Source organism: Mercenaria mercenaria, chromosome 19 (assembly GCF_021730395.1).
Source record: "Mercenaria mercenaria strain notata chromosome 19, MADL_Memer_1, whole genome shotgun sequence".
NCBI lineage: Eukaryota > Metazoa > Mollusca > Bivalvia > Venerida > Veneridae > Mercenaria > Mercenaria mercenaria.
Window position 1 is genome coordinate 15,790,539 of NC_069379.1, and position 135,948 is coordinate 15,926,486.

The window sequence follows — 135,948 nt, forward strand, 5'->3', positions numbered from 1 at the left end:
TACATTTTTTGACAATCTTCGTTTTCTGGACATAACTTTGATACTTTATCAGGTTATGACTTGAAACTCAAAATATATTTTTACCATCATCATCTGCATGTGTGATAACAATCCCAATAACTCTAGTTTGTGTTCTTGACAGAATTATGCCCATTGGTGAATCTTCCTTTTAAAGTAGAGGTCTCTTATTTAGACATATATTCATTTTACTGTCAAATCGCCGAATACTGGAGCGCGCTGTCTTACGGACAGCTCTTGTTAAGAATGCATTCATCAACTGATCTTTACCTTAATAAGCATTTACCAATTAGCATTCGGCATATACTGTTTCACGTTTCGCAATTAACAATAATCATTAGTAAAAAAAAACATTTATCATATGGCAATTTTCGTTTGACTGTCAGCATTTGGCATTAAGCATTTACACTAACTATGCCTAATGCTCAATGTCAAATGTCAATGTCAGCATTTACACTAACTATGGTATTGAGCATGTGTCAATTAGCAAGGCGTACCGGCCTTCCATAATTAGTACTGTAGATATATCCGCTCTACATTTTTTCTATCTAAGAGTCAAGATAATGACTTCCAAGTTCAATTTCGTACTTCCAATTGTTCATATCATATTTTAAAAATAAATCCATTATGTTTTGAAAAAGTCCTAGAAGGTTCGGGCTTTTAATTTGATATGTTTTAAGGTAGTGGACACGAAATGAAGTTCGGCAATTTGGCTATTTGGCATTTTTCGGATGCAAAGGTAGCGCAACGTATACATAGCTTCGGCATCCGTAAAGACCGAGGAATGCCAAAATTGCGTGACTGTGACGGATGATTACGTAAATTTGTCGATTGTTTTTACAGGTACATTATCTTAAACGCATAACTTGTATATGGTTACCAAAGTGATGCTTTGGTGAAGACAATATAGTTCGCCTTTGCAACTTTCAAATACCATGTTCATTTGAAAACAAAGGGGAAATATTTTTCTACAGTGATAGTGTTCTTTAATACATCACATGTGTTTACATTTCAATACAGCCGGCCACATACCTGAAAGAACAGGAACAAATAGAAAACAAATGAAATGTCTGTAAAGGGAGACCAATCGAAACAAGAATTTATTGAAATGTTTGCATACAGTTAGAGAACATAAACTTTATTTTTTAAACTGCCTTTAATATGTAATAATAAACAACTCGTCATGTTATTACAAATTCAAAACAGCATGAAGTTTGGCCATCGTTTTTATAATTCTAAACCGAGTAAATTATGTGATGAAAATACCTAAGGTACATGGATATGTGCCATCGCAGAGCCAACGGGGTTATACGCCTTACAGTACCACGTGCCCATATGTTCGGATGGTTGGTAATGTTGCACAAACAATGTTGATTTTAACACTTCGTTATTCACCGCCACACCAGGAGGAATACCATGTACACTAACCTTAAACAGAAACACAGAAAACATGTGTACATAAATAAAAAAATAATGATAATAAATAAAAAAAAAAAACGTATCTGTACGATTATGTTATTTTATTTATAATAATATATATTGTTTGTAATCCGGTCAGATGAAAACTAGATCAATGTGTTACAGAGATCATATACTGGCACGCGAGTAGTCCCCGGACACCCTCCCGTAACGCTCTATTTTCGCGATTCGTCTACATATTTTTGTGCCTAATCACACAGACGCTTCTTTTGGATAAGTTTATCAAGTTCATTTTTTTTCACAGGTAATCATATGAGTATAATAATCGTGGAAATCCTTCGCATGGTTACTTGTTTACATTTTCACCTGCGGGCTTCCGATTTTGTTGTGCAGGCGCAAGGCAGGCCCGTCTGAAGGGTTTTAAAATTAACGCTACATGTCTTTACTTCACGACTACAAGACGATACATACACTTTCAACAAGAACACGTATTTTCTTTGTGACAATAATGCTATATTGCCAAAATATTTCAAAATTTGTTCAATTAGCCAGTTATTATGAAATTAATATCTGTGACTTAAACATAATTATTCTATTTTCTGTTGTCGCAATTTTCCGTGTGGCTGGGACAAACAAAGTTTGACGAAAATTGTCTTTTTCATAATTCCAGCTGATATGGGCAGTAAATATATTCATGAAAAAAAATGGTGTTTGGGCATTACTATCCAACATGTTAAAATTTGACGTTCCACAGATCCCTTTTCGGGCCTCGCTAATTCCCTGCGAACGTGACGTCATTTCACAGGAAAAACCCTAAACTTGTTAACCATAAACAGTCAGCATGCTGATTCTAACTTACAAGAGATACCGTGATTTCCTAGCGACGATCAATGACTAGGTTTTAAGTTTAAAGCATGTTTTGTTCAAACTTTTCCCAGTTTCAGAAAGGTTAACGCGAGTTGTCGAAACACTATTAAATAGACCATAAATTGAAACTTGTCCAAAGAATCAAATGTACAATATTCAAGATAGTGGACCCATAATAACCATCGGCCATTTCCGTTCTTTTACGTAACTATTCGTTACTATCCGAAGAATGCCGAAACGCCATACAATAATACGTAATCACAAGGAAATTACAGATTACCATTACGGGTCTGCTGTCAACCTATTAATGAACTATATTTATTAAGACTGGCATAAAATAAATTAACAAACCCAACAGAAATATATGTTATATACCTATATAATTTCTGTTAAATGATCGGCTTGTATTTCACAATTAAATATGAAAAAAAAAAAAAATGTTGAATTTTACCATCGTGTACAATTAAATATGAACAGGCAGAAAAAATTGTGTATTGTACTTTTCAAATATCGTATTATACAATACGGAAGTTACAGTACGGTATTTGAAAGGTACAATAGAAGTGTGTCAGGTCATGTATATCGATGTAAGCTCTATAAATAGCGCATATCAAAACTTTATTTAGTTTCATTTTAATATCGATAAACATTTTCCATAACAAAACAACAAACAAACCAACTGAGGTGTATAATAAAAGGGTCACAAGGTCTGGGATTTTGTATTCAGATCTCGAGGATTTTGCAAGGTCGGGTCACACTCGGCGTTCTACAGTATATATGCATTTCAAATGTCCCCTTAGGCCCAGTGGTTAAGGTCGCAGACCTCGTTTTACTTTCCTGTCGCCGTTATTAGTCCGAAACCCAGATCACGATATATAATACTACCTTCGTGTACAGAAACTATTTTACCGACACGACAATAGATTAGAACCTAAAATATTCTCCGCTGAATAAACTAAAAAAATCGCTACATCTGCTCAAACTATATAGCCTATACATGCAAATGTCAGAAACTTCATTTTGAATATTATGTTCCTCAGAATAATAATGATTATGGTCCGAACTTACTGTGTCTGGTATGAAATCCCAACTGATATGAGGCACAGGATATCCGGTTACTTGGCATTGCAAAGAAAACGATCGTGTTACTGGCGACTTCACTATGTGCACGGCTGGCTTTTCTGATAAATTTGAAAATAATGATGCGCAACATTAATATACTAAAAGAAATATACAAATGCCTGCATAGACCTTATATGAGGCTGAATTGGCAATATGTTAATATTCCAATACCGTGGGAAAACCCGAAACAGCAACTGGCGTGAAATTTTAACAGAATTGAAACATTCATACATATTTTGCAAGTCAGACAGGATTTTCCTGTGTTTTTGTCGGTACTGGAAAAAACTCTGGATGTCAGATGACTCATGAGCTGTATTTTATGAATGAATGCGTAAATTCATATGCTACTATGGTTAAATAGTACTTAAAGGATAGCAGACATTTCACATTATTTCTCTTTAGTGAAGAATATGGCATGCTGAAGGTTATGATTGAAATATCTGGCTCTCAGGCAACGTTACTATTTTGCAATAACTCGAAAGAGCCTCGTTAGCGCCTAAACAGTAATCCTCAAGCTAGATATTTCCATAGATCTGCATATTCGACCAGTGAACGATTCTTCTGTTTTATTCTGATTAAAGCAAAATGGCCAGAGTAATAGAATAATTGGATTTTTGTTATACCTTTGTATTTTTATGAATGCTATATCTTAATGATATTTGATCTATCAAGAGTGAGTGTTGAACAAAATTTCCTCCGAGTAGCTCATATGCGGTCGTGCTAGTCTTATATAGCAGTAACAATTTAGTGCTAGCTTTGCAAAATGAGTCTTTTTGAAAATATCAAAATCATTTAAATTCAGTTTAGTATTCACTGAAGCTCTAATTAGTCTTTCACAGTTAGAAATGCAAGACGTTTTTTACTTGCGTACTTTGTAGTTTCGTAAAAAGATGTCGATAATAGTGTCTTCGAGGAAATCGGATCACAAACATTTCAATAGCCCATCCGCTTTAATCATTATATTTCTGGAAATGTCTCATATTCTGAACCGTTAGTAACGTAATTTCTAATTATTAATATTTAAAAGGGCTGCTTATTAAAATATTAAAACTGTAGAAAAGAAAATAGCCGTAGTGTTGTCTTATTATGTCAGATTATTTGTAATGAAAGCTTCAAGCAAATTTGAACCACTCCCGAGTCTGATTCTTCTGAAAAACCAGTACTGATGTCATATGAAAGGGTGTTATAGCGACTCAAAGGTGGCCTGAACCCACGACCCCAATTTAAGCAGCCGACACATTTACCACTAGACTACCGCTACTTTGAAAGTAACAGATAAAAAGATTATATCAACGAAATTGTTATAACTAAACTTACCTGAAATTATGCCAAGGGAATGTGATCGTTCAACCGTCTGTCCGTTAATATTAGCAACACATGTGTAGATCCCTTTTTCAGAGGCAGAAAGGTTTGCAATAAGGAGCGTGCTTAACCCAGCAACACTGCCAGGATATGTCGTTACTTGGTGAACTGTGACACCTTTTGGTAACGTCACTATCTAAAATTGCGTAATTTTAAACACAAAATACTATTTTCAGTAACAGTTATCATGTAATATAAAGGTTCTCTCTTGAGCACTCACAATGAAGTTTGAAATTACAATGAAATGACATATCACTAAGTTTTTCGCCATACAGTTACTTCATTCTTCCTCTTAATTGGTGTCATTTCAGGTGCACAGATTAATGCAGGGAACGATTATTATTTGTGCTAGTACTATGTCTAAGCGTGGTGTTTCACCTTCAGGTTGCTGACGGCTAATGATCCTGCCTTTGCGGCCAGTGCAGACCAAGATCAGCCTGCACATATGTATACAAGGCAGTCTTTAAGAAAACCATATCTCCGCCACTGCTATTGATTTTGAAAGGGTTGATGGTACTAGGTGAAACGATTAAACACTCAAATTGTGACCTTGATCTTAATTTGGCAGGGGTGAATTTTGAATTCTGCACATTGTCTTGATAAGGGGAATATTACAGCTAAGTCATGTTAAAATCCTTCATAAGGTTGAGGAGATACAGAGCTGACATAAACTGGAAGGCTCAAACCTTTGACCTTGAGTTGTGATCTTGACCTTGAGCCAACAGGGCTCACTCATAAGTTCTGCATATTGCCTTGTCAAGGTGATCAATTGACCCAAGTTTCATGAAATTTCTTCAAGGGGTTAAGGAGATACAGAGCGAACACAAAATGGAAGGCTCAAACATTAGACCCCTGAGTTGTGACCTTGACCTTGAGCTGACATAGCTGACTTGTAAGTGCTGCACATCGTCCTTATGATGCAATCATTTCCCCAAAGTTTCTTGAAATTCCTTCAAGGGGTTTAGGAGATACCGGTACAGAGCAGACACAAAATGGAAGACTCAAACATTTGACCCAGAGTTGTGACCTTGACCTTGAGCCGACATGGCTGACTTAGAAGTTCTGCATATAACCTTGATAAAGTGATAATTCGTCACAAGTTTTATGAAAATCCTTCAAGGGGTTTACGAGATACAGAGCAGACAAACAATGGAATGCTCAAACCCTTGACATCGACTTGTGGCATTGACCTTAAACCAACATGACTGACTTATAAGTTCGGCACATCATCTTGATAAGGTGATCAAATGACCCAAGTTTCATGAAAATCCTTTGAAGGGTTTAGGAGATACAGAGCGGATACGAAATGGAAGGCTCAAATCTTTGTGATCTTGACCTTCAGCCGCAACGGCTGACACATAAGTTCTGCATATTATCTTGATAAGGTGATTATTTCACCAAAGTTTCGTGATTATCCTTTAAGGGATTTAGGAGGTGTAGAGCGGACACGAAATGAAAGGCCCAATCCTTAACCTTGAGCTCACATGGCTGACTCATAGGTTTTAGACATCGTCTTAATAAGGTGATTATTTGACCCAAGTCTCATGAAAATCCTTTAAGAGGTTTAGGAGATACGGAGCGGACACGAATTATTACGGACGGACAGACGGAATGATGGACGGACGGAAACCATTCCTATAACCCCACCACTCGTGGCGGGGGGTTAAATATAATAGTTAATAGTAAATATCTATATTTGATGTTGATGATTACATCTTTGTTCAAATAAAACAGAAATTCTTAATAGGTTTCTACATGTATTTTTCTTAAATTCTTTACAACATCAACGAACTAACTACTAACACATAACATTCAGAGATGTTTCGATATCCATTTAAGTCTCTAACAATTAAGTGCATTTAATTTCGTATGTGTGTGTTTTTTGTTGTTCTGTTTTGCTTTTTTTGCGAGAAACGTCGCACCGACAAAATTATAGATCATATGACGCTTCTCCAGAATTGTTATTGGTGGAAGACCCCAGGTGTATTATTTCATCACGAGTGGGCACCTGGAAAGAATCACCGACCTTCCGCAAGCCAGCTGGATGGCTTCCTCACGAAGAATTCAAAACCCCGAATGAGGTTCGAACCCACATCGGTGAGGGGCAAGTGATTTGAAGTCAGCGACCTTAACCAATCGGCCAAGGAGGCTCCTCGGCTGATGTCGGTGGTTATAAGATGTTGTTAAGATGTTAGTTGTTATGAGATGTTGTTAAGATGTTAGTTGTTATGAGATGTTGTTAAGATGTTAGTTGTTATGAGATGTTGTATATATGTTAGTTGTTATGAGATGTTGTTAAGATGTTAGTTGTTATGAGATGTTGTTAAGATGTTAGTTGTTATGAGATGTTGTTAAGATGTTAGTTGTTATGAGATGAGATGTTGTTAAGATGTTAGTTGTTATGAGATGTTGTTAAGATGTTAGTTGTTATGAGATGTTGTTAAGATGTTAGTTGTTATGAGATGAGATGTTGTTAAGATGTTAGTTGTTATGAGATGTTGTTAAGATGTTAGTTGTTATGAAATGTTGTTAAGAGTTAAAGTATCATAATACATAAAGAAATGCTTTCTACCTTGTACAGCGGGTAGCTGTGATAGTCGAATAGTTTCTGATAAAAGACATGAGTTGCGAACATTTTCTGATAAAAGACAGGACTTGTGAACATTTCCATAAGAGCGTTTCATACGATATAGTGACGTTGAACCTAAGTTTTTACTTAGCATTGTACATGTATATGGTACCTACACCGTTAAATTTCCATGTATATGACTGCGCCGGTGGTACGGTCACGCACGTGAGTACAATTCTTTTCATGTAATGATCCTTACTTGGACCGTTAATTGCGATACTTGGTGGCGTCCTCGTCGAGACTGTTGCTGTTGTTGTCGACGTCGTAGGTAACTGCCGCGAAGGAGCTTTAAAAATGATCAATTATATTAAATATAACATATTTGAATGGTGCATGGGAACATTGAACATTTACATACTCAAAGACAATATTTTCTGTTAATTAGGTCACGTACTTATTAATCCGAACATTTCATTTTACAAATCTGAGGTCGAATATGAAAGAAAACTTAAACTTTTTGAACTTAATTTGATTTCTTAAATAAACCAGGATATAATGCTCTATTATGTCTTTAATATTGACAGTCTTTAAGTGAAATGTACATACGTGTCCAACCGTTGCATACGTCATAGTTACAGAAATCGGTATGATTACAGCATGCCACACACGATTTAGGATAAACCAACTTCAACGCATTGCATTGCTATGAAATTATAATATGTAAGTACATATACATAATACATCATTCACAGATAACTGTTTAAGTATGACTAATATAACAGGTGTTATTACAATACATCTAACCAGAGTTCTGTTTGTTCTCAGTACATGGCATCACATGCAAAAACAAGTACTTATAGAAATAGCAGTAGAAATAGTAGAAAGTATGATAATGGAAGCATCTGATACAGTTGCAGTAGTAGCTGAGTAAAGCGTTCTCATAGTTGTCGTAGTAGTGCTAGTTGTAGCTGCTGCGGTAGTGATAATTGTGTCAGATGTAATGTTTGCGACACCCGTTGCTGAAGTGATAATGGTTGTGAAATTTGTTTTGACAGTGATTGTGATAGTGTTTGTAATTGTTATAGTATAACTTGAAGTTGCAGCGGTAGTGAAATTGCAGAGGTAATGGTTGAGCTGAACGAAAATGTAGCAGGAGTCACCGTGAGATTATTTTAAATAGTTACAAGGCTGAGTTAGCAGTAGCGACAGAAAAAGCGGCATTGATAGTTAAACTGAATGTTGCTAGTTTTTAAAAGGTTGGTGTTAAGAGCGAAGACAGAAGGTGTGGAATCTATAGCTGATGTAGATGTGGCTAGGTTTCAAAAGTTGTTTTAGAAGTAGCGGCAGATACAACGGTATTGGTAGTTATAGTGGATGCGGCTAGTTTTATAGGTTGTGTTGAAAGTAGCTGGTTGACAGGTCTTGTTGAAAAATTCAACTGCGGCGGCATTGAAGTTATCGTTAGATTGTTGTGATAATGTTTAAAATACGGGGATCAGCAGTGCCAGCTATAGTTGTTGTAGTGAATCCATTGGTGCTGATAGTAGAAGGGCATTAGCGACACTGATAGTCGTTCAGTTAAATGTGTGGATGCTAACAATGGCGGAGCATTTGCGATATCGATAGTTGCTGTTGGGGATGTGTTAGTGTTAACTATTGGCGGAGCTTCAGAGGCATTTATAATTGTTGTAATAGATATGCAGATGTAAACAATAGCAGAGCATCAGCGACACTGATAGTTGTTGTATTTGATGAGTTGATATGTACAATAGTGAAGTACAAGTGGCAGTGGTAGTTGATGTAACAGATGTGTTGAAGTTATCAATAGCATCAGTGGTATTGATAGTTGTTGTAGCGGATGTTTTCCAGTTAATAGAGAAGCATTATTTGTGTTGATAAGTGTTACAGTGTATGTGCTGCATCAGCGACATGGTAGCTGTTGTAGTGGGTGTGTTCATCATCATCGGCATTGATACAGTGCATCCTCTGCAGAGCAACACCCTTTTGGAGATGCAGATATTGGCCTGTGTTGAGAGGTTGTTGCTGTATAGAGGTTAAATTGATAGTAAATTTGAACTATGGGAAATTTTGATGATGCTGTTGGGGAGAGGTTTTTGCTATAGAGAGGGCCGCTCTGGAGAGGTTGCACTGTAATTGTTGTAGTCGGTGTTAACAATAGCGGAATATCAACAGCATTGATAGTTAATGTGTTGATGGTGTATTTAATGGTAATGTGCAGGGTAAAGGGAAGAAGTTGAAGTTTAGAAAGTGGTTGTTATACTAGTAGGAACTAAGGTAGTAGGTAATGACTGTGATATTGGTTTTGATTGTGGTAAATAAACTGACTGTTGCAGTGTCTTTTGCAGTGGTTTAAGAAGTGGTTATGAATGTTGCAGTGGAAGTAGTTCTGCTTGATATAGACTCTAGATAGTGTTTGTAGTGTTTTTGTTGTGGTAGTTGTAGCTGTTGAAATAATGAGCGGTTGTGAGTTTACTGTACTAGGGTCCTGCAAAACGTTCTGTCACTAATGAGCATCCTTAGTTCCCATCCCATGTATATTTTTAAAAAAGCTTCGTGTCACTTGGATGGTGTGTCCAACAGCTAGCGATATTTGTTTAATTCTTGCAAATTGCTGTTCAAATGAACGAGTTATTTCAAATTAAAATACATGCAGTCATATACACTGAGCAAATTACTATGGACGAAAACATTTGTCTTGGTATAGATACAAAGCAGATATTTGAAAAATTGTGAGGTATATATGGACATCAGGCCATTTTAGTGCGCACAGAATTCAGGTTGGTTAAAGTCTTTAAAGCTGGGAAATTATCTGTCTGATACCCTTTCTTGTAGGCCTGAACTCTGTTACCAAGGCAAACATTGCTGCTGTAAAAGCTGTTGTGGAAGAGGATACGCGATTCTCAGTGAAAGATTAGCCAGTTGCACTGGCAAATAAGAAGGCACTGGGCAAATATTTGTGAGTTTGGACTTGAGAAAGGTTTGCGGTAGGTGGGTACCTCATTCGCTTGCAAAGGTTTCTAACTTGATTACAGATGACAAACATGGGTGCGCATGTTTGAGCCACATCAAAGGGCTGATAAGAAGCAATGAAAGCGAAAAGATAAAAAACGTCCCGATATTGCCAAGTTCGAAAAAGTTACTGTACACGATTTTCTTTAGTTCTAGTGGGCCAGTCATTCAAGTGTCTTGTCCATCTGGTCATACAGTCACTGAACAATTCTCCAGGAACTTTGTATTGAAGAAAGTGGAAAACATTCCAATAAGAAACGTCCAAGTAAAGAATGTCCAGGAGTCAAACTTATACACGAGAACGATTTCTCTCACAAGTGCGATGTTGTTAAGTTGTTTTATTTTTAGGGGGTGGGGGGGGGTCTGAAAAGGTGGAAGTTATATACCATATGCCTTATTCACCTGACCTGAATCCCTGTAACGACTGTCTTTATTTCCAAAGCTTGCGGAAAGGCTTCCTTGAAAGAAATATAAGTTAGGCAGAGCCATTCATCAGTGTCTCAAACAGATTCCAAAAGAAGACTATTTATCTCTTTTTTCGATCGGGTAGAAAGATTACAAAAATGTGTTTCCGTAAAAGTGTAATACATTGATTTGTAATTAAAATAAATTTGATAAAAAGTAGCACTTATGAAATCCGAACCCAATGACAGAAATTTTTTCGCAGGACCCATGTAGTAGCTGTATTTGCGGTAGTGATTATCGTACTTTTAGCGGTTGCGGTAATATCTATGGGTTTTGGTAGCTGTCAGGATAGTGGTTGTGGCTGCGTTAGAGTAAGTGGATGTGGAAATGGTAGAGGTTGTTTTCAAAGGTATAAGACAATGTTTTCTGAAAAGAAATATAAGTTACCATGTCTGCGCCATTTATCAATGTCTCAAACAGATACCAAAAGAAGACTATTTATATATGCATTTCGCGATTGGATACAAATGTAAAAAAAAGAAGTGTGTTTCGTTAAAAGGGGAATACTTTGAAGATGTGCAGAGACTGTTTTAGTAGAAGAGATTATCATTGTGGTAGTGGCTGTTGTAGCGGAAGTGGATATGACAGTGATCCCTAATTTGATAGCGATAATGGCAAAGGCTGAGGCTTTGGTAATAGAAGAGTATGTGATTGTGGTATCGGCAGCGGCAGTAATGGTATAGTAGTAGACGGATTAAGAATAAATAGAATTAGAAGGAGAAGTATTAAGAGAAGGAGTAGATGTAGGAGTAGAAGTTGCCGTATTATTAGCTGTTAAATAGGAGTTAAAGAAGGTAGATGAGCACAATTAGAAGTAGGAGTAGGTGTAGAAGAAGAAGTAGGAAAAAATTGAAGGAATATAAGAAGGAAGAAATAGAGGAGTATATGCGGTGGAAAGAATAAATACACGGGCACAAGTAGAATAAGAAGTAGGGGAAGAGTAGTAGCAGTAGAAGAAACAGATTTAGGAGTAGAAGTAAGACAGATGTAGGACAAGAAGAAGTGGTAGTTGTAGGAGTAAAAGTAGAAATAGGCGGAGGAGTAGTATCAGGAGAAAGGTATAGGAGTGGAAGTAGGATTAGAATTTGTAGGAGGAGCAGTAGTAGTAGAAGGGGTAGAGACAAGGAGGAGGATAAAGATTAGATGTAGGAGGAGCAGTAGTAGTAGAAGGGGTAGAGACAAGGAGGAGGATAATGATTAGATGTAAGAGGAGCAGTAGTAGTAGAAGGGGTAGAGACAAGGAGGAGGATAAGGATAAGATGAAGGAGGGGCTGTATTAGTAGAAGGGGTAGATACAAGGTGGAGGATAATGATTAGATGTAAGAGGAGGAGTAGTAGTAGAAGGGGTAGAGACAAGGAGGAAGATAAGGATTAGATGTAGGAGGAGCAGTGTAGTAGAAGGGGTAGAGACAAGGATGAGGGTAAAGATTAGATGTAGGAGGAGCAGTAGTAGTACAAGGGGTAGAGACAAGGAGGAGGATAAGAATTAGATGTAGGAGGAGCAGTAGTAGTAAAAAGGGTAGAGACAAGGATGAGGGTAAAGATTAGATGTAGGAGGAGCAGTAGTAGTACAAGGGGTAGAGACAAGGAGGAAGATAAGGATTAGATGTAGGAGGAGCAGTAGTAGTAGAAGGGGTAGAGACAAGGAGGAGGATAAAGATTAGATGTAGGAGGAGGAGGACTATTATCAAAAAAGTATTGGTAAAAGTATGAAGAGAAGTAGGAGGATTGGAAGTTGGAGAAGTAGTATGAGATGTAGATGTAGGTGTAACAAATAGTATCACAAAATCATCAATAATTATGTTACGTTTTTACGATTTACATTCAGTTAACTAATTAAAACAAAATGCAAGATAAGTGATTATAAATGACTTTCCGACAGACAAAAGAACAGGTATTGGTCTGGAATACGTTTAATAGGTACATACCATCGCTCCCATGCAGCCCAAATCATAACGACTTTCGAAAGAGGCAATATTTTGGGAGCTTCCTTTATGGACGTAACAAAACTAGAATAATACGAAATTAAATTAAGTCTTAAATAATCACAGAATTCAACATTCATCAGCCAGTATTAGTTTTTTGTAATGAATTTTCACCATGCACGTGCTGTACAAGTTAACATCAAATGCCACAAGAACCTCACCAACTTCTTGTTAAGCAAACAACATAACAATCTCGCAGCATAAAATTAAGTCATCAATTTTGATATATCTTTCTGATTTTTTTCTCTTTTTTTTCAAGAGTTACAATTAACTACTTGGTTCTGCGCATAAATGCATTAAAATATGGTATGTCGACATACTTCATTAATACATTATCTGGCAGATCGTGCACTTTTTAGTACAGATATATCCTACAATACACTATATAACTGCCGAATATATAACACGGACCATTAAATTAATGTGTATATATTCTTAAGCCAAAACAAATGTAAAAAAAAACAAAAACATGGCATGTTAGAAGAACGTTTTGACTGTCTGCTGTAGGTATCGAATGGGAATGCGAATTACACCCTTTTGCAAGACTGATATATGTATATTTAATATTTATAAGTTCCGTTTGATATTTGCATGCTTTTGCGCGCATTCTTCAATTACATTTGATATTTACCATAGGTGTCATTGATATTTACCTAATTTTAGACACAGTCTACACTTACATTTGACATTTACCTAGATTTAGGCACAGTCTACACTTACATTTGACATTTACCTAGATTAAGGCACAGTCTACACATACATTTGACATTTACCTAGATTTAGACATATTTGACATTTACCTAGATTTAGGCACATTCTACACTTACATTAGACATATTCCTAGATTGAGACACATTTGACAGTTACCTTGATTTAGGCACATTCTACACTTACATTTGACAGCTACATAAATTTAGGTACATTCTGCACTTACAGTTGATATTTACTGGTTCATTACCCAGTTTTAAGCGCAATCTAATTATACTTGATTTTTACCTTGTCTTACGAGTTTTTTTACAATTATATTTGACATTTACCTCGTCTCGGGCGCACTCCATGATCTGATCACAATCATCCGTTTTCGTAACGTCTCTGCATGAAAGGCATCGCCGTGTAGTTGTCGTGACTAACGAAGTTTAACAAGTTTATGATGTATATAAAAGCTTCAAAATGTGAAAATGTTCAAATATTCGTTTGTAAAATATTTAGAAAGCGAACATTACTGAAAAGAACATTTTATAAAGACATTTTGTCCGAAATGTTAAACAATCCCGTCTTAAGAATGCAAAAGTATGGTGTTCTGTTAGAGCCATTAGATCCTCCTTTTTTACTGGTCGTGGTTAAAATATGAGATCACTTAATTGAATCATTAAAATTATTTCACAGTTTTGCTTTTTTCGTATGTGATCAGTATCAGAATGGAGGCGATGGTCCTAAATGAGAACCGTATTAAGAGATTCTAGTATAACTCATGTATGTCAAATATAAATTGAGATTTTCATATATTTACTGAAAAATTTATTGAAAAGCAAAATTTTTTATTATTGGTTACATAATGTATCAAATATCAGTATGTTTTAGAATGTTTATTGCTCGTGTGTTAAGATTTACGTATGGTATGCCAAATAGTAATTTCGAAATAATATAACGTTTTTATAAAAAGCATTTCGTAACAACGAAACAACATCACGTTTTTACTAAATAGTATTACGTTTTTATGAAATACATTTCGAAAAAGAAACGAAATAATATTACGTTTTTACGAAATAATATTTCATTTTACGGAAGCTTATTAGGGCCTCCACTTATCTAAAAGTTTCGCGTCAAGTCAACTTGTGTCTTTTCGTTTTGAACAAAAACATCTGATGGAGGCGTGATAATTAATACGTTATACGTAAATGTTTTTAATCATTACGCATACTTTTTTATCGAATTGCGTGAAATATTTGTCAATGCGATTAACTTCTTCACGTCTAACTAGATCTTTCAGCGAAGTCGTCAAGAAACATAACAAGAAGATAAATGTATTTGGTATTTCAACATAATTTACTCGACTTGTTACATCCTTTTCTCGAGAACGTTTACCTTAAGGCGATATAATTATGCATGTCACGTGATATTTAAACACGTCAGGTTCAAAATTGCCTATATTGGTTTTGTCTGCACAGTGATGGTTTCATTATGTCTACCCATGAATTATTCTAGGGAGACATATTGTTTTTCCCCCGAGTTGTCTGTCTGTCCGTCTGTCTGTCCCGACGTGCCCACATGTAAATGGGGTTAGCGTTTCTGTTGAATTTGACATTCTGAGATTGTTGTCATTCTGGGGTTAAGTTGGTATCGTGGGGTTAAAAAATAATATTGTGGGGTTAAAAGGATCAAAGGAAGATAATAGGTAATATAAGGGATTACCCCACAAATCCTGTAAGTTCGTCCGTCTGTCCTTCACAAAAAGGATTTTCAAATTACTTGGCACAAATAGTCACTGTAACAAATCATGGAGGCTGGGGGAGACATGTGTTTTTGTTATAAAAACCCTTCTTGTTTGTGAGTTGATTTTAACTAAACTTGCACGTAACTTTTACCACAAAAGATCTTGGTTCCTTTCTTGAACCAGGCATATCCCATGACTGACTCCAGAGTTATATCCCCTAAAAGGGCAAAATTTGTCTAATTTGTGGTCTTGTCTGCACAGAATTATTGTTTCATTTATGATTTTATTTTTTAGCTATATTTCAATATGAACATGTGAAATTCCATAATAATACAACAACACTTCCCCCTCTTCCACCCCACTCCCACATCACAACCACCTCCCCACACTGAGGTGACCCCCACCCCACCCACCCCATTAAAAAAATCTATTCTTCAACTATATTTTCAATATAAACATGTGAAAATGTGAAATTTCAAAACAACAGTTCCCCGCATTCCGACACCCTGCACCCACCCCCAACCCCACTACCACCCCCACCAGGGTGACATCCCTCCCCCAGTTATTTTTTTTTTATTTTCCAGCTCTATTTCAGTATGAACATGTGAAATTTCAAAAGAGCACTTCCACACGCCCCCCCCCCCTCCCCACCTCCCTCCCATTCAGTTATATATGATTGTCCTTTTTAGCTCGACTAAATATATCAAACACTATCAAAGTTTTGATACTAGCTAGATCAATGTAATTTTATATGTGAATAGATGGCAATATTGAAATTATGCACAACACTTTGTTAAAATTCATGTTGTTATGGCAACAGAAATAGTCAAAATATAGTTTTCCCATATGGATCCTTTGATAACAAAAACTTATAGTGGCTAGATTAATGTAATTTGGTATGTGAATACATGGAAATATGGAGATTACTATAGGTTTACCCTCCATCTGTCTGTCTGTCCATCCGTCCGTGAGTCAGTTCTTCCGCATCTCCTCTGAAACTACTGAATGAATTTTGATGAAACTTTGCCACAACGATCTCCCAGTGCCTTAGTTGGCCCTAACTGAGAATGAGTTCACTAGGTCAAATGTCATGATCACGGTGACCTTCAACTTAAATTTTTCTCACAATATTTTTCTCGAAAATCACGATGTATATTTTTTTCAATTAAATATTTGTCGAAACTAGAAAAACATCGAGCATATTGAGAAAAGTTAAGTCGAAAAGTGAAAAACATCGAGCATATCGAGAAAAGTTAAGTTGAAAAGAGAAAAACATAGAGCATATCGAGAAAGGTTAAGTTGCATTACCTCTATACTTTTAATCTTTGTCAATAAATTTTATTGACATGTGTAAAACATCTTATCTAGGCGAGTAAAGACAAGTCGACTTAGCACAAAACATCTCACCAACTGTAGGCCCTAATAAGCTTCCGTATTCATTTATATAAGATAGTGTTACGCGTTTTACAAAATACTATAATTAGGTTTTTTTACGAAATAATATTACGTTTAAACGAAATAATTTCGTTTTAACAAATTAGAATTATTTTTTTTCAAAATACTTTAACATTTTTACGAAACATACTTCATAATAACGAAATACTTTTACGGTTTTTATGAAATGATAAAAGATATAACGGATGAAATAAATTGTATCTCGTGTCACATTAGGGGCACCATAATATTGAATTTAGTTCATAGCATTGTTAACTAGAGCTATCATTAAAGGTGATGAATGTACCCCCCCCCCCCCCCCCCCCCCCCCCCCCCCCCCAACACCCACCACACACCGCATGCACTGACAAAGTACATTGCAATTAGATGCATACAAGATTGCATAATTATGTGGACTGTATGTATATAAACTGTATGTATACAATATAGTAACAAAAAAAACAAAGTCCCATACCTATGCAGAATATTTATCTAAAAGAATGTAACATGCACCATGCACAACTAGGGTTAGTACTGATCACTTGTGTGAAGTTTCGTTAAATTGTGTGCAAGTGTTCGGAAGATTAGGTGCGCACAAGATCGCTTATGCAGACTGTATGTACTAGTATGTTAACAAGAAACAAAGTTTCATAACTCTGCAATTTTTGTTGTTGAAAGAACCTAACATGCCCCATGCATAAAATTAATACTGTTGTTACTGATCACTTGTATGACGTTTCATTAAATTGTGTCATGGGGATGAGGAGAGATGGTGCGCACAAGGTTGTGTCTATGTATATAGTATAGTAACAAAAACAAAGTCCCGTAACTCTGCAAATTTGTTTTCCTGAAAGAACCTAACATGCCCCATGCACAACTACTGTTGTTACTGATCACTTGTGTGGAGTTTCATTAAATTGCGTCAAGGGGATGAGGAGAGATGGTGCGCACAAGATTGTGTCTACGGACAGACAGACGGACAGACAGACAACATGAAACCAGTACACACACCCCTTACAACTTTGTTGTCGGGGGTACAATAAACATAAACTTGTTAATTTTATATTTACATAACATATATGTAGCATTTTTTGTTTTAAAGTATGAAATTTTGGTCTAACATACATTTAAGAAATATATATAGAGAGAGAGTACTCTACCTGTTCCACAAATATTAAAATTGCATGCGTCTGTGTTATTGCAACACTCGAAACATGTTGTTTGTACGTTACGTTTTTGGTCCGGATTCCCATCGCTTAACTCCGGGTATGCAGGATTCCCTTCTCTCTTACCGAGTGCACTTTGTGAATGTTGGCTGCAAGCCTGATAAAACAATTTGTAATATTTTGATTTTGTATTGTTGTTGTTTAAATAAATCTGAAACAGACCAGGTCGTATGACACAACGGACATAATTTTCACAGTCGTGTTTAGAAGACAGAAGATAGTTTAAAGATGTCTTCGAGAAAGGTATTGATATTATTTCTTTCTTTTGCGTTTCCTTCTTTATTTTATCAAAATCATGTAAAGCATCTTTAACTTCTCCATCAACAAATCATTTTCGATTGTATTTGAGAAAACAAAACATTTCATAACAAGGGACAATTTTATAATTGTTTGATTTTTTTTTACCGTTTTAAAATTTAATATCCTTTTTAATATAATCTCAAAAGTAGATCCCTCGGAAGCCCCGAGAACAATCCAAACAGTGAAAATTGCAGACTCAGAGTCTGTTCATGAGCAGTAATGGAAAATGCAACACTGCCCACGCCCCCAAGCACCGGCTTAAGAAGTATTCAATCTTCAAATCTAAATGAGTTGAAATCAATGATCTCGAAGGACCAGAAAATATAACAACACTGAGATGAAGTCGGGACGACTTTTTACGGCTGCCAGCACTTAACACCCGCTACAAACTACAAATGAAAACTTCCGAGAAAACTATGTACAGATATTGAATATTCTACTTTTGTGTCTACATTTGTAAACTTAAGCTTTATTGAGGCACTACAGCTTCTTATTTAAAAAATGTATTCGTCAAAAAATAATAAGCATGTGTTCCTTAAAGCATTTTTTAGTAAAAATAAAGAGTCCATTGAGGACGATTGAAATAAAACTTAAACAGTTTTGTCAAACTTCAGTTGGAAATTTTTAACCTGTGTTCACCAGATTTAACATTATATTTAACTCAATGTACTTCCCTCACTGAACAATCGGCAGTTTCAGAGATATCACGTATTCTGGTAGAATTGAAACTTCGGAATATTTCGGCTGTTATCCCAGTATAACCAGATAATGCAGAAACCGCATTCGGAAAACACGTAAATGAACGAAATTTGCCGATTGTCTAAGCACTATCCTCTTAATGCTGAGCGCCAAGCGAGGAAGCTTCTAGTACAATTTTTCACGTCTTTTGCATGAAACGGCAGGGGATCGAAACCAATACCTCTCTCACTCGAAGCGGGCGCTGTAACACTAGGCTACCAAGGATGTATAGTCAAAAGAAGGTTATAATGAAAAAAGGAAAGAAATGCACGTGAACTATCTAAATTGATTGGAAATTTCAGAGTCACTTTATACCAAGAAACATCTTTGAATCGTAAAAATTGTTTGGTATTATAATGACTGTTTCAAAGTAAAACATCCAGAAGAACAATGGAAATCAAAGATATAGTTACAAATTGGTCTTCGCATCCTAAATTGTACATAGGGGTTTTGGTGCCGTCAATAACACGGTTCGTGTAACATGTCTGAAAAAGAAAATTCATCATTATACATCTTTTGGTAATGTGAAGATTGACGGCAATGTTCTTTTCAAATGAAGATAAATTATCAATTGGATAAGTCATTATTTGAAGACTACATAAAATATAATTGAACACGTCGTATGTAAGTAAGTAATCATATATATTAAGTCAAGTTGAATATTTTATTGAGGATTTTCTAAAAAGATAAAACATTTTATCTAATATCTTTAAGGAATGTCATATTTAAGATAATAAAATAAGCAATCTCCATTAGGTCTCTGTCCCTTTTTTAGACCTTTGGATGGGTAATGAATAATATCCCTCCTCCTCTTTAACATAAGCACACCCTACAACGAGAGGCGCTGGGGACAAGTTAAAAGGCAATTGCAACTTCACTTATTTTATCAATCTTGTTTCATAAAGTAATTTTTTGTTTGAATACTTTGATTGCATTTTCGAATTTATTTATACATAGATCGTCAAAAACACGAGTCATGTATATGCAGCTACCAAATTCATGCTCCTCTTCTATCAGGTGGTTAATGGTGTATATGTTCACGTTAGTTCTTTCGCCGCTATTCTAGCTTGAAAGTTGCCACGTGAATTAATCTCAAGCAAATCAAATACCTGATGTGCACCGCATGTGACAAGTCTGCGACAATCACGTTTGTCAGGTACATTCTGGCAACTGTAACATTGAAGGGCTGAGGTTGTTGACAAATACAACAACAAAATCACAATTCTGACTGTTGTCACTGAAACAAAAACAGTTATGCAAGAATAATGCATGTTGTTTATTTTTTTTTTTTTTTTGTTTGTTTGTTTGTTTGTTTGTTTGTTTTGGTTATTTTTGTTCCTGTAATGATGTCTTAAGAAACTCGATTTGTTACAAATACAAACCTACGTTTGCTCTGTTCTAGCTTATATCCCAGTCACACATATGGCGCGTATAGCTACGTCTAGCCACGGATAGAAACGTAGTATTCCGTATCGATCCGTACCTGAGCCGTACCTAAAAGTAGTAATCCGTAACAATCCGTACGGCTCAGGTACGGATACTACGTATCTATCCGTAGCTATCCGCGCCGTATGTGTGACTGGGGTATTAGACCGTGAAACTTGAAAAGAAAGTTATGTCATGTCTAATAATACGAAAGTTTAACCTGTAACGGCATATGATTTTGCCTTTGCGACCTGTGCAGGCTGATCATGGTCTGTTTACTGGTCTCTATTCAGTCAGTAAACGTTCACTGAACACCCCTTCCAATAATAAATGGTACTGCCAAAAGTGGATGATATACCAGTCAGTTGTAGAAATTTAGCAGAGTTTTACCCCAGTCACACATACGGCACGGATAGCTACGTCTAGCCTCGGATAGAAACGTAGCAATCCGTATCGATCCGTACTTGAGCCGTACCTTAAAGTAGTAATACGTATCAATTTGTACCAGTCCATACAGCTCAGGTACGGATCGATACGGATTACCACGTTTCTATCCGTAGCTAGACGTAGCTATCCGCGCCGTATGTGTGACTGGGGTATAAGGGTTAAATACATTTGAGTCATGCTACTAACGGTGTATATGTAAAATATATGTTATAAAGCATCTGACCTTGTTGACACAGGTACGCTCTCCTGTGAAATCACCCATATGGATAGTTGTATGTTAGAACTCCAGATAGTATGTTTCTTCTAGTTACATATATAGATAAGGAGATATTGACGCGTTTATTTGAACACAAATACAATTTCTCTCAATGTCCTATAAAGAATTTAGTATTCAGTGAAAAATAATTCAGTACATTTGAACTGGTAAAGGAAGTTAGTAGACTGAAAAAGAAGAAGAATGCTTATTTGTACTAAAACACTCGAAAGGGTCAATGACATAACATAAATAAAGCCTAGACATGAATAACATTATTTAAGATCGCAAGATAGCATGAGTATTTGAGCACGATCGCATGATAGTATATGTATTTGAGCAAGATCGCAAGATAGCACGAGTATTTGAGCAAGATCGCATGTGTATTTGAGCAAGATCGCATGCACCATGAGCATTTGTGCAAGATCGAAAGATAAGCATGAGTATTTGAGCAAGATCGCATTATAGCATGAGTACTTGGGCAAGATCGCATGATAGCGTGAGTATTTGAGCAAGATCGCAAGATAGCATGTGTATCTGAGCAAGGTCGCAAAATAGCATGTGTATGTGAACAAGATCGCATGATAGCATGAGTATTTGAGCAAGATCGCAAGATAGCATGTGTATTTGAGCAAGATCGCAAAATAGCATGAATATTTGAGCAAGATCGAAAGATAGCATGTGTATTTGAGCAAGTTCGCAAGATAACATGTGTATTTGAACAAGATCGCATGATAGCATGAGTACTTGACAAGATTGCATGATAGCATGAGTACTTGAGCAAGATCGCATGATAGCATGTGTATTTGAGCAAGATCGCAAAATAGCATTAGTATTTGAGCATATTCGCAAGATAGCATGTGTATTTGAACAAGATCGCATAATAGCATGTGTATTTGAGCAAGTTACGATGTAGTAGCAGGCAACATGCAAAGAGATTAAAACATAAATGAGGCGCACTTCAACTTCTCGCCAGTAAGACGCAGAGTTGTAATGCTGAACAGTACAATAAAAATCTTTTTTTATTCCCAATTTACGTTGGTGAAAACTCCCTAATATATTTTAAGTAACCTTAGAGGAGTAATTTGCTCTTTAATACAGATAAATATCGATACTCCAGTGATGCATGTTCCATAATGTATGGGAGCTAGACTTTTATATCCCCTCGAGAAGCCAAACATTCCTTTCATTATAAAGTATCATTTTAAATGATATTTTTCTTATAGCCTGAAATAATTCAGTTTTAATACATAGAGAGACATACAATGCAGATTTAGAAAAAAAAACAAAAAGACATTGAACATGATGACAGTCAGATGAAATAAATAAGACTATACATATATAAATCCTGTAAGGAACTTGTGCAAAATCCTCTGAAAATCGGACTTTTGACATGGTCCGGACAGGGTCCGGTTTTCGGAGTTTCTACTGTAGAAATAAAACAAAATCTAATGTAAGTTTTATCTGTGTGTTTTTTTTTTCTTGGTTGTATTTTCATTGCTTTTAATTTTTGTAAAAAGTTATCTCACATTTGTATTAATATTTACCTTTAGCCTACTGGCGGCAAGTGATTTTGCCTTTGCGACCAGTGCAGACCAAGAGCAGGCTGATCATGGTCTACATTGTTCGCTATTCAGTCAGCAGATTTTCAGTGAACACCCCTTCTAATTATAAATTGTATTGCACAAACCGAATGATGGACCGGTCCATTTTAAAAATATAGCAGGCTTAGGGTAGAAATGTTTGACCGTATGGCTAAAGTATCTATATTTCCATTAGAGTATCGACGCAAAACATTTTTATTAATTATTAAAACTGCTTGCTAACTGTAATTATCCTGAATTAGAATAAGAAATCGTCTAGTATGGTTCTGGGGCGACTTCAGTATGTAAAGAATCGGAACCACTGTCATATCCTTGCATGATTTCAGAAGGGTACGAGTTTGGATTTCAAACCTAATATTTTTACTTCCATGTGAAATAGACGTGAATCCAAACTTTTAGTCCTATTTGGTGCCGTATACCCTTACGGCGTTGGTGCGCTGTAAATACCATACGAACCAAATCAACAAAATTTTCTTACCGTTAATCATGTTAAAGTGCTGTTCACGATTCCGTTGCATCTTCGAAGTGTAATCTTTGTGAGTTTTGTCTTATCAAATGGGTCACGTCCCATAGCTCTGCTAAATTATAGTAAATATATAGATACATTCTAAAATAGCGGCCAATGGTACGATATTTTTGTTTGGGGTTGAGAAGTTAAGGGTTTGTGTTTAAGGATATGTTCCTTTTAATATTCGAGAATATTTTGAAATCGCGAGTGACATTATTCGCGAATATTTTGAAATCGCGAGTGACATTATTCGCAAATATTTTTTGATCGCGAGTGATATAATTCGCGAATATTTTGAACTCGAAATCGCAAGAAATCTTATTCGTGAAAATTTTTAAAGTGCTAATGACATTATTAGTGATTTTTTTGAAATCGCGAGTGACATCATTCGCGAATATTTTGAAATTGCGAGTGACATTATTCGCGAATATTTTGAAATCGCGAGAGACATTATTTGCGAATATTTTGAAATTGCAAGTAACATTATTCGCGAAAATTTTGAAATCGCGAGAGACATTTTTCGCGAATATTTTGAAATCGTGAGTGACCTTATTTATGAATATTTTGAAATTGCGAGATACATTCTAGCATAAAACCTTTGTTTTTTGCCGATTTCGACCATGCACAAACAGGGGAAAAAACGTGTACAAACAAGGAGATTCTCGTGAGCACGAGCTGTTGGTGAACGTTTTGAATATGCTGTTGCGGGTCCAACGTAAGCAAATTATGGATCCCGAATCAATTTTGGCCGAAGTCGAAAGGTCCGAGATTTATGAAATCTTTTCATCTGCACTTTACTTTAACTTGTAATAAGCGCTACCTCTCTTGATACGCGACTGAACTGACGTTCCTTATTATTGTATTATTACGCGTATTTGACTCAAAGTAAGTTTACACGCCGTGATTTAATCCCTGAAAATGATAGGCAAACAACATTTACAACATTTACAAAAATACAATTTCGTTTTCCAAATTAATTTGAGTCGAGAAAGTTGACATGCTAACTTTAAATCTTACACTAAAACTTTTAAAAAATGTTTGCAGTCTACTGATGTAGTGATGGTGTGTAATGTAAAGCATAAACATGACGAAGCGTAAAGTTTGAAGGATTTTTCCATAGTTAATGAACATTTGATGAACAGAAGGTATTAATATATATTTTTTCAATTTATTTTTAGATCTCACTAACCATGTTTGAGTTTATAAATCCAATCTAAGTTGATTATATCGATGTTGGAAAAATTCAAATTTTTGTGTTTATCAAACTTTGATCGCGATGGGGTGGGGTGCAAAGCAAAATTTTCTAGTTATAGGCCTAGAGATTTCATTTTTAACGACATGAAGAATATAGGTATCGATACCAGTTTCTATTAAACGATAATATTTACATTTAAAAAGCGTAAGGGACAGACTATTAATTTAAACCAAGCAGAATTGTGTTCTGTCGGCACCTCACCTGCAAATTGTGTAAAGACAGGATGCCGTGTATGCCCTTTTCGCATAATTCCGAGCCTCTAAAGCTAAAGTTCCTACCGATATATCGGGAAAAGGGGGAGTCATGCTTATTTTACATATATTTAATATTAAAGAAATTACCACAACAAGAATGTCCGTTCGACATGTATAAAATATGCACTGTTTCTGTATGCCCTGGAAATGCATAAATAAAACATGTGTCCATAACAACCCGAAACGGCCGACTTCGATCGGCTAATGTCAGCTGAATAGTCTTGTTTTTTCGATATTTCCAGCACTTTAGTTGTGTTTTATGCAAGAATAGCGATAGCACACGTTTGTTTCGTGAAACAACATCTGCAGAGAATCCCTCGGGCTATGTTGGTGCACTCGCCCTACGTGCTCGTGCACCAACCAATCCCTTGGGATTCTGCAGATGTTGTTACACAAAAAAACGTGCGTTAACCCTACATTATTTGAGAATATTCTTAAATCGCAAGAGACATTAGTCGTGAATATTTTCAAATCGGGAGTGACAATATTCGTGAATATTTTGAATTCGCGCGTATCATTATTCGTGAATATTTTGAAATCGCAAATAAATGACATTATTCTCAAAGATATTGAAATCATGAGTCACTGTCACTGTTACTCGAACTACTCCTTTACCCTGCTAAATTTATAAAATGGGCTGGTTCATCATTCAGTTTTGGCAGTACCACTTCTTATTTAAAGAGGTAGGTTTGTACTGGTACAGAATCCAGGAAAACTGGTTAGGTTAACTGCCCGCCGTTACATAACTGAAATACTGTTGAAAAATGGCGTTAAACCCAAAACAAACAAACAAACAAAACTGACTGAATAGCGAATAGTGCAAATTATGATCATAAATGTGCAGGCTGATCTTGGTCTCTGCACTGATCGCAAAGGCAGAATCACTTGCTGCCAGCAAGCTAAACGTTAAAAGATCATGATCCTTACCTTTTGATTAATTTAAAAGACAAAAAGCATTTGAACGTTTCTAAGTAAAAAAATAGAAATAGTACGAATGAGTTTCACATTTAATTATTTTCCGTGTTTTTAGCTCACCTGAGCCAAAGGCTCATGATGAGCTTTTGTGACAACTCAATGTCTGGCGTCCATCGTGCGTCGTCCGTCGTCCGTCCGTCAACATTTTCTAAAAAATCTTCTTCTTGAAAACAACTGGGCAGAATTACACCAAACTTCACAGGAATGATTCTTGTGTGGTCCCCTTTAAAAATTGTTTTAAGAATTGAATTCCTTGCAGAACTTTGGTTGCCATTGCAACCGAAAGAAAAAACCTTACTTACTTACTGTGACCTACTGACCTACTTTCTAACATTTAAGCATCAGTTTGCCATTTGAAACATGCGGCACATATTACTCAGGTGAGCGATTCAGGGTCATAATGTCCCTCTTGACAATGTCTAAAAGATATGACTATTTCAATGAAATGGGTTTTTAGGTTGAAACCGCGAAGCGACTGAAACCTGTTTTAACCGTATTCTGGAACTGCAAGATTTCAATTAAGACATTTTTCACTGAAGCAGATTAATCCGCCGTTCTATTATAGCACTACTTTTATTGATTATTTACCAGTATACCGACCGCTTTTCTCTACATAATTTCTATGTAAAAGCTTCTGGTCAGGTTTAACATCATTTCAATGCACATGATACAAGAAAATATATCAAATTATATCTCTGTGAAAAGCTCAGATCACAAGCTTTCTAATGGTGTATAACTTTTGAAAGTCGAAAGAGCAATTATGATACACTGGCAATTTAAAAATAGCATTTTCTACCGACTTTTTAGCGTAAAGTAACGTTTATAGTTATCTTTCAAACTGTTAAAGGCACTGACCTCCAGCTTTTGGCTAAAATTATCTCTCCTTTGTCATATTATTAAAATTATTAAATTGTTTCTAAACTATTTCAAAACGACAAATCAGAAGAAGAAAAAACTGACTGCGTCGTGAATCAAAGCCGGACCGCCGCGGCAATAAAGAAGTTTCCCGACTATCGTAACCAATAAAGCTATGGAGGCTTTAGTGCTTAACGAGTGTTAAATATAGATATTTATAAACGAGAGAGTTTACTCCGAGCGCTTTTCAATTGCCATCGTAAAAGGTAGTACAAAGAACTAATTCTTATGTGTTTCCTTGACATATAGTATGTCAGTAATTTAGTTTTAAAGTCATCTTAAGAATATATCATTTATTTCCAGATATCTAAAAATCTTCTCTTTTTGTTGTCGAATAATCCGAAGGCCAGTGCTTTTAAATGTTAAATTTAAATACAGTGTATCCAATATTTTTATTATCTATATTGTCTTTGTGAATATTCGTGCTTTTAAGGAAATATACACAGTATTTTGCATTAGCATCCTTATTGTTCTTTCTCTTGAAAAGGAACACTATAATTCGGTAGATCACACTTGACTGAGCTACCGACCTCGAAAGCTGTTGTCATGATGTCAATACAAGCTGGCTAATCAAACTCTAAGAAATAACCTCTTTCCTAAATGAGACGACTCTCAGAATGAATATGCTCCGCGGATTACATATTACTAAACCCGAGGATGGTTAATTGGTTCTTTTATTTCCTCCATTCTTGAAAAACATAGCATATGTCAAACAAATGGACATATATTAGCAAATTTACATGTAAACAACTAAATATTATCGTTACGGAGAAAAGGTCAAGGTTGTGAATGAAGTTAAACGGGTTTTCATCGGAGTGATAAAATCAAAGTTTAAAAATCGAAAAACTGGACTATTTTTGAAAAATAAAACACTATGAGAGAGAAAAACTCAAAAGGAATATGAATCTGTAAACGTTTTGGCTTTTTGAAGTTGAGAAATTCAGAATATTAATGTTTTTTTAGAACAATAGAATGTGGTAAGGATATTGCACGATTTTCACGAGGATTATCGGATTATATGTGTAGACGGTACCGGACTATAGTGGACAATCAACTGTCTGATGTGTAAAGTGTACCTGGTGAAATATACATAGTGATTAACATAAACTTTGCATAGGCACTCGAAATGGCTCCAAAGAAAGATAGAACTTCTGTCTCAGGATCAGCACCGAAGAAATCTGCTAAGTCGACAGAGGATAGTCAAGAGACGGATACATCCCTTGCTAGTAGTAGTAGTAGTCCAGCGCCGAAAGCTAAAGGTAAACAGAGTGAGGCCACAAATCAACCTACTCTAGATAAACATTTGATATCTAATACCTATTCTGGTGAGCTCAATGATATTTTGAAGAATGTTTCCGATAAATTAAACAGTTTGGCCTCACAGGAATATATTGAATCAAAATTTAAACAAATGATCACTGAGGATCTGCTTAGTCAGAAACTCAAGGCGTTAGAAAAAGCTATTAAACTTCAAGTTCAAAAGGAGTTAGATAGTATACGTAAAGAAGTGAAAGTGGTAAATGACAGGGTAAAGTCGATGGAAGATGTTATAGAAACTCTTAGAAATAAAGTGTCAGATTTGGAGGTAAAAGCTGATCATTTGCAGGAAGGACATACTCAGTTACTGCAGAAAAATAAAACGCTCCGAGAACAGGTCGATGAACGAGAAATTAAGATTAAATCGCTGGACGCAAAGAACAATAATCTCGAACAATACACGCGCCGCAACAGCATCCGCATTTATGGAATTAAAGACGACGTGAAAGAAGACTATAAAGATACATGTGAGAAAGTGCTAAAGCTCTGCTACGATAAACTGCACATAAAAGTTGCCAATGCAGATATTGATATTGCACATAGGATAGGAAAGTTTCAAAATGATGGGAATAGACCCATCATTTGTAAATTTGTGCAGAGATATTTTAAACATGACGTAATGAAAGCTCGACGAATGCTGAAAGGTAGTTCTGTCGTCATTAGAGAAGATCTCACACATGAGAATGCGAAACTGTTAGAAGTCACCTCTCACCACGATAAAGTGAAGACAGCCTGGAGCGATGAAGGCAGAATCGTGGCTCTATTGAAAAACAATAAAAAGTTTCTGGTATCCCACCTAAGTGATCTTGATAGTGTGTCCGTAGAGCCATCCGTTGGAACTGAGACACCCTCCACGGGAAGTTAAATTGACTATGCGTCTACCTGTAACTGTATTTATGATCTTTGTACACATACATGTACACCAGTTGCTTAAACATGTAAAATAATTTGAAGACTGTTTGAAATCAGAATATTTTTTTTTTGTTGTAAAAGTTTTGCTGACTCATGATTGGAAAACATTAAAAATGTATATTTCTATAATTTTGTATAACTGTAAGACATTAATTTAAAATTGGTAAGAACCATACATGCGCTTCAGCACGTGGTACTGTTCATAGGTTTATATTGTGCCTCTTGGTAATATTTTATTTATCGATACGATGGTAGGCTAAAGATAGTCGTAATTCTGTAACCTTGTATAATTGTAAGTTTGTAAACACTAAACATGTGCCAGAGCACGTGGTATTGTTTATATGTTTATACTGTGCCTCTTGGGTAATTGATTTATCAATATAAAACGATAGGCTAAAAATAGTCGTAGCTCCGCCTATTGATGCTTTTTATAGCAGCGAGGTCACATGACGCATGGATGTCATTCGTTTGCCTTGACCTGCAATGAAAATGGCGGCGCCCATGTCAGTTGACAAATTAAAAATATATGCCAAAATATGCGAGACTTGGCGAAATTACGGTATGTTAGTCTACGTGACATGATAACCTCTTTTCAGTTTCTTAAAAGATGATATTTTTTTCATAATGTATATCGTAAGAAATGCAAAAAAGAGTAACGTATACAATGTATTTTCGCGACAGAATTTTATCATACATATTTCGGTTTATGATTTATCTTTTCTGTTGTGAATAACATTTGAAATTATTTATGAATCATTATTATATATAATATGTTCCAAGCAAACAGGGTTATTTTTGAAAGCGGTTCTTTGTGGTCTGGTTCTTATATATTTCAGTGGAAACTGAACCAGGTCAACTACTGTAAAGATCTGAACTACACTGATTCAAGAGGCACAATGAAAAACACACAGTATGTGCAATTTTTGTTGTTGTTTTTTATTGGAAAGTGGAATAGATGAATTAGAAAGGGTAGATATACTTTTAATACTGATACATGTATCGAGAAACAGTATTGATATTTTGAGAACTTGCATTATAAATGAAATTACTAGATATATATCTAACATTAGATGACATTTATACATAGCTGTGTAAAAATTCAGCTATTGTTTTGTTTTACATGGTATCTGCAACAATCAGGACTTAAGTTAAACCACACTCCTCCCTGTTTAAGCTCATGAGTCAACACTTAGTTAGTCCTCGTTGAACATAGAGAGTATGAAACTTTTTAAGTTACAGAAAATTGTTTTTTCTTTTTTGAATTTTGTAGTGCAACAGTTAAACATTCAGCTCTCTACATCAATAAGCCGGCAGTTTGAATCTGTTAAAATAATTCCTAATAATAGGGTTCTGGTGGATGGCCTCCCCTGTAATTTGAGGATAAAATCTTATCTTTCAAAATGTGTTAGCTTAAAGCTAAATGCTTCGCATATTCATAGAAAGGTTCTCATATGTTATGTTACCATGAAGTATGTAAAATGCATCATATCTTATTCACCCCAGGATATTTCAGACAGATTTCTCGATGTTTTAGATAACCATGACAAATAAAGTTTCTATAATTTCAATGAATGTTCAGGGTTTGGGTGACAGAGGTAAACGCAGAGATGTTATTAATTTTTTGAAAGGTAAAAATTACTCGATATGTATGTTACAAGACACACATTTTACAAATAAAGAAGAAAAGTATATACGCTCTATTTGGGGCTATGAGACATACTTTTCTAATTTTACTAGTCAGTCAAGAGGCGTAGCAATATTTATCAACAATAATTTTGATTGCAAAGTGAATAATGTTGAGCAAGATGAGGAAGGAAATTTACTTATTCTAAACTGCAAAATGTGTGATAAAGATATCACTCTAGTAAATATCTATGGACCTAATAGAGATAATCCCAATTTTTATGATGTGGTGTCAGAGAAAATGTCAAAGTTTGAAAACTCTTTATATATTCTTGCTGGGGACTTTAACTTGATTCTTAATCCAGATATAGATTGCTTCAATTATTTACACTTAAACAATCCAAATGCACGTGATAAGCTACACAGTATAATGTCAGAGTTTAATTTAATGGATTGTTGGAGAGAAAATAATATTGAAAAAAGGGAATATACATGGTTTAGACAGAATCCAATCAAAAAAGCACGTCTTGACTTTTTTCTAATCTCAGATAATTTATATACTGACCTTGATGATACTTTGATTTTACCTGGATATCGTACTGATCACTCACTAATTTTTATGTCATTAGAATTTGGTAAATTTGAAAAAGGTTTGTCCTACTGGAAATTCAATAACTCCCTACTAAGGGATGAGACATATATAAATGAAGTTAAGAAAATCATTTTAGAAACAAAACTACAGTATGTAATTGACACCCCAGAAAATAATGAGGATATAGATAATATACCTCTTCAAGAAATAAGATTCAATATTAATGATCAGTTATTATTTGAGATAATGTTGTTGAATATCAGAGGAATGACAATAAGCTATGCTTCGCATAAGAAAAAAACGGAAATTAATAAGGAAGAAAAAATTTTAAAAGAAATTGAGAAAATTGAAAAGGAAACAAATATAGATTATGAATTATTAGACAATAAAAGAAGAGAATTGGCAGAATTAAGAAAGAAAAAAATGGATGGGATTTTCATACGATCAAAAGCTAAATGGATACATGAAGGAGAGAAACCTACACGTTACTTTTGCAATCTTGAAAACAGAAACTATATTTCAAAACTTATGAACTCTTTAATCTCTGAAAAAGGTGATATTTTAAAAACACAAAATGAAATTCTTGCCGAAACAAAGCGTCACTATGAATTTTTATACAAAGTGGAAGAAACAGAAAATATTTCTTTAAATGTAACATTAGGAGATTTAGAAGTACCTAAACTTTCAGAAAATGATAAGCAATCCATTGAGGGGCCTCTCACATACAATGAAATGTTGAACTCTTTGAAGCGTATGTCAAACAATACAAGTCCTGGAAATGATGGCTTCACAGTGGAATTTTTTAAATTCTTTTGGAAAGATATTGGTATATTCCTAGTTAGGTCAATGAATTATGCATATTCAATAGGTGAATTATCAGTTACCCAGAAACAAGGAGTTATAACATGTATACCAAAGGGGAACAAAGACAAACTTTACTTAAAAAATTGGAGACCAATTTCCCTACTAAATGTTGCTTACAAAATCGCCTCTGCTTCGATCGCTTTTCGTATCAAAAATATCCTAGCAAATATCATAAATGAAGACCAAACTGGATTTCTACCAGGTAGACTAATGGCATCAAACATCAGAATGTTATATGACTTGCTTTTTTATACAGAAAAAAATAATATGCCTGGTTTACTACTTCTGATTGACTTCGCGGCTGCGTTTGATACTGTCTCATGGCATTTTATGCACCAAGTTTTAGACTTTTTTAACTTTGGCCATTCCATAAAATCCTGGATCAAATTATTTTACACAAATATTGAATCCTGTGTCATTGTAAATGGACATATGTCTGAATGGTTCTCATTACAGAGAGGCTGTCGTCAAGGAGATGCCCTGTCACCCTACCTGTTCATTCTTTGTGCTGAAATACTTTCAATATTAATTAGAAATAATCAAAATATGAAAGGAATAATAATACATGGAAAGGAGTATAAAGTTTCCCAGTATGCAGATGATACTAGTCTGTTTTTGGATGGTACAAACAAATCTCTAAAGAACACAATGTTAACATTAAAATTTTATGCTAGAATTTCAGGCCTTAATATCAACATGGAGAAAACAAAAGTAATTTGGTTTAGATCACAAAAAAATAGTAACACCATTCTTTACCCAGAATATAACTTGTCATGGAACAATGAAGTTTTTACAGTCCTAGGTGTTAAATTTACCACAGAATTATCTGAAATTATAGATCTGAACTATGATTCAAAAATTGAAGAAATTAAGAAACTATTTGCAAGTTGGTCTAAAAGAGTCCTGTCTCCAATAGGCAAGCTAGTTGTTATAAAATCCCTTGCTCTTGCAAAATTAAATCATTTGTTTTTGAGTATACCAAATCCACCATTGGCCAAGATTAATACTATACAGAACCTTTTTTTCAACTTTATGTGGAATAACTCTAGAGACAAAGTAAAAAGAAATATTATAACACAAGACTATAAGTTTGGGGGGCTAAAAATGATAGATTTAAAATGTTTTATGAATAGCTTAAAAGCAACATGGATAAGAAGACTCATTAATTCAAATAATAAATTTAGTCAGTTAGTAGATAGTATTTGTCCAGTTGTAAAGCAAATCTCTAAGTATGGGACAGACTATATTAAAACAAAACTACATTTAGATATTAACCCTTTTTGGAAAGATGTTCTTTATAGTTATTATGCTCTCTCTTTAAATGCAACACCGGAAAATAGTAAACAATGTTATTCTGTTCATTTATGGTTTAATCCTGGAATTAAGGTTGGAAATTCAAGTGTTTGTATAAATAGATGGATTTCAGGTGGAATTCTGTTTTTAGGTGATCTTTTAAATCATGATGGAGAATTCTATACATACAATGAATTTCTAGCCACTTACAATATTAGAAGTAACTTTTTAGAATATAGAGGTATGTTGACAGCAGTAAATGAATTTCTTGAAGTAAACAATATCCAACATCTGCCAAAGAAGATCAATTATCATATACATATTCCGCAAAGTCTTGCAGTAATAATTAAGGATAAAAAAGGATGTAGATCAATTTACAAAATAATGCAGAATGTAGGACATTATCCAAATTCTTTACAAAAATGGCAGGATGAACTAAGAAATACCATAGAAGCAGAGTTTTTTCAAAAGAATTCGATATATGATATGGCTTATAAATTCACAAAAGATCCCAAAATAATATGGTTCCAATTCAGGATTAACCATTGAATCCTTGCCACAAATTATTTGCTGAAAAAAATGAAGATTATTAATGAAGACTCTTGCTCTTTTTGTCAGAATGAGCCAGAAACTTTGATTCATTTGTTTTATGACTGTGAAGTAATTAAACAATTTTGGCTACAGCTTCAGTCCTACATAAAAAATAAATGTAATCTGAATTTTGAAGATTGGACTATTTCAGATATTTTATTTGGTAATACAAAGATGGAAAATGTATTAAACAAACTTATTTTATATGCGAAACATTATATATATTATAGTAGGTTGAAAAGATTAAGGCCTAGTCTAGAAAATTTTAAGACTCAAATTGTTGCCACATATAACATTGAAAAATATGTTGCTAAACAAACTCTCAAACATGAAAAATTTGAAAAGTCATGGGAAAAGTTTAGAAACTTAGTTCTATAGAAATATCTCAATAGGTGAATAGCATACATACTATATGAAAAGTCTGTTATAATTTTATTTAAAGTTATGTACCTATATACACGTACATGTGTATCTTACATGTGTATCTAAATAAATACATTTTTAATAACACTATGAGAAAGAAAGAATTAGCAAAAAGTGAAGTTATTAATGCCTACATTATCATTACAATGAGGTCCTCCACCAGCATCTTCTCCCCCACCCCCCAACTTTTTTTCCTTCTCTTGAATATCTTACAGTAAGAAGGAAACCTCAGTAGTTTGCACCGAAGACCTTTTAAAAGTTTTTTTTGTAGACTGATAGATACAAAAGCATACTGTCTTAGCTGTATCACTGGTTTTTGAAATTTGATACTGTATCTCTATTGTTTTTGGTTTTTTTTTTCAAATTTAACACAGACTGAAGAAACATTTGTATACATATATGTCTTTTTTACAGCATGCTCAATGTTAGAAATGGAACTTATGTAAATTATAATAATATTACAAACGCTCCAAATATTCAGGTACATCTTCATTAGATAAGGATCCTATTGGCTGTAATGTAGTTTTACACAATAGTAAAAGAAAACCAAAACAGACACTACATCCATATCAAATTTGTTTCTGTACAAAAACTTGTTACGATGTACCTTTATTTTTTTATTATTTTTTTTTTTAGTATAAATTAGGCTAATCTGTGTTTTGAAACTAAGTTGTATATAATATAGAGTTTGTATCTTTGGTTAAAACGCTATACAATATAGGGCAGTTTGCTTGGCTAGAATAGCACAAACACATTGTAAATGGAAAAAAAAAATACGAAAACACCATTTTTAAACGAAGTTTTTCTACCAGTATATCTTTATTATTAGTTAAAAAAAAAATTATATGAGAAGTTGCTATACATGATTCTGTAAGGGGAAGTGGTGGATGGTTCTCCGACCCCACTCTCCACAATGACGGGGATAATAAATGAGCAACCTTTAGTTGCTGAAATTAAAAAAAAAAAAATATTATCGTTACTTTCGAATGCATGGTAAATATGTGAAAACAAACCCCATTGCGACCCTCTAATTATGCGCAACAAATTCACGCATCGATTGGTAGTCGACGAAAGTACCCACCTGGAATGGATGGAACAACTTATTTCCAGCCGAGCCAATGGCAGGCGTAATATTTACCTCCCCAGCACCCTGTCTGTAAAGTAAATCACCCATCACTGAGAAGTAGTCGGTATATCAGCCGCATTCGGGAATCGAACCCGGATCGCCGTCTTTGTAGTCCAAACTGCTAACCACTGCGGTACTGACTCCCTTATTAAAAGAAGGGGGGTATTTTGACAGTCTTAGGGTACATACTGTATAAAACTTTGGTACCTCGTTAAGAAATCGATACATTCACACCAACGTTTGGCCGCTAAACAATGTACATGTATATCAAAGCCTGACTATTATGTGTATGTTATCTACAAAATGTATAGGATTTCGCAACACGGCAATTTTCCAGTTGCGTTCAGTAGAATTACAACTCAAATGGTTTATCGCGGCAAGAAATTTGTACAAACCGGACAGAAGTTGCGAAATTGTCATTTGCGCAGGAAAGAAGCGTTTACCGTAATGTCCAGTACTGGACAGGTATAGTGACCATGCACGGACACAGCCAATTTTCTCACAGGGGGGCCGATCCCCTTGCCCCCCCCCCCCCCCACCCCACACCCCCTGGACATTTTGAAATTTAGCAGTTCATTTTTTGCATTCTGGGACAGTTTTATGGACTAACCTGTTAAATTTGGGAAAATGATAAAATCAAGCTTTATTGAAGGTAAAATTCTTAGTTTCTTTTAGATAAATAATATGAATTATGTCGGGGTCGTATGTAGCAGCAGCCGCATATACTTTACATGCAGTCCTAATGTTGCCTTTTTCGAAAAACATTTTCTTTCCTTCTTTCCTTTTTTAAAGATTTTCCAGAGGGTGTCCGGACCCCCGGTACCCCCACTCTGGATCCGCGCATGGTGACATAATATGCTTTCTGTTTATGCAGGTAAACTTGTGTTTGGTTAAATTTCAACAGAGCACAATTGTCTGAACAGTGTACAAACTCATTACTGTTTTTTCGGGCAAGGGTGGAAAAAAAGTGGTAAACAATGAAAGCAGTAACAGTTTTATTAAAAAAAATAAACAATGAGACAAACATTTCCAACATCTTGGACGGTTCAAAAATCCCATGTTAAACATACGATAAAGCCCGAAACGCGTGAAAATGTTCCGAATGTAAATCGGGTGAAATAGACGCTCGTATAGTTAGATTATGCGTCTAGATTGATTAAACTGGGCGAGTCTACTTACTTATTACTTGAGGATGAAAAGAACGTGTTTTTTAAATGTTGCTCTTAAACAAGGGTGGCGGTTGAACTACTAAAAGTACAACAACAGTTAATTCACAACAAATCGTACGGTATGTTTTTATAATCAGTAGAAGCTAGTCGTATTTACGCTTATGAGACCTGTTTCACCCATAAAGTAAAGAATTGACAGGTCCATCATGAAATATTTTCCCCAGCGTGCAAATACTTGACCTATTCAATATGATCGCGGCCTCATCGGCCGCGATCAATGAAAGATTTTATTAACAGAGGAGTTTATAACCCGACTATGCATGGAGTTAAACTGTTATGATGGATGTAACGCTGTCTGAAGAGGCAAGTGTTTACGTTCAAAAAGCCAGCTGTGACTGGGGTGCTTTGGTTTTTACGAAACGGTAATTATATATTAAATTTGTATGTATTTAAAATATAATACATTCTATTTGCACTGTCCTGATACTTGATAAAATGGTGGTGAGCGTGCGGTGTACCATAAATCAGTTTCAAATTCCCCAGTGAGGCGGTGAACCACAGTGTTTCTTCATTTGTTGTTGTTGTTTGTTGTTGTTTTTCATTGTGTTTTTATTGTGTACAGTTACCTTATGTAAATACCCGCGAATACACTAAATACACTAAATACATGTAAAAGACTTGTTTTAAAATGTGGGAGCTTCCTGGGTACGTGTTAATTCCATTTTGAAAATTAAACCTTTAGGGTACGTGTTAATTCCATTTTGAAAATTAAACCTTTAGGGTACGTGTTAATTCCATTTTGAAAATTCAACCTTTAGGGTACGTGTTAATTCCTTTTTGAAAATTCAACCTTTAGGGTACGTGTTAATTCCTTTTTGAAAATTCAACCTTAAGGTTTGATGTACCTAAGGCCACTGGATAAAATCGTGTGTTTCAGTACAGGACGACGCAGAAATTCAAACTAGTGTAAAGGATCTTCATAATATTTTTATAACTCTGTACGTTACTAAAAGATTCAAACTAGCTAGGTCATTGGACAATTTACATCACAAAATACGTCATTCATTATTTCTACCTGAATTTCTGAAATGAATGCGCAAAAACATTTAAGGAAAACTAACCTTGATTTTTGGCTCTATGGCCATTCCAAGAGAGAAATTATTGTTCTGTAACCTGTCCGCCATTTCCGCCATTATATGACAAGACCAGATGGCTCCCGCGTTGATTCCCTTAGCACGCGTCGTTTCTTTTAGTGTTGCTTGGCCTTAAACTGCATTGTCTGTCACTTCCGGAAGATGCGTGATCGTCCCAAAATAAACAGAGAAACTCAACATGATTTAGATAATTTTAATGTGTTTTCAAGAAACAAATCATATGCAATCAGCAGCAGAACCCTGAAATACAAGATAAATCAATATTAATACCTACTCTCACAAAATGTTGACAAGTTTTGTATATACCTTACTTAAATACATGTAATCAGATTATTGCCCTCTACCAAAACGGGGCGAATGTCCTATTTCCTGCCGCGGGACCTGGATTGAATCTTAATTGAAGACACACATAACCTACCTTGTGAAAGTATAATTTCATAAAATAGTATTTTTGAAAGTTAACAAATAATCTGTTGTAGTTGATGGATGGATGGATGGATGGATGGGCAAGCGGACGGCTTAAGGGACTGAAATAAATGATCTGTATATTCTTCATATTGTTTTCTTGTGTACTAGATTGTTTTTTCCGGGGATTTAAACCATGCCGGAAAAACCAATCCGGTACCACCATGCAAGATGACTCTCTTGCTGTTAATGACAACTAACGATTCATGCATTCATTCATTCATAATAATACTTTATTTATGTATACTTCGATATACCTTAATTCTCATTATATTCTATGTCCTAGGGTTCATTACATAATCTTTTGCATATCTAAAGTACTGACAGAATCCACCATTAGTGACTAACAGAATATAATAATCTGTAACTGATCGTAGGTGCAGATGGGAATATACGGCTTGTGGATTATTGTTTTGACGGCAGCGAGGTTCTACCGAGTTACCGCTACAGTAGTTACCTTCTCGCCGGAGAGCCCAATCTCCATCTACACACAGTGGTAGGTATTTATTTCTGGCATACCAAATCATACACTCATTGTAGCATTCCTTCTTACAGTAGCGTATTTAAAGAAAGCGCGGAAGATAAACGTCCATAAGCAGAAAAGACGTCATGACATTTTAATTACACACGAAAACAACGTTCAAGTTTAGATTTATCATTTGTAGCGTAACGCTCTGTTTTTTCCTTTTTTGTTTTTTTCCCCTTCAAATTACTTATTTCAAATCGAGAAATATACTAAAAGGAGCAAAAAGAAGCTACCAAGGTACTTGATTGTTATCAAGTAACATAAACAAAATATAATAAATGCACGATTAGTTTTTACAGCACGGGAGTCATCTGTTTTGACCGTACCAGACTACCAGACAGGCTTTGCCTGCATAGGTAACATCATAGGAAACGCCAGTCCGGTGTTAAAGAAAGACGGACGGACGGAGGAAACAAGATAATGCTTCCGTTTCCACAATGGATTTGGTGTTGTTATATTTTCTGGTCCTTTGGGATCATGGAGTCCATTCAACATATGTGTAATAGAGTTCCGCTTTAAGCGGTGCTAGGGGCGTGACATGTGTTGCACATTCCATAACCTCTCATGAACAGACTCAATCAAATCGAGTCTATTATTATTCTTCTTGGTTGCATTCTTTGCTTCCAGAGGATCATTTTACAGATTTTATATTCTACTTAAATAACCAACTTTCTTGAAAATATATTTCTGTTACAGCAACAAAACTAGGACGCATATGCTCCATATTACTATCTATTCATAAACAAAGATTCATAGTTACCAATGGAACATAGTCCCGGGCTAGTGCACTGCCTCTAACGTTACTAGCCTTTAATCGGGCTGAAATCATTGAAACTGCCTATGGATAATGGACACGGGCAAGTGCACTGCCTATAACGTTACTAGCCTTTAATCGGGCTGAAATCATTGAAACTGCCTATGGATAATGGACACGGGCAAGTGCACTGCCTATAACGTTACTAGCCTTTAATCGGGCTGAAATCATTGAAACTGCCTATGGATAATGGACAGGGGCATGTGCACTGCCTATAACGTTACTAGCCTTCAATCGGGCTGAAATCATTGAAACTGCCTATGGATAATGGACACGGGCAAGTGCACTGACTATAACGTTACTAGCTTTCAATCGGACTGAAATCATTGAAACTGCCTATGGATAATGGACACGGGCAAGTGCACTGCCTATAAGGTTGCTAGTCTTCAGTGAAAGCTGAAATCACTTTAGTTACCTGTGGAACATGGGCCTGGCTTAGAGCACTGCTTATACTGTTACCATGGAATATGGACACGGGCTTGTTCACTGCCTATAACGTTACGATACTAGCCTTCAATCGAGCTGAAATTATTGTAACCAACTATGGCACATGGACCCAGATTAGGACATGGACGAGAGCTTGTGCAGTGCCTATAACGCTACGTTACTGGCCTAACATCGAGCTATAGTCATTGTAATCAACTATGGATCATGGGCCCGGCTTAGTGCACTGCTTCTACTGTTACCATGAAACATGCACACGGGCTTGTGCACTGCCTACAACGTTACGTTATTAGCCTTCACTGGAATTGAAATTATTGTAACCAACTATGGCACATGGACCCAGATTAGGACATGGACGAGAGCTTGTGCAGTGCCTATAACGCTACGTTACTAGCCTAACATCGAGCTACAGTCATTGTAATCGACTATGGATCATGGGCCCGGCTTAGTGCACTGCTTATACTGTTGCCATGAAAGATGTACATGGGCTTGTGCACTGCCTACAACGTTACGTTATTAGCCTTCACTGGAATTGAAATTATTGTAATCAACTATGGCACATGGACCCAGATTAGTGCACTGCATGGGACATGGACGAGGGCTTGTGCAGTGCCTATAACATTACGTTACTAGCCTTAAATCGAGATCAACTATGGCACATGGACCCAGATTAGTGCACTGCATGGGACATGGACGAGGGCTTGTGCAATGCCTATAACATAACGTTACTAGCCTTAAATCGAGATCAACTATGGCACATGGACCCAGATTAGTGCACTGCATGGGACATGGACGAGGGCTTGTGCAGTGCCTATAACATAACGTTACTAGCCTTAAATCGAGATCAACTATGGCACATGGACCCAGATTAGTGCACTGCATGGGACATGGACGAGGGCTTGTGCAATGCCTATAACATAACGTTACTAGCCTTAAATCGAGATCAACTATGGCACATTGACCCAGATTAGTGCACTGCATGGGACATGGACGAGGGCTTGTGCAGTGCCTATAACATAACGTTACTAGCCTTAAATCGAGATCAACTATGGCACATGGACCCAGATTAGTGCACTGCATGGGACATGGACGAGGGCTTGTGCAATGCCTATAACATAACGTTACTAGCCTTAAATCGAGATCAACTATGGCACATGGACCCAGATTAGTGCACTGCATGGGACATGGACGAGGGCTTGTGCAGTGCCTATAACATAACGTTACTAGCCTTAAATCGAGATCAACTATGGCACATGGACCCAGATTAGTGCACTGCATGGGACATGGACGAGGGCTTGTGCAATGCCTATAACATAACGTTACTAGCCTTAAATCGAGATCAACTATGGCACATTGACCCAGATTAGTGCACTGCATGGGACATGGACGAGGGCTTGTGCAGTGCCTATAACATAACGTTACTAGCCTTAAATCGAGATCAACTATGGCACATGGACCCAGATTAGTGCACTGCATGGGACATGGACGAGGGCTTGTGCAGTGCCTATAACATCACGTTACTAGCCTTAAATCGAGATCAACTATGGCACATTGACCCAGATTAGTGCACTGCATGGGACATGGACGAGGGCTTGTGCAGTGCCTATAACATAACGTTACTAGCCTTAAATCGAGATCAACTATGGCACATGGACCCAGATTAGTGCACTGCATGGGACATGGACGAGGGCTTGTGCAGTGCCTATAACATCACGTTACTAGCCTTAAATCGAGATCAACTATGGCACATTGACCCAGATTAGTGCACTGCTTATACTGTTACCAAGGAACATGGACACAGTGCCTATAATATTGCCAATTCTTAAACCGGGCTGATATCATTGAAATTATGTATGAAACATGGGCACGGGCTAGTCTTTACTTGGGCTGAAACCGTTCAAATTATCCATGAAACATGAACCCAGATTAGTACACTGCCTAAAACGTTACTAGCCTATCATCGGGCTAAAATCATTGAAATCACCTAATGAACATAGTTCCGGGCAAGTGCGTGATCTATAATGTTACTAGACTTTAATCGAGCGTAAATCAATTTAAATACCTATGGAGCATGGACCTTGGCTAATGAATTGCCTATGACGTTTCCAGTCTTTCATTGGGCTGAAATCACCGGAATTACATATGGGACGTTGACACGAGCTTGTCCGCTGCGTATAACGTTACTATGCTTTAACCGACCCGAAATCAATGTAATGACCAGGCTTAAACTGGCCCGAAATCAATGTAATAACCAGACTTTAACCGGCCTGAATTCAATTTAATTACCAGGCTTAAACCGGCCCGAAATCAATGTAATGACCGGGCTTAAACCGGCCCGAAATCAATGTAATAACGAGGCTTTAACCGGCCCGAAATCAATGTAATAACGAGGCTTAAACCGGCCCGAAATCAATGTAATAACGAGGCTTTAACCGGCCCGAAATCAATGTAATAACGAGGCTTTAACCGGCCCGAATTCAATGTAATAACGAGGCTTTAACCGGCCCGAATTCAATGTAATAACGACGCTTAAACCGGCCCGAAATCAATGTAATAACGAGGCTTTAACCGGCCCGAATTCAATGTAATAACGAGGCTTAAACCGGCCCGAAATCAATGTAATTACCAGGCTTAAACCGGCCCGAAATCAATGTAATAACGAGGCTTTAACCGGCCCGAATTCAATGTAATAACGAGGCTTTAACCGGCCCGAATTCAATGTAATAACGACGCTTAAACCGGCCCGAAATCAATGTAATAACGAGGCTTTAACCGGCCCGAATTCAATGTAATAACGAGGCTTAAACCGGCCCGAAATCAATGTAATTACCAGGCTTAAACCGGCCCGAAATCAATGTAATTACCAGGCTTAAACCGGCCCGAAATCAATGTAATAACCAGGCTTTAACCGGCCCGAAATCAATGTAATTACCAGGCTTAAACCGGCCCGAAATCAATGTAATTACCAGGCTTAAACCGGCCCGAAATCAATGTAATAACTAGGCTTTAACTGACCGAAATAAAAGTAATAACCAGGCTTTAACCTAAATCATAGTAATTACCTATGGAACATGGACCTGGGCTAGTGCATTGCCTACCACGTTACTCGCCTTACAGTACCACATGCCCGTATGATCTGTGGGATTGTATGTTTTCACAAACAGGGTTGACTGAAACTTTTCATCCGAAAACTCTACACCTGGAGGAATACCATGTGATCCCGCCTGAAAAGCAAAGAGTTGTTATTTTTGTTTCTATTTTAATCATCTATCTAACGGAAGTCTTTAAGTGCCGTGTGGCGGCCGTTTAAATGTATTAGTTTTAATTATATTCAACTGAATATTCTTTATTGTGGTATATTCTGAGGTAGCTATCGCGGTATTTAAATTGTTGATAAAGCAGATTTTTAAATATGTTATCTCAATAGTCGAAAGTTTTCTTGAAATATTTTTGCGATTATTTACATGATTATCATGATTAAATTAAGAAATAATATATCTCATCCAGTGATTTGTCGTTGAATAAATCATTGTTCGGAGTTCAGATGCGAAGGAATTATATTACGAGGGCGCAGCCCGAGTGATATAATAATACGCATCTGAACGACAAACAATGATTTATTCAAGAGCAAATCACTAAATGAGATATATTATTTCGATTCTAACACGTTACCAAGGATTTTTAAGTACATCCTTGACAACATTCATTTAATATTTGCCCGTTTTCAATCGGTTTCTTTTCCAGCGCGCCGCTATGCCGTTTGACGCCATGACGTAATAATTGTGACGTCAGAACAGTGATTTGTTGTATAATAATTCACTGTTTTTCTGCCATCTTTGTTTAATAGGAAAATGAATCGGATCGTGTTAGAATCAGTGTTTTTACGTAAGTGTTCATAACTGCCATATATTAGCTAGATAGCTATCTTGAAACTTTAGAAAAATATATTGATATTTCAGATTTTTCTGAAAACCTCATCTAAACAGACTAAAGTATTCTGGAAATATAAGTTTTTGCGACAGTTGTGATAGTTGTGAGCATCATCGCAACATTTTGCACTAGCAACACTAAAACATACTCGGACGAAGTGATTCTAATATAGTATAGTATGTATGTGTATTGGTTGGCGTGGCACTTAAAAAAAGGGAAATTATCTGGTAATATGTCCGGGAATCCTTCAGACCGCTGATATACATGTTGTCGGGTTGTGTTAATACATGATGCATGAGAGTGATTATTATATTTTCTTACTTTCGAATAAAAAAAATAAATATCCAGACTCCTTTTGAACGGTTGGACACGGTGAATTGTGTTTGCATTTAAATTGGAATATTTGAATGGCACTTTTCTGCGTGCCAGTTCTTTCACTTGATGTTGCGTGACTCATGAATACAGCGCCAGAGAACACTTTTTATAAGTGCCACGCCAACCAATACACATACATTAATTCTCACACTGGTTATTCGGGTACCTACTCGTGTGAGCGATACCGCCCTCGTGTGATTAATGTACATGTTGGTGAACAGGAAATTCACACCTATAACAGGTAATTATTCCATATTTTACTGAAGATTTGAAAAGTTTTAGTATTAAATGTGTAAGATCATACCTTAACTATATCCATGTCAAATATCTATTTCATATGATCTGAATAACTGTGAAAAAATACGTTTTTTGTCGTGGAAATGAAGATATTCTAAGGCGATGGTATATATTTTCACGATTAATGGTATTAATTCGGACTATATTAGGAACTTTTTGTTAGGAAAATGAAAAGCAGTCATTCTGTGTATTAGCCATTGCTTTCATTACACAAAAACTTGAAGCATAGTAAAATTAGATCGATTTTTTCGAAGACAGTGTCTAGAAAATAAGATACCTCTGACGATGTACCATGGTACCATCCTCGTTGTTTCTGTCAATCCAGCGGATACCGTCCTCGTTATTGAAATGAACATTACATTGACGCAGACCCCTTTTCTAAAATTTAGCGATAATATGCAATGACCAGCTAGGATGAAGATAAAACTTTGGTCTTTTATACCCTCCAGCTACTGGAAGCAGCCTATCCGAAGAAAAACTTCTCACATAATTTCTTCAAGTTCTCTTTCAAGATCCATCTACATAGACACTTTCTTAGGTGTATTTTCAATTGAATATTGCGACCGTACGTTTTGTCTTGTTATTTAAGTTGTTATGGGGTACAAAATGTTTGCAACAAAAAATTAATTTTGTTCAGAAATGATATGATTTTTTGTCAAATATTGTATTGCGATCGATCCACGTTTAATTTCATTTTGAGGAATAAAGCCAGTTATTCGGTCGAAAATGTGCTTCGTTTGAGTAGTCGAAAGAAGTCAGTAGTAAACAGATCCTTGTTTCACATTTTTTTTTGTGTGTGCGAAAATTCGTGTAGAACAAGTGCATTAATCACAACTTTTTATTGCTGGAATACATAATGCATGAAATGAGATGAGATATGTTTATAGACTTCACATACAAGTTTTGCAGATCGAAACCGAAAGAAGGGGGTTGGGGTTTATTGTGCGGACAGGAGCATATACGCGCCATTTTAGGGTAGCAGACCACTGACCGGCATTTTTACTAAGAACTATTCAGCTCCCTCTTTATTTTTATCGTTACTTTAACTTATGATAGAACTTTCATGAAAAATAGGTGTTGGAAAAAGTGATGTTCTATTAAGGTAGGTAAAGAGGGCATGAAGTTTAGTAGGTTTGCAGGTTTGTCGATCAATTCAAGCCCCGAGCAATTTGCTTATCATCTAACTGTTGAAAGCAGAGCTAAAATGGTGGGGAAATGAAAAGAAAAAAAGAAAGCGACGAGAAATTTTGCTTCTTCTTGGTAACCATTTGTACATTATTTCAAAGTCATTATAGCTCGTCTGATTCTTAAACTTTAACAAAATATAATCTTACCTGTCTTATAGTCTGTTGCTAATTCTGTATTGCAAATGATGATAATGAATCTAAAGGCAGGAAATTAAAGTATAAAAAAAAAACAATCTGCTCATATATTGTGCCATTGTAGATAACAAGAAAGCGTTTGATTCTGTCGATCGTATGTTTTTATGGAATAAATTACTACAGCATAGCATTGATGAGAAAGTCTTTAAGGCTGTATATTATGCAATATATGATAAAGTCAGATCTTGTGTAAAGAGTAGCTAAAGTCTATCAAATGTCTTTATTAACTCAACTGGTGTACGACAAGGTGAACATTTATCACCAATATTATTTCCTGTTTTCTAGAATGATTTAGTCTCATATATGCCTAACTATTGTTCAGGACTAGTTGAAATATCAAACAATGTATATGACCTGCTATTATTATAATAATGCGGCACTTGAAGTAGTAGATGACTTCATTTATCTAGGAATTAAATTTAACTACAATGGTAACTTCAATAAAACTAAAATATATTTGTTGAAAAAGACGTTAAACCCGAACACACACACAAAATATATTTGGTTGACCAAGCTAGAAAGGCTATGCATGCTCTGTTGAAAAAAAAATGTATGAAGTTGCAGCTTAGTATTGATTCACAGTTACATTTATTTGAGTCTGTGGTTCAACCAATATTACTTTATGGATCAGAGGTATGGGGATGTGGTGATGTAAGCATTGTTAAACAGCTTAAATTTTTAAAAAACATTACTGAAGGTTAAAAAGTCAACACCTTATGTCATGGTTTTTGGTGAGCTTGGGGTATTACCAATAGATATTATAATTAGAAATAGAATATTGAACTACTGGTGTACAATTTATTAAATGGTAAACAAGAAAAGATAAACTGTATACTTTACAGGTTCATGTACAGACTCCATCAGCAAAATGTAAATTATTGTTCTTGGATTTCATATGTAAAAGAATCTTTAGAACAATTTGGATCTGCTGAATCCTGGTTGAATCAGTTAGTACTTTCACCAGTGTATTTCCGCAATATTCTTATTTTAGAATGTCCCTACATTGATTTGGACAGAGTAAAATATATACCAAATGACTTTCAACTGTTAAATGTAATGTCATTTCAACGTTTATTTCAAAGTAATGATAGTACTCTTTTTAAGTTAGCATTGTTTATACAGAAAATACTTCAAATTTTTAGGTAGGAATAGGTTTTTGTCACTGGCAGTTATTTGCTGGCCAGTTAAAACAACGTTTTCCACCTGGTTAATTCTAAATGTACACCATCTTCTACTTTTTAGCTTACAAAATATTTGTATTAGATCTATTATGACCGTAAAACTACTGTTTTATTTTATGTATTAGTGTTTGTTTTGTTAAATATGTTGTTATTATAATGCTGATACCGTATGGGTCTAGTTGTAAATAAAAATCTTGAATCTCACAGATTTCCTCCCTAGACGTACATTTAATGTTTTCAACCGCTGTGAGGAATGTGTGAACAAACAATAAAAAGAGATAGAATCTGATACCCAGACTTCCATATCTGCTTCTTCAGTTAGTCACCTGTAAGACACTTATACAGTCGTGTATATTGTATGTACTTGTAAACAAGTCGCCAAATTAGCACTACCTTAATAGAGGGTGCGCCTATGAACAGAGGCGAATATTACAAGATACGATAAAAGGCAGATTTATGAAGCCGGAGCATCTCCCTAAACGAATACATGCCCAGAGAGAGGGTCCACTTTCCCTTTCAGGAAGAAAAAATGGTTTTTATATTTAAGCACTTTTGCTCGGTGTGCGACAAATTTGGTCGTTTTCATTATGAGACTGAAGGAGAAAAAGAAGAACTTCAAGAAGGCAAGATGATAGAATGCGTAGAATAGAGGGTGGTTGTGAGGGAAGATTTAATTTTGGTGAAATACTGCTAACACGATCCACTCCCATTCTTTACATCTTTAAAGTTAAAATTCTAATCAAATAGATCAACTAAAGGTCGGGTTTCACATTTCCAGTTCTTATTTCAAGATCCTCAAAGCAATTACCTTCAGTTGCGTTTATTTAGTGTACCGTATGCGGAAGCAATCGCTGCAGGGAGTTTTATAAATGTTCATTGACATAACGAGGACGGTACCCATATGCAAACGGGCAGGTATCTTTGTTTATTTTCATCCATCGTCAGAGGTACCATCACAAACAGCAACAGGATGCATATAATTGAAATGTTATCAACAAAAAGAACTTACAGGTACATGATTCAAACGTGTTGTAGTTGAGTATGTATAGTTCTACCAAGGTGAGTGGCAAATTCAGTTATCTCAACTTTGAACAAAGAAAAATACGTCTCAAAACGTCAAAATACGTAATTTTCGCTACATTTCTTTAAATTTTATAGTCATATCAATATTATTGAGAACTGATATTTTCACCAGTGCGAATTAATGCATTGCCTCGGACGAATCTGTCTTTAAAATGTTCAACATTCTTAAATATGTGTCATACGTTGGCATTGTTTTTATATACCCTAAACAACCTACATGTACATTAATCACACGAGGGCGGTATCGCTCACACGAGTAGGTACGCGAATAACCAGTGTGATTCTTCGCAAGGGAATTTTTCTGGTAATATGTCCGGGGAATCCTTCAGACCGCTGATGTACATGTTGTCGGGTTGTGTTGATACATGAGGTGAATTCTGTTTGCATTTGAATGGCACTTTTCTGCGTGCCAGTTCAATCATTTCATTATTACAACTTGATGTTGCGTGACTCCTGAATACAGCGGCAAAGGACACTTTCTATAAGTACCACGCCAACCAATACCCATACATATCATCAAATGAATAAAATATCTAGAAAAAAAACTATATTAATTGGTATAATGTTTTCAGAATAATACACACATTTCCTGGAAAGTTTAGAATAGTATCGCGACACCTACCTAGCTATCTTGTAGCAGAAATTTGCCACCATACTTCCGTACATCTAGATTTGTACTTTCTTCTATCACAAATGTTATTTTGATATAGATATTTCGTTATACCATTGTTTACCTAAAATACTGCAGAAATTAGTTTCTCAGATTGAATGTATGCATCTCAATGTTTTGTATAGACAACCCTCACATTTTAGAATAGATATGAAAACGAGGCATGTACTTACCGAATCTGGTATGAAATCCCACTTGATAAGAGGAACCGGATATCCGGTGACCTGACATTGCATGGCAAAGTTGTTGGATACTGGCGGTTTTTCAATGTGTACTGTCGGTTTTTCTGTTGAATTTATATATAATTAACCTTTAGCCTGCTGACGGCAAGTGAGTTTGCCCTTGCGACCAGTGCAGACCAAGATCAGTTTGCACGATCCTAGACTGCACTGTTTGCTATTCAGTCAGTAAATTTGAATTATAAATGGTACTGCCCAAATTGAATGATAAACTAATCCATTTAAGAAATACAGCAGGGTAAAAGTTAACAACTGTGACGGGAGTTTCTCTAGATGTGGTTTACTTTCCAGAGTATAGCTACAATCGGTATATTCATCTATAGACAGTTTTGTTAATAAATGTCATTCAATAGTGCCTCCGTAGATAATAAAGCAAAGAGATGCAAAAGTGATTAATCAATAATTATTATTAATAAAAAAAAGAAACGGTAACGAGAGTTATCAATGATTTTTGCCGAATTTGCCATTTCGTTGGAAGAGAAAGTATTCTCAGTTAGACATTAACTTGAACCTGATGGGTCTTTGTTTGGTATATAGCAACAATGACACACTGTTGAACAAATGGCTTTTAATTGTGGAGGAAGACCTGAGGTGACATTTTCGACATTGTTTGATGGACGGGCTGGAGCAACCTGGATGTTTGAACCGCCGACATTCCGTAAGCGTGCTGGACGATTTTCTCATATGTAGAAATCTACGCCCTACGTGAGATTGCGAAACCGCATCAATGAAAGGCGGCAAACGATTCAAAGTCGTCGGCGTTAACCACACTGCCATATAGGTCGTGCAGACTGATCATGATCTGCACTGTTCGCTATTCAGCTAGTATCTTTTTGGTAAGCACCCTTTTAACAGTTAATGGCACTGTCCAAATTGAAAGATTGACCAGTCCATTTTAGAAATTTAGCAGGGTAAGAGTTAAGAACGTATGAATATATCTACCAATGAAATATTGCACTGACTAATGAATGTCGTCAAGGTAACCCAGTATTACCTTCTTTGTTTCTAGTGAAGAAGCTATTTTTCAGTATGAAAACACCCATCAGTCATACAGAGACTCGAACCCGGAAGAATGGCTACACTCTGTGTCATTAGTATAAACAGATTTGTCAAGGATTCTTGATAGCTCATTTAATTTCTATAAAATTACGTACCTCCATTTATGCCAAGAAAATGTGATTGTTCAACTGTTTGTCCGTTGATTGTAGCCACGCATGTGTAAGTTCCCATTTGTGCCTCGGTTAGGCTGGCAATTTGGAGAGTATCGACGCCAGCTACACTTCCGGCCTGGATCCCTATTTGCTGGCTGGTTATCCCTTTAGGTAAAGTACCTGTCTGAAGTAGCGATAATTCAAACATGTTAATCCTTACCCTGCTAAATTTCTATAATGAACTTGTCCATCTTTCATTTTGGACAGCACCATTAAGTGTTAAAAGGGGTGCTTACCAGAAAGATACTGACTGAATGGCGAACAGTGCAGATCGTGATCAAACTGCACGGATATGCAGGCTGATCATGATCTACACTGGTCGTAAAGGCAGAATCAGTCATGTTCAGCATGATAAGAGTTAAAGGCTGCTGTGTGTACTCTGAAACTTCTCTTTTCCGGAAATTGTGTAAAGCGGACACCCTCTTAAGCAGGTTTGGTCCGAATCGCCTTAAAGTGGAATTATGCGCATTTTTCAAGTAAATATCCAGCTGAAATAGATGTCTGTGTAAAAAGGTTGGAGGAAATTTACTTTTTAACCCAGTATACCAAACTCTTCCTGTTACCAGTACGAAAAAATAACTTTTCAAATATGACTTTTCTTATTTTGACTGGGGCAGGCTTTTTAAGAAAAGTCAAAATTGCACGCAGGAGTTGCTTCCCTTCAACTTCAGAAATCTCTACCTATAGGTAAGGGAGATAATTGCGTAGAAGATTGAAGAAAAGAATGTCCAATTTCTTTATTTCTAAAGAATCAACTTCAAATACTTAAGCATTATCATTTATTTAACACATTTAAATGCACAGCAACCGAAAATTGCTTTTATAAAACATTCACCAAAAACGCACTGTGTGCGGTAAGATGCGCATAATGTCACTTTAACAATAAAAAGCCCTAAAATATATCGTTCCTTTTTGGCTTTTTTTTTCTCTTTGATTGTGAGTGTTTCCAGTGTTAACTATCAAAATTGTTGTAATAAGTAGATTACACTTAAAGATAACCTAAAATGGTCGTTTAATTCAAAACGTTATGAAAGATATTGCCTGGCGATACTCTATATCGCGAAAACAAGTGACAAAGTGTTAAATAAATACGTTAAGCATTTAATTGTGAAATGAAATGAAATGCTTAATCAATTAAAAACTGGTCCGAATTTTTTTTTCAATCACGTAAAATCTTTTTTCTTACACCGTTGAATTTCCATGTATACGATTGTGCAGGAGGTGATGTTACGCAGGTGAGCTGGGTACTATTCATGTAATTATCCTTGTCGGGTCCGTTTATCACCACCTGAGGCGGCGGAGTCGTCGGGATTGTTGTTGTTGCTTTTGTTGTCGGTCTGGTAGTGAAGGCCACTTGTGTAGGTGCTGCTGCGGCTTAAGATACATAATATTGTGCAGTTTACATTTTCGTGGCATAATATCTCACAGAGTATTAAAGAGATAGACGAGTCCTTATATTCAGGATAATGCATATTTTTAACACTCGAAAAATGTTTCGTTTTTTTATTAAAATATGATTGGATTTTTTTTTTTTTTTCATGTTTTTCTTTTTAAATTATCTTATTCTGGTAACTGAACCTAAACATATTTCAATAATTTCACTTAAAATGCTGATATTTAAGGCCGAATATATCCCTAAAATCTTTGCATATCAGATGCGAAGATATTGTATCACGAGGGCGCAACCGGTGTGATGTAATAATACGCATTTGAAAAACAATGGTTTAATTCAAGAGAACATCACAGTTATACATATATCATTTCGTTCTACCATGATAGTAATTTATTTACATTTTGACAGCATCCAGCAAAAAGTTGCCTGTTTTATTTGGCAACATTATTTTTCGATTCCCGCACGATAATTTAAACGACAGCATGTTTATATTATTGTTTGATTGTTATGGTTCTCATGCATCGCTGAACTCAAAAAGGATGTCAATGATAGAAGTTAAATGGATTGCATACTGTAATGTTTTACAAAAATATTTTCTGTACTGAAACCTTTTAATGAAGAAAAAATCATAATTATCAAACATGTTATCGTTTGTTTTATAGTGCGGGATGTATATCTATTGGAAAATAAATCGAGCCGTGTTTGAATTTAGGAAAACTCTGTAAGTGTTGGCAGTCAATCTTTAAGGGGTGAAAAAAAACCGTACGTACGCATCCATTTATCACAGGCAGCATAGTTACAGAGATCCGTCTGATTACAGCATACAACACAGGCCTGGGGGTAGGCCAGCTTCAAGGCATTACATTGCTGGGCAAAAGAAGAAAGTAAAATTCTTAAGCACTGACAGTCACTGTTTAAAGTAAAGTATATCACGTATAATAGGTACAAAGATCTCTTTAAACAACTTAAAATCCCTCAAGACGCATATTATGATTGGAAGTTTTAATTTTTCCTTTCAAGTATGACTATCAACAATGAGGTATTGGACCCCTAATAATAATGTTTAAAAAAAACGGCATTTGATAGTAGATTCTTAAAGTTGATCGTGCTTCACCCTGTGTTGCAATTTTTAATCAACTTTTACCGTGCCGATTTTTTTATAAATTTTGTATTTATGGTATTTCCTCAAGCTCAAGTAGAGACAAATTTCAAAGTGATGGCCACTATCCAAGACGATTGCAGATAATTCATTATACAATTACATGTAATTTTAATAAAAGAAACACCAAACTATTGATAAACAATTATAAAACACAAAATAAAACTGACAATATCATTTTTGCTATGGTGCCTCAAGTAAACAGATTTAATGAGTCAGAATTCTAACTCCAACATTGGAAAAATTAAGGTCTAATCCTGCGTGTCTGTTTTGAAGTTTGCTCACTTCATTCAAAAATAGCCTTGGGACAGATGTAAAACCTATCTACATTTCTTCTACAATATGTAATCTAAAGAGTGAAGGCAAAATAGAGAACTTTTACCACATGTAACTCAGTATTTTTAAAGATGTCTAACTCCACCCCTTCAGTGTTTCAGTGTTAAATTCACTTTGAACAGCAAGAAATCGCAAGCTTATCAAATGAAATTTTTCCAATTTTGTACAATAAACCAATAATAAGTCTTGAAAAAAAGTAAAAACTTGCTAGAAAAAAGAAAAATAGGGAAAAAGAATTGGTCCCAGTGGGGCTTGAACCTACGCCCCCTCCCACCCCCTTCCTGAAAATTGCAGTCAAAGTAGGTTTATGGTAGGAATTGAATACTCTTAAAAATTGAGGTACTCTGTTACGGATCTAATACCCAGTAGGGGAAACTTCCCGATCAGGAAATTATTTATGGGTTTTTCCCTACTTCCCGAACAGGAAACTTGTTACTTATTATAGTAACATGCTTCCCGTTCGGGAAGTAAAACCACTATATTTTATGTAGGTTCATTAAAAATGCCCGGTGCATAAGACTATACATGAGATCTCGAAATTGAATATGCCATATTGAACTTAAAAGACATATCTAGATTTCTACCATTCAGAATTTTTTTTAAATGCCTTAGTATTTTTTTAATTTCACATTGAATCTGCCCTTTTTCTGAATGAACTGCAAAAAAGCAGAGTTTCCCGATTTGGAAACCAAACTTCCCGATCAGGAAATTCTTCTTATTTTCGTGGTACATCTTTTTATCATTCTAAATGAAATATCGAGACAGACGAAGTCATAAGAACCAGAAGAACCATTTCAAAGGGACATCTGAAAAAAGCTTGATAAACTCAAAGAAGTATAAAATACTTTATATTTTTATAGCTCTTTGATAAACTACATAAAATAGAAAATCACAAAACTAGTGTCATATTGCAAAGGCTGTGTCTCCTACATTGAAAACTTTAAAACTATTATACAGAATGCAAAGAAAATAGATCAAGCAACACAGACCGATATTATTGAACACATGTATGTGTACAGGTACATTTTTTACCTTAATTGATGCCAAATCTTTCAGTAATATATTCACAGTATCTAGTTTGATACAAAGTGATATTTAGAAATACCAAAAGCAGGACGATATTCGATGCTAGATGTTTTTCAATGTAAAATTCTGATTTTGTTCACGAGGGATACATAATGCTTTTCCAGATTGTTTGTATTCTTCACATGAATATTTTACAAAAAAAATCAATTGTCAAGGTGATACAAAATGTATTTTTCAAATTGAAATTTTTTGAAAAACTTAAGAAATTCGAAAAAGTAGCTTTAAGGCAACTGACATGGAAACAGTATGACATATACTGTCATATGCTAGATCCAAAAATATTATTAAATTAAAGTCTGTTCTTTAGCTTACTTATTATACATGATAATATAACAGTACTTGTATTGCAAAACATAACGATAAAATATGAAAGGGGTTTACTTATAATGACATAGAAATAGCAGTGACAAGTCCCTATAAGCTCATGGTTTGGTTTCAGAGTATTATATTGTTTTGGAATACTAGTTTTGATAGGAACAGAGATATTTGACTTTTAAAAAACTTTAATCAAGGGTGACGCCATCGCCAACTCTACTTTTTTCTTTTAAAAATCGAGCTAAAGATTAGAACCAATACTGACAGACAATTAACCTTGTGCTGTTTGATATTGTAACAAAACTGGGGCCATAAGATGCATCTACCTGAAACTGTAAATCTGTTCAAATGCAGCACATGCTCTTTCAGTATTTTGTGTTTTTACTGTGTCAGATGTGATACCTTCAAGAAAAGATGTAACTACTTTGTTTCTTTCACTTTTATATTTATCAAAATCCAAGTTAATCAAGGACTCTGTGTCTCTATTAATAGCTGATACAGAATTACAATCTCTTAATATGTCTTCCTTTTCTGCACACCCAAATGCAAAGGTGACAAATGCTCTTTTAGACTGTTTTAAACCTAAGAGAAGTAAAAAAATATGACTTCAGTCTTCAAAAAGTTATTTACTATCAAAGTCTACACCAATCCACATAACTCTGATTTGACTTATGATATAGTTATTCTCCTTTTTAACTTTGGAGTTTTTGATAAAGTCAAATATCTCTGTAACTATCAAAGTTTTTGACTTGAAACTTACAATAGGTATTTACTGTCAAATTCTAAACCAGAAAACAATCCTCATAACTTGAAATTTGCCAGAGTTAGGCACCTTTTTAACTTTGATTCTGTTGTGTAAAAGTTTTTGATAAAGTCAGATATCTCTGTTACTATCAAAGATTAAAACAGTTTTTTTTGCTATTAAAGTCTACACCAGGAGAAACAATCCCCATAACACTGTTTGAATTTTTATAGAGTTATGCCCCTTTTTAACTTAGATTTTTTTTTTTGGTAAATGTTGTTGATGAAGTCAAATATCTCTGTTACTATCAAAGATTTTGACTTGAAAATTAAAATAGTTTTTTACTATCAAAGTCATCACTAAGAGAAAGAATCCTCATAACTCTGATTTGAATTTTGACTGTTAAAATTTGTACTTGCAAAACTCTAATTCAGAGTCAAGCACTGACATAAGCCGAGCATGCTGTCTTATGGACAGCTCATGTTATTCATCTGGGGCCGTATTCATAACGCATCTTATAAGTACAAGAAATTGATTGTTTACTTAAGTATTACTTAGGTTAGAAATTTATTTTACTTAAGTATATTTGTTATTCATAAAACAACTTGATAAGTAATTCTTGTTTTTTATTGTGGACGAAAACATTAAAAAAAAACAACAACATTAATTTCAGACAGATACAACATGCACAATTATGTTTAAAGTGCTTTTATCTGAAAACAACACTTTAATCGTACTTACAACGCTTTTGTATTTTCTGACTTAAGTTATTTCTTACGTATCTTAGGTTTTAGCTGTTTTATGACTACAACTTAAGTTTTTACTTAGACTTAAGTTGAAATCACCCAAACTTAAGTAAAATCTTAAACTTAAGTCAAAACTTATACTTAACATGCTTTATGAATACGGCCCCTGGTTGCTATCTTACGTTAATGAAGTGGCTGACATCACAGGGAACTTAGCAACTGAAATTTCTTCTGTCTTACTGTATAGGAGCCATTGACAATGATCAAATAGTTGGAAAAACATGGTTAATTAAAACTGATACCAAAGTTAATGCAACATCATTTTGCGCAGTAGATTTGAATTCAGAACATCAGTAGGTAGTGAAAACTTATAAAAACAAGAAGGTGTAAAGAACAAAACAGGCCAGTATTATGATTCAATTTATGACCCACATTATGAATATTTGTACATTGTTTTCAACAAAGAAGATTATTTCTGAAGAGCAGAGATCCGCATTTTGTTGAATTCAATTTCTCTGATAGTATTGAAAATGATAAAAACTGAACAACAGAAAAGTAAAGAAATAACATGTGTATTATGTAGTAACACATACAAGAGATCTTAAAAAGATATAGTTGGGATTTTCTAAAACTACAAAAATGGCCGTAATTCTGACAAAATGCAGATTAGAGTTATGGTTCTTGGACTATATAGTCCCTAATGATCGATGATAAACAAGTGTGCAAAGTTTCAAAACTGTAGCTCTTATAGTTTTTGACCTAAACAAAAAATTTAACCAAGAAACTAAAATTTTCCAAGTACAATAAAGGGCAATTATTTTATCAAAATGCATATCAGAGTTGTGGTTCTAAGGCATACATAGTCCCCTAATGTGCAAAGTTTAGCTGTAACCCTTACAATGTTTGAGAAAAAGTGGACCTAAACAAAATTTTTAACAAACGCAGACACCAACGCCAACCATCAAGTGACGACAATACCTCATAGAGTTTTAAAAAAAACAAAAACAGACGAACTAAAAGGAGAAAGAAATACATTTACGTCAGAAACTATGCTGAAGTCACACAACACAAGATCTTGGAATGTATCTAAAGTAAATATTCAAATAATTGATCCACTGCCTTTGAACCCAAACTCATATGAGTCTGTTAAAATCCTGGGGCACCAGACACATCAAATTACAGGATTACAACTCCCTGAAACCTAGAAATTTGAAATAATTGCTTTTTATAACAAAATAAAAGAATACATTTTCTGAATATCTGCTTTCAGTTTCCTGATTGTGAAGTGACTTAAAGGCTAGGTTTCCCGATCAGGAAGTTAGGTTTCCAATTCGGGAAACTCTGATTTTAAGCAATTTCTGAAGAAAATGGTCAATTTCACTGTCAAATAAAAAATTCAATAAGACATTTAAAAAAATTGTGAACGGTAGAAATTTAGATATATCATTCAAGTTTAATGTGGCATATTTAATTTGCAGATCTTGTGTATATTCTCGTGCACCGGCAATTTTAAATGAAATGGGTCTAAAACTTGCGATATTGCTTCCCGAACGGGAAGCATGTTACTATAAAAAGTAACAAGTTTCCCGTTCAGGAAGTAGGGAAAAACCCATAAATGATTTCCCGAACGGGAAGTTTCCCCTACTGATACCTTAATTTACGTTATTTCCAAATATTACGTTTATTTGCGTATAACCAACCCCGCTTAGCTCAGTAGGGAGTGCGTTGGTCTACGGATCGCGGGGTCGCAAGTTCGATCCCCGAGCGGGGCGTATGTTCTCCGTGACGATTTGATGAAAGACACTGTGACTGAATTCATTCGTCCTCCACCTCTGGTAATTCATGTGGGGAAGTGGGCAGTTACTTGCGGAGAACAGGTTTGTACTGGTACAGACTCCAGGAACACTGGTTAGGTTAACTACCCGTCGTTACATGACTGAAATACTGTTGAAAAAAACGGCGTTAAACCCAAAACAAACAAACAAAACCAACATAGGCGTAATAATATCAAGGATAGCCCTTTCCGCGCGATTGCATGCGTAATCTAACACCATTTAAAAGAAAAACATGAACAAAATGGCGTCGTTTGAAAAATTCGTTCAATATTGTATGCGAAAAATTCATAAAGAAGATAAAATTTAACAAATCTTGTGACAACAAAAACAGTGTGTGAAGTTTGCGAGAAGTTGGACTTTGGAATAGAGAACGACATTGGGCATTCAAAGCGTGGGGAATTAAACATTCGACGTTGGACATTCAAAACAGGAACGAACCCAGAACGACATTTGACATTCGAATCCAGAATGACATTTGACATTCGAAACTAGAACGGTATTAGACATTCAAACCCAAAACGACTTTAGACATTCAAATCCGGAACGACATCGGACATTCGAAATATATAAGAACGAAATGGGCATTCAAACTCAGAACGACATTTGAAGAAAACCCGGCAATGGACTTTCGAAACAAGATCGACATTGCACATTCAACACAATAACGACATTGAACATTCAAACCAAGAACGACATTGAACATTCAAACACAGAACGACATTGGACATTTAAACCCAGAACATTGGACATTCGAATTCCAAACGACATTGGATATTCGAAAAAAGAACGAAATTGGACATTCAAACCCAGAACGACATTCAATTTTGACATTCGAAATAAAAACGGCATTAGCTTTTCAATTTTTTTATGTCGCTCTTATTTCGAATGACCAGTGCCGTTTTGTTTCGAATGTCCAATGTCGTTCTTGCTTCAAATGTCTTCCTTGGTTTGAATGTCTAATGTCGTTCTGGATTTGAATGTCTTTCTGGGTTTGAATGTCCAATGTCGTTCTTAGTTTAAATTTTAATTTTCTGATACGAAGATAAATCAAGCTATTTATTTTTGTAGCAAGCTGCTGTAAAAATGTAAACCGTTACTTATAAATGCAGTACCGAAGTTAACTATAGGCAGTACGCTGAGCGCACTATATACAGACTAGAGGTTAGGGTATAACAAAGGTATATGTCACTTTACTGCCACCAATAGAATCAGTACTGCCTCTAGAGCTAACAAGTGTAAACAAAACGATTAATGGCTATTTCTGTACGTTTATACGTCTATAAACCAGGAAAGGACTTCTTGCTAGTCACCAAAGAATCGCTAGCACGATTTACGAACTTGCAAGAAGTCCTAATGTGGATAATCTGAAAAGTAGATCCTTCGGAATCACAGAGGACAAGGCAAACAGTGAAAATTGCAGACTCGGTTTGCTTGTCTGTCCATGAGCAGTAATGGAAAATGCAACACTGCCCACGCCCCCTACCACCGGCTTAAGCAGTATTTAATCTTCAAGTCTAAATGAGTTGAAATCAATGATCCCGAAAAATAGCACTAAATACTAAGAAAACTTTAAAACAACAAAAATAATAATGACAGCAATGATGGAATTGTTGTAGATGACTACTGTGACGAAAATCATACTAATTATTATTATGATTAATATTATTATTATTATTATTATTTAAACTAAAAAAGTAACATAATTACATAACTGATTTCCATTAATCATGTTAATCATTATTACTGCTGCTATTGTTGTTGTTGTTGTTGTTTATCGCTTTACTTTCATTATAGCTTGAGTCTTTAGTTTTATTAAGCAAAAAGGACTTCCATCCGACAAGGTGTCTAAAACACACCAACAAGTTTATACACAGGTGCATAAGGAATGAGTAAAAACAGTCTTTAATCAAGTGATTTAATATTAACTTACCCTCTCTCCCATGCATCCTAGATCGTGACGAATTTCGAAAGTGGCAATATTTTGGTTAATTCCTTTGTGAACATAACAGAACTATAAAACAAAACAAAAAATACATAGAGTTTAAAGTACGCATGTTGCAGAAATTGGGGCGGGGGCTTTCATCATTATAGCGGTACTAGGAAAAATGCAGATTATTCTGCTGTTGCAACAACAAATGATTTGAAACGCTTTACAAAAGCAACTTTTACATTGTCATATAAAGTTCTTATTGGTACTACTTTAAAATACCATTTATTCTATAAATAATCTATAATCTCCTCGTCTAAAATACAATTCAAATCGCATATTAAGGACAAATTTGTTAAAAGAACCACGTAGTATGTCTCAGATGACAACATAAGTACCTATCTCATATTTAATATCTTCTGCACCGTTCAAAACTCTGATACTAATATTATCTCATCGTATTTAATATCGTCCTCCGAAACGAATATCGTCACATGTATTTTTATATACCCTACACAATTTAAATCTCCGACAATGATATCTACATCAACATATCTTAATTCTTCCGTACCGCTTTAACCTCTAATACTAATATTATCTAATCATATCTTAAATCGTCTACATCGTTCAAGTTTCTGATACGAATATTATCTCATTATATTAAATATCGCCTATGTCGAAACCTTCGTGGCAAATACTACCTCATCCTAATTTATGTGATATTTTCTACACCGTTCAAATCTCTGAAACGAATATCCACCCATCTACATTTGTATTTTGATATCATCTACATCGTTTTAACCTCTGATACGAATATCATCTAATCATATTTTATATCTTTTGCACTGTTGAAACCTATGATACGAGTATTTTCTAATCATACTTTATCTCATCTACACTGTTTAAATCTCAAATGCGAATACTATCGCATCCTAGTGTATGTGATAATTTCTACACCGTTTATCTTTTTTATTATATTCTATACCGTTTATAAACCTCTGAAACGAATTTCCACCCATCTTCTGTGATATTTACTCACTTTAAATCTCCGATATGGATAGCTATCTCATTATAGTTTATTACACCTACCTCATCCCTGCTGCATTCTTGAAGTCGCTCACAGTCTTTAGGACTCAAAACATCGTCGCATGTCAAGCATCTACGATTTGTTGTTGGAGCTATACATAAAAAATCTTTACATATGCATCATAAATGTTATCATATTATCGCGTGAAGTGTATTTGATTAACAGTAGCTGTTGGAACAAAAGAAAATGTGTCGGCGTCTTCGCCCCAGGACTCGGATGCGAAATACTGTTTTCCTTATGCAAATGTTTGTGTATAAGTTTATTCATAGTCGTCACCGGTAACCCATATGGGCGACTCCTCCAGAAGACTGTTAGTAATGTTAGTAGAAGGATAGTACAAGATAGAAAAGACGCCCCAATTCCAGAAGCTTCCCTGGTTCTTTAGCGTGCCGGGTGTAAAGCAACCATACATGGGACCCAATGTTAGTAATTTTAGTTGGAAGAGCTGAGGCTTGAACCCACGACCCCTGGTTTTGTAGTCAGACAGTGTCACAAAACCAGGGGTCTTGAGTTCCTTGTGCTAGTAATTGGGTCAAGTTTTATGAGAAGCCAATGAGTCGTTTAAAGGTAGTACATGTAACCCTTAAGTGTCATATACTTGTGACTTTTACCTTAATGGTAGGTACTCAACACATCATTTAAGCATGCTAAATCTTTGTTTTTGTTTCATCAAAATCCATTTCATCGTTTAAAAATAATACTTGGGACAAGGAGTGTTAACACTGACTTAATTGCCCTTGTCAGTGACTTGGACCCATGAGATAGGTGCACGACACACCATCAAAGTATGCTTAACATGTGTAAAGAGGTTCATTTAAGTCCATTGAAACGTTTAGAATCAATACCCGAGACATGGAGTGTTAATCCTGACATGAGTACCTTTTCTTGTGACTTTGACCTTAGAGGTAGGTGCTCAACACACCTAAGCACTCTAAACATTTGTATAGAGTTTCATTTATGTCCATTGAAACGTATAATGATATAACTCAGACATGGAAGAGTCAAACATTGGGATTTTTAGCGATGGCTCAGTTCAAGGATGTTTGAAAAGGCTCCAGATTGAACATACTTTGTAGGGTTCCATAAGCAAATGTTAAAATACATTGTGTGTATGCCTTACATATTTGGAAAAGACGGCCTTTTTTAACATATTCTAAGGTTTTCATCATGCAGTCCTGTGTTTAACCTTAAACCTGCTGTCGGCGAGTGATTTTGCCTTTGCGACCAGTGCCTGCACGGCTGATCTTGGTCTGTACTGTTCTCTTTTTTGTCAGTATATTTTCAGTGAACACCCCTTTCATAAACAGTTTGTACTGTCCAAAATGAATGATGGACTAATCCATTTAAGAAATTTAGCAGGGAAGAAGGTTAATTAGAACCACTGTTGATTCTCTGTTTTTAACGAAATGTACTTGTCACTTGAATGGCTCTGTATTATCCATTCCGTCCTTGGCAGCATTTGTCTAGGACAGTAATATGAAATAAGGCACTGCCTCAATCGGGAATCGATCCGACTTCAACTCATCCCATAAGAAAAGAACTGTCTAATGACAGCATCGATTCCGTATCATTTTAAAGGTAGATTTTGGAATAAAAACAACACTGCCAATATTTGTACTGATGCGCAAGGCGTTGCGGTTCGGACAAGTTATGTGGACGCTTATTAGGCACAATGAAAAAGCGTATTCTTCCAAAAAAATCCGAAGTCAGACGCTCTGTGCACGTGCCGTAAGGCACATTTTTAATTCGATAGTATATATCTCATTCGGTATATCGCATGTTACAGTAAAGGAATCGATCGCGATTTTCGTCAAGACGAAAATCGGTAGGATCGATACCCTATAAAATGTGTGAAAAAGCTTTCGAATGCTACAGTAACTTTGTGGATACTTGGTTTTAAGGAGGCCCTTATAGAAAACTAAAAACAATGTAATTTCGTACACGATATCTTCTCTTTAATACCGTTAGGTACTTCTGAGGGCATTGTACCTTAGATATTCCTGTCCCAAATTCCTAAAAGAAATCGCCGTAATAATTTATTTTATGATAAACACGCTAGACAAAAAATACTCTGTACAAGAATAAACTTACGAGATCCACAGAGGTCCTTGTTGCAACCATCTGCACTTTCGCAACACTGGAGACACAGGGTCATGTCCCCGTTGGTATCGCGAGCTTTTCTGTCATGTGACTGTATCGCACCTGATTCAGCTGGACTGGAATACTTGTTAGTATCCCTTTTACCAATAGCAAACATTTGTTTTTGTTCCTGGATGCAGACCTATAAATGATAAAGAATTGTGTCTGAGTGTTTTTTTCTTTCAGCAGAAAATCTTCAGCTGAATAGATCCTAAAGTTTAAACGAGCATCTAGCCATACATTTGCGCATGAGAGAATTTGAAGTTGGGGACTGGATTGTGTGTCCAACCTGTGAAACAGTTCCATATTTAATCGTAAAAAAAATTAAAAATGTTTTCTATTTTCAATGGTTTAATTTCAAAGAATCTACTGTTTATTACATCAAACATTACACACTGCTCTTTTAAACAGGAATTGTTTTCTTATTTATTGCTTTTACTGAAAAAAGGGAAGCTTTAGGCCTAAAGACTACGGGAGGTTGGTCAGCTGATATGCTGGCCCCCTCCCCTAGCGTAAAAGTTCAAAGGCCGCGTTTTCCTATAGTGTTTGGAGGAAATATCCATGGTCAGTTCATGTTAATGTTAACTATTATATTATCTACTTATACTTACATTCTTATCAGTGCATCCCAGCTTGTAATACTGTTTTAGGTTTGTTGCGATAAGTCGCCGCACGTAACAGATCTGTAATAAATTGCACGTGTAACAATATATGTTTACGCTACATACCAGGATTCTGCCTGAGACATTGTAAAAAACTTACACGTTTTGTGTAAACCAGAGAAGCACTCTTATAGCATACTCATAAACACATGAAAAATGTCAAGTTTAAGGTAGCTCTCTCTGCACGTTTGATAAACCGGAAGTGATGGCGTAACATCACTTATCCGGATAACGTAGAATCAAGACTGGACTCGGCATACGGAAATGAAAATCATTTTATGAATAAATGGCTACCTGTGAGTAAAATCTACAATATAGAAAAAAAAATTCATGCGCGAAAATGTGATTTAAATTCTGATTTTCCCATAGACTTCAATTATGAAATTTGCAAGAGGTGCATTTTTTTTTAGATCAGTCCAGCAAAACATCAAGCACACGACCCTATTTTTCTTTTCTTTGTCGTAATTTCTAAGTACATTTTGAAGTTTTGAAAAAGTCATGGTTTATTAAAGTCTACATTGTAGGAAATATTTGATCTGAACGCGGTCGTTAAATATCAACATGAACAATATCAGCGTATGACGGTGAAGGTCTTAAATCAATCTTTCCTTTTGGGACAAGCAGAAATTTAAAATATGTGACATGATCGTGCGTATATCTGTTCATAAGTACAAATATTACTTCAAATATATAAATTAACCATGTGCACATAAGTATTTGTCTTGCAGCAGAAAGGAAATATGAATTAGTTCCATTTGTACATGAATTTTGTTTTTACAACACAAAGCAAATCTGTATTAGTTCAATATTTACATGAATATTTTGTTCATAACACAAAGCAAATCTGTATCAGCTTCATATGTACATGAATATTTTAATCATAACACAAAGCAAATCTGTATCAGTTTCATATGTACATGAATATTTTGTTCATAACACAAAGCAAATCTGTATCAGTTTCATATGTACATGAATATTTTGTTTATAACACGAAGAAAGTCTGCATCTATTTTATATGTACATGAATATTTTGTTTTCAACAGAAAGCAAATCTTTATTAGTTCCATATGTACATGAATATTTTGTTTATTACGCAAAGAAATTCTGTATCCATTTCATTTGTACATGAATATTTTGTTTACAACACAAATCAAATCTTTATCAGTTCCATATAAACATGAATTTTTCGTTAACAACAAAAAGCAAATTTGTATACGTTTCATAATTATGCACATAAATATTTTCTTAACAATAGAAAACAAATCTGCACAATTTCTAAGTGTACATGAATAACTTGTTTGCAATAGAATCCGTATCTGCATTAGTTCCATATCGAGGGCTCAGAGCGAAACTAGGCTAAGTGTATATAAAAATAGAAGCAGATAGACTAGTTTCGCGCTGAGCCCTCGCTATGTACATGAATAGTTTCTTTACAACACAAATCTAATACATGCTCGCGTCTATGTGCTATAAATCAACAGAAAGCAATTCTCAGTGACAAAGCAATGTACATACACATATAATATGTACATTAGCATAAAAAAGTCGACACTGTGTTAAATACCACCTTCTTGTAAAGACCGCTTCTTTAAAACCTGCATATAAAGGTTATCATTTTTTCCTCCCTTCCGACTATAAATAATGTAAAACTACTTGTGTTAGGAGACAACCTGTCAACAAAGACCTTTTTTTTTTTTTTTACAAGGGTGGTAAAAACAGACAGGTTTGACTGTTCATAAATACACGTATATTTGTGTAAAACAGATGCTATTATTCACATTCCCGATAAAGATATTCTAAATTGGAAAAGAACGTACTTCATGTGAACCGCACGTGACCAATCTTCTGCAATCACGTGCCTCAACCACACTATCACATGACAGACATTGTATTGCCTCTGTTGCCGTTAGGTGCAATGCTAGTACAAGAAATCCAAAACGTATGACTGAAATTTAAAAAAAAATATTTTACATGTAATACAGTGTAGATAATTTTGTTGATGACTCAAATTCTTTTAACGCTGATTTGTTACCATTAGTATGTTATATCACATTTTGCGGTTGATATTCTAAAAACAACACAATTATAGTGTATGACGAACGGTTTAAATTTTCTAAATTAGAGTTTCTTTTTGACAAATTTCCTACCATTAACAGAAAATCTGAATTACATGTATTTACTATTTGTATTAAAAAAATGAAGAAGAAAAATAACACTTACAATGTGCCATTTGTCTTTAATCTTTTTATGATTTCAAAGTCCTATATCTAAACATTTATTTTGACCTATTAGCAGCGAATTTGTTTTATCTCTCTTTTATAAGATGTTACGGATGACCTTATCCTTGCTTGTAGATAAGAATACAGTGCCATATTTAAGTACTTAAAGAAATACGGAAATCTAGCATACCATCAACTCGTAGTTAAAGAGTTCTAGTACAATTTCCAAAGTAAACTTTCTGTCATTTGTTGTTGTTTTTTTTTCTTTTTTTTTTTTTTTTTTTTTTTTGTTTTTGTTTTTTTTTTTTTGCCTTTATCTACTTTTTGTACATGTAATTGTACCATGTATTCCTACATTATCCGAAAGTTGAAGTTTACTGACTGATTTTTCTTTGCCGTGATTATATTACAAGTATATATATTTATAGGTTATTTAGCTTTGTATCGGGAAATATGCATGAGTTCTTCAGCGGAAATATTGCGCGACTTTAGGAGCGCAATATTCTTCCGCTGAAGAACGAGTGCATATTTCCTGATGCAAAGATATTAACCTTTTTATTACATACGCATTTACATGTATAAATATTATGTAAATATCATAGATATGTTCAATAGCCTGAATAGAATTTACAATATTTTACTTAATAGAAAAAATAGTGCAAAAACACACACTGAATTACGTCACTCACCCGATACGAAATTCAGGCGTCAGTGTATGGAACAATATTGACGTTTCCGATACCAGTATAACTTAACAGGGAATAGAAACGAGTATGTAATAATATATATCATATTATACCAGATTTATATAGCGCCATTTTCATGATAAACACGTTCAAAGGCGTTTTACATATACTGCAGCCACACAGGGCGCGAAATCATCCTCTACTAGTACACACACAGAGCGATATGTCCAGAGGGACAAAGTGAGATAAAGCCCCAAGAACAGACAGACAGAATTTTTCAGATACAGACGTGTCCGGCTAACATAGCCTAGCTCTTTTCGACTAGGCAGTCTCTTTAATGTGCCCCGTGTATAGCACCGATACACGCGAAGCCGTCTTACCTGGGAAGAACCAGTACAGGCCTCTTGTTAGGTAACAGACACTCAAGTGCCTGAAGCGGGATTCGAACCCCAGTCCTCTGGATTGACAGTCAAGCGTGTTACCACTAGACCACCGGCCCACCATGATTGGATGCCTTTCGTGCAGTTGACACGCACCTGCATTTATATTGCATATTTGTTCCCAATATTTAAATTTCCGTTCATTATGTAAAATTATATACTTTCATATTTACCAGAATAGCTATTGACATTCCCTGTGAATCGTAACTATGTTTCGATTTTAGTGGGACTTGACGGTGACGTTTAACAACGTTACAATGTACGTCAGTTTCGGCTTTGTATTTCATTTGTTGTTTTATTGAGAGAACGCCATGGTGTAGAGAATTACTCGAAGTACTGAAACGGCCAAGAAGCTACCCTTAAAATTGCCATTTCTCTGTAGATCGGGACCTGTGCGAAATTCAGGCCTTTGGGCAGGCTAGGACGACCCTAGAAGTTTAAGCACTAATCTAACTTCAAATATGAGTCTGGAATGGCCAGGAATGCTATCATTGAAACATTTCTATCACATTTAAGTATCAAAACAGTCTGGAAAACTTCCCTTAAAGTCCTAATTTCTCTCTAGGTCGGGACATGTGCGAAATTCGAGTTTTGAAATAATATTAATGACCTGGATATTTTTCTAAGACGGTTCTAGAAAATAGGCACTAAGCTACTTTCAATTGTATGTAACAAAACGGCCTGGAACGCGACTCTTAAAAAACGTCGTTTCTCTGGAGGTCGGGCTGATCTTGCATTTCCTGCTTTTTTGCTGCGTATATTGCGACATTTTATAGTGCTAACATCATAGGCACAGTAAAAATCGGCGTCCCAATGCCCGTTTAAATATTTTCGAAACGGGTATTTTCCACCTACCCCCTCCTGTCTAGCATGACATGCACAGTTTCGTTACAGGCTACAATACAATATCTACGTGTAAGAAGGGCCAAATATGACACAAGTGGAATGCAGTGCGTCGCCAAATGTTTCCTCCAACCGCGGAAAATCACCGATCAGTCAACATGCACTAGCACACACGTACACACGCACACACACACACTGAATGCAAATCTTCGTCGAACCCCGAAAGCAAGTCTGCTGAAAGCAAATTAAATTCAATGTCATCCTTATCTTCGTTCATGCTGTCTGATAGCCAAAATATAAGTCTCCTCTGCTTTGTTTATATAGAAGCGATTGACTTGTAAACACGACGGTCCCTTGGCAAAAGTTAAAAGTTTGAGACTCCTACAAGCAAGTATCAGCCCCAAGCTATTTTGTAAGAACCGCAATTTCCTTTAAAATCCTCTGTCAGGGTCTGAAATTTTAACAAAAAGTCATCTGTCAGTGTGAGATGTTTCAACTACATGATTTTTGAGCTATGCTCCGGAAAAAGTGTTATGAGTAAATCAAATAAAGGGACATAATTCAAAGTCAGCAATATAAAAATTATAGTTCTTGTACACGGCACTTTCTTGCTATATCTTCTGATACTGTGTGAAGTTTTAACAAAATCCCTGTATTGTCTTTGTGGTAATGCTTTATGGGTAAATCTAATAGAGATACTGACGGACAGGACGTGAGGACAACATCAAAATTTCGGCCTTCTTCTCTCGGTTATGAAATTTTCGTTAAAGCCCTGCTCCACGGCTACTCAAATTCTTTTGTATGTATGCAACCCATGATTACAATAGGTAACAGTTAACGGCCACGCGCCACACCTTAGCACGCAAAACCACAGGTATTTTATATAGAATTTTATATAAAATAGACTCTATTTTGACAGGCGTCACTGTTCATAGTCAGGATTTACAGGCTTTTTCAGTGACAATTTAAGATTAAAAAGTAGGACTGGAGCAGGTCTTTAATATTAACTTCGTTGATGCAACAATACATATTGCTAGCTATTAACACATGCAAAAACTTGAAAACGTCCATTATTGGTGTTACGAACAAATTTATGATAATTCCTTTCGGTATTGTGATACATATTCTTCCTCTACAAACATATCTGACATTTGTTCAAAATATCGAACTCATACTGCAATGCATAGAGCACAAAATATAGATTGCTTGCCCTTAGTGATTGCATAAATATAACTACCTTAACACTGCTTCAGTTTTACTTCAAATACTTGCAGAATATTAATAGCTTTTAGGTCAACCTTGCCTCTATTTAATGGTAGAATTACTGTAATGGTTTTAAAACCAATACGAAAAGACAATCTTAATCCTAGGTCTAGTCTCCTAGCTTTAATGTCGTGTATTAGTATTCTGACCTAAAGCTACTATTTCATCGACAGTTCGGTAAATTCGTATCTTACATTTTTAATCATACAGAGAGAAATGTAGCTTACATGTATATGAAAAAGGCTAAAAGGCAATTTTATAAATTTACTGAAAAACGTCAGTGAAATCTAGGCAGCATGCTGAATATCACGTTATAATGCCAATAGATCTTTATAACGCCACAAGATTTTTTAAGTGGAATTATGCGCATTTTTCAAGTAAAATTCCAGCTGAAATAGATGTATGTGTAAAAAAGGTGGTCGAAATTATAGCTTTTAACTCAATATACCAAACTCTTCCTGTTACTAGTTCAAAATAATAACTTTCCAAATATGAATTTTCTTATTTTGACTGGGGCAGTCTTTCTACGAAATGTCAAACTGCATACAGGAGTTGCTTCCCTTCAACTTCAATCTCTACCTATAGGTAAGGGAGATCACTGCGTAGAAGACTGAAAAGGAACTATTATCTTATTAGTTCGATTTCTTTATTTTTAAAGCATCATTTTCAAATACATATACGGCATTATCGTTAATTTAACAGATTTAAATGCACAGCAACAGAAAATTGCTTTTATAAAACATTCACCAAAAACACAATAATGTGCAGTAAGATGCGCATAATGCCACTTAAATGGAGGATTTGTCCTTTACGGGGTATATTTCGAAAAAAATATGCACATGTGACAAAATATGAAGTCGCAAAAAAGTATGTGACTTAATTTTCTGATAAAATTCCTACAAATGAAGTCTGATAAACAGATTTACGGAAGTACAAATAAATACACTCGAATATACTAAACTTAGAATATAATATTCTATAGCAATTTTCAGAATTTTCAGACCTACCATGTGAAAGTCAGAATAGCAAAAAAGGATAGAATACATCAATATACGTGTAGAGCACAGCCAAAAAAATACACAGGACATGTGACGTGGCGTCTTTGACGGATCAATTGCAAATATATCGATTTTTCTCGTATTTTTATAATTGTAATATTTTTTTTCTTCTTTTGCCGTAAATAACATAACATAACATAATTTTATTTCAGTAACTTATACATACATTGTATCTCGTTACATACATACAATAACATGAAATATACACGCCATGTTCGCCGGTGTCATAGAATAATGCTTTCAGGGCATAATAAAGACATTATCTTCAAGTTTTCAATTTTGAAAAGGAAAATAATTTTCTTTACGATTAACTTGGTATCTTAATTTTTCTAGTCACTGACACAGATTTTGTCATGAAACGGCCTAATAATTTACGTCAATTGATTACCTAGATTCATGTTATAAAATACATATGATCTGTAAACCGGTCGCTTTAAGATTAAAATTTGAAGATTAACCTTTTGATATTAATAAAGTATGTCCATTTTACAATATACCAGTTATATCAGATATCGGGAAAAACACCTGTATTATTACTCTTTTGGATACATAGAGGAATTTAGGTCTTTTTAATTAACTTGCAGAATGTGGTGAACATTTAAGATCCGTATTTTTTCGCAATGGAAGTAGAGACGCGTCATGAGACAAGAAATGGGAAACGAACGGTAATATTTACTTCTATCATATACATGCAAATTAAGATTTTTATAATATAAAGAGAATGGCGGAATATATATTATACGACGCAAACAATTTGATATACGTGAGTCAAACATTTTATTTTTAAAATCTAGTAAAGTTCAATCAGAATTCTTCGTCACGGTTTAAATATATATGAAACAGTATTTCATGCTTGAATTGATGTTGTTCTACGTGTTTAGTACACCCTAAAAAAACGTGAATCTCGTTCACCCAAGTTACGTAATATCTCAATTAGTTACATAATATTATTATCATTATCATCATTATTATTATCATCATCATTATCATTAATATATTATTAATAATATCATTCTTGTTGTTCTTATTGTTATTATTGTTGTTGTTGTTGTTGTTGTTATACAATGTAACCATCAAAACACTATTGCCACTTTCTATCAACAGTAGCTTCTCGGTCCTTCGTTACACTCAGGTATCCATAATCACCGAGGGGTTCCGATTAATCAAATGTTGAAATGAATTACTGCATTCTAGCGAATGAAAGCAGTGCTCTTTAGATATAGGTATCTCTGACTGAAAACGATCTTAAACAAAGGTTTAACTGTATGACATCGGGTTACAAACAAATTTATTTTTGCCTAATATACACACCATAGCATTATTGGTTTTCCTTTTCTTTTTGTTTCATGTTTCTACAAGAAAAAATTATCAAGAACATGCAATGAATTGACACACTGGACTTGTCATTAGAAGAAACAATATATCATTCTCTCTGGTTGTCAATATCATGCGACTCGTCACAGTCGGACCAACTTTATCCACTACGGTATGGTACGATACCTATTGTGTCTGGTCCCACAATGTCACATATATCACAGTCACGTTTGCTCTATTCGCTACTGCACGATACGGTACGGCGCGTTACCTACTTTATCTATCCACTCGCACTCTATATTCACTACGATACACATTTTATCTACACATACACACACCTTGTCACATATAATAATACAAAATTAGGTGCTACGTAAAAGGCAGAGCTCGGCAATATCCGGGAATCTTCCCGGAATAAACGGAATGTACGGAATGAACAAAAATAATAAAGGGAGGTAAAAAATACGTTGATTTAGAAACCTTTCTGTATGTCATAATTCAATATCTATAAGTTTAAGACACTCTTAGGGGTGGTGGTCGGGGATTGAGGTGGATATAATATACTTCATTCCGTAGAGGGGAAGATAACCGGATATTGCCCAGAGCTCCTTTGAAAATTCCTCATGAAAATTAAAAGAAATGGTGTTATCGCAATGGCAATGTATGACGTCGACATTAAATCGCCCCTATTGAATGTACGCACATATTGAGTGTATTATATACTGACTAAAGGTTAGGGTTAGGTTTAACATAGGTTTAATAGTGTACATCCAATGCGTGCGTACGCTCAATGCGGGAGATTTTACGCCGACCCAATATATGAATATCTGGTTACTGGTTTTACAGATCAGTTTTAGGTTAATTGCACTAATGATAATCAATAATTCCTGAATGCGATATATTAAAGTTAGTCAGGCATTGGCTTCCTCATGAAAAGAGGGTGCTTATGACGTCATTATGGATAATGACGACAAATTCGGTAATCATCGGCAGTTTCCGCCGTATTCGCTAACACTGGAGTGCTATTCTTATAGTAAAATATATTTCATTTATTTATGTACTTATTTATTTATTTAACTTCTGTACGATTAATATTTAATCAAAACGAATATCCGTCGCTAAAATAAACCTGGTTATTTCTGAGCAATAACCCTAATTAAAATAAAATCTAGATTTGTGAAGACCTACGGTATAAATCAGCACCAAGATGGGGAGAAAGACGTAATTGAATAATTTCCGTTATTTAAGTTGAAACATACAAAACACGTTGGTTGAAATTACTGGCAGAAATGGGTAAGTATATTTTCCCGTTCATGACCATGGAATAACCTAGGGGCAGGGTATAACATGTACAGAGGCATTTTCTTTCTGGTCGGGTGCCGGTGGTTGAAATTCTCGAAAACCGTCACTGTTTGATTTACCGGACTCCTAACAGTCTAGGGTGGATAGAATATTCTCAGATTTGTAGCCAACAAAGGTTCCAAGTGTAAAATTCTGGTAAACGATTTGAGATAGCAGTTGTAAAATATATGAAAGACGGGAACGGGGGGCTGGGGTGGGGGGGGGGGGGGACAGAGGAAACTAGGCATTTTCTACTCTTTTCAATTTGGACCCAAAATCTGCAAGCGTCTAATGACACCATTAAGTACATAATACATGATTCCTTGTCATAAATTGCCGGTCCATAGTGTGTGCTATAGATCACAATATGGAATTAGAATTAAAATTAGATCACAATAATTATGCTAATTTAGTTCCTTCTTCCTTTCTGATATAAACAATTAAAACTTGACACCTCATTTTCAGTGCATCAGAGCATTTTAGTCAATGCTATGAGAACCATATATAGTCAGTTAGTGTATTTTGTCTTCTTGCCAAAAAAAAAAAGAGAAAAAAAAATCTGTAGAAAAAACAACCCACTCTGAAAATGCTCCCATGATATTTTCTGTTTAGCAATTAAAGCGTATATAGACATTTCCTCAATCAAAGAAGTATAAAATACACAGAATTGCAACTGGCTGTAATCCCGCGCGATCTCGCGTCCGAGCGTGATTCGGCGTTATCTTAGCGAAGCGAGCATGGAGGTGCAATTTGTACCTTTAAAACTACATGTAAAATACATTTTAGCTTCTAAAACAACATTTGTTTAATATGAAATAGTCTTAAGCACAAAATACATGTTTCTTACTTTCAAAAAAGCATGGCCATACGGTGATAATTAATAACTGACAGTGTCATATCTTTCGCATACAAAATGGCGAGTGGAGATCTCCCGGTAACAAGATCTCGTTTGCAGCTGCGGGATGTTGGTGAGAACTGCTCTATCTGCCTTTGAAGTTGCCAATCTATTTATTTTTATAACTCTTTGCCTCAATGAATAAAACTAAAACCTGGAAATTCAGAATGAAAGTTTTCTAGATCTTTTCTCTATACAGTAAGCCAAAAATAAAACCGCCGCATCCTTATATACCTCGTAGTACGATATTTCACCAACAATTTGGAACTACATTTTGGACTACTTCACACTGAGCAGTCACTTCCTTATTGGTGTAAACTGTTCTATAAGTATAAATGTTAACTAGGCTTATAAGTCCTCGATCGTTCGGACCTCAGACAATAATTTGAACGTTTGACCGGCATACCGTTCACTATGTGTATATTATCACGTAACTAATGAAAATGCACCCACCCCCGCTCAGATTTTTTTTTTTTTTAATGTAAGGAGTACTTTTTATGAGCTGAAAATATAAACAATCTGTGATCTATGCGGTATAATTACAGAAACCTGTTAGGGACATCGCGTTCTCGCCCCTCGCTTTTCACAGATGCACTAGAAAAAAAGCACATGATTTGCTCGTTAGATTCCCGCATCTTCATTTTCAAAAAGACATGGATATATATCTACTACTAAATTTCATTGGAAAATTGGAAAGAAAAAACACGCGAGATTCAACTTTTTGCTTCGCACACTTATTTTCACAAACATCGGTGGTGCAAACAACAACAACAAAAAATAAAAGACACGACTTTTTATGGTAAAATCTTGCGTTTCTTTTTTCAGTCGACTCATTGATCCTGGACTTATTTTCAGACGCTATCGTCAGTCCGAGAACATTGAGTCGACTGAAAATAAGCGAGATTCACCATAAAATGGCGTGTTTTTTTTCTTTCCACCATCGACGTTTGTGAAAAAAGTGCGCGAAACAAAAAGTTGCATCTCGCATTCCTTTTACGATTTTCCAATAGAAACTTAGCATAATATCCTTTCATTTTTGAAAGAAAAAACAGATGAAATAATGTAACGAGCAAATCTCGCGGTTTTTTAGGGCATCTGTGAAAGGCGTGGGGCGAGAACGCGATGTCTATAACAGGATTCCGTAGTACTATCGTTCTTAAATTATTAAATAATAATAATAATAATGTCTATATTTGTAACGCGCTCAGCGATATGTGAAATTAATGAAATTGAGGCTATACTTATAAAATGTAAGTTAAAAAAAATGCAATGTGCAGTTAGAGTAATATCTCTTTACTAGAATAATACTGTAAGGTAATATCTAACCCTGTAAAAACCAATGTTTAATTCAAAAGTCTAAAATTTTATTGTTATGTTACCCACTATTTATTCAACCCAATAATTTTACACCACTGACAACGTCATAACACAGATAGTCAAATCGCAGTTATAATATATCAATATTTTTTTTTCATTCCAATAATGTAATAATGCTGTCTATTGAAAATTCCGTATATAGATTTTTTTCTACAATGTGCATTGATTGAAAATATGGATAACGATACGGTAATTCATGACCTCGAAGACGGAATAAATGCAAATAGTCACCCAGTTAACAAAAAGGTAAACTATTGAATACGAGAATGGGCTATTTAAACAACTGGTATTCAGATTGAAAAATTTATTTTAGAGGGTTATATCTAATGTAACTCTGAAATAAGTTAATAATTTGAGCGTATAAGGTGATCGGATATTTAAAAAGTAGGACTCTTTTTTTGTTTTGTTTTTTTTTTGTTTTATATATCAAATCCTCTGTAACATGAATAATAAGTAAATAATTTGATATTAAGGAGAAAACAACCATGAGTACCCAGAAGAAAGTAAGTCTTTCTACTGTTTTTGTTTTATTTGTACATTTTCAACCTACTTTGATGTATACTAGCATTGTTTTCGCACGTTAAAGATGGTGTTTTGCCTAAAAATGTTCATTCCAACCTCAGTAAACAATGAGTATAAAAAAGAATTTTATCATAAATCTTTAATATCTTTATCATTAGTAGATTTTTCATACTTGCAAATGTTATTTTATATAAATTTAATACGATATAGGATACAACGAAGCAAAATTACATACGAATTCAAGTATTTTCTCGGTGAAGTCAGTCCGCAAACTAGTACAATTAAAGGATAAATTTTTATTGACTGTTGAACTGATTTAATTAAGAAGCAAAACCAGAGTGACGTACGAACACCGCAAGTCATTTGTTTTATATTACCTTTGATTACTATAATTCTTATCTGACCAGGTGTATATTTATTTTCTTCAGCCAGTTATTTGGTCAGAGCCTATTCAAATAGCGAAATTGTTACATCTTTATTGAACAAAGCATTTAGACACGTGAGTTAACAATTCTGTCTATGTCTTTACCCTCCCCCCCGCCCCCAACCCCCCACACACACCCCTCTCAATGCAGTTCCCCTTCTTCCTCCCCTGGCCGTGGGCAGCGGAAATCCACCACTTTCACCCCAATTTTCTATCCACCCAACCTTTTGAATAAGAGGGGATTGTAACGACAAATAATATTTAAACCATTTTCGTAATACGTTTGTACATTGTAATACATCGAGTTTCATTGAAATGCGGCATGTTATATTCGTACTACATTATTTGTATTTGAGAGCAGCGGACCTAAAAATTGACTGAACTAATATGGCTTTAAACCACACATACAATGCAAATACAAGTCTATTTGTTGCAGTAGGAAACCTTTTTTTAAATATTTTTTAACCAGACAATATATCACGTAAAAATTTGAACATATTTTCAATACCAAAATCTAAATCCGAAATCGTATAAACCAGTATAATTTTGTGTTGTGTACACAATGCTATAGATTGATCAGATATCAAACATAAATAATTGAAAATATATCGAAGTGTACCACAAAAGGACAAATATATTATTAACATATTGAAACTAAGCGTATCTGGTTACAAATTAATTAACCAAGTGTTTTATAACGAGCGATCTATAAGTTAATTAGAACACAGCGCAATACTTTTGTTTTAAAACTACTTGCTGCACAGTGTTAGGTAAACTACCATATAGTTACTGTAGTCAGCTATAGCTTTTCAAATATGATATAATTATAAAATCAAATTTCATAGTTTTTTCTTCTTTTTGTTTGATTAAAGGTTAATGTTTTATTGAACGCTTTATTTAATAAATTGTTATAAAATGCTATTTGTATTATTTTAAATATTTAGTAGACGTATCAAATACAAATGAACGGTAAGTATTCTATTGTGAGAAGAGGCCGTTCAACTGTGTTCCAGGGGAGCCCGCCTGCTAAAAAGGTCACTCTCCTATAATCACTTTTAACCCTTACCCTGCTAAATTTCTAAAATGGACTGGTCCGTCATTCAATTTGGGCAGTACCATATATTAATCAAATGGGTGTTTACTGGAAATTTACTGACTGAAAAGCGAACAGCGCACACCATGATCAGCCTGATGTGCGTGCTGATCTTGGTCTGTCCTGGTTGCAAAGGCAGAATCATTTGACGCCAGCAGGCTAATGGTTAAAAACATCATGTCCTTGTAACCATGTTGTTAGTTTTCAATTTCTTCTGTCATAACATTTAAAGAATTCCGAGGTATTGGCTTGTGATGGTGACTGGTGTAGTCGGGCAAATTTGTCTTATTGAATATGATTTTTTTTCTCACTTTCATTCTTTATTGACTATTTTAGAGAAATGTGTACGTGAAGGTCAACTTTCTGAAGGTCACTGATATAGACACAATAAAGGAAGTGTTTCATGCGGATGTCCTCGTAAAAGTTCGATGGCGGGAGCCGTCATTAGACAACGCCAAGGTATGAATCACCGCTCGCAGTTTTAAAAATCTAGTTAGCCGAATAAAGATTTAATTTTAAGCTCGCGATCACTGTTTTTACCGAAGTATTACTAGTATTCTTTGACACAATAGCGTTGTTGTCTTTTACGACTGATCACAAATACCCGAACACATGCGTGTTCTTCAAGTGCTTTTTTTGTAACTGATATCGTTGTTGTTTTCTACATTTCATGTTTAATAAAATACAAAGAATGGTCCTAAATACTCGGGCGCGTGCATGTTTTGCATGTATTTTTTGTTCTGTAAATGACAGATTTTACATACAAGTACTGGCTGTAAAAAAATGACATTACTTAGAACGAAGCTTTTGTTAATATTTCAGGACCTATCAGTGTCCGACTTCAGTAAATACTGGAATCCAAAGATTGTTATAAGCAACAGTGCGCCAAACGCCACGTGCAAAACATGGAGGGCCGCAAAACTTGCTAAAGATGGAGAAGCGTTCATCACAGAGAAATTTAGAATTAAAGGTGTTTTTGCTGAGAATTTGGAATTACACGACTTCCCTTTTGATGTTCAGGTATAAAAATTTCCTATTTTATTACTAAAATTAAAGTAAATAATTTTACCCCTGCTCTAGGTCTTTCATTTATCAAAAGGTGTATTATAACTAAAGAAATGCACGTTACAGAGGTTCTTTCTTTAAATGACATCACTGCGTTGCTGACTAACTTTAAATACTTAATAACAATTGGAAAATCAAGTAAGCAGCTAATGACTCTGTTAAATAAAATCTTTCGTTTTTATTCAAGGATTTGTCAATAGTTGTGTCTTCAGAGTTAGACGATGACGTAGTGGATATTGTAGAGGACAATGAGGAAGTTTCTGCGGTAAACGTTCTTTGTTTTGTTGACGATACGGAATGGACTGTACGTGATTTAGTGTATTCCGAACCGAGGACGTTCAACAAGGAGATAGCGGAGACGCAGTTCAAGAATCCCGCACTGCTTGTGAAATGTGTGGCGACAAGGAACGCCGGATTTTTCCTCTATAATATTATTCTAATTATGGTGAGTGTCTGGACGGAAAGATTTTTCTAGAGTATTGTAGAGCTCAGTGATCTTTCTGATAAATGCTACGCGTCTAACGGTGCGTCCTGTCTACAAATGCTAGAGTAGTCAAAGCAATAAAATAGTACATAGTTCTACGCTGGTACCAAGCAGTACCCTGATTATTCAAAGTGAACAGGAACCAAGATATGCTTTCATTGTCATGTGAGGGGTTTGCTATAGGGGAAATGGTACTAAATAGGTAATCAAGCAGCACCCCCGGGCTAGTCAGATAATAGCGGAAAGAAAACATTCTCAGATAATGTGGCATTTTCATGTTTTGTGTAAGCAAGTTCCTGTTTTTATTTCATTCTGGACCTATACTTGACATTTTGGTAGCATTTTCAAGGCGATTTTTGCATTTATAGAAAGGTAAACAAAGCTTATTACACATGCGTTCATATCCACATTTTAGCTGTCAGTTTGGAAGATATTCCATAGTGTTGACATAGTGACCTATACTCATCTAAGTTGCACCAACTATTTTGGCAAAGGAATAATATTTTCTCAAACTTTAGACCCAAAAATGTACCGGAGGCCTCCATTTCATTCCTATATTTCAAAAATTACCGGGTTGGGGGCAAACACCTAAAATAAGCCAGGAAAGTACTCCCCCAGTACCAAAAATGCACCATAGCTCGCCATTTCTTATCTGTTTTCCATAATTTTCAAGGGGGAGAGACCCATGCCCACATAAGGTGACTAGGATACCCCTCCAATACCTCAAAATATAGAGAGAAAAAATGCACTTGTTAGAGCCCAGCATTTCAAACCTGTATTTCAAAATTGTCCAGGGGGAGAGCAGCCTGACCGCGACCCTAAAATGATGGGAGTTACCCTCCAGTACAAAATTTAGACCAAAATGCCCCTGAGGCCACTATTTCATATCTGTATTTCTAAATCCTTCAGGGGAGATCCCATTCTTCATCCCACCCCAACACGGACAGGGGTTCCACTCCTGTACCTATCCCCTTTCGGCGCTATGCACCTCAACGGTTACGCTTTTGTTCTTTTACTGGTGTCCCCAATCAAATATTTCTTGAACCGGGCCTGGATCAAGATATTGTTATAACAATAACAATTTTACATCAGGGATCTTTTACGGACCTATCTGTCAATAATTTCACATTCTGATATGGAAATGTTCACTGGTTAGTTCTGTCATAAGAAATCATGATAACATCTATATTGATATTTCAGACGATGATATCTACATTATCATTGACTACATTTGCTGTCGACAAAGCTTTGATCCAAAACCGACTTCAGTTAGCATTTATTATCACCCTGACAGGAGTTACATTCAAAATGGTGTCCAACCAAAGTCTACCAAAGATCCCATACCTTACACATCTGGTGAGTTGCATTATAAAATATATAACGTACTTTCAAAAGCAGAGTTTTGTTTGTTACTGACAAAGAAATACTCACTACTACGGTATTCTAATACATCCCACATGGGTCGGCATTAATTCTCCTTGTTGAGCACAGACACTTGTGGTCAGGTCACCCCTAATCACTCCTTCGCACCTGTCAAATATTAGTCAGTATTTTACGTGATGTTAAAAAGTGGGGTTTTGTTACATTTTTTAAATAAAAGACAGGCATCTGTGAAACTGACACTGGGAAAACTTGCTTGCGCTGGAATTACCGTTTTCTACCGTCTTGGTCACGTGATTAATATTAACGTCATATTAAAGTAGTACAACGCGTAGACAAAGTTCTTTACAAGACATATAATCCCTGCCATATTTTTCATTTACAAATCAGAAGTGTTCACATTTATTGCATATGCTAAATAAATGGTATCGATCTGTTTATTCTCAGACCCTTGGATTTCATAGAAGTACAGAACTACTTTTATAGCGTATGTATGGAGAAAAGGTAATAACTGTAACAGCATTTGTAACTACAATTGACCATTGTCGGTATACGTAGTTTAGCGACTTTGGGAAGGCTAGGCTTCCCAAAAAATTGTGGATTTTCTTACGGAAGACCAAATAAATTGTTTTCCAAATAAATTAACTTCATTAACATCATATTGTTAGAAATAACATAGTGTATGAAAGGGAGATAACTGACCAAAGTCAACAAAATCATCAAAACAAAGGTTAATTGATATAAAAGCAAGTTAAGCAGGAACTAACAATAGTTGCAGGTGATTAATTACTATAACAGATAATTTGTATTGTCTCTTCTGTACTTGCTACCCTCATTCATTTTCGGAAGAATGGCATTTAGAATGGAATTATGCGCATTTTTTTCAAGTAAAATCCAGTTGAAATAGGTGTCTGTGTCAAAAGGGTGGAGGAAATGATAGCTTTTAACCCAGTATACCTAACTCTTCCTGTTACCAAAATAATACTTCTTTTTTTCAAATAGGACTGATTTTGACTGGGGCAGTCTTTTAAAGAAAAGTCAAACTGCACGCAGGTGTTGCTTCCCTTCACTTTCAGAAATCTCTACCTTTATGTAAAATTTTATGTGTAGAAGATTGAAGAAAAGAACTATTACCTTATTTGTGCGATTTCTTTACTTCTAAAGAATCAACTTCAAATACCTATGCAGCATTATCATTTATTTAACACATTTAAATACACAGCAACCAAAAATTGCTTTTATAAACCAGTCAGTAAAAACGCACTATGTGCAGTTAGATGCGCATAATGCTACTTTGAGTGACATGCCTAGCATGTTACCAGAAGTCAAACTCCCCGCAGCGGTTACTTTCCCTTACGGTACATTAAAATGAACGAAAGGGAAGGCAACCGCTGGGAAGGGCTTGACCAGAAGTATCCTATTTAAGTCATGTGGCTACCATGTTTTTGTGTCCCCGAATGTGGGTATATTTCAGTCGCACTGTCCGTCCGTCCGTGCGTCCGTGTAAATTCTTGTCCAGGCTGTAACATAAAGGGATTTTAAAAAATAACTTGGCATAAATGATTACCGTAATGAGACGACGCACATGCACAAGATCCAGATTCCTATCTCCAAGGTCACACTTATAAGTCAATGTTTAACAGGGTCTGTTTCGTGTCTGGTCCATATCTCTGCTATCGATGAAGGTATTTTGAAATAACTTAGCATAAATGTTTACCTAATAAGTCGACGTGTCATGCGTAAGACGCAGACCCATAGCTCCAAAGTCAAGGTCATACTTAGAGGTCAAAGCTTAACGGGTTCTGTTTCGTGTCTAGTCCATAACTCTTAAGTTGATGTGAGATGATGTGTCATGCGCAAGACCCAGACCCCTTTGCTCCAAGGTCAAGGTCACACTGAGAAGTCAAAGGTTTTTCTTTTCTGGTCCATAACTCTGCCATTTATCAAGGGGTTTGAAAATAATTTGACTCAAATGTTAACCATATTTTAGATGTGTCATGATTATGACCCGGGTCTCTCGGGTCAAAGTCAAGGTCACAAAATGATGTGTGATTTTTTTCATTGCGCAAACAACTTAAACATTCTTGAGCACGCTTCCGGGGCATTTGTCACCAATAGCGACATCTCTTGTTTTAGGTAGTTTCCTGTAATAATAGTATGTGTTTCTTTCAGGACTGGTTGGTTATTGGTTGTATGATATTTTAGTGGCTAGATTTTGTTTCAGAACTGCTTATAATAGTATATTTTGGTATTTGAGTCACGTGCCAGGCATGTTTGTTTCTCTTCGGACCAGTTCAATAGAAAATGTATGGTATTTAAAGGCTAGTATGTATTTCTGAAACAGAAGTATTGTATTCAATCGGGTTTATCAGCACCGGTTTATCAAGGTAAGTATTCAACTGACAAGTATATGTTTTTTTCTGCACCGGTTTATCAACGGGAGTATTCAACTGACTAGTATATGTTTCTTTCAGCACAGGTTTATCAAGGGAAGTATTCAACTGACTAGTATATGTTTCTTTCAGCACCGGTTTATCAATATGGTATTCAACTGACTAGTATATGTTTTTTCAGCACCGGTTTATCATCGCCGGGGTGTATTCAACTGACTAGTATATATTTCTTTCAGGACCGATTTATTAGCGGAAGTATGGTATTCAACTGACTAGTATATGTTTCATTTAGCACCGGTTGATCACCGGAAGTATGGAATCCGACTGACTAGTATATATTTCTTTCAGGACCGATTTATTAGCGGAAGTATGGTATTTGACTGGCTAGCATATGTCACTTTCAGGACCGATTTAATACCGGAAGTACGGTATTCGGCTGACTAGTATATGTTTCTTTCAGGACCGGTTTATAATCGGAAGTATGGTATTTAACTGGTTAGTTTGTATCTGGCACGCCATTTTGTCACAATATAAAAACGACAGCAACCAGGGTGATATGGACAGAATTGCATTCTTCACGTTAATCGGTCTTCTGGGGTTCTTTCATCTTGTTTTCTGGCTGTTGGTCCTTATAAAGGTAAAACTCCAAACGCTATTTTCTGTCTGCTCATGCAACTGTCTCCTGTATTAATGGATTATTTGTTTTGGGTTTAACGCCGTTTTTCAACAGTATTTCAGTCATGTAACGGCGGGCAGTTAACCTGACCAGTGTCCCTGGATTCTGTACAAACCTGTTCTCCGCAAGTAACTGCCAACTTCCCCACATGAATCAGAGGTGGAGGACTAATGATTTCAATGTCGTTTATCAAAAAGTCACGGAGAACATACGCCCCGACCGAGGATCGAACTCAGGACCCCGCGATCCGTAGACCAACGCTCTACCTACTGAGCTATGCGGCGGGCACATTAATGGATTAATACTGTTGAAGTTGATTTTCATTTTCTGACAATTATATCAATTGGTACATTAAGTTTAATTGACCGCTATCTAGCCACTAAATCTTACAAATAAATGATTTCAGAGTACATTTTCAGTAAATGTTTAAAAGTTCAATTATATCAGATCATCAACAACTATGTTTAAAAAGATAGTTTTATTTACTTTCAGAGAATATACCAGGAGTTCAAACTGAAAGATAGAGAGGCAGTTTATCAGGTATGAAGTCACTTTATCTGAGAAGTTGGGCCAAAATTGAAAATTTTCGGCCACTTGAATTGTCGAGTCTTCTGATTTTAAGATTACAAAACGTGTTTCAGATCTTAATACTTCTTTAAGAAGCAAATACTTTTATATCATGCATTCATACCATATGTTCGATGGGAACTTTTCAGGCGATATCGACTAACGACGCTCGGGCGGGAATGTTTGTCCTGGCCTAAAGCCGATGATATATTCCTGTTCTCGCCATACCATTTTAAAGGCACTGACCACCAAATAGTACGTCAACAACAAAAAAGTTTTTTGTTAGGTATCTTGAAATTGATGCTATATTTCTTAAGAATGCTTTGAAACTTAATTACTGACAGATTATACGTTACGGAAACACATGATAGTTAGTTGTTCCTACTTATTTTAACGATGAAAATACTCTAAGTAAACTGTCTCGGTTATAAATATGAGCCGCGCCATGAGAAAACCAACATAGTGGGTTTTCGACCAGCATGGATCCAGACCAGCCTGCGCATCCGCGCAGTCTGGTCAGGATCCATGCTGTTCGCTTTTAAAGCCTACTGCAATTAGAGAAACCGTTAGCGAACAGCATGGATCCTGACCAGACACCATTCCGTTATATAAAATGGTAGAATGATACCCCGACGTAACGTTTTAGTTCCGAGTTGCAAAAAAAAATTCATGCATTATAATTGACCATACACAACAGACGTCCTTCAACCACAAACATCGTATCAAATGCCATTTTACATAATCTGATAGTCATCTACTGAACATAAGTCTGGCATATCGTCTGTCTTTGTGTGATTAAGCGATTTCTTTTTCATTTTTAAACAGGAAAAGGCATTGCGTTTGATGGGATCTACCTGGAAGAGTGACAGAATGAACAGAAGGCGGAAGGTCACACGAAAAAATAAAATAGACGCAGGTGGAAATTTCGTCTGAAAGGGATTGGATATTTCAGCATTGTTACAACAGTTACTTCCCTTTGATTCGTTGTCTGACATTTGCCTACCAACAAGATGCATGGGAAGCTGTATGTGCGCCTACTTTAAAAAAAAAAACTATTTCCACTGCAACCATGTATTAAATACTATACATGAAACAAAAGGAGATTTTTTCTTCCACTTATAAGGCTATGTTTACCAATAAAACACTGTTCTTTGTTTCAAAACCTTAAATTCTGCCAGTTCAGGGCCATACCGCCATACAATAATTATTCAGTGGAGCCTCTCCAGAGCGGCCCTTTCTATAGCAAAAACCTCTCCACAACAGCATCATCAAAATTTCCCACAGATGAAATTTACTATCAATTTAACCTCTATGGAGCAACAACCTCTCGACAGAGATTAATATCTGTATCTCCCAAAGGGTGTTGCTCTGCAGAGGTTGCACTGTACTTTCTATATTTTCACTTTGTAATGTCGCTTGTTCATAGACATTTTTCATACAATTCATCTATACTAACTTGTTGCTTCAAAAATGCCAAAAAGAGACAGGGTTGTCGCAAATTATACCAGCAGAAGTCGGGTACCATCATATTGCTCCATTTCAGATCCAGTATCACAGAATAAACACACTAAAGACTCGAATATACAGATAAAAGAAAACGCCTAATTTAATATAAATACGCTAGAAATAGAACTACATCTATTAAGGATTTTTCGACTGAAAATCATTACTCACAATTTCCTAGGAAACTGCATTTGAGCCGTGCCATGAGAAAACCAACATAGTGGGTTGGCGACCAGCATGGATCCAGACCAGCCTGCGCATCCACACAGTCTGGTCAGGATCCATGCTGTTCGCTTTCAAAACCTCTTGCAATTAGAGAAACCGTTAGCGAACAGCATGGATCCTGACCAGACTGCGCGGATGCGCAGGCTGGTCAGGATCCATGCTGGTCGCAAAGCCACTATGTTGGTTTTCCCATGGCACGGCTCATTTTACACTAATGGTGATCATTTGAATGCCTGAAGGAGGGAGAAATATGAAAATATATTAATGAAATACAGTTCTCTATTGTAATGTTCACTAAAGTCTATTTATGGTAAAACTTATGAAACTTTATATTATGTTCTAATTTATTTATTATGTTTGTTAGCCTTCACTGTTGTTTTGGTACAGATTAAATGATACATAAATGATAATTTGAAATTTCTTTTGTTGTTGTTTTTTTTTGTGTGGTTTTTTTTTGAAGACAAAAACAGTTCATTAGGTCTATATTTCAACTTGTTTTAATCTCTAACAAGATTCTACCATTTTTGATTGTTAAAATGTAGTGATGATCCCATAATTATATTTCTATGGATGATTAGTAGATTTTCATGTCGATCAAGGCTGTTAATAAGTGGTCAATAAAACAAATCAATTATAGGGTTTGTTACTGATCCTCCACAGAAGTATGTGATGTCAATATGTTTGATATGGAGACCCGGCTAACGGCTAGTCCCCCATTTATCATACTTATTCAACAGTTGACAAACCCAATAAATAACAAGATTTGTAGGGGGCTGCGTAGTAATCAAACAGGTCATTGTTAATGAAGTTCCATTTAGCGTTTCATCAGAAGCTTGTTTAAAGGTATGTTTATTTTGAGCTCTTATGGCCCCTAAACGGGACAGAGTTCCCTAATTTCATATAAATCGGGAAAGGACATCATAGTTAGGCTACAGGTAAAGTTTGATGAAGTTCCATGAGTGTATTCCTACTTTTAGCTCCAGCCCATGCTCCCTACAATGGACCCATTTGAAGACCTTGTAATGATACTTCAAATCGAATTTGGTGAAAATCCATCAAGCTGTTCTTTAGAAGAAGCCGCTTAAACGTATTTCTACCTTAAAAATCTAACGACCCCTTTAAGGAGCCAAGCAATCCCATTTGAACAAATTTGGGAGAGGAACGTAGAATAATCAAAGCTGGAGAATTCGTTTAACTGTTCTTCTATCTATACCCTAGTAGTCTTTACATGCGCATGCCTTAGTCTTTACTAGCACACGCGTCCTCTCAGCCAGTAAAAAGACGGAGAAAAACGCTATTGCTTTCAGAACATAGAACTTTAGTGCATAGAAAATGGCTACTATTTTTCCTCTTCTTATTGGCTGAGAGAAAGCATGCGCACGTAAAGACTACCTGCACTCCGGGAGAACTACGTTCCAACGCAAGTCATGTCTCAACGATATCATGTGACATATCTCAACGACTTCTGGCTACGGTATCGCTCAATATGACACGGCTTATATTATTTTCATATGTATCAATTACTTTTATTATATTTACTTATGTCTTGACTTGAACATTTATTCAGATTCTAAAAGTAATCGCATAAATTTATTAAAACATTTAAATTTTAAAAGCAGTTGTCTGTTATTTAGAAAATAGAAGCATTTTACTATTTTACAGAATAAAACAAATATACAACACTTTTTCAACAGCAATACTTACTGACAGTCAATGATCGATTAAAGGCAATGCCAGTTTTAATCTTAGAAATATATCTCTGCAACGGCTTTATCATAAACGAACAATATTTATTAAATATCATGTCCCTCACTCTAACCGATAATGTTACTAACTCTATACGCGACAAAGGCAAGCGTTACTGACACTCATCGAAGTATTGCTGCTTAACACATTACTTATATTCGAGTAAAATATACAATGTCTGTGACTGAAAATCAGATTTTGTTCAAAGTATGTACTAGTATTTTTATCCGTTTCTTTTATTATCATTTGACGGTTTCTCCAAGATATCTTACTAGCAATATATATGAGGTGGCGCGGAGTTGACTTATACTATTGCATGCGCACACCTTAATTATTATTAAGTGTGTAAAAAGATTCTTTTGAAGCACAGGGCGCAACTAAGAAACCTGAAGTAAGCATGTAATCGTAGGTTATTAGATTTGTATCTAGGTATATGCACGCGTTCTGCAGCGGAAATATAGAAATATTGCGCGACTTCAATCAAACCGAGTCTGCAATTTTCACTGTTTGCCTTGTTCTCGGTGCTTTTGAGGGATCTACTTTCCAGATTTTATTTATGAAGAATGAATGCTTATTTATCGATACAAATCTAAAAATCTTTTTATAATTACTACATGTGTATAATTCATTATATCAATGAAAAAATTCTTCTTTAGCCCAAGTGGAACTGAAAATGTCCTAGTTAAAGAACTTAATAACGTGACGACATCCATGAAACTGACGTCACAATTGACGACACGCACTCGAAATGAAACTGAAACGTCAATATTTATAAGTTATTGACATTGTTTTTAGATATAATGCACTTGTGCTGCAGCAGTAATATTGCGCGACTTTAGGAGCGCAATATTATCCGCGAAAGAACGAGTGCATATATCCACATACCAAGTTGATAACGTTTTTATTACATACCTACTATCAAGTAATTGCTTTATGTCTTAATTTTCTTTCTGCTACGAAAAACAGGAAAAAGTACGAGAAGAATTTCTCCAAAAATCTAATAAACAAATCAAGCTGACGCGCATTCATATTTTCCGCAAGTTGAACCGTCAAATAGATGCCGCAACGTGCGCGTGGACGTCATGGACATCACGCGATTATTTCCACTTAAACGTTTAGAAAACATTTCTCTCTGATATGAAAGCATTGTCCGCAATTTGTACAGTTTCATAAATTGGAGAGCGGTGCATTTAAGTAATAATGGCCCTGCCAAGGTGATAATAGCCCGAGGGCTATTATTTTCTTTTAGGGCCATTTTCACTCAAAGACACCTTTATCCCATCTATTTACCTGTTTATTACACGTGTACCTATAATCTTGTAAGAAAAATTTAAAGTGTATTATTCATTTGTTCAAGCATTTAATGGAGTTTTTCAGTTTCTATACTATTTGGATAAGAGGCTATATGTTGTATAAAATCAAATGCCTTGATAGTTGTACTTTCTTACATAAAGCATAATTTAGGGTTGAAAAAAAAATCATTTCAGGAAGAATTACTTCGAAGTTAATATACGACTGGGTTGTGCTTTCTTGCCATTGTTATAATCGCCCGAGGGCTTTATTCCGAGGACCATTATGAAACTTGGCGTGCCATTGCGGCTAGAAGGCTTATTGACTTTTGACTTATTGGCCAGTCGTTTATTGACTTTTTTATCATATACGTTCACTTCATATTTATCTTGGTATTTTCATTTTATATATTTTCCAAACACGTAAAAGAATTATTTGTATTGCTTTTTATCAACAATGCCATCAATATTTGACAATCGATCTGATTCAGCGCTCTTTCAATCGCCATAATAATGTTGCTTCATGACGTCAACATCAGATCGCGCTGACGTTCTGGTTACCCGGGGCCGTTATGGTTATGGCGCCAGAGGCGCACTGCGCCATTATGGATACATAAACAGAATCCGTAATGACCGTTTTAAATGGCTTTTTGTTACTATTTATAGTAACGTATATAATCATGAAAAATATTGCACGATCACAGTCCATTGAAACTCAGTCGAAATGATTGTAGATATGTAATAAGGAAAAATATTTCTTGTACAACGGACTGGCGTTTCCGTCGACTTTACCCATGCCTGCAAAACCCATCTGGCATCCCCATGCGATGGCTCTCGTTCTGGTTATGATAACTTGCGCTGCTTTGATATTATATGGTATTGTATATGTGAACTTAGACAATATCAGGTACTTTGAGACCTACTCTTCGTCCTATTTATATGTAGAATTTTGTCGGTCTGAAATACGTTATTTTACGGAAAGGACATACCGTTACGCTTTAAACGATAAAACTAAAGTGGAACTTTGTTATTGTGCTTCACTTGAATGTAATGACGTCACTTCGGCTTACGGACGTTCATTTCCCGCGCTGTGGGTGCGTGCTCTGCCATAAGAATGAGTACTGCAAATGAAGTACATTGTATTTCTAATTGCTTTTAAATTTCTGTTGTTATTTGTGAAATACGGTATGCAACAAAAAAGATCTGTCAGAATGAAACGCTTAATTTTATACGATGTGCAAGAAAAAAATCAGTTATGTGTTAACGAACTCGACAGAAATATCCGTCCTGAGGGCACTTGCGCCTTGTATTGTTACGAGTTATGACGTCTCAGGTTCCTAATACATTTGCACGACGTAATAATAATTATTATATGCGGACAAAATGAGCAATACGCCTGCACATGGTGCCGAAAACATTTGTTACGAAATAGCTAATTTATGTGGAAAGTTCTTGAAGTAATGCTTTATGATCCTGATTATCTATACAGAATTGATTACCGGCGTACACATGTACGTACTATCTAATAAGTGTGAATGTATAAGCTATTTTGTAACATTAATGACGCGTTCTACGTCTCTCCGAGATAATTGAGCCGTGCCATGAGAAAATCAACATAGTGGGTTTGCGACCAGCATGGATCCAGACCAGCCTGCGCATCCGCGCAGTCTGGTCAGGATCCATGCTGTTCGCTTTCAAAGCCTATTACAATTAGAGAAACCGTTAGTGAACAACATGGATCCTGACCAGACTGCGCGGATGCGCAGGCTGGTCTGGATCTATGCTGGTCGCAAATGCACTATGTTTGTTTTCTCATGGCGCGGCTCAATTAAAGATTTTAAGGTTCGTGGTGACGGAATGCGCAAGGTGCCCCTCCGAACATTATTTCATATACGGACGGGCATCTTGGTAGAGCAAACGACCTTTTGCAAGCGTACTGGATGGATTTCTTACATGAAAATCCCACATCCAAAGCTAAAGTTCAAGCACATAGATGAAAAGGCAAAATAAAGGAAAAAGGCGTTTCAGTAAAACGACAAAGTAAAGGAGATTCGAGTCACTGCACGACTTTTATGAATTATGTTTGAAAAAGAAAAGAAAAAGGGTGATGCAATATCCTGCGTAAGTTTGGATTATCTTAGTAAATGCACAAGTTTCGAGAACTTAATAAGGAAATTGGGAGATGAAAACAACGCAAAATACTAGCAATGAAATTTTCAGGAAATGCGCGTGTTTAGAAAGGACGAGAAAGAAAGACATGCTGTAAAGTTTAGAAAACAATTGTTATTTTCTTCCAATTATTAAAACCTTACAGGTTCTCTATCCGCTTTTAACGTAAAATGTAAACATTGCAATGCATAACATGTATACACTTTTTCAAAACTGACTGTAAGAGTAATGGTTCTGCTGAGCACCACTTTTGTGTAGGAGCCATCGACAATGCTTACAAGATTCCATGGAATTTGATATAAATGAAAGATACTTATTTCTATTGAAGAGCATTAACCTTACATTTTAATTTTCATGCTGATATTGTACATAATTTTATTAATCCATTTCAAAGAATTTTACTCCACCCTGCGTAATACTATAATGTGTATTATTATAACGACAAATACATTTGTCATACTGATTAAATTGTTGTATCTTGCCCAGACGTCATCCAGTCATTTATGAAAATGTCAAAGAAATGTTCTCGACGTAAAGATAAGATGTACATAAGAATTTTCTACAAGTTCAAATGGTAATTATGATACCGAGACTTTGCAACACTGTATGTGAGACGTTGTCACATAATCTCTGTTATCGTTGCGGCCTTGCAACATTTATGTAGCTTACATATGTGTATTTGTAACTAGTTAATTGTATTTTGCAAAATGCTGCAAATAGCTAATATATCTTCCACACATCAAACTCATCTTTTCAGTTATGAAACGTAGAATATATACGCTTAATTACACATGATATATGAATCAACAAGGTCATTCGAAGCGACACCGTAGCTTCATCGTTGAGGTATGTCACATGATATCGATGAGACTTGACTAACGTTGGAACGTAGTTCTCCTGGAGTGACCTGTGTACACATAAATCATGTACTAACGTAAAGGGTACCGCTTGCGTACGTGAAGACTACTGCATATGCACGTCAAATTAAAACCAATCGGTTTTCAAATCCATGTTTCAAGTTGTACTTTTTTAATGCATGAACATGTTAAAGTGAAGTATTATCGTAGTAACGTGGGTTCGAAACTTTTCGTGTAGTTCGGGTCGTGCGGAAGATAGGTAACGCCAGAAATGTCCCAATATCAAAACCAAATGTTGAAGCATACGGATATTTAAAGAACATGCTAAAGGCGGAGTATTTAGATGATTTCTGATAATTGCGATTACGTGTGTTAAATGTAGTCTGTTCACTATCAATATATCACATATAGGTAAAAGAAATATATATACCATAGGTATGTTTTCTGTCTTGTGAACCTTTAAACATTTTGAGAAAACCCCTACTGTGATACGCAGTCCGCTGTCCGCGGTCCGGGTCGAAGTATGTTGAAAATCTCTAAAACGAGTCGGAGAATGCCGAATTCGCATACGGAGAATGCCGAAATCGCATACGGAAAATACGCAATTGTACGGAAATTGCCGAATGTTATTTATAGGTACACTGCCTTAAATCGTCTATTTTATGTTAGTAATCCAAGGGGACTCCAGGGCCGAGTGTTGAAGGTAGCTGACTTTAAATCATATGCCTCACTCTGGTCGTTGAATTTCAAATCCAAATGGTTCACGGAAGGTCAGTAGTCCTACCAGGTGTCCGCCCGAGATGAAATAAAATATGACCTTCCTCCACCATGAAAAGCTGGCAAGTCGCTATATGACCTGTAGTTGTGACGGTGTGACTTTATACCACTCCATTTCCCGAAAAACTTTAAATTTCTACATACAATACCTGTGGTTTTGCGCGCTAAAGTGTGGCGCGTGGCCGTTAACTGTTACCTATTGTAATCATGGGTTGCATACATACAATAGAATTTGAATAGCCGCGGAGCAGGGCTCACAAATGAGAAAGATGAGCAACTGTGTTATGATTAGCGTATTATGCTTGTAGGAGTTAATTCCCTTTTGCACAATAATAGCACTATACTATGGTATTTAATATGGTGCATTTCACAAGCAATCCAAACAAATGTTTTATTATGCTATTTCTACAAAATAACTTATTTTGTAACCACCTACTTAAAGACTATTTCATATATTATTACATGTTATATGATGTAACACATTTTTGAGAAATAAAAAAAAAATAGTCGATATTAAAATAAATCATTTATAGGGTTTGTAAGTGATCCTCCACAGAAGTATGTGATGTCAGTATGTTTAATATGGGGACCCGGCTAACGGCCAGTTCCCCATTTATCACACTGGCCCCATAAAACCAAATAAATAAACATGTATATCCACGACCCAGCGGATTTAAGGTTAAAATCTGACCCTTCGTCGCAGCTGGCTAATTATATGTAATCAGCGGGCTTATTAAGACTATCAGGTTTATGGGTAGATACGTATAATGTAATATAACACCAATTTCTCTTAATTATCTTAACTCAATTTATACAAAGATATCGACCAATCTGACATGTTCAATATGTTGATGTTAAATGCAGGGGCGGCCCGTGAAATGTTGGAATAGTCCAATAGAAATATTTGAAGGGTTAATTAAAGGAAAAAGGCTCTAACTGGTTGAAAAAAAAAATCCACTGAATAGCGGTTTTGTTTATAGCACGATAATACTAAGACCCTCGATCTAACTGCATTTACAGGAGACCGCTATGCTGTACTATACTGTGCTGTGCCGTACCGTGCCGTGCCGTACAGGACCGGACAGGACAGGGTTGACGAGTTCCTGTGCCTATTTCTCTACTTTAGAAAACGAATGAAACTAAGGAAAGTTTAACCACCACTGTCTTCCCTACCGGTCTAGTTGGTTTTATAATGAATCATTTTATTATATGAGCATGTTCAGGAGCGAATCTGTCCAGTTTAAAATGAAATTAGCAAACTTGCATACCTAATATATGTTTCTGCTGGGTGGTTAAATGTTTCACATATATCGCTTATTTCAGAAATTCCAATACATTGATCATTCTTGATTTAAACATTTGAGCCGCGCCATGAAAAAAACCAAATAGTGCATTTGCAACCAGCATGGATTCAGACCAGCCTGCGCATACGCGCAGTCTGGTCAGGACCCATGCTGTTCGCTAAGGTTTCTCTAATTGCAATAGACTATGAAAGCGAACAGTATCGATCCTGGCCAGACTGCGTGGATGCGCAGGCTGGTCTGGATCCATGCTGGTCGCAAAGCCACTATGTTGGTTTTCTCATGGCACGGCTCATTTTGACATCACATGATGCCTACAAAAGACAAAATGGTAAATGTCTCTTTTCATGTATAAATACGGGTGATTGGAAGATCTGCTACCTGTGCCTAACAATTTATACTATTATTGTAAAATGTCACTACCAATGTATATATCAGTCACAAAAACATCTTGAAATATTTTACATATCGTCAATGAAAACAACTATATAACGTTATAATGTGACAATATAAACCGACATAATATAATTTTCATGGAATTACTGTCAAATACATTTTTCGCTGCGGCAAAATTTTGCGATTTTGACATTTTGAGTATGTTCGAGAGGTTTAATATTCGCGAAATCGACAAAAAAAAGGTATCTTACTTGAATTAGAATTATATCAACGGTGAATATTTAAGCAAATATAGCAAAAAATAAACCCTCGCGAAAAGTTCTGCCTTTACAATGACATTCATTTAGGACAACACACTCCGTACATCACCCAGACATATCCGTTGGTGTAAAGAAGAATAATTAAGATTATCTTAACGTTTTGTTTAAACCAGCTTTTTATCAGCTGTTTATAGTGCATTCTTTTCTAATTTGCCAACTGACCGACAACAAATGGTCATATTTTCTTGTTCTTTATTCTTTATACCGAAATACTAAAATAATATTGCAATTTCTTGGAAGTACCGAGGCAGAAAATGGGATTACAGAAAACGTTCTGTGTTTGTTTTGCCATGATATTAGTTTCCGTGGTAACCAGCCAGAGCGAGGATATTGAGACTGTTGATGCAGAGGACGATGGTGAGGAAATACGGCTTCCGATGTGTAGGAATTTTCTACCGTACAGTTGGACAAAGCTCCCGAACCGGTTCGGACATGACACGCAAGTTGAAGTTTACAGGTGAGAGTGACTGAGCTGACAAAAGATATCATATCATACGTGAAAATCATCTGTCACATTTTCCGTATACTTTCAAACATATCTTATACTCAAATCTTCTCACTTTCAAATATCTCATAAATTTCACGCCATTTCAAACAACTTCTATTTAGAAAAAGTTCTTTGGGTTTATTTATTACAATAGCTGGTTCTCAGCTTGCCAACGCATTTGCAATTGTTCGCACAGAAAGTAAGGTAAAAAGTCTCCATTGGATTCGAACTCTTCGGCCTTTTTCGCAGTTTTTAAACCAAAATCATTTCGTAACACCGACCGGAATAGTCTCCTGTGATTGACACAGATATACAATGTTATTTAAGAATGTTTTCCTAAAATAAACGCCTTTTCCATTATTAGACATATCCAACATCATTGGGCATACATGGACTACGGGTGCTCTAACAACTTCCGGCAGTTTGTATGCTCTTTCTATTTACCAAAGTACGACCCGCAGACTCAAACCTCGGTGGGACCGTGTAGAGAGATGTGCACCACCGCAAAAAAGAAGTGCAAGAAAACGATGAGACAAACTAGGTCAAGATGGCCGCGCCAATTCAAGTAGGTGCATGTATATCAATCTAGCCGCTCAATTTCAATTCTTCGAATGTTCCGACTGACTTTAACAATCGCAAACGAATTTAATGCTAATTTAGTACATAAGACAGCAATAATTGAGAACTGTGACCATTGGTCAAATTCTGTTCCTTTTAAACAGAAAAGAAAGAAAAAGGACGAAACAGCTTTAAAGCATATTGAATTGCATTCGCACGTGTCCGGGAATGAGACAGCTTATTCATGTAGAACCTTTAATTGCCTTGGGTAATACCTCCTCAGTATGAGTATGACGTTTTTGGGCGACGTTAACAGCAAATCTAAAACTTTAAGATATGAAATTTTCCACCCCTTTTTATCCAGGTGTGGAACATCCAAAAACTGTTCAAATCTCATTTGTATTTTTCTTAATGAAATATCGGAGGTATTACCGGTCCTGTCGGAAAACTTCGTATTTGGCATAAAGGTAATGAGGTCGTAATGACATTCGGGAATTTTCGTTCAGTTCCGTATTTTCTTACTGCTATATCAGTATTCTCTGGTCGCTAATACGAGCAGCCAGCCGGAGAATGCCGAAATCGCATACGGGAGAATACGTAATTGTGCGGAAATTGCCGAATGTTATTATGGGTCCACTACATTAAATCGTCTATTTTATGTTTTTTAATTAGTACTGCATGGGGCCTCCGTGGTCAAGGTAGCGGACTTTGAACCTTTTGCACCTTACCGATGTGGTTTCGAGCCTCACTCGGGGCGTTTAATTCCCCCATTCAACTGGTTTACGCAAGAACAGTGGTTCTGACAGGTGTCCGCCCGACATGAAATAAAAATGTGTCCTTCCTCCACCATGAAAAGCTGGCAAGTCGCCATATGACCTGTAGTTGTGACGGTCTGACTTTATACCACTCCATTTCCCAAACAAACTTTGTGTACTCCCATGTTAGGTGGTGAACTGCTACATGACACCATTTAAACAATATTTGGTACATAATTTATACTATTCAGGGCGGTCACGTGACACTTCTGTATCTTACACACGGGGAAATCGTTCGATTTTTACAATTTCTTTATTACTTGACTGATATTTTTTATATTATTAATCTAAAAAGCGTCAAGACACGAAAACGAGAATTTGCTGTTAGACATTCTTAATACTTTTCTCAAAAATTTTGCTAAAATGTTTTGTTGTTTTGTTTTTCTTCACGGACAGAATGTGCATTTAACGTGCACACTGAGCTTATGGCGAAGTGTTTGAAAGTCTTATGAATGTGTGGAAGACGATATGTGCACTCGTTTTCCTGTCCTCGACGCTTTCTATCCTTTTAAAATCCGTCAAGTAATAAAAATATATTATTAAGGAGAAAAGATATCTGAATATCCAGTGATTTTTCTCAAGTGCACGATACCGAAACGTCACGTGAGTGGATTGGCTACCATGCTGTACTTACAGCTAAAGTTATTTTCATGAAAGTGCAACATTTAAACTATTCCAGGTGCAGACGGTTACCTAGTAAGAGGAATGATGACACATGCCTGAGACCAGTGAACGAATCCACCACAAACTTACAACATACATATTGTGTCGACAACACCATTCCTATGTGTTTAGGTTTAAACACACTTGGCTCGCTGCCAAACTTCTTTCTGCAACGAAGTCTGGAAGAAATCACGACAGAAATGGGCTTTTATGAAGAACTAGTCTCTTCGAATTGTCACCAGCATCTTCGGTTCTTCCTCTGCGGCACGTTTTTGCCCTTCTGTGTCCCACATATAACGCCATTTGCGACACCATGTCGGGAATTGTGCGAGGAAATCAGGACAAATTGTTCAACACATTTTGATTTCATTTACCAGGGATTACCGTGGCCGAACAAGCTACAGTGTCACCGTTACGTAAGCTCCGAGGATCCAGACAGATACTGTGCTTTGCCGGGAGATATATAACGTAGTTTTTACTTGGGCACACTTGATTGCAACAAATAATTTACGCCCATAGTGCACTATGCCGTGAGAAGATATATATATCATATGTTTTAACCTTCTACTATATACGTGTATTTCTGGAAGGCCGGTGCGCCATGCTAATTGCTAAAAGTTAAAAGACAAATAAGTAATGCTAAATGTCAGTTATTAACTGCTAAATGACAAATATTTAAAGCTAAACAACACATAGCTAATGATAAATGCTTATCATTTTGGATAAAACAAGTCAAAAAAGGGTGACTTTACTTCCCGAGCGGGAAGCAAGTTACTATATTTAGTATCAAGTTTCCCGTTCAGGAAGAAGGGAAAACCCAGTGGTTGACTTCCCGAGTGGAAGGTTTCCCCTACTGGTAACTATCATTTTCAGTGGTTTGAGGCCAGTTGAAATAACCACGGTGACGTACTATTTGAAGCGTGTTTTAGTTTGTCAGTGGGATAGTGATTGGTAATATCTAACACGCATTCCAACCTCTTATGTAACATAATACTATGGATGTGTAATTAATATCGTTCTGAAGTAACGATTATATGTAATTATAGGTTATTAGATTTGTATCAAGAAATATGCACGAGTTCTGCAGCGGAAATATTGCGCGACTTTAGGAGCGCAATATTGTTCCGCGATAAAACGAGTGCATATTTCTCGATGCAAATCTAATGATCTTTTTATTACATACACGTACTACACTTATAATTATTATATAAATGATATAATTTGTTCTTTAGGCTGAGAAAAGTTGAAAATATCGTCGTTAAAGAACTTTTAAACGCGACGACATGCATTACACTGACGTAACAAATGACGTCACGCACCCGATATGAAATTTGGACGTCAGTATGGAAAATATTGACGTTTCAGACTCCACTGTAATTTAACGGAGTTTATAAATGAGTATGTAATAATATGTAATATGTTGAACAACGATGGTTTGTTTTTGCATGTATTTTGGTCATATTGACCAGTCAAGCATGTATTTCACTTTTAGTTTAGTGTTTGTTTTATTCATCTCGATGGAATACAGTTTGTAGCTGTATGAAAATGGCAAATGCAAAGGAAAAATAAAACAGTTAAAATATACATCATGTTAAAATTATGCAATCCACAGATGAGAGTGAAATAATATAAAGTTTTAACCCATCTCTCCGTGTATGTGTCCGCTAAAATTTGATAAAAATCTGTCTATTTTACATTAGGTCTACCGACCCATTCCTGTCAAACAGCAATATAATTTATTCAATTACCTCGTCCTGTTAGAAAAAAGTCTACACTTTACGAAATGTGTGTAGGACACAAGACGATTGATATGGAAGCCCTGCGTTTGATCCATGAACGATTCAAATGCTATTGGTCGCGGTTTAAGATATGACAACGTATCTAAAATCATTTGTCCTTCACTTCTTAATTTATGTGTGGAAGTTGTCAGTTACTTTGGACTTGTACGGCGTACTGTGAAATCATTTTTCCTGGGTAAGAAATGTCTCCCAAAGAAGGGTAATTCGTGGGGATATAAATTCGTGGAGTTTAAATTTTGTGAATAGAATGAATTGGAATTTTTCTTTTTCGTTATGATTTAATTTTGTGGATTGACTCTACTAGGAAATCCACGAAAATTTTATCTCCGCGAAAATAAATGATTTCACTGTATAGAAACATCGTGGCACAGGGACCTTTCGATAAGGCCCCTTATACTTATTGTAAAAGGTATGAACGTGAAGTATTTGAAAAAATATATTGTGTATCGCTCAAAAACAATAAGGTTTTACGGTAGTAGACCCATAATGACATTCGGCAATATCCGTTCGTTTCCGTATTTGCCCTATGCGATTTCGACATTCTTCGGTCATTATGTAAGGTAGTTTTTCGTTATGGCCGAAGGATGCCGAAATCGCGGGTACGAAATCGCACGGAAATAGCCGATTGTCATTATGGCTTCGTTACCTTAAGGTGGCATATCTTTTATAACAAACTGTACAATTGGATTAAATTAAAACATAACTACAATTTAATTGCGAAGCTTTCAAACTGGCAATAATATAAATCTCCCACGATAACTCAAACGATAACATGTTTGATAATTATGATTTTTTTCATCAAAATGTCTCAATACAGAAAATATTTTGGTATAACACACGGGCTCTAAACACTGACTCCCACTCTTTATGGAGCTGAGTTGAAAAAAAAGCCAGTGGTACTTCCGAGGCGGCGCTAATGACCGAACTACACGATAAATGTGAAGAAAGACAGAGGGTGGGTTTAAGTTTAAGTCTTTATTTCAAAAAAGGGACTCCTACTCTCGTTCTAAGCACCTTCTATGTGTCGCTGGCTCCTCATCTTGGCCAAAAATACCCATAGACGGTAGTAAATCGCCAACAAATTATGTAGATTATACAGTAATAAGACATTCTTTTCAACAACATCCGACCGATGACTTTGAAATCTCTGACTTGTGTATGTTATGGCGAAATACATAGCCATATGTCTTCTTTCGGTTTAAAGCCCTGCTCCCGTCCTACCTTTTAACCTTGAATTGATCAAATGTCTTAAGCGTACTTGATTATAATTCTGTAAGTTCATCTTCATTAATAATCAGATATCGATTGATCATTGTAAACGTAGATGCCACATTGTTTTATGCAATGACTCCATTAGAGTCTAAGTCCGCTAAGTTATTAAAACACTTTTTCAGTAAATTACTTTACTAAACTGAAATTAGTTTTGATACTATCAGATGTTTCGTGTGCCATTCACGATAAAAGTCTTTGATTCTTTTCATGTCCTGCTTATTCTATTTCTTACTCCCCTTCTTTATCACTGCCTATTCAGTAACTCAGCTTGCCCTGGCTAAGTTTTGCCCCGCCACTTCTAGAAATAGTCTTGCAGTAATCAAAGGATACTTCAGGAATATGTATTACTTGTTTCCATTTGACAATGGATAGTCAACTATGGTTTGTTGTCATTATTCCTGGCGGTATCCTAATGAGGCTGGAGACACATCTTGCTACGAATGACTACTCCCTTCCTGTAAGTTATGTTGGGCATCTTTTCTATGTAAGAACTGCATCTGTTTGAATCTCGAATGATCTGCTATAGATGCCCCTCGCACTTTTTGCCTTCGCTGTACATGATTTGGTGTTTGGGCTTATTCTATAACACGTTTTCTGTCTTTTCTGTATATTATAACATACTTCATACATATAATACAGTACACTATAACCATCACCCCTCGCGGAGCGTGCATACGAATACCTCACTTTACATTACCAACGTCATCTTTATCCAGAATCTTACATGGTGCTCTTTCCAAGTTACTTTTTACCTCTGGTTATACATAATACTTATGAATGCTGGTGATATTCACAAAAATCCTGGTCCATCTCCCAGTCATTCTTCTTTCTCTTCAGTCTCCTCATGTTCTGGTATTTCTGATATTTTGAGTCTAAGTAACAACTTATCTTTCATCCATTATAATGTTCAAAGCATCTACAACAAGATCGATATCCTTGCGTCTGAGCTGACCGACTTTGATATTTTAGCTTTCACTGAAACCTGGTTAAATGATTCCATCTCAGATGATGACCTTCTTATACATTCTTTCCATCCACCGATTCGCAAAGACAGATTTGGGGACAGTCATGGCGGAGTGGTGATTTATGTTAAGGATTGCATTCACTTCAAACGTAAACCCGACCTCGAACCCAATCGATTGGAATGCCTTTGGATTGAACTCTCTCTTCGCAACAACAAACGGATACTTTTCGGAACCTTCTACCGTCCCCCAGGTTCTGACTCTGTCTACAACACTCTTTTAGACGATTCATTTTCTCTTGCTATCGATACCGGTATTCATGACATAATCGTAACAGGTGATTTCAACTGGAACATTATGGACCAACGCTCCAACTTAAAAATTGCCTCACTTTGTCAAGAAAATAATTTCGCCCAATTGATCCAAGAGCCTACGCATTTTACAGAGAACTCAAGCTCTATACTTGACCTCTTCTTCGTTTCTAATCCAAGATCTGTTGTAGCTTCCGGTGTCAGTGATCACTTCCTGGAACAGGAGCTCAGATATCATTGTCCCACGTACTGTATTCTTAAATTCTGTAAACCTAAGCCAATTACGTTTACAAGGCTTATTTGGATGTATGATCAATGCAACTTTGACCTCTTGCGACAAAGTCTTTCGTCAGCAGATTGGGAATCGTGTTCCAACGCAGATGTCAATGCGTACGCTTCTAACATAACAGACACAATTTTATCGATATGTAAAAACCTTATTCCAAATAAAACTGTTACTGTACGTCCTAGAGATGTCCCATGGATGACAAGCGCAATACGACGGTGTATTCGGAGGCGTAAACGTGCATATAAAAAAGCAAAACTGTCGGGATCTGTCGAGCACTGGTCTAAATTTCGAAGGATCCGTAATGACACTATACGTTCCATCAAGCAGGCCAAATCCACGTACTACATTAATCTCGTAGACAAACTTAAAACCTGCACATCTTCTTCAAAAGACTGGTGGAATACATTGAAGCCTTTCATAACTAAAGATTCTTCTGTTTCTATCCCACCCCTTATCGATCCTGTCACTAATATGCCAACCACAAGTGATGCAGAAAAGGCTGACCTTTTAAATACGTACTTTGCAAATCAGACTCAACTAAATGATGACGGTAAAATTCCACCGAATCCAACCGTCCCTCCAATTGAACGCCAGCTATCATCTGTGACTCTTATCCAGAATGAAGTTGAGGATGTTCTCAGAAACTTGCAAATAGGGAAGGCTTCTGGTCCCGACGGAATTAGTAACCGTATACTGCGCGAGACTTCTCGGCAACTTTCCGGCCCTCTCTGTTCTTTATTCAACTATTCTCTGCACTCAGCAAACGTTCCTCTGTCCTGGAAAGATGCAAACGTGTGTGCTGTTTTTAAGAAAGGCGACTCCTCTCTCCCAAACAACTATCGGCCTATATCCCTTCTCAGCTGTGTAGAAAAAGCATTTGAAAAAGTTTTATTTAAACATATTTACAATCACCTTCATGACACAAATTTTCTAACCCCGGTGCAGTCTGGTTTCTTACCTGGCCACTCCACTGTCAGTCAGTTGACCCTTCTCTGCAATACATTTTGCAAAGCTCTAGATGAAGGGCTTGAGGTTAAGGCTGTCTTTTTTGACATCAGCAAAGCTTTTGACAAGGTTTGGCACAAAGGTCTTCTTGTAAAACTACAAAATGCAGGTATTACTGGATCTTTACTTGAATGGTTTTCTAACTATCTTTTCAATAGACGCCAACGGGTTATCCTTCCTGGAACCTCTTCTACCTGGAAAGGTATCGGTGCTGGTGTCCCCCAAGGATCTATTCTTGGGCCTCTTCTGTTCTTGATTTTTATTAATGACATTGTAGTTGACATTGGCAGTGAAATCAGCTTGTTTGCTGATGATACTAGCCTTTATATTATTGTTGACCAACCTGAACAGGCAACTCAGTTACTACAGACGGACATCCAGAAAATATCCAGATGGGCCGATACATGGTTAGTACAGTTCAACCCTGCAAAATCTGAATCTTTATTGTTTTCTCGCAAAGCAAATCAACATTTACATCTACCCCTCTTTATGGCAGGACTCCAGATTCCTGAGGTTTCCTATCATCAACATCTTGGTGTCACTCTGTCAAACGATTGTAAATGGCATCATATCAACTACATAACAAGCAAGGCTTGGAAAAGCGTTCATGTTATGCGCAAGCTGAAAATTGTCTTAGATCGAAGATCTCTTGAAACGATATACCTTTCCTTTATACGACCGATTTTGGAATATGCAGATGTAATCTGGAACAACTGCACAGCATATGAAAAGGAACAACTTGACAAATTGAAAATGAGTGTGCCAGAATCGTAACTGGAGCCACCAAGCTAGTATCACTGCATGACTTAAGACTAGAGGTGAATTGGAGGACGCTTGAAGATAGAAGGCGCGATCACAGAATTATCATGTTTTTCAAATGTGCAGAGGCACTTCTCCTTCGTATCTGATCAGTCTCGTCCCGCCAGTCGTTAATTCAGTTTCCAACTACAGCCTTCGCAATTCCGGTGATCTCCGCTCGGTGGCTTCTCGCACTTCACAATACTTCAATTCCTTTCTTCCTTTGACTGTGCGCGAATGGAACGATCTTTCGGATGACATCAAAAATGCACCGTCGCTTAGTGTGTTAAAGAGGCGTCTTAAGGCCGACCAGCGTCAAACTCCCTCTTATTATTACTGTGGAAGTAGAAAAGCACAAATTCTTCATGCTAGACTTCGTATGAAATGCAGTGGTCTTAATTATCATTTGTTCTTACTTAATATTGTTAACTCTCCGCTTTGTCATTGCGGACAACCCGAGACCAGCTCACATTTCTTGCTTGAATGTAGACTGTATTACCTTCCTCGGCATGTAATGTTAATTTCTTTTGGTAATTTCACCCAGTCTATCACGGTTAGCACCTTACTTTATGGTGATACTTCTCTGTCTGATACTGACAACAGACAAATCTTCACAGCTGTCCAACAATTTATCCTTGGAAGCCATAGGTCCGCTTGACTTGTGATCTGACCCCTATACTGTTTCACACTGTCATTTTCTCGAGACAACAAGACTGTTAAGTATATAAAGCTAGGAGTGGTTTGGGGCAGCTGAACATTTTCTCTACATATTTTCTTCCTTCCCTTTTCATTCTAGAGAATATAGTTCTTCTATGTACTATTTCATACTTTAACCATTATGGTTACCTAATTTTGCTAAAATATTCTAAATACTAAAAAGGCGATGTACTAATACTTTTATTTCATCTTTACCTTCCATTTCTGAGCATTTTGTTGTTTTTCCTTTGTCTTTTTGGTTTTTCATTTTGCTTTTTTTCCTTTTCATGAATAACTAAGAATGTGTTACACATTAGTTTAACAGCCATCCATAGTATTGTAAATATTATCTTTCCGGAGGTTGACTCGATAAGTATTTCAATACTTCCGTCAATATCCTATTGCTTGTGTTGTTAGTCTGTCTGTATGTGTATGAATGTATCTTGTGTAACATTTGCAATAAAATATTCTTAAACTAACCTTGAATTGTCACTGAAAAAGCATGAAACTTCTGACTATGAACAGTAACGCCTGTCAAAATAGAGTCTGTTTTCTATTAAATTCTATATGAAATACCCGTGGTTTTGCGTGCTAAGGTGTGGCACGTGGCCGTTAACTGTTACCTATTGTAATCATGGGTTGCATACACACAAATGAATTTGAATAGCTGCGGAGCAGGGCTTTAATTCTGTCCTGGCAATAATATAAATATATATTTTTCAACTCACCTCTATTAAGAGTGGGAGCCAGTGTTTACAGCCCGTGTAACATTACAGTATGCACATAACACCTACCATTGACAACCTTCTTGAGGTTAACGATACATGAGAACTATAACAATCAACCGATGATATAAACATGTTGTCGTTTAAATTATCGCGCGGGTGTAGTACATTCTTACAGCTAAACCGGTTTCCGGCTTGCAAGAATTTTTTTTTCATGAATAGCTACCTATTTTGAGTGTTAATAGATGACAATTCGACAACTGGTTTTAAAGTATATTTACATGATATTGCACATATTTTATCAAAACAACAAAAGCATATTAATTTCTGATATATTTATGCAAAGATGTCAATGTCTTTGATGCATTGTTACACTGAACAAAACTGCTATGTTCCATGACTGTAGAAAATTAAGTTCTAAAATAAGATAACGCTTTCAGAGGATACATCTAGACCATTATAGAGGTCATTTCATATTGAATTTAGACCAGTTGAATAAAATACTAAAATGCGAGGTTTTCTCGAGCATGATATCAGTTTGATAAGGCGAATGTGGAAAGACACCGAAATGTAATATTATTTTTATCACATGTTATCGCATAGTGCGGCAATTTTCCTTTGATCTTTGCAGCATGTTATACATAGTAACACACATTATTACTACAAAACTGTGCTGATATCTTACAAAACTGTTGCGATATATATCAACACGGAAATCTCTATGGAGTTTCATAAGAAAAAATGTGTTCCGATATATATCAGCCCAGTAAAACTGTTCCGATATATATCGGAACACTTTTTCTCTATTGAGGCCCTATCAAGGGAGTATAATTTTTTCCTTTCAAAGAAAAGATGATTTTAGCTCCAATTTACAGTTCACAGAGAAAGAATTGTCACAAACACCTACATTTATAAAGTAAAAGAATAAATAAACTAGAATATTTCAAAAACTTGATAGTTATTGCCAAATTCAGAAATACATGAAATATATGAAATTCTGAGATTTCTCAAATGTTTCTTTTTCTTTGATTTTTTTTTTTACAAACAAAACAACAAGTTTTACAATATGTCTGGCCAATGAAAAGCAAAGATTTAAAACCAATGCAGAAATTTGTTGGGTACTTTTATCTGGGGAACACATTTTCTAAAACAGAAGTTTTAGTGTTTCAGTCAGCGAGGCGCAGAAAGGGAATCAAAATAGTAAAAATAATAATAAACAAATTTAAATGAAAATGATATATAAATTTTAATGATAAACTATGCGATAAAACAGTTATAATATGTAGTGCTCGTGTGTTACCAGGATATATCAGAGCTAGGGGTACATCTCGTTATTTTTCTCTTCACATATCTGTCTCGGCCTACCGGCCTCGACGATATGTGCAGAGAAAAATACCCTCGATGTACCCCTAGCTCTGATATATCCTGGTAACACACTCTCACACATACTATAACTATTACTTATCATTTCATCATCAAAATTTCTTCGTTCATTACCATGGCCAAGTCAAGTCGACCAATGTCTTCTATACTTAATTTCAAAGACTATTTTTGTGTTATACATGTATTCCTTATCTTTCGAATTTCCGTTGTAATTCTGGTGTTTTATTGAGACGATATTAATTAAATTCATCGGATAAGAGAACACGGCCTTCCAAAGGCTCACCAAACACAACAGTAGATCTAGATTTGAAACCGTTTTAAATTCCAAGTCGGTTTAAATAATGGTTATATACAAATATCCCTTTGCAGAGCCCTGTAGGTTGGTAGAATACATAGCAATTGTGTTCAGTGTACGTCATATAGTTATGCCACACTAAGCAAAATCTCTGACGTCATGCCACACTAAATAAAATCTCTGACGTCATTTATTATTAGATTCAAATCTGCTACTCATGAATAGTTTGCTGTTTTTCCTATGCCATCTGTGAAGCATAAGTCTGTTCAATAAAGTTTTTTTCCTTAAAATTTATTTTAATTTCCTCTCTGTTACGCACCCTACCGGTAACATCGGACTGAAATGTAAAAAAAAAAAGAAATAAGTTCTTCAAATTTCTAATGGACTGGTCCATCATTCAATTTGGACAATAGATCTACCATTCGTTATTTGACGGGGTGTTTAATGAAAACTTACTGACTGAATATTTACATTCACTATATAGTTTGTGTGGAAAGAAAAATGCATTTATTTTCGTTTCAATAACATTGGTGTAATAATATCAAGGAGGGTCCTTTCTGCGAGATTGCACACGCATTGTGACATCATTCACAAAACACATTTACAAAATGGCGTCTTTTGAAAAATTCTTTAAAAACTGAACACTAAAGTTTGAAACTTTAAAAAAGAACATTCATCTATAGATAAAACAAAATAATAGAAAAATCTATAGATAAAACAAAATAATAGAAAAATCTATTTCAGATGGTAAAGATAAAAAGCGAATCGACATTTGGATTTTCACTGGATTTAACGATATTTTAAATAAAAACAAGGAATTAATTTTTTTTATCGGAAGGCAAATTACAATTGAACGTGGGCGTATCTCTTTAGGCCGTTCTGTCAAGATGAAGAAAAGATCGATACTCTGGCATCTACATTTGGTTTACTATTCCTCATTGGCAGCAAGTCACGTATATTTGGAAAGCATGAAAAACAAACCATTTATTTTTTTGTAGCAAGCTACTGTAAAAATATAAATTTACGTATTGACTGTGTTGTAGAATTCATACGTCTATTAAACTGATATGAATTCGCATACTTCGCTGAATTTTCCATATCACTTTGAAATATTAAATTTAATGTCCAAAAGAAAAAAATGCTTCACACGATATAGTCGGCCAGTGAGAATTTTTCTTCTACTTTTCGACAGTTTTTCTTCAGCGTGATTTTAGCTTTTTCTGCGAGAATATTCCCTAGTGGACAAAACCTGTTTCATGGTAAGTAATCTTGCTATATATATAAATATAAATATAAGTTTTGACCTCTCTGATAATACATACCAAAACAGTCTATTTGAAGAAAAAGTATGCAAACACAATTCCCATGGCAGCACCAAGTATCGGCATTGAGATGCCCACTCCAGCCATTGGGCCTACAAAATAAACATATTTCGATTATCTGCATACATTATTTTGTGAACAAGTCGGCTTGCAAGACTTCCAAAAAATTTCTGTTAAGACAGTATTTTTTTCGCGAGAGCAAATTCTGTCAACTGTTTTCCATAACGTAATAAATTAATAATGCTTAATTCTGTAAATCACCAAATTCGTGACACAGTGATAAAAACTGGTTACATATTGTACTTAGCCAGGCCTACAAGGGTCGTAACCAATTATATTTCCTTTGCTACTCACCAGGGCCGTTTCCTGTCAAAGTTTGTTATATCATATACCAGTACCAGGGCTTTTTGTAAAGCAATGTTTTTGCCATAAAAGTTTTGTTGATAATATTCAAGCTTTGTACACAGGTCACAGTCAAATGTGTACATGAAATCAGTACAAGTTTTGTATGTATTTACCAGGGCCACAATCGGTAAAGGTTTTGTATATAACTTACCAGGGCAGTATCCGGTAAAAGTTTTGTGTATAACTTACCAGGGCCGTATCCAGTCTGTTTTTGGTTTTGAATAGTTGTCGTTACATTCATATACGTAATTTCTATGATGCTGTTAGACTGGGCAATTAAAGGTTTGACCTGCAATATACCATGAAACATATAAGTCTCTATGTATGATGATGTTTGTTTAAAAGTTTTACCAGGTGTTTGCGTTTTCTTATAGTTTTTACTTACAACATACATATGTTTTATAGCCATATGATCTGTCTGCAATTTAGTACTGAGTTTTTTTAACTAAAAGGTATATTCATGCATACCCTCCACAACGCCCACCCCTTCCCTTAACACACACATGCATATGTGACTTTAAAAAAACCTGTGTTACAGTAGCATATTATCACTCTGCAGAAGTAAAACACCAAAAAAAAAACAACATCTTTTTATAAATTAAAATATGTTCTGTAAAATTTTACTGGGTAATTGTACTGTAACATCCTGCACTACAAAACTTACTTATACATCCTTAAAGCCATCCTTTGCCACGCTCATTCATAAACTTTGAGAAGTAATTTGATATAAAATTAAATATTCAACCTGTTCACTAAAAGTCGCTGTATGCAGCATTGTTGACAACGTTGACGTTTCTTATTCAATTAAATACTTCACAACCTTATGATTTACTGACACATGTAAACTTCTAAAAATAGATTACTTACATTTGTGAAAGCAGCGCCACCTAGCGTCACAATAAACTGGTTATTTTGTATCGTGCTGGCGAGAGTGTTGGCAGCAAAATCCAATGACACCTCTTGATATGTTTTTGACTTTTTGACATCTCCTATGCTTGGAGCAACATCCAAAATTTCAAATGTCACAACGATATTGTCGGCGATGAAAACCTACGAATTACAGACAGAAAATAATATGATAAATTTAACTAATACATTAACTTTTATCTGTTGTTTTTGCGAGACAATTGGGTGGCATGTCTGTAATTATTGCAGTAATGTTTAATTATATGTTTGCGACACGGGTGGATGTCGCACCTGTAATATCATTGCGGTAGCATTAATCTGTAGGTTTGCAACACGGATCATGGATGTCACACGTACGGGTTACCTATAGGTTTGCGACACGGATGAGTGCCACGCCTGTAATTGCAGTTAAGTTTACTCTAGTTTTGCGACACGGAATGGTTTCTCACCTGTAATATTATTGCAAGAACTTTTCCTGTAGGTTTACGACACGGGTGGGTGTCCCACCTGTAATTATTGCAGTAATGATCATCTACTGGTTTGTGACAAGAATGGGTGTCAAACCTATAATTATTGCAATAACATTTACCTGTAGTGTAATTATTTCAGTAATATTCGCTTACAGGTTTGCGACAAGAATGGGTGTCACACTTGTAATCATTGTAATAACATTTTACCTGCAGGTTTGCGACACGGATGGGTGTCAAACTTCTAATCATTGCAATAACGTTTACCTGCAGGTTTGCGACAAGAATGGGTGTCAAACTTGTAATCATTGTAATAACATTTACCGGTAGGTTTGCGACATGGATGGGTGTCAAACTTGTTATCATTGTAATAACATTTACCGGTAGGTTTGCGACAAGAATGGGTGTCAAACTTGTAATCATTGTAATAACATTTACCGGTAGGTTTGCGACATGGATGGGTGTCAAACTTGTAATCATTGTAATAACGTTTTACCTGCAGATTTGCGACACGGTTGGGCGTCAAATTTGTAATCAATTGTAATAACATTTACCTGCATGGGTGTCAAACTTGTAATCATTGTTATAACATTTAACCGTATATTTGCGACATGGATGGATGTCAAACTTGTAATCAATTGTAATAACATTTACCTGCATGGTCGTCAACTTTGTAATCATTGTAATAACATTTACCTGTAGGTTTGCGACATGGATGGGTGTCAAACTTGTAATCAATTGTAATAACGTTTTACCTGCAGATTCGCGACACGGTTGGGCGTCAAACTTGTAATCAATTGTAATAACATTTACCTGCATGGACGTCAACTTTGTAATCATTGTAATAACATTTACCTGTATGTTTGCGACATGGATGGGTGTCAAACTTGTATTCATTGTAATAACGTTTTACCTGCAGATTTGCGACACGGTTAGGTGTCAAACTTGTAATCAATTGTAATAACATTTACCTGCATGGCCGTCAACTTTGTAATCATTGTAATAACATTTACCTGTAGGTTTGCGACACGGTTAGGCGTCAAACTTGTAATCAATTGTAATAACAATTACCTGCAAGGTCGTCAACTTTGTAATCAATTGTAATAGCATTTACCTACATGGGTGTCAAACTTGTACTCATGATAATATCATTTACCTGTAGGTTTGCGACACGGATGGGCGTCAAACTAGTAATCATTGTAATAACATTTACCTACATGTTTTCGACAAAAATTGGTGTACTTATTGTAAGAACATTTTACCTGCAGGTTTGCAATAAGAACGTGTGCCATACCTATAATTATTGTAATAACATATGCCTGTACTTTTGCGTCACATCCGTAATTATTTCAGTAATGTTCGCTTTCAGGTTGCGACAAGAATGGGCGTTACACTTGTAATCATTGTAATAACATTTTACCTGTAGGTTTGCGACACGGATGGGTGTTACACCTGTAGCAGATATAACTGACTGTAGGACATAATATTTAAATGGTTCAACACTCGTGCTGATCTTAGCTTTCGTCGCATTAGTCACTGAAAGAAAATATTCAAAAGTGAATATTAAGAAATGCAATTTGGCATTTTTTTCAACAATTAGGTTATAGACATGTGAATAGAGTTAAAAGTCACACTGTCTTTCTCAGTTCTCCGTTTTACCGTTTTACCATGCACTCCATTTTGCATAACAAGGTTAGGTCACTCATTATATCACTAGGTTTAGTTATAAACATTTGAGCCGTGCCATGAGAAAACCACCATAGTGGCTTTGCGACCAGCATGGATCCAGACCAGCCTGCGCATCCGCGCAGTCTGGTCAGGATCCATGCTGTTCGCTAACAGTTTCACCAATTCCAATAGGCTTTAAAAGCGAACAGCATGGAGCCTGACCAGACTGCGCGAATGCGCAGGCTGGTCTGGATCCATGCTGGTCGCAAACCCACTATGTTGATTTTCTCATGGCACGGCTCATTTGTCTAAGTCACAGACATAAGTACATAGATTCGACAGAATTAAGTTTGGAACTTGTGAGGCTGTTGTATGTTTGATCTGGTTGAACATGACTACATGTGGTTATAATTATTTTCTATTTTCATGTACTAGTATAAAAATTAATTAAAAAAAATCAGAATATCTAAAAATTACACAGAGCACACAATAATATCATTCAGCCACCAGGAAGTGAAAGAAACCATTTAATGATTTTGTTTGTTACTAAGTTTCATATGCTCAAAGAAGTGCATGGAAAAACTGTATAAATGTTAAGGGAAATCGCGTTCAAAAAGAATAAAATGTCCAAACGTGATTTTATCAAGAATATTTCATGCAGTTTTATGGATGGTCTTGGATAGTTCTTTTATCCTGAGTAGGTGGCATCAAACGTAGAGAAAGACCCATACCCCAAGACTATGAGTCTATGGAAATTCAACTAGTGACCTCTGACCTAAAAATAGTTCCTTAAGCATGCATCGCGAAATTATATTACAACTGAAATATTACCTTGCAGCATGAATTGAAACTTTCTCCTTTGGCCAAACTGATAGCAGCCGCTTATGTCGAATTTCAGAAGATCTGGTTTATTTTTCTTAAAATTGTAGATGTTATACTGGTAATATTGTCCGGACTGCAATCAAAATAAATGACGTCATTAAATAGATCACGTGGTTGTATCATATTTGGATTCGTTGTCGACAAACGAAATATTTATTGTCAGAATTTGACAATGTTGAGCTTTTTAATATTGTTTCTCAGAATGGAACACAATGTCATGTAAAGGATCTAAATCTAGATTGTACCCGGGATTAGACAGATACGTTTAATACGCGCTGTTTGCATGTGGATATTTGTGCCATACGACATGGTCCTAACAGGATTCCGTATGTTAGCCATATCTTTTCGGTTGAAAAATAACAGAATGAGTAGTACAGAATGTAATAAGCATATAGCACTGCCGAAAGAAATGAATGTGCTGGATCTATTTTTGTCCTCCTACATTTTATCATATAAAGCGAATACCTGCCGATAACAGGACGGTTCGTAAAACCTTGGGTTAATCAAAAAGATGCAGATTAATTTATGCCACATTTGCAGACACTTATATTCAGCACCTTAGATTACAAAATGTGTATCTTTACATACTCTCATTTTCAGCCTACTTTTAAAAATCACCAGTAACATTAAGAGTTAGGTCCATGTTTCGAAGAAAAAAGTTCGAACATCATCAAATCATAGAAAAAAAAGCATTGTTTTACATGAAAATTTAACAGCTTATAAAACACTTATATTCTTCTACAAAACCAATTGTCAATTTACTCATATATGTATTGAATTCCGGATAGGGACTGCATGATGGGGCCACACTTCTGGACAGTTCAGCGCCTTTAAAAACATTTTAAAAAACTGTTAGATGTCTTCGTTCTGATGCATTTGCAACAACGTACCAGTGTTTAAACTTAACATAACTAGGTAAAACATCGTTTTTGACAATTGTTTACATTTATTTCTTTACAAATGGCATTCTTTTTTAAAGGGGGACAACTCCTTTAGAATATTTTAAGTATCCAACTCTATGGGACAGAACAATAAAACATGTATTGCACAGATAAGTTGTTTTCAAGATGATGTTCGTTTTACTAAAAGATTATGTTGTTTTGTGATATACTGCTAAACCTTAATTAGAAACGACCTCTAGTGTGTTTCAAGTAAGTTTTACTCTCTTTTCACAATCGACCTCAAGCAGTGAAAGCAGTGAAAATAGCATGGACATTAGGTTAATGACACATGTGTCTTTTTGTAGACTGCGCTGGTTCGAACACTATTAAGACCACGACCTTGTCCTCTTTCAGGACTCCAGTGCTGGTGTTGCGAAAAGCAAAGTAGACGACAATACAGTTGAACTACCATCTACTAGAATCTTAAAAAAAATCAACGAAAAATTAATTTTGAAATCAAATATTACTTTTGCATATTAATTGGTATACTTACATTCGGGAAAGAAATTCTCATCTGTACCGGTAAATTACCGGATTCTGGTCCTGCATTTATCTCATTCCACTGAGTCTAAAAAAAGTGGAGAAGTTTAATATTTTACTCTTCTTTTCTATAATGAACTTGTCCACCTTTCAATTTGGACAGTACCATTAACTGTTAAAAGGGGTACATACCATAAAGATACTAACTGAATGGCGAACAATGCAGATCTTGATCAGACTGCGCGGATATGCAGGCTGATCATGATCTACATTGGTCGCAATATCAGAATCAACTGTGTACAGCATGTGAAGGGTTAATATCAAATGAATAGGGTTTTTATATATAGAACACGAAGTTTAAAGCCAGAGTTAATGAAAAATGAAATATTGACAAAATAGCAATCTGGACCGAATGCGACCTTATTAAACACATCTGTTACAGAACAAAGCAAAACGTTATTATCATATTCTTGTTTAATAGAATATTTGAGCTGGACCATGAGAAAACCAACATAGTTGCTTTGCGACCAGCATGGATCCAGACCAGCCTGCGCATCCGCGCAGTCTGATATGGATCCATGCTGTTCGCTAACGGTTTCCCTAATTGCAATAGGCTTTGAAAGCGAACAGCATGGATCCTGACCAGACTACACGGATGCGCAGGCTGGTCTGGATCCATGCTGGTCGTAAAGCCACTATGTTGGTTTTCTCATGGTGCGGCTCATTTAATTCATCCATTTCATCAATCTTTGACTTCTGAATCAGATTAAAACAACTATATATAAACAGTTAAATCTCGGTATCTTGAATTCTAATGGATCTAGATAACCTAAATTCGACTTAACATGATAGCTCTATTTTGTGCACGGTGTTTTCGGGACGGGACTTGAAATTGTTTTCGAGATTTCCGTAATTTGAGATAAGCGACTTCGAGATATCGAGAAGTTTCAATTATATATATAGTAGACAGAATTTATACACCACCACATTATACCAGACCAATTACGGCAAAGCGCCTAGCAGTACAAACGAACACGCACACGCCACAGCAAGTCCACTAACCCAATAAGATTAGTTTCGGTGCTGCTTTATATACGAGCCCGAATTAAACTACACATTCGTACTGGTTCAACATTTGCATATATATACTCAAATCTCTGTTTTCATGTCTCACAAATCAGTAGTGACATTTTAGTCTTTTTAACTGATTGGGACCAGAGAAGCTATATTTTCTCTCTCTGAAAGTGAACTGGATCTCGAGGATACACTGAATATATAGAGATATTTCACAAATCACATAAAGAGAAAAATGGAAATCGTCCTCTACCTTATTTCTTTCACATAGCTGACATTTATATGACTACCACAACATAAACGGAATGAGCTGAACTGAAATCAGTTTGGCTATTAAGAAATCGTCATCATTTACCAAAAAGGAACATCCGAACTTACCGTTGCGAAATACCATTCCCACGTGGAAGTGGTGGGGTTATTGAAGGGATAATCTGACCTCAATGCGACCCACGTATCACAGTCTATCCCGCGGTTATTTTTCTAGAATGAGATATTTGATAAATTATAAAAACGTATCATACGAAATGCTTTCGGATTGTTATATATATTACAAGGTAGTAAAAGTTATGGATTTGCTGAAAATGACTCATTTTTTATTCAATGCACAGACATCAAAGTAGAGATGTTTAAAGCTCACACGAACAAAAGGTAGCGTCGTAGGAATAATAAAATCAATACTGAATCAACAATATTATATAAACAAGATTTAGTGCTTTACTATAAGTTCTATATATACACCTAAAATTTACTGAGTTATTTTGAAATCATGCATGCAGGACAGAGGACTGTTTTTTAGAATAATTACTGGAAAATCATTTTGTGTCTACATCTTTGTAAGTCCGAATAAATGAAAGGCGTTAATAATTTAGAATTATGAAAAGCATGACAAAATCATCAGGAGTTGAGTCCCTTTAATATGATTTTTTTTTTCAAATTTAATTTTACTTACAACGCCTTCATAAGAAACATTGCTTTTAACGTCGAAATAGAAAAATTCTCTCGAGTTACGAATTCTGACTGTGTTGGGACCACTTGCTCGATCGTCAAAATCTGAACCCTCTATTGGACGGTAGCTGCAATTTCCACGCGCTCTGTCGGTAACATATGCGACACCTAAATTGAAAGAAATATCTCTAGATAATACGTAGTTGTTTTATTATATACCTATGCAATTTCTGTAAAACTCCGTATTGTACCTTTTATATTCTTCATTTTACATTTTGTATTGTATGCTACCGGACTACTTTCATTAATATGCATGACCTGACACAGTTCTATATGTAGCGCACATAAAAAGTTCACTTACTTCCATTTTAAAATCGAACATTGAAGATGCCATTCAACGGTCATTATAGCAGTAGTCAGATCTGGGATTTTGTATTCGGCTCTCGTAGATTTCGCAAAATCGGATCACACTCGACGCTTGCGCGCTCGTGCGATCCGATCTGGCAAAACTCCACACATCCCAGATCGAGTTACTGTTATCATAACCCTATTGTTTTACATGGATTAAATGGCTGTCTGATGAACATTGCTAACATCGGTAGGGGCGTAAAATTCATATCAGGAAGCCAGTTAACCGGCTTCCGGAAGGACGGTGCTTCTACCCAGGTGCCTGTCAGCGATGATTTATACACTGCTGGCCGTCTGGAGTCTTACTCCAACGTGAAAAGATCTACGTTTTGTTCCTTGAACAATATTTATATAAAATACATGGTTAAATTGCACATTCATAATTATAGTTTCGGATAATTTGGAGGACTAAGGAAATAATATATCATATTTTAACTTTCAAATTCTTAAACACTGTCGACTACACAACTGCCATATTTAACATAATTATACCACTATTGGTCTACTGGGAAATAGCGTGACTGATTGTGAAGCTTGCTAAAACGTTGCAAAGACGTACCTTCTGTTTGAAACAACTATTTTGGGATCTATTTCTACTATAAACTTACGGTAGGAGGCCAAAACTTGTCCGGAAAAGGCGACATATACGGACTTCACGTGTCATTTCTCGAAGGAAAGCCGCTCTTTTATGCGGTATAAAAGGAAAATTCTGTTTGAAAAAAAATCGCACAACTGTATATTAATAAGGGAGAAGTAGTTCCGGACCACAAGGACTTACCAGTATGAAAATCATGAACTTCAATTAGGTCATTCTTGCCATATGGAGAAAAATCACCATCCTGAGGTATGTACTCGTACATTACAAGCTTCTGAGAGTAGAAAAATGTCTCCTGTAAAGACAAAAGCTTCGTTTTAGTTTATACTAATTTATTTTAGCTCGATTGTGATGAAAGCTTATTCGAACTACTCTGAGTCCGCTTCCTGGAAAAAATAGTGCTGGTGTCATATGAGAAGTCATGGTCGTGACTCCAGTGGGGCCCGAACCCACGACCCCCAAGTCGTGAAATTGAAGAGAACTAAGCAAAAATTTATACACGTTATTATGACACATTATATCTGCCTGATACTTTTATTCTGATTTTACGTTCAAAAAGTATTATATAGCAACATGTGGGGTAGTATGTAAAGTAATGATACGTTGAACATATATCTCTCCTGAAGTTTTTATTGCATTATACATTCAGTGTCTACCAAATTTTATATTAAATGTCTTGATACTTTAAGAATAGTGGTGACGTACATTAAAGCTTTCAAAAAGGTGGCAGTTTACTTTGGTTTGGGGAAAACGTGTTACAAATATGAAGCAAAAACTATGGTATCCTGTTTAACTCATGCCTTGTGTTGTGCGTCGTGTTTTAGGTCGTCGCGCGACAATGTGACACACTACGTACCACCACGCGCGACAATTCGACACACAGCGTCACATCAATGTCACAATTGCGTGCGTTGAGCATCTTATCCCAATTTCACACGTCCTGTTGTGTCAACCGACGCGCGACCATGTTTCGCGAGGCTCGACACACGATACGACGGGCAACAATATGAAACAACATCGTCACATTAATGTTGCGCGTCGTGTTGCATTGTATGACATTGTATATATCACATTGTCGCCCGTCGTATCGTGTGCCGAGCGCCGTGTCGCATTGTCCTACATTGTTTTGTGTATCATTTCGTATTGTGGTGTTTCGTATTGCATGTCATGCCTCGAGTAGACTGTCGACATACAATATGACGCTTGACAATGCGACACCTGGCCCGACACAAGAGCTCAAGAGTTTCAAGACTTTATTTTATAAACAACCAGAAGGTCATAAGACCCATGAGGCAAAATTTACACGATAATATGGCGTACAATTAGTGCATATACATGAATTCTTGCATACCAGATGGGGATTTCCGGTGTTTTCACCGGTGCTAGAAAAACTCATCTTACACCCCAGGGTGTAAGATGAGTCACGCGCTTTAAATGACGTAAACACGGACTACTTTCGGAACTCCTTTTAATTCAACAAAACTACGTCATAGACGAGACAAAATTAAATAGAAATAAAAATAAAAAAGCATAATTATTTGTTCCTTCTCATTTAGCAATTAGTCAAAAAGTACAATTCAATATGAAAAAAAATGGAAAAGAGTAAACACTTATAAAATAAGCCATAACAATTTCCGTCAGCGTTTCATTGTTTACAAAACAAACATGTCTACTGTCAATACCATAAGAGAGTTCAAAATCGGGGACGTTGTCCAAATCGGGTCCGTAGGTGAAAAGGGGCGTATCATAGACATAATTAGGCCCTTAGGCACGTACTGCATGTACAAAGTACACATGTACTTTACTGGAGAGGTGAAAACTGCTGCAAGACATGAATTAGTAAAAGGGCTCCCTGATGATGATTTTCAAGCACTGTTCAATTGCTACAATCCCGACAAATTTGCCTGTGCTGGTTCATTAAAAACACAACCAGAGCAAGACTTAACACCTATTGCTAAAAATGTGCCCGCCACACTGCCTTGTCCACTGACAACTGATCATGATCCTTTCCAAGATTTTTATGACATTCTTCCCTTTGATGATGATTTTGGTATTTCAAATGATGTCAGCATTCAGGAAAAATGTTCAGACCAGAAAACACTACCTCAAGTACCTGGATCATCAGCAAATAATCAAAACAACCGCTTTGCACCCATGAGTTCAAATCCAAAAGCGTACAGAGAAAGTCTTAAAAACAAGCGTACTGAAGACAAGACACGTTCTAATGTTGCTTTAGTCGTGTCCTTTCTGTCCGAAAAGGGTGAAAACAGGCAGGTGCATTTTATTCCTCCTGCTGAGTTAGACACATATCTGCAGGAATTTGTAATTAGGGTCCGGCAGAAAAATGGTGAAGAGTATGAGCCATCTACAATCCGAGGCATGATCAGCAGTCTTGACCGGTAGGTATCTGGATGTTTATAGTGAATATACACTTAGTCCACATTCGCCCTAAAAGTATAAATAAAACTTTGTTTAAAATAGTAATTTACAACAATAACAGAATTTTTTTATCTATGTTTTTGGTTCAAAGCTGTTACTCAGGCATAAATTTACTTCCTCAAGAATCTTTCACCAGTTGGAGGTACCCTTACCCAGTTTAATTTCTATAAATTATAATGAAAGTGTCCGTCTTTCATTTTGGACAGTACCATTGACAGTTAAACAGGTGTTTACCTAAAAGATACTGACTGAATGGCGACCAGTGCAGATCTTGATCAGACTGCACAGATGTGCAGGCTGATCAAGATCTACACTGGTTGCAAAGTTGGAATAAGTCCTGTCCAGCATAACAAGGGTGAATGCTATATATTTCTTAAGAAAGGTTCGATATTTGACTAGATGATACCGACAGACAAAATGTATTGAAACACATGGTTTAATATAATGTTGTTGTTGTTTTTTTTTTTTTTTTTTTTTTTTTCTGAACTCACAAGAAAAAATCTACCCACAATGCAAAACATATATCTGTTCCACACATGTATCTGAATAATGTTCTGTGAAATCATTTAATTTCATGGGCATGAAATTTCGTGGGTTTGGTCAAACGGTGATTTCGTGGGCATATGAATTCGTGGATTTCAAATTTGAAACATAAAATGAATGGGAATTTTACTTGTTTGTTGGGATTAAATTATGTGGATTGACTCAACCACGATATCCGAAAATTAGTCCCCCACGAATATTAATGATTTCACAGAATATAGAAAAAAACATGTTTTAACAGAGACAAACATATTAGAATTCTTTACAAATACTGTTAAACAGGCACTTGCAAGAAAACAATTATCCGACATCCATCGCCAGAGGGAAAGAGTTTTCTTTATGCATGTCAACCCTAAGAAGCAAGGGCAAAGAACTAAAAAGAAAAGGCAAAGGTAACAGGGACCACGCAGCAGACACTTTAAGCGATGAGGAGTTAGATAAATTATATGCGACAGGTCAGTTAGGCAACCACTGTCCAGAATCACTCATCAATACAACTTGGTACAACAACACTTTGCATTTCGGAATACGAGGAGGTGGAACTGAGCACAGGCATGTATACAATTTCAACAAAAGCCATTCTGAATTATAAATTGTGGCTAAAGATGACTTCTGCCAGCTCTGGCAAAAACATACATATTGTGTACACGTAAATATTGGTTTCTGGCATATAAAATCAATTTTGCTATGACTTTATGATGATTTTGGTGTAAAAATGAAAACTGATTTTAAATAAATCAACTTTTCTCATTAAAAGATTTTTTGCTAACATTTACCTGAAACAACCAATTTATCCAGGCAACTGATGTGGGGTGATGTAAAGCTTGGATTTGACAGTGCCACTGGAACAGAGTACCTTGAGTATAATGAACGCCAGACAAAAACTCGCACTGGTATTGATCCGTCCAACATCCGCCGTCAAAAGCCAAGAATGTACGCAACAGGAACTGACAGATGCCCTGTGGAAACATATAAAGTCTATGCTAAACAAAGACCTGAAAACTTCTCTGGTAACTCTTTATACAACATGAAATGAATCATTTTAGGATCAAAATAACACAATATCAGATTTGCATCTAAGTTTTATTATCTGTTAGGATTTCTTATTTTCTTTTTAATTTTAACTGTTCAATAAAAGTTTATACTTCAAAACCTTAATTTTAAGCAGCCGCCTGACTTATGCTGGCTGTTAATAGCACATATATATTGATTAACCGGACAGACCCCATGCCACTTCTTTCTTTATTCTTTGGGCAGCAACTATTAACAATTCAAGTTGTGCTAATAAGAACACGGTGAGTTGTGTGTAGCAAGTCTAAATGGTCTTTAATTAGGGCTGGGACAATTTAAAAATTTTGAAACCGGTAAATCATTATGTACAATGAAATTGAATCGAACCGCCATATTGAAATATTGACGACCGTATGAAAGTACTTCCTGCAGATGACTTCACTTCGAGCAAATTTGCGAAATATATCGTTTGCAAGCAGTGTCATAGTGATTATTAATAAGTCATTACTATTTTGATATATTTCATTTTAATTATATATCACGCAGGCAAATCCGATATTATTATGTTGATTGATGTGTTTGAGCGGAAATATACTGCGGGTCTATGTGCTGATCAGAAAAAGTATGATTCCTAATGTTTTTAGAGAGCGATTTGCATTTTTGCAGAATGAAAAGTGATTTTACCTATAATCAAATCGGAAACGATTAACCAAGTAAGCGTCCCAGTCCTATGTTTAATAAAACCACACGGAAGTCAGTAAGATATTTTGAACTAGATCTATTATATTTTATATAAAATTATCATAACTTACCACTGTCAGTATTTCTTCTTTAGGAGATGAAGACCCATTTTACTTGGCTGTGGTCACACACACCAGAACACCTGCTGTCAAGGATCAATGGTTTCTACGTGGTCCGATTGGAAGGAATAAGCTTAACAACCTGCTTAAATCCATGGCTGCCAAAGCTGATTTGCCTGAGCTTCAGTTCGGAAAACGCATTACTAACACCTCTGTCCGAAAAAGGCTTTGTCAAAAACTACTTGAAAATGAAGTTCCAGACACACACGCCGTCCATGTGACAGGACACAAAAATGCCAGTTCACTGAATAACTATCGTGCTCTGACCAATGTCCAACAGAAATCCATTTCAAATCTCTTGGCAACGTCTTCAACAGCAAAATATCCAGACTAACACCGCTGTAAATTCAAGCAGTCAAAGTGTCTCTAACCACTCTGCCTTCGTGGCTCTGCCAGCAAATTGCGCTTTTAGCCTGTTTTCCAGCACAACTATAACTGGAGGCACCTTCAATATTACTTTGCAACAATCCAACGGCAATGAAAATAAATAACTGACCGTTGCTGACATGATAAATCCTTGTGTTAAAGATGTTTAGCCGTTTTCTGTTTGTTCTCGTTCAAGCAAATTTCACAAAGATGGCGACTTCAGTTGATAATGTGGATATCTAGGTCATCACATGTCGCCGATGTTAAATCTGTTCACAAATGACTTGTTATAATCAAAATGATGTTATGTATTTTTGAAAGGTTATAGATTTTTTTGTGTGTTTAAAACGTGTTTTATTTCAGCATATGTCGGAAATAAAGAGATGAAATATTTGGAATTATATTTCGTAACAAAGTGTTAAATCCCATCCTTTGAAAAGAGGCGCTTTACATATTATTGCGCATTATGAATGAATGCGTAAATTCATACGCTACTATAAAAATATAGTGCTTCGAAAATAATTCGTGTCAAATTCATACTAGTGTCTTTTTGCAGAATAGGGTATGCAAGAAAAAGAATCAATCACTGGTGGCGGGTAAAGATGGGAATATCCGGCACTCGGGTAACTGTTTAGGCGGTAACTCGGCTGGAAGCCTCGTTACCGCCTAAACAGTTACCCTCGTGCCGGATATTCCCATCTTTACCCGCGACCAGTGAAAGATTCTTATAGTGTTCAATATAGTTACAGAGTTGTAATAATATTTCCAAAATTCAAAATAGCAATTGCTAATGAAGACGATAGCACGATACAAAGGTGAGAATACGGCACGATGTCGTGTCACTTTGTCGTGCGTCGTATTATATTACATTGCCGTTGCGGCAAGTCGTACGTATTGGCGCGCTTAATGGCATGCGTTATGTCGCTTGTCGTGTGAAGACCTTAAACTAGACGAAAGATATACGACATGAGATTAAAAGGATTTTTTTTTTTTATACAACTAGCCTTTTATATTTATATGTTCGTTGCACGTATATTATCGGTACTTTATGTACGAGGATATAGCCGGTAAGAAATCGACCAAAACCAAACATGTAACTTTCGTTATCATTTTATGGCTCATTTGTACCATATGTTATCAACAGAATAGAACTAATTTCGTAAGTTACTTCAAATGCAGCATAACACAGTCATTTCTGTTCTATAGTGAATATATTTACCTTCATAAAGGAGAGTTTCAGGTTCACAGTATCAAGTATTTCCGTTGTGAAGGAGAATGCGTCGTTAGGAACAACTGGGAAATTCCGTGTCAACTTCCGGCCCGGACACTGCACACCAGAGGGTGTCTAAAGTGTAATAAAAGTACAATCATTTTGATTGTAAACTGATCAAATGATTGTAAACTGATCAACATATCAGTAAAATGGCGGGCAGAAATACTACTTCTCATATAAAAGTAAATTTGAAAAGCAGTCTTCGTTAACAGAGTAAGTCGACCGAAAGTACAAAATTATGAAACCATTTCTTTTTAAATTCTGATATTATAGTAGAAACATTGGCCTATCTCGAAAAAAAAAGTTATCAAAAGAAACTTGAACCTTACGTAATTTCAATGAAAGTAGGTTTCATTACCTCAAAAACTTGGTTTTCATCTGCGCTTAGGTATGGTCTGAAGTCAAAAAAGTTGTAGTAGTGTTCAAAATTGTGTTTCTTTTTTTGATAGGACACGCCTGTCACGTGGGCTTGCACTGGTACCCGGATTCCAACAGCCGAATTCCACGTATTCTGGGCTACAGATTATAAGAAAAATGTTTGATGTTATGTTTTAAGTGCTATGGCAAGCGTCTGAACCTGTATTTGAAGATTTCTAAAGACATCACGATTATTTTTTTTTTGAAAGATATTAGTGCATGAAATAATTACGGAAATCAGATAATGATTCTTTACATACTTAAGAATTGGGCAAAAACCGATTCTATTATCTTTCCTTGTTTATTGAGATCAACGCTATACACTGTTGTCTCCCTTCGACTGTCTAGCTAAATATCGATCACTATCGGATGTTTTTAGCGAGTGTTGAAGATCGTAACGGTTCGTATGAAACGTCTAAGTATATTTGGACACAACAACATTATTGTTTTTACATTGGCTTTGTAGTTATCAATATTTTAAGAAAACATGAATATCAGTTAAATTAGTCATTCCATAGCAAGCCCAAACGTCTTAGATGCTTGAGTGAATCAAGAAACATACTAAATTTCTATGTACATAACGTAATTTTCTCCGTAAGACGCGAATTAACTAGGGGATGAACGATGACGTCATAGTGGGTATCATACAGACGGAGTTAGTGTCATTAGAACAACAATGTTATAATTGTTCGTGTTTTTTACTTTTTTTGTCCTGTTTTCACGTTTTTATTTCCTTGTTTTTTTTACAAAGCTGCATTTATATAAAGTATTGAACCTTGCTTTTCTTATTACGGTACCAATGCAGGGCTTTTCCCCCGACCTATATAAATCTACCTAAAAAGGCAAAAAGTATGTTTCTTTAAAATTCCCAAATAAATGTTATCTTTTAGGAGTTTGACTGTTTTAAAATTTTGAAATAGTTTTTCTAGTTTGTATTATATAAAACAAAAGTCATCTGGTTGAATGCGGATGCATTCCAATCCATTAATGTCTACACAAAAGTATCTTTAGTAGAATTTGGTAATTTGCAAATTTTCCCAATTATGACAATTTTCCGAGAGCATTTTCCCAATTATGACAATTTTCCGGGAGCATTTTCCCAATTTCACTTGTGATTGTGGCGTTCCCAAAATTATGAGAAACGGCTTGCATTGAAGTACCAGCCCAGAAAAATACCGGCATAAATTTCTAGCTAGTAAAGTACTAGTCTAAAACTGTTTCACAGCGATATTTTCTAAACACAACGGTACCAGTCTATAACAAAATTGGCAAAAATTTCTACCCAGTGAAGTACCAGTCGAAACACTTTCGATGAAATTCTTACCATTGAAATACCAGTCTACAATAAAATCGGCAGTAATCTATCCTAATGTAGAAACAGTCGGGATTTCTTACCAGTGAAGTACCAGTCTACTATCATTGTTGCATCCATACTGGCCCAGTACTGGCAGGATCGCCACCAGTCCACCTGAATGTCTCGAACCACGGTCCTGCCCATGTACGTCTTCAAATGAAATGAAATAGTTTTGCCTTAAAAAAGTTATATATTCTCTGACTGTCAAATTGTACAGCTGTCTTAAACTAACACACCCAATTTCATTCAAAACAAAGGTTGTTTTCTTTTACCTTCTAGTCGTTGAAATTTTACCATGTTTTTCTTTTCCTTAAAATAAAGATACACATTCCTGCTTTAACTTGCTGTACTGGTAAACGTACAGTCTCATTACTTAAAAAGTAGTTTTGTCCTTTGAATCGAATAGGACATAAGAAGGTAAAACGATGGTGCTCATTGCAAACCTGGAGCGGTCTTCTGCGCATGTCCGGAAGTGATTATCAATTGGAACGCATGGTAGAAATACGCAAATCATTGCATGTCCGCACGCATTTAGTGTATAACATGAATAATATACTGGCTAAAGGTTATGGTTAGTATTACCATAGTTACAAAATATATACATTAGAGATACTTAATTTTCAAATCGCTAGAATCCGGTATGAGTATTTAATTTATCACCGGCACCCCAGGTCTGCAGTGAACCACATAATGTTCGTGAAAGATGAGCTTTTGATGTCTTTAACTGACATGCTAACTACCTTGCTCCATAAATTCACTGCATTCCGAAATGAATGTCTACTTTACCTCATGAAATGAAGAGATGTCATACCTCATTGATTCCTTTTCCTCCAAAGTGAAGAGCTCCCGCAGCACTAAAGATATGACCCGTACCTCCCGGGCCATTTTTGTTATAACCAAAAATATACCGCTGATCAGATGTACCCAGGTTTTTAACAAAGCACCGACCAGGCGTTGAATCTACAGAAGAGACAACGGCTCAGTAGAATTACATAATAGGTGCTAAAAAAATACATTCTACAACTATGAAATGGTTCTGTATTATCAAGTCTGCTCTATTCTGGGTTTAAAAGTAAGCCGCTTTAAAGGCTCTTTTTGCCATTGTTTTAAATGTGGCTGCCACATTTTCCGTTATGAATATAGAATACATTGATTTAATTTCTCGTTGAATCCTATTGTTTTGATAATTACTTTCTTTGCCATTTGTCCAAGGTCTGAATATTGCTGAATACCGGGTATATTAGAATGTTTTATTGAATCAATTGTTTTAATTGCCTCCCTTTATGGCTCTAACTATAACAGTTCATGTACAATATTAAAAGTAGTAATCTCCCTACCATTTAAGTAAGCATAAAATCTATTTGGAAAGTTGTTTCGTCTTCTTTTAAGATAAAAAATTAAAGCATTATGGACCTTTGAACTCTGCCTGTTACAACCGTGACATATCAGATTGCAAGCAGACGACAAGCATAAGACTCTTGTTACTATCGAGACCACCGTTATGGCGGTGAAAAAAAAGTATTTATTAAATTGGTGACCATTTATAACACCTGATCTTTTATGTTGGAAGAGATGTCAAGTACAAAAGTAACTGTACCAGGAACATCAGGGTAGAAGCCAATAAATTGGTTGTTGCCGTAGTCATACCAGGCGTCGATCCTTAAACTCATGTCTGTCTGACGTATGTACCCACGGTTGTTGACGTCATCAAAGTACTCGTGCACTAATTCGGTTTTATTTTGTAGCTTAAAAACTACCTCTACTCGACAGTGAAACTGGTTGGTAATGTTTGGCTTTGGTACAACAGGGGCTGAAATGGAGAACAACAAAAATCCGTTTTCTTTAGTTATCATTCGGATAATCGTCATTGTCATCACTATTTACATTATCACCGCCGTCTTTATCATCATTATCATCATCATCATCATCATCATCACTAAACAACAATTACAAGAACAACAAAATCAAAAACAAGTAGTAGCAGCGGTTCGGGTCAGTTTTGGAAAAACATTAAATTTTGGCATATTTCTTTACCATTACCGGCCTTCTACGGTGATGTAATATAAATATATTTTTGAAAAAAAAAATTTTTTTTTCATGTATTTTTCCAAACAATTGTGATATGACAACGTCGTACCACTGCCTCGATTTGTTTTCAAAAAAAGAAAAAGAAAACATTGCGACCACCCCAACCTGATCTGATGTGCCTTTTTATTGTACTTATTAAGAAAGCACATGCCTTCAGTATTCACTACAGTACTTCAGAATGGAAGAATATCGGGATAGATAAGTGTTATTTATGAAACCAAAACCTTGATATACATTCTCATCTCCAAACTCACCGTAGGTAGCTCTTGACTTATCTTGGATAGCCCTTGGCTTACCTTGGTTAACCCTTGACTTATCTTGAATAGGCCTAGACTTACCTTGGATAGCCTTTGACTTACCTTGAATAGCCCTTGACTTACATTGAATAGCCTTTAGCTTATCTTTTGTAGTTTTAGCTTACTTTGGGTAGACCTGGGCTTGCCATGGTTAGCCCTGACTTACCTTGGATAAGCCTAGACTTACCTTGGATAGCCCTTGACTTATCTTGGGTAGCCCTTGGCTTACCTCTGGTAGCCCTTGACTTACCTTGGGTAGCCCTTGACTAACCTTGGGTAGCCTTTGACTAACCTCGGGTAGCCCTTGACTTGCCTTGGATAGCGCTTGACTTACCTTGGGTAGCCCTTGACTTACCTTTGGCAGCCCTTGGCTTACCTTGAGTAGCCCTAGGTTAACCTTGGTTGACTTGCCTTGGGTAGCGCTTTACTTACCTTGGGTAGACCTTGACTTACCTCGAGTTCCCCCTTGGCTTGCCTCGGACAACCCTTGGTTTACCTTGGGTAGCCCTCGACTTACCTTGTGTAGCCTTTGACTTACCTCGAGTAGCCCTTGGCTTACCTTGGGTAGCGCTTGACTTGCCTTGTGTAGCCCTTGACTTATCTTGGGTAGCCCTTGACTTACCTTGGGTAGCCCTTGACTTGCCTTGGGTAGCCCTTGACTTACCTTGGGTAACCCTTTGCTTGTCTTGGATAGCCCTTGGCTTACCTTGGGTAGCCCTTGACTTGCCTTTTGTAGCCGTTGACTTGCCTTGGATAGCCCTTGGTTTGCCTTAGGTAGCCCTTGACTTGCCTTGGGCAGCCCTTGACTCGCCTTGGGTAACCCTTGACTTGCCTTGGATAGCCCTTGACTCGCCTTGGGTAGCCCTTGACTTACCTTGGGTAGCCCTTGACTTGCCTTGGGTAGCCATTGACTTACCTTTGGTAGCCCTTGACTTGCCTTGGGTAGCCGTTGACTTTCCTTGGGTAGCTCTTGGCTTGCCTTAGGTAGCCCTTGACTTGCCTTGGGTAGCCCTTGACTCGCCTTGGGTAACCCTTGACTTGCCTTGGATAGCCCTTGACTTGCCTTGGGTTGCCCTTGACTCGCCTTGGGTAACCCTTGACTTGCCTTGGATAGCCCTTGACTCGCCTTGGGTAGCCCTTGACTTATCTTGGGTAGCCCTTGACTTACCTTGGGTAGCCGTTGACTTGCCTTGGGTAGCCGTTGACTTTCCTTGGGTAGCCCTTGGCTTGCCTTAGGTAGCCCTTGGCTTACCTTTGGGTAGCCCTTGACTTCTCTGGGTAGCCCTTGACTTACCTTTTGGTAGCCCTTGACTTCTCTGGGTAGCCCTTGACTTACCTTTGGGTAGCCCTTGACTTCTCTGGGTAGCCCTTGACTTCTCTGGGTAGCCCTTGACTTACCTTTGGGTAGCCCTTGACTTCTCTGGGTAGCCCTTGTCTTACCTTTTGGTAGCCCTTGACTTCTCTGGGTAGCCCTTGACTTACCTTTGGGTAGCCCTTGACTTCTCTGGGTAGCCCTTGGCTTACCTTTGGGTAGCCCTTGACTTCTCTGGTATTTAAAAAATATGTATATTGCTTAACCGACAATGATTAAGTCTAAAACGAAACTTCGGGTATCTGGTGGTGAGGGCAAATCATAGAAGGTTATCGGACAGTGTTCGGGCCAAGAATATGCCGTTATTTTGCCTATATCATGAATGCATTCTACGTTATTTGAGCCCCTTAGAACAGAAGATATACCCATACTACACTCAACAAAATTCCTAATCGGTCAGTTTTTATTGTATCACTATTTTGTTAATAATGCATGTATTTACACGAAATTTCATGACATGGTCAGCTTTTAACGAGAATTTTCAAGAATTCTCTCCCTTAATCATTGACAACGTTAAAGCAATTCCCTTCAAACTGGTTTGTCTCCCTTACATTAGCTAAAGTCGTGTCATTCATGACCAAGTCAATAATTTTTTGCCACGTATTTTGCTTTGGGCAATACACGGAAATTAAACTCGCATATTACCCCATAGAAAGCAACAAAACATGTAGCTAGTTTTGATATAAATCAGGTTGTTTTATAGATTCATACAGAAATATTATTCTTATAAAGATATAAAACATTTCTGTAAAAAACAACAACAACAACAACATGATATTGCGAAATTCGTGTTGCTTCTGAAACTTTGAATCTCGCCAGAAAATAACGGCTAAACAATGAAATCCGAGGTTTATTTTATAAACCAGCTTTCCCACAAAACATATATAACAGTTTTCCTCGAGAAAAACAAAACTTGTGTGAAGATGAATGTATTCCCGTTTTGTTTGAAGTTCTTGTCTATATAACAGTACATTTGTTTAACTGTCATGCAGTCAGGTTTGCTCTTTAAAACATAATAAAATAAAGTAATAAACTAAGCAATACTGTATTTGACAGGCAATGGCAAAAAAGAAAAAACGAGCAATTTAACAATTTAAAAACCATACATGTTACATTAGCTGGCCTTTACCCTTACTATATACTGCAAGGTTTTCCACAGAAATCAAGGAAAGAAAGAATCTATTTAATCATGAATCAAGTTTCTATTTTTTTTCTTATCAGCATTGGTGTATGTTATATTTTTATTAGCCCTGATCCACTCTGTCTACTTATCTATAGTGTGTGAGTTACTTTTGTCTTGTATAATCAATGATATACATAAATCAAATATGCCATTCATGATATAGATATGTGTTTGTACTTATTATACCATTCAATTATGAAATCAAATTTATCCGTGTAAACTAGTCTTTAGCATGCTTTCCACGAACAAAACCGCGACAAAAATGTAGATCGCACTAAAATAAATAATCCTACCGTGCAAACTCGTGGAAAGCATGCTATCAAAAATGTTTTGTTTTTTTTTTGTCTTGTTTTTTTTTCATGCTTTTTTTCACTTCTAAAATAGTGGACGCATTGATCAGTGGACGCATCGGTCGAGAGGGCTAAGACGCTTTCCTACGGAGGTGAAGGCCCCTGGTCCGAATCCTGGCTACTCCCATTGCGGTGTGTCCTTGGACACTTTATCACGATTGCCACAGTCGACGGGTACCAGTAAATGGGTACCAGAAAATTGCTGGGGGTGAGGTATAATTAGTTTTATCTGTTCCTAATATAGGGTCGCAGTTATGTTAATTGTAAATGAAACTTACATTTTTTACCTTTTATAGATATGATATTGCTCGTCTGTTAATTTCCCCCTTTCTCCGTATAGTAGCGTGGAATGCTGTATCTTTTATCTAAATAAATGTAAACAGTCTCTCCCCCGCCCCTTCTTGCCATACTTTATTGATCGCCTAACTTGCAGAATAAACTATTTTCTAAGAAATTTATTCTTACTGACGTCGTTTTTCTCCTGTCGCCGAACGTTTCAATATTTCAAAGATATTCAGCTTTCAGTCGGAACTAATGTAATTTATGTTGATTCATATTGTTCTCATAAACAGTTGGGTCTGTTCTATTCTGTTCTGTTCATTTGTTTTCTTTTTTGTCTAATGAGACAGTTATGAACGTTGTTATTTCAAAAATCTATATTGAATCGAACATCAGTTGTTGGTATAAGCAGTTCTATAAATTAACACCGTTTAAATTACATTAGAACTGTAAGAAATCCAACAGTTTTTAATTTCTCGGTATACTTTGACATTAAATGGAAGCAAGAAGCTTTTACCCTATTACAGTTATAAATATACTATTGTAATGTTTATAAAGTCAAGAACAAGTACATATGTGGTAATAAGTTGTCATGTTTTGGAAAATATAATTTATTTGCCTCTAAGTCATGGTGATACTTTTAAAACAGAATTGGAAGCAAGAAGATGTTCAGTTAGAATAAATATTTTCACATCAAATTGAAGAGGAGAAATTGATGTATACTGTCATATCTGGTAAAATATTCACAAACCAAAAGACATATTTGAAATTAATCATTGAAAAGAATTTTCCTATATAATCTATTGCTCAAAGTAATATCAGCAGGAAAACCAATATTGGCTATCAGATAATTTTCAAGGGGGACAACCTACTATGATATGCCAGTCAAGTATAATAAAAGCTGGGGATGAAAGGTACTGCAGCTAATTATTGATTTATTTTTGACCGACTCACCATCAAAGTAACCGCATTAGGCGTTTTAACCAATTTAGCGTATTTTGCACGTGAAGGGCATGTGCACCAATATTCACGTGTTAATGAATACTTTTGGCATTACTGATGAAAGTCATATTAGAAAAACACATATCATCGTGAAATTGACACAAGAGCAACGCGCCCGGACTGTCGGAATTCTACAACAAAATTCAAAATCGGTCACTTCAATTAATTGTACTTGGGTTAAATTTCGCCAAAAAGGCGCGGATGGTAGATAACCAACGATTGAAAGTTTTTGTTAACGGAAATAAGGTTACAAATGGAAATAACCATCAAAGTAACAGCTACAAACAAATTACAACAAAATTCCTTTGAAATTGCAAAAATAATTATACACGTGTCGTAAATGTGTCCCAACTAGCAACATTCCGACAGCCCGATCGAATTGCTCTTGTGTGTCAATTTCACCATGATATACTCAGTTCCAAAAGAAAGTGTGCACTTTTTAAGTTTAAATATTTCAAAAAATTCCCCGACGTTTTTGTTTCATTTTTTCATACACTAACTCTCAGGTATAACTCAAAATCTAAAATGCACACCAATTTGTTTACGAACTGATTTAAATTTTGGTACCAAACATTATAAGTTTTCATGAAAATAACCGAGAAAAAATAACAGAAAACTAAGTGCACACTTTCTTTTGGAACTGAGTGTATGTGTTTTTTCTAGTTGGATATTCGTCAGTAATGCTAAAAGTGTAAACGAACACGTGCATGTTGGTGCACATGCCCTACACGTGCAAAATATCCAGTATAAGGCAAAACGCCAAATGCGGTTACTTTGGCCAATAGTCGCCAAAAATAAATTAATAATTAGCTGCAGTACCTATTCAAATGTCTGGCATGTGAAATTTCGTGTGAATACATGCATTATGAACAAAATAATACAATATAAACTGACCGATTAGGAATTTTGTTGAGTGTATACATGGATATACAAGTTCTGACTACACATTAAAACAAAGATCTGTTCAGGTCGTTATACATGGATGTATTATAGAGTCATTTTAAGTGTATGTTCTGCTTTGAGCCTTGTTCGTGGACCTATATGCTGGGTACCTACACGTACCAGATATGGATGTGTTGGCAGCTGCATTCAGTTCAGGAGTAGTCGTAATAAACTTATATTCGTTCATTTTTTTTTTACATTTGACAGATGGACGGTCGTTCAACTTTTGAGGAAAAGTAGAAAAGATACATAGTAATAATTTCGAGTCAGTCTATTTTTCGAAATAGTTACTAACTATTTCGAAAGTTAGACTTACTCGAAAATATAACTTTAGGCGTTCTAAGTTTGCAAACAGTATATCATATTTTTGTTTAATGGTTAACACCCAACTACTGCTATTATAATACTCTTCCATTCTTAAATAATGCAGTAAAGAAAAAAGAAAAGTTGAACTAGCATATCTCTTGTATTTTTGAGAGAAAAAAAAAGAAAAAAAATATCGCAAAAGAATGTCGACATGGTCCCTACGCGATTTTATTTAAATACACGAACGTTTTATGTTTGAGCAAGTTCGCGATTTTTATAGGGGCGGTATGGCAAAACTTAAAATTAAAGTACATATGTCACCATTTTGCCACCGTAAGATTTTGTTATGATGTCAATTTTATTTTATAAACATTTCACGTTATCAAAAAGTTTAGTTATCACTAAAACAAGGATGCTTTAAAGAGATTACATTATACATGTATATAACATTATTTTATCAACAAAAGTTTGCCTTAAGATAATACTATATTGTTAAAGTGAAACGTTTATCTGTTTCAAAATGGTGAGCACAGTAAGAGGACGGTAACTCGTATAAACCGAACTCATATTTAACCACACGACATAGTTTCCTTAAATAGTTTTACGTTATAAAAGAGGTAACAGACTCGTTATGACACTCGGCAATTTCCGTTATGACACTCGGCAATTTCCGTGTGATTACGTAATCTCGTTAAGGAAATCGGCATTCTTCGGACGTAAATATAGCTCAACGCGCTCATTTGCGTAAAAAACCCGCGGAATGCTGAAATCGCATACGGATGCGTAAGTCTTAGAATTACAAGCCCCTGTAGTTTACGAGTTGGTGGTACCATTTCTTGCTGGATTCTCATAATACTATCAGGCCAAAAAGCAACATGTTCCTGTAATGGTTTCGAAATATCAAAAGAAATAAAATATAATAATGCCGAAACGTTTACTTTACGCATTTCAACACGAAAAATATTTTCGCAGAAACACAATTTTAAAATACTTAAATGATCATAAAACTCCGAAATCTTATGAGGACGATACATGTACATTGATATTGGTTGTCGCTTAACTAGGACGAAATTTAGTTGAACAAAATTTGTTATGAAAAGGCCTGAATCAGACAGTAAAAAGTGTTTTGTATTGCGTTTAAACCAGATCCCTGGCGGAACAAGAAAGGTACTTTTTTTTAAAGATATAAATCCTCAGTCAAGCATCTTTAAACTAAGCTACAGACATGGAGAATAACTTACTGACAGATGATGGTGGAATCGTAGTACAAACGGAGTTGTCTTTTCCATGGGGTGTCTGTGAAACTGCTACAGAGATTAAAGCCGCCAGGGCTATAAACTGCCCCAAATACATGTTGATATTGACAAATCTGCGGAAAAGAAAAGAAGAATTATAAGTATTTTAATATTATTGCTAGGAGTTTCTCAAGCACTTTCTCCGCTAACTCACTACTGCACCTTGCCGGCTACTCACTTTGTCGGCTAATGTTACTAGTTCGCCATAGACTGAACTCCTGTCGTAAGATATTAGTCGCTACTTTACTAGTAGGCCGTTCATACAATATTACTTTTAATTGTTCGCCGTAGATAGAACTCCATAATTTACTTGTTCGTTTTCTTGTACTAGTTCGCCGTATATGGTATCCCTACTTTTACAAGTTCGCCGGGGATTTCTGTGTATAGTACGAAGGTTAGACTAAGTAACATTGAACACTGCATATCTATTTCAATAAAAAATGGGGCCCCTTTCAAATAGTAGTGGATCGTACTTTTCTGAATACGACCCTGCTGGTACCAGTCGTGTATCTAAACTCCCTAACTAATTCGCGTTTTTATTTAATTGAAAGTCGAGTAACAATGAAAAAAGAATACCTTTAATACTAAATTCTTTTTAAAAATATTTTAAAGATTCAATCAATTTTATATCTTTTTTTTTTTTCGACAAATATCTTAAAACTGGGAATAGAATATCATGCAGTGAAATGCAAGTCAACTACGGTCAGTGACCTACATATTGAGACAGTTCAAAAAGGGTCTCTTTCAGAAAAGACAACTTCCGTTTTCGAATACAAAACTGGAAAATGCCAGAATCAAATACATTATATTTGACGGTGATCTAGTGGTAAGGTTTCCGGCCGCTCAGTCAGGAGAACAAGTGTTCGGGCACACTGGGTCATGACCACGTAATATCATATGGCACCATTACTGCTTTTTTTCCCCAGGAAGCGGGCTCGAGAGCAATTTAAATAAGCGTCAAACTTTCATCACAGTCGAGCTAAAGTAAATTAATATAAACTAAGTACATGTTATGTCCTTTCTAATTGATTACACAAATGGTAATTAATAACTTGGTGCTTAGAAAGTGACTAATAATCAAAGTTCATTGGAAACGTCCCATCAATTCAATTCAATTCAATTCATTTTATTTCTCTCAGGCCAAAATACATGACAACATGAGGTATACATAATATTAATATTACTTAAACATGTGAGGCAACAAAAAGGCATAGAAACAAAACTGTCTGTTTCACAGGCACCATGGCGTTATAAACAAGGGGAGAAATAACTTAAAACTGTGAAAATAAAGTGTAAATGACTTACCAGATCCTAGTTTAAGGGAACGGCTATATCCTCACATACCACCCCGTTTTATCACCAGATACGAACAATATGATAAAAATTAGATAAATATTCACTTTTGAACTTTATACTTGGGATAGGATGGAGTTGATGTTAGTACTATCAAGTGTGTAGCCGGTAGATAGGGAAACCTGGCCTCGTGTTCACAAAACATTTGCAGTCTCAGCTGAGTTTGATAATGAAACTTTATTTGTCATTTATATCTAAATAGCATTATTAAAACTAAATTTTAAGTTAATAACTATTTTCAAGTGGCTAATATTCAGTATTGGTGGTCAGTCTCAGTTAGAATTTAACCTTGAAGTTTTAGTAAAATTGATATCAAAATTTCAAACTCACACTCAGCTGAGGCCGAAAACTGTTTTGTGAACACGGGACCAGAACGTCGTTGGTTAGAGATAAGTTCGAGACCGAAACTTCTCATATGTCACCCGTTTTATTTCTTTATTTTTTTTGCACAATGTAGCAGAGTTGAGAGTGATCTTAAATTAGCTTTAAAAATTCTACATCATCGAGCTAAAAATAAATATTGTAAACTAACACGTGACCAGGCATATACGCAATCCTCGTTTTGAAAAAAAAAATCCATCAGATGTCATATTCAGAATTTCCTTAAGTTTTGAAATTTTCTATGAACATACACATTTTCTTGGAAATCGGCATCTTTGTTTTTATAAAGCAATGCAGTTATAATGAAGGTAATGGCAAACAGCTTCGTTTGCAACCGACAATAAAAATTTC

General features: G+C 35.9%; 5 protein-coding genes and 1 long non-coding RNA gene across 8 annotated transcripts; 2 read left to right on the forward strand and 4 right to left on the reverse strand.

Annotated features, from left to right (window-relative positions):
• Nucleotides 1-979: 979 nt before the first annotated feature.
• LOC123542479 (uncharacterized) lies at nucleotides 980-23,257 on the reverse strand. The gene is made up of 12 exons (XM_053531514.1): nucleotides 23,177-23,257; nucleotides 20,079-20,206; nucleotides 19,383-19,454; nucleotides 17,866-18,028; nucleotides 13,875-13,963; nucleotides 12,781-12,861; nucleotides 7,964-8,060; nucleotides 7,534-7,703; nucleotides 4,744-4,924; nucleotides 3,373-3,485; nucleotides 1,285-1,446; nucleotides 980-1,050 (listed from the first exon to the last, which is right to left on the reverse strand). The coding sequence occupies exons 1-11, from the start codon at nucleotides 23,214-23,216 to the stop codon at nucleotides 1,285-1,287; spliced, it is 1,296 nt and encodes a 431-aa protein (XP_053387489.1). The 5' UTR covers nucleotides 23,217-23,257; the 3' UTR covers nucleotides 980-1,050.
• A 14,591-nt stretch (nucleotides 23,258-37,848) lies between these two features.
• Nucleotides 37,849-66,068, reverse strand: LOC123543185 (uncharacterized). The gene is made up of 12 exons (XM_045329274.2): nucleotides 65,934-66,068; nucleotides 65,531-65,658; nucleotides 63,663-63,734; nucleotides 63,004-63,193; nucleotides 60,915-61,003; nucleotides 59,829-59,909; nucleotides 52,450-52,546; nucleotides 51,473-51,660; nucleotides 50,230-50,410; nucleotides 49,010-49,122; nucleotides 42,981-43,142; nucleotides 37,849-37,909 (listed from the first exon to the last, which is right to left on the reverse strand). The coding sequence occupies exons 1-11, from the start codon at nucleotides 65,941-65,943 to the stop codon at nucleotides 42,981-42,983; spliced, it is 1,311 nt and encodes a 436-aa protein (XP_045185209.2). The 5' UTR covers nucleotides 65,944-66,068; the 3' UTR covers nucleotides 37,849-37,909.
• A 4,668-nt stretch (nucleotides 66,069-70,736) lies between these two features.
• LOC123542785 (gamma-aminobutyric acid receptor subunit rho-1-like) lies at nucleotides 70,737-85,902 on the forward strand. 3 transcript variants are annotated; one of them, XM_045328786.2, is made up of 8 exons: nucleotides 70,737-70,887; nucleotides 77,525-77,647; nucleotides 78,011-78,208; nucleotides 78,441-78,698; nucleotides 79,938-80,093; nucleotides 82,971-83,147; nucleotides 83,679-83,726; nucleotides 84,579-85,902. In XM_045328786.2, the coding sequence occupies exons 1-8, from the start codon at nucleotides 70,843-70,845 to the stop codon at nucleotides 84,684-84,686; spliced, it is 1,113 nt and encodes a 370-aa protein (XP_045184721.2). In that variant the 5' UTR covers nucleotides 70,737-70,842; the 3' UTR covers nucleotides 84,687-85,902. The 3 variants fall into 3 exon arrangements, with proteins under 3 accessions (XP_045184721.2, XP_045184720.2, XP_045184722.2); XM_045328785.2 differs by lacking the exon at nucleotides 70,737-70,887 and adding an exon at nucleotides 75,241-75,395; XM_045328787.2 differs by lacking the exon at nucleotides 70,737-70,887 and adding an exon at nucleotides 75,497-75,652.
• Nucleotides 85,903-94,468: 8,566 nt separating this feature from the next.
• Nucleotides 94,469-98,443, forward strand: LOC123542340 (frizzled-10-A-like). Its single transcript, XM_045328147.2, has 3 exons — nucleotides 94,469-94,793; nucleotides 95,188-95,388; nucleotides 96,876-98,443. The coding sequence occupies exons 1-3, from the start codon at nucleotides 94,591-94,593 to the stop codon at nucleotides 97,324-97,326; spliced, it is 855 nt and encodes a 284-aa protein (XP_045184082.2). The 5' UTR covers nucleotides 94,469-94,590; the 3' UTR covers nucleotides 97,327-98,443.
• Nucleotides 98,444-106,283: 7,840 nt separating this feature from the next.
• LOC123542935 (uncharacterized) lies at nucleotides 106,284-135,308 on the reverse strand. The gene is made up of 17 exons (XM_053530903.1): nucleotides 135,169-135,308; nucleotides 133,810-133,937; nucleotides 126,348-126,560; nucleotides 125,562-125,710; nucleotides 124,792-124,900; nucleotides 123,338-123,495; nucleotides 122,926-123,051; nucleotides 116,671-116,782; nucleotides 115,489-115,652; nucleotides 114,918-115,019; nucleotides 113,479-113,553; nucleotides 111,994-112,117; nucleotides 110,915-111,030; nucleotides 108,989-109,171; nucleotides 108,311-108,410; nucleotides 107,717-107,808; nucleotides 106,284-106,731 (listed from the first exon to the last, which is right to left on the reverse strand). The coding sequence occupies exons 2-16, from the start codon at nucleotides 133,919-133,921 to the stop codon at nucleotides 107,726-107,728; spliced, it is 1,926 nt and encodes a 641-aa protein (XP_053386878.1). The 5' UTR covers nucleotides 133,922-133,937; nucleotides 135,169-135,308; the 3' UTR covers nucleotides 106,284-106,731; nucleotides 107,717-107,725.
• On the reverse strand, nucleotides 117,939-121,655 carry LOC128550895 (uncharacterized). Its single transcript, XR_008368532.1, has 3 exons — nucleotides 121,293-121,655; nucleotides 120,246-120,428; nucleotides 117,939-118,935 (listed from the first exon to the last, which is right to left on the reverse strand). It is a non-coding gene; the product is annotated as an uncharacterized LOC128550895 (long non-coding RNA).
• Nucleotides 135,309-135,948: the final 640 nt, after the last annotated feature.

What these genes read in the sequence shown, in the direction of transcription:
- LOC123542479 (XM_053531514.1), bottom strand. Translation starts at nt 23,216, where the DNA reads ATGCAACGGAATCGTGAACAGCACTTTAACATGATTAACG. An exon ending in TCACATGCGGTGCACATCAG is followed by an intron (nt 19,455 to 20,078) that starts GTATTTGATTTG and finishes TTTCTTTTTCAG; the next exon opens with ACATGTTACACGAACCGTGT. An exon ending in ATACATGGAAATTTAACGGT is followed by an intron (nt 4,925 to 7,533) that starts GTAGGTACCATA and finishes ACGCAATTTTAG; the next exon opens with ATAGTGACGTTACCAAAAGG.
- LOC123543185 (XM_045329274.2), bottom strand. An exon ending in TCACGTGCGGTTCACATGAA is followed by an intron (nt 63,735 to 65,530) that starts GTACGTTCTTTT and finishes AATTTATTACAG; the next exon opens with ATCTGTTACGTGCGGCGACT. An exon ending in TTTTCTTGGCATAAATGGAG is followed by an intron (nt 49,123 to 50,229) that starts GTACGTAATTTT and finishes TAAATTCAACAG; the next exon opens with AAAAACCGACAGTACACATT.
- LOC123542785 (XM_045328785.2), top strand. Translation starts at nt 75,324, where the DNA reads ATGGATAACGATACGGTAATTCATGACCTCGAAGACGGAATAAATGCA. An exon ending in GTCACCCAGTTAACAAAAAG is followed by an intron (nt 75,396 to 77,524) that starts GTAAACTATTGA and finishes TGACTATTTTAG; the next exon opens with AGAAATGTGTACGTGAAGGT. An exon ending in ATAATATTATTCTAATTATG is followed by an intron (nt 78,699 to 79,937) that starts GTGAGTGTCTGG and finishes TTGATATTTCAG; the next exon opens with ACGATGATATCTACATTATC.
- LOC123542340 (XM_045328147.2), top strand. Translation starts at nt 94,591, where the DNA reads ATGGGATTACAGAAAACGTTCTGTGTTTGTTTTGCCATGATATTAGTT. An exon ending in ACGCAAGTTGAAGTTTACAG is followed by an intron (nt 94,794 to 95,187) that starts GTGAGAGTGACT and finishes TTCCATTATTAG; the next exon opens with ACATATCCAACATCATTGGG. An exon ending in AGATGGCCGCGCCAATTCAA is followed by an intron (nt 95,389 to 96,875) that starts GTAGGTGCATGT and finishes AAACTATTCCAG; the next exon opens with GTGCAGACGGTTACCTAGTA.
- LOC123542935 (XM_053530903.1), bottom strand. Translation starts at nt 133,921, where the DNA reads ATGTATTTGGGGCAGTTTATAGCCCTGGCGGCTTTAATCTCTGTAGCA. An exon ending in AGTTCATGATTTTCATACTG is followed by an intron (nt 115,653 to 116,670) that starts GTAAGTCCTTGT and finishes CTTTCAATTTAG; the next exon opens with GTGTCGCATATGTTACCGAC. An exon ending in TCCGTGTCGCAAACCTACAG is followed by an intron (nt 109,172 to 110,914) that starts GTAAAATGTTAT and finishes TGTAATTCGTAG; the next exon opens with GTTTTCATCGCCGACAATAT.